A 144179-nucleotide genomic window follows, 5' to 3' on the forward strand; every position below is an offset into this window, starting at 1 on the left:
GTCTTATCAGCTTCCGTTAACCTCCGGCATCAACGAGCTGTTTCTGACTATATTATCGCCCCCGTTGAATGTAGGCTGTTTATTTATTGGACCATGTGACACGTATTACGTTATATCTTATACAGGCTAATTCTGAATCTTAGTTCAACTCCTCCTCCGTGGATCTTTTCTCTGTAAAGGGACCGGAAGTGCGTGATGTATGTTTGTGTAGTGTTGTTGTCTTTGGCTACTTTTTCTACCAAAAAGCAGATCATTAAAAATGCTGTTGCTTGGTGCTCGTTCATGCTACAAGGAGGCGAATCACAGCTATTCGTATTGCCTTATATGAAGATAAGAAAAATCCTGCATCAATAACAGGTAGTGCAAAACATATAGATGCCGGTAGCCCATACCGTTGTGGCACAAATGGTACCAGTACAGATGAAAACAAAAAAGGTAGTGGGCTTCCTAAGTGGGCCTCTCCTCCGTACTATAAGTAAGCGAAGGGGGATCAGGATCCTATCAATGGGAAGAGCAGAGAAGGGATCAATCCAGAGATGCCAGCAACCCACCTCAAGATGTCAGAGAAACACACTTAAACTCACAACTCGACATTCAACCTAGCAAAAAGAGACAACAGAAGGAGAACAAGTAAAAGCAAGTTATTGGACCAATCTCGATACACCCGCAATACAGTCTGTGTTCAGGGTCACTTTCATATTGCCTATTCTCGCACTGCGCTGCACATGGACAGCATCCCTACGTATCTACTCACCTGCTTTATATCGCGTGGTACAACTAGGTGTTGTTACTGAAGGAGCACTTCATTTCATGAAAATCCAAGGTGCACTTAATAAAGTGGATACTCATTATACACTCCGTTCTTGTATGAAGCTTGATACTCTGGGAAGTTATATGGCCATTTGTTAGGAGGTAGACGCAGAATAAGTAGACGAAATGGAGCTTGATGCGGTGGAAGCAGAAATCGGTTTCAAAAAATTGTATGATTGAAAGCGGCTTATGTTTATTCCTGATTTATTTATTGAGTTCTGTGAGATAATAGAGCAGTCTCGGGACTTTCAGACACAGATTCCTACAGTGAACACATACTTTATGTAGACATAAAGAACTATGGCCAGTTCTAGAAAGAACTATGGTACAATTAGACATGAAGTTCTCTGGGCAATGCAGATGGACTGCTAAAACTTCTCATAAGATTAAGATTAGTTATGGACACAAAGGAGGACTGGGGTTATAAATTACAGCTTCTGAAATAGTGATCTGTTTGATGACCTCGTTGAATGGTTCATGGCTTTAAAGAAGTTTGTGTAAACTAAATGCGGATAGCGTCTTTACTCTTTCTCAGACAATGTATATCAAGGAAAAATTAATTTAAATTGAAAAAGCACGATTGAAGAATGGACTTGCGGAAGTCCATAAAGGATTATTTAAAAGGATGGGTCAAGGAATGATCAAAACTGTTTTTTTTTTTTCTTCTTTTTGGCTGATGCTGTCTAATTTTTCTTGTTTGCTTGCAACATTTTCCCAATATAACATACTAGACTGTTTCTTTATCAAATCGTTCGAAAATTAACCGATAATTACCATTAAATGTACAGTTATGTTTTTTATTGTTTTTTAGGCAGTAAACCATTCCACCAAATATTTCTATTCTCCAATGAATGATTTTCTCTGTAAGGATGTAGCTAATGACCACCAAAACTTAAACAGAACACTGTTGCATTAAAGCAGTCTTATTTTATATAAACAAAAAAAATCGTTTATTATTCCACTATTTTGTATTCGACAAGCATTAAGCTTAATATTAACGCTTGATACTTTTCTGTGTTGTTACTAACTAATAGCTTTTATAATCGTTTATCGGTTAATGCACTGAGAAAAAAAAGAGCAGTTTAACCGCACTAGAATTTTTCTGCTTTCGATGTGATTGATGATATTTAACGGTATGACTCTGGAAGTCAGAGAAATCGCTATAAGCATTATAAAATCTTTTTAAAATGAGAAAATTCCCCTGGAACAAAGCACGCCCGCAGAACATTTGTTCTGGCTAATTTCCCTCACGTGTGTCTAGCGATAGAATCTACTTATCTCAACTTGTGATGTAAGGTAATGCCACTTCTATCTCACTGTCTGAAAACAGATAGCAACGTCTTGTTTTATGTTGCGGTGTTTCCACTAAAATGAACTAGTTAAAACAGTACATTGAATTTGTGATTTAAGAAATTGTTTCCTCCAAGAGGTGTTTTTAAACATTCGCATTTAAAAGTCTTTTTCAAGAAATGCCTTCGTAGTGATTTATTCTCTCTCCATTTAGTTTCGCTTTCGTTTAATTTCACGACGCACGTAAAATGTCTCGCTAAATCGAAAAATATTTTAATCTATCCTTTCGCTTAAACAATTCACAATTGCAGAGAATTATTGCCATACTAAATTTCCCTTTGCATTTTGCTCGCCATACGAGATGCAGAGTTACCATTCTTGAACTTCTCGTGGCTGCTACACGTTTATTGAGGCAATAACAACAACTGCTCGTGTAACTTGACGCGTTTTATGTCTCTCTCTCTCTCTCTCTCTCTCTCTCTCTCTCTCTCTCGCTCATGCTTTGTCACAGTTTCATACACGTGGCTATTGCGATAATAATTTTAACCAGAAGCAACATTTTCCTCTTTAAAACTTTGCAAGTGCTCTTTGCCAAACGGCTTTGTATTTTGAATAGTTGCGTGGAAGAAGCCTAGATGAAGTCAAAGATGGCTTCCATGATATATTGTGTGACAACGTTATACGAATTATGCGGCATATTTTATATCTGTAACTTATTATGAGTGGTATTAGACTGATTTACAATATTTGATTTGTCTGGTATGTTTCTAATATTGCGCGCTTAGGAGACGAGTAACGGGATACTCTGACAGCATTCCGTTATACCAGAAATTCCTATTTCGGTAATATGTTGGTAACCTGAGTCGTCGCATAATTGAGGTCTCTATCACTTATATCGTAAATGACTCGTCAGAGCTGTGTCGTTTCACCTAATTAATTATAATTTACGTTCGCATTTTAACCATAAACAGCCTACAACCATCACAGTTAGTATTCATATCTATCACACATTGCAATTAGCGAAAGTAAAGCAAGCACATCGAAATACGTCCGTGTGTTGAAATGGTTGCTGGAATCTCCTTCAATTTGGTTATAATTTCTGGCATTCTGTTAGTGTCCTAGGAATATCAAAACAACATAGGGAGCTTCGCTGTAAAGCAATGAGGCTTGTGTCAATTTTGAAGTAATTTCTTTCGAGGACTTAATTAAAATCACCCAGCTGGATTCTCTGTAATTTGCGCAGCGGGAGTTCCTAAAAATAACGACAATATTTAGAAATACTAAAAGATATGATTAATCGAAGTTCTTCACTGTAGCTAATATTAGCATTTATTATACGCTCATCCTCCCCTTTCCTTCCTTTCTTTTCGTACACGTCCTTCTTAGCCCAGCAGGATGTTGATAAAGTTGAGTAGAGAAAAGGAAGAGAAGCCGAGAACGTTAATTACAATTTATAACAACACGAATTAAACGTTAATTACATTTTGGCGTCAATGCCGCGAATTAAGTGCTGTTCGTGGAGTTAAATCTGAAGCGAATACTCAATGTAGCCTGTGAACTAAGAAATATAACATATACTTATGAGTGATAACGAAAAAAAATATGGTATTTCAAATTAGTTGATAGCTAGTTAAACACTGATGTATCGTCCCAGGAACACAAACATTTTCACTACAGTGATGGAAGCTTAATATAAGCAACTCAAGGGTTATTGTAGTATTAGAATTTAAAGCGAAAATCAGTAAAAGCAGCAAATACGAAACTAACTAAAAAGAAAACAAAAATTGAGGGCCCTTTTTCGTTGAGGGTTAACATCCATTCTAAAAAGATAGTAGGTGGTGTAAGATTAGTAAACAAATGCTGTTCTTGGGAACTTTATCATGGACTGTATTTTAATTTTACTTTATTTTTATTGTTTACAAACAATATATTTATGAATTCCTTAATGTAATACGAAATTAAAGCATACATATAACGCTATAAAGCGGTAACTACCATTTCATAGAGTTAAATGAGACCTTGCAAAACGAGCAACGTAAGGTCGAAATCGCTGATATATCCAACTGTGGAAAAAAAAGCGAGGATAACACTTTCTGTTGGTTGTTTGGTTTTGTTTTTTCTCAAGGGTAACCAATGCTACCAGGTGTCAGTGTACTGTGTTTATTCTATGATCGGTTTGCCTGTTTTTCAGGATAAAAAAATACCGAGTTTCTGGGAGGGAGGAACCGCGCTCTTCTCTGAGATTGACTAACTCGATCACGATGTGAAAAAAGCCCTAAAAATTCCCCCTGTCTTAACGAAATTCAAACCTAGGCCTTTTCATATGCTGTGGAAGTACAGAGATCGTAATCGCTGCTTGTCTGATACTACGAGGACTTCCAGTTCTGAATGAGTCTTGTTGAAAACGGAATGAGTATTTCAAATTGATTACAGTAACTTAAGACATGGTTGAATAACAGTATTTGTGATGTTTGTAAAACAGTGCTCCCTCGCGGCTGGAGTAATGGGTGCGATCTCTGTTCTTTCACGTTGTGTGGGAACAAAAAGGGGGTGGGGATCTTTTACGGACTTTTCATCACACGCTGGCTGATTTAGTTGGTCTTCAGCGAAAGTTACTGGTTTTTCCTCACAGAAACTAGGATTTTTATTCAACAAAACAGGCAAAACGACCATAGAATACAATTTGCAAACACTATACACAGATGACTCGGAGACATTAATTTTGATGGAAGAGAGTTTTTGTTTTTTCACAGCAGCTAGGGCTATGAGGTGTCAGTGGATTATGTCTGCAAACCTAGTGTATTCTGTAGTCGGTTTACCGGTTTCTCTTGTTGTAAAACCACAGTTTCCTGGATAAATACCATAAAATTGTTTTTGTCTTCTTGGAATTCGATTTCTGTCTTTCCAAATGGTAGAAGGACAAAGATCGAAGAAAGAGCCATAGCCGAGTCAAGTGGGTGGGAAGGTGGATACTCATGAGCTTTGAGTCACCGGGATTCAAATACGGTGCTGTTCGTCGTATTCTTTATCTATCTTTTGAACTGCTCTGATCATGTGGTCGTCCCGGAGTATGAACGGAAAATTTTATTTATATCAAAGTTCAAAAGCTTTTTGTTCTGCGATATAATTTTTAAAGAATGAACAATATTGAAAACTGCTTAACACAAAAAAAGATGCATTTATATGCACTGCTTACTTCATATGCCACTACTGCAAGTGCATTAATTGATATATCACCAAAGTCCTCTTTTTACAAGGAACTCATTTTTACACCATCTGCGACGGTGCCAACTTTCCTCCTTTAAAGTTCGAGTTAGATGAAAAAATATTAAATGTAATCACCAAGTTGCTCAGTACTCTTAACTCGCACACCATCTAGCAATACCTGTTTTCTTTCAAGAAAAGTGTTTTTCTTACAAATAGTTGTTCACAAAAAAGGTGCTTTTACTTTTCGGTAATTAATTGCTTTCCAAAGTCTTAAGGAAGGCGAACAAGAGTGACGTTTTCTTACAAACCATTGATAGCAAACACCAAAACGTTATAAGGTAAAAAAGTGACTAAGACAACTTGACATCGACATGGATCATTAGCGGGACAGAGAAAACGAAGGAGGGTAGAAACGGCACAGAGTCTAATGAGGCCTGATGGAAAATTAGGTGTGTAATCTCACTCAAGCCGGCACGACTTTATCTAATGAGGGGTTACTAGCGCAGGCTAGTTGCTGGGTTATAAATTCTTTACCTAGTCCGAGTGTCTCACCCTGTACGCTCCCCTTTGTCCTTTTAATTAGTATCCTTCCTAATCAGGAGAATTGTGATGAGTCTGCTAGAAGCTCAACAAAAATAGGCACTTTGAGATGCGGGAAACCACTCTAAAAATTTCCAAAATGCAAAACCTCTTTTGTTGTTGTTCTTCTTCTGGTAATTTTTAATCCGTGTTCATTCCTTTTCGACACAGTTCGTAGAAAAAAAAAAGGTCGTCTTCTGAGCTGCTACTGTTTATAATGTCTCTACTAATCGTTAATGAGCTTTGCTAGAAGTTGTTGATAAAAGAACTCCTTTACGGACTATAAAGGAAAATACTGTAAAGAGTTTTTTACTTAATGGTTAGCGATGTCTCTTCCAAGCTTGCGTTTTGTGAGAAGTTGTAAATAGTTTGGAGCTCGATACTGGTAGAGTGGTTTGCATTTTTTCCTACTTCAGATCACGTCCTTAGTTGGAGAGTTTTTGGAAGTGCTGTTGACAGCTTCGTTAATAATTATTAGGTAGTCACTGTGTTTCCCCAAACGGAGCAATTGTGACCCATCGCTTGAATACCATTGATGTAATGCATTCGTTTCTCATATACACTTCAAATCGAGAAGCCATGTTCACACCAACCGCGATCATTGTATGCAAAACCTTTTTGGTGTTTGGTTTTTTGAGAACTGCGTTTTAAAATAAACAGGAAACTTTTTAGAGTGATATTTCTTATGGTATATAATGCCCTGGTGTGTAGCGTAGTGATACTGACCGCCCTCCCACACCGAGTGGAAAAGGACCGCGTTTGAAACTCGTCAGGGGGTTTTATGGTTTGAATCCCTGAAGCAAGCAAATGGACGGAAATAATGTAAGCAGTTATATACACGATATATTGACCTAATAGCCTTAGTTACTTTGGTGCTTAACACACGCACACATAACCTAAACTTGTGGTGTAGTAATGTGATACGCGTTCAGATTTCTCTAAGAAAAGTTGTCAATATTAATTTTATAACTGAAATCAAACTTCTGAACAAAAAGAATTCATTCAAAAAATCAGTCGTTTGTTCCTTTTGCAAATCGATTTATTTTTTATTCCTTTCTTCTTTATCCTTCAAAGGAAGAGCAGAGAAAGATCTCTCGTAAAGGTAAATTGCTGTGCGGACCAGAAGCTTCTCCGAATTGAAACATAACTCAGAATTAATTCCTTAGCTTAGTAATGTCTAAAATTATAAGGCACTTATCTTCATTTATGGGTTAGATATCTCTGCAACCCATTTGTTCTTGAATTGTAACATTATTCCGTTTGAGTTTTCTTTGTGATCATTGTACTCTGATGGTGGTAAGTGTATGATTGATTATTTTACGCTTTCTTTCTTTCTTATAAGTTTTAAAAGAAATGTCAACCAAATTACAATGAAAAGAATAAGTTTACATTACAAATAAACTTTCTGATTATTTTTAACATTTTTTCCCCAATACTTGGTTGTCGAGCTTGTAAAACTCACTGGATGTACGCCGAACGGCTTTTCTTTCAGGCAACTCTATATCGACTGCCTTCGGGCCAAGTTTCTTATTCTAAAAATTAAATTACACCAACCAAAAAAAAAAAATTTTTGAAAAATTCACTGAAGTGTTAAACTATTCTGTGGCTTCCTTTTTTATTCACATGAACGATCTTTTCGAAGTCTGTTTTTTATTTTTTACCGTGGAGACTTTTTATCCTCCTCCTCCTCTTGGCATTGTTCAATACTTCGATAAACTGTACACAGATCCTCGCCGTACTTCATAATGACCTTTGCGGAAGTCGTTCTATGTTTACAGGTGCGTGTTGATGAAATAGTTCTTAACAAGTGTAGCAATTATTATTCACTGCAATAGATCACTGTAAGGACAGTAACGAATCTATTGAAGGAATTGTCGATATGGGAGGGAAATAGCGAGAGAGAGAGAATTTGATAATAAATTTACACTTGATAAATAAACATAACGAAGGAGAAAGGTTAGCTAACTAGGTAAATTTGTTTGCGAATAGTCCTAAAGATTATAAAACTCTTGTTGGTCGGCCTTGGGTTAGATTTGTATGGTTGGGGATTTTTCATTTATCGAAACAGGCATCTGGACATGAATATCCGAATTTTACAGACCCGTTACACCAACGCCTCATCGCCTTATTTGCTTTGGAGTAAATCAACAGCAACAATAAGAATAATAAAGAATATGAAACTGCTATTCTTCCTAAAGATAGACGCCTTTTTAACTTGATCTTGTTTAATCTCTTTTCAGACGCCAGCGCCTCATATCCTTACTTTTCTTGCTTAAGTTAAAAGTCTAAGTTAAAAGTCATGTGATCCGATATATAAATCCAAACCTTGTTCTTTACCTGCATTTTTTTTGTAATCTATTTACTAATCTGTTTACTGTTATTAGTATAGTTAATGGAAAATGATGGAAGAAAGCAAGCTTATAAAGCATCAGCAAAAGAAATAAAAAAAAACTACACACCTCACCCATCCATACCCTCTAAGAATTTGTCTGTTCTTCCTTGAATTTATTCAAACCACCCACTTCCACAACAAAAGATGAAAGTTTGTTCCAACAATCAACCACGCGATGATTGAAGGCAAACTACTAACGCACATCTATCCTACAACCATCCTTCTTCAACTTGAATTTGTATTCTCTCATGTATATAACTGATATACGCGAGGGGATAAGTCTCAGAAAGAGGAAGAATACCATCAACATTTTAGCCTTCTCAAGCCATTCAAGTCCTTAAACTTCAGATCTCCCCGCAAAAGCCTAGTCTCCATACGCTTCAGTTTGCAGGACTGAAGCCTTTCTTGGTAAGAGTATCCTTTTGTTCTATTCACCAATCTGGCTGCCCTTCTCTACATCCTTCCTAAAGTGAGGCCTCCAAACCTGTATACGGTACTCAAGATGTGGCCTAACAATGGCCTTGTAATCACGTTTCTGTATATCATAGACAAAACTCCATGAACTTCATATAGCCTGTCTGCACTGGTTAGAGAATTTCATATCTGACTGCACAATTACCCCCGAAGCTTTTCCATTTCCCTGATTGTAGTACCGCCTAGTTGGTATGTTAATCTGAGATTACTGCTACCGATATGCAGTACCTTCCATTTGTCAATGTTAAATTTCAACTTCCATTTCTCAGCCAATCGACACATTTTCCTAGATCGTGTTGCAGTAGCTCACCCTGATTACTATCATTAACCACCCTGCCAACGCTGTATCATTTGCGAACTTAGACATTAAATCCGATATAACTTCATTAATAAATATTGAAAACAACAATGGGTCCAGCACTGAACCCTGGAGGGCTCCAATAATAACATCAGTCCACGAAAATCAATGCCCACTGATAACCACTCTGTCTCCTTTCACTCAACCTTCCCTTTATCCATAGCAGCAACTTGCTCTTAAAGTCACATTCCTCCAGTTTGTGCTTACCTCATTTGTTGCCATCTTTAATATAATTGGGTAGATTATATTCACTCCAGACCCTTTTTTATGTGTAGCTTCAGATATCACAAAATCATTTAGCTCCCCATTACAGTTAGATAAACCTTCGGCATCTCCTTCCCTAAAGAATTCCTCATGCATGAATGGAGATGCAAAATACCTATTCAATTTGTCAGCAACCTGAGGTTGGTCATCAATAGTTAACCCATTGACATCAAGTGGCTCAGTATGATTCAACCCCTTCCTTCTACTGTTAATGAGCATAGCAGTCTTTGATGCTGTTCTTTGCATTCTTTTCCAGAGACTTCTGCTAAAAACTTGTCTAATCTCCTCTGTGACTTGATTACAGACTAGTTTATATATATATACACATATAAACTAGTCTGTAAAGCAGTGTCACCTGATAATTTATATACATCCCACGCATTTTGTTTTCTCTACCACAAGTCTCATCAGTTCATCTGACATCCATTTAAGTCTTGAACAATATTTCTTAGCTGGTATGAAAAGCCAGTATCGTCTTTGATTACTTCCCTGAATGCTTCCCATATAGAATTTTCTGTTGGTAACACCATCAGTTGGTCCGAATGCATAGAATTTAAAAACTGTCTGAGACCACTGTAGTTACCCTTACGAAAGCAAAACACCTTTCTCTTTACCCTTGACAGTAATTATATCTTTAATTAAATTTCACATTAGTACCCTGTGATCAGTGCCACCCAATGAGTTTTACCTGTAGATTCTTAATTCTTGAAGAATCGCTGCTGATAATCAGATCAAGATTATTTTTCCTTTTGTTTCCTCTCTGAAATGCTGCTGTAGAAAACAGTCATCCAATAAAACTACAGAAGTCTTGCTAGTGTGTGAGTGACCAACCCACAAATTCCAGTCAACATATGGAAAGTTATAATCGCCCATTATAAGGCATTCTGATTTACTGACCCACTATATTTCTCTATATATCCATTTGGTATACTCATCACAGTAATTAGACCTATAACACACTCCTCATTTTTGTTTTTCCAGTGCTTATGTCACATCAAACTGACTCAACATTGCATTGGTCACCCATATCGACTGGATGCACTGCCTTACATTTAACATGCTTCTTAACTAAAAGCATAACCCCCACTCCTCTGTCCTGACTGCCCTTCCTGTATATATTGTACTCCCAGTATTCAAATTCAACCACATGCGCGCTGAATAAATCAGTTTGTTTTGCATGAATGAAATTATTTTAAAAATAAAAGGAATTATTGAAGATTACAGCTAACTAGAAAGCTGGATTTCATTTAGTATTAGTATTAAAAAAGCCAAATGATGTAACGAAGATAACATTTTCTGCATTAACCAAAAATACATAAAATAATTAACAAAAAATAATATAAAACAAAACAAGACTATTCGTACCATTCCCACAAGGTAACCATTAAGTTTTGTTTTGAACTTTGCCGTATTCACTGCCTCAATCATGTTTAGAAGAAACTTATTCCAGTGTTCGACAGCCCAATGTCCATTACTACATTAATGAGGTATAGTCTTTTGCTGTTCCCTAAGATTTTATATTTGTGTCCCATAGTTCTTGTCCCACCTACGAGAGAGAGAGAGAGAGAGGGCAGACGTTCCTCATTCATTTTACTCAGCCCTTTTGGTGTGTCACATCTCCTCAGGCCAAAGAGAATACTGGATACAGTTTCAAAAAACAATTGGTAATCTATAAGATAGGATCTTGTTATTAAGACCATTATGCCAAACACGATCAAAAGAAGTCAGGCGAACTGCTCGACTTTCTTCAAACATAAACCAATATTGGCGATCCATATTACCGATCATTGATCAGATTGTAAGTTTCAAGATAGGTTAAGAGTTATCGGTTGGATTTCTCCATTACTTTGAAAAGAGTACAGGTAAGAGCAATAGGGTTATAGTTGGAAGAGGCTGGCTGGATATGAAGAAATTTACAAGCAGAAGGAAAATCACTAGTGGAATAAGAAAGTGAAAAAAGACAACAAGAGGAAGCTCAAGAGCATAGGTTTTTAGAACAAGTGAAGAAATGCCATCAGAACCTGAAGCTTTCTTAGCATCAAGATTGTTCAGAATTATTCTGTCGGAAGTCAACAGGTGGCATTCAATGGAGCGTACAGGATATATACGTGGAGGTTTACGAAAATCTTCAATACAAGAGTTAAACGAAAAGTAGGATGATGGTAAGTCAGCTTTATCTTTATCTCAAAATACAGTAGAACCATCAGGTTTTAATAGAAATGGGAGTATAGATGGAGCGAAATTACGTCCAATAGCTTTGTCAAGAAACCAGAATGCTCGGCCACTAATTGGACAAGAAGTCTTAGACTGTTAAAAATGAAGTTTGGATTGATTAATAACTATATATATATATATATATATATATATATATATTTTTTTTTTTTTTTCCAATTGCTCTTAAAGTTTAGCAAATTTAAAGGAGTAATGCAACCAAAGAATGGAAGTCTCTCTGATCATTCAATTTCGCATTCTTGTTGTGATCACAAAGTCGTGATCGAAAGTGCGTAGAGGACCACTAACATTGAACTTTATTCATGAATTATTATAACTTAGTACCGTGCAGGTGTTGAAGATTCAGAAGACTGGAGAGACTTGTTGAAATTAGACTTGAATAGCTTTAGATTGTAACTTTTGAGAATATCTGTGAATGAGAATTGTTCGAGAAAACAGAAGTCGAAGAGATAAATGAGGCGAGTTTGATTTTTAATTTGTGATTTTGAAGTTTGAAGTAAATTGATGCTGACTGGTTGTGTCGTGTGTTCTGACTGGTTTGAAACAGAATTGAAGAAATAGAGATGCCAATTCAGAAGAACAGTCCCATGGAAGTATTTATAGAAAAGACATCCAGCAGAGACAGAATATCTGAAACAGAGATTGGAGAGACGTTTTAAGAGGCAGGTCATTAATTAACCTGACTACCCTCTTTTCTCGGTAGCCGAGTGGTCAGGAGCGGGAGTGCAGTAGCACACGCTCTTTGAGTTGACCAGGGTTCAAGCCTCTGACTGCTAAATACGGTCGATCTGCCAACCCCCACTGGACCAGTGTGGCAGATTATGGTACATTTCCCTCAGCATGAATTGCTGAGGAGGCTTCCATCCTGCAGTGGGTTGATAATGGCTGCAGTTTTTACCCTCTTTTGAATGGAGTCCAAGAGCCTGAGAGAAGTTTTGAGGACACCACGTCCATTGTGAGAATAATATTCCATGGTAATGTGACCGTTTACTTTGAAGGGTTGTTTTTGAGAAAAAAAAATTCACTGATAATTGCAAAAGCATGGGCATCTCGACTAGCTTTGGTCAGTACAACTAGAAAACTGAATCTTTTGAGTTTTGCACATTAAAATCACTAAATAAAATTACCTCAGTGTTAGAAAAGTTAGATTGGTGAAAGTCGAGATTCAAAAAGAGTTGGTTATAGTTCAGAGTGATTAGTGGATTTGGAAGAACAATCAAGGAAGAAGATGAATTGACAGAATGGGATAGAGAGATTTTAAGCCACAGGAGATCAAAGAGAGCAGATTCCTAATTAGAAAATCTCTAACAAGGAATATTGCGGAATATTCCTTGTTAGAGATTTTAGATATTAGAATATTGCGGCGGAGAATAGGCATAAGTAAATAATCAAAGAAACGGAGATAAGTAGGGGTCGAAGCAATCGATAATTGGGGCTCTGTCAGAAATAGTAAGTGGGGCTTAGCAAGACTTATAGGTGGAAATGGCGATCATTGACTTTGGAACTAAGACCAGTTATATTTGCGAAAGGAATAAAAAAAGATTTTGGGAGGCTTAAATCTTTTCGCCGATAAGTTTGTCTTGTTAGTTGGACTGTTCATGATGCATTCAATAGATAAAGTAAGGGGGGGGGGGAAGAGAACATTAATGAATTTTTTAGATATGGTACACATAGGAAGAGTACACCCCGCACCTTGACATAATTCGGCCTCTATTATTCCCCCTCCTGGGACTCCCAGTTAGTAATTGACAGTAGAAGTAGCAAGATTATGCATTTGCTGATCCGGATGCCTCCTAGAAAGCTTTCAGTAGGTTTCTATGATGCATTTGGATCCGGTTATCTGGTGAAATATCTAGCGAATGCCGTTTAGGAACTGTACCCCTCGAAATTTAAGGAATACTGGATCTTGCCATACTGCTCAGAATGAACGTAATTTACAGATGCAATGTACTGAGTCTTCTTGTGTTTTTGCGCGAAAGAACATAAAGTTACGAGATCACTGTATTGTCTCTTTAATTAGGTTTATTTTGTGACTGAACTGTCTGTTTTCTGGATGAAAATTCTCATGTCAGGTTTGCTGTTGTTGCTATTGGGTTTTAGGAGCATCGGCGACTAAGGTCAAGTAGCTCCGTGTATATTGTTGTAACTTGCGTGTGTTCCGAGATCGATTTTCTGTTTGATGGACGAAACCCCCGAGTTTCCGGAAGAAAAACCATGCTACTCTCGCCTGAGACCGACTAACTCAGCCACGTGGCGAAAAAGGCCCATAAAAATTCCTCCCATCATCGACGGGGCTCGAATTCAGGTATTTTCCACCCAGTGTGGGGGGAACGGTGATCCTTCCAACTATGCTAGCCATGAGAGCTGTCAGGTTCGTGTTAAGCGTATAAAGCAACTAAGGCTACGAGGCGTCAGTATATTGTCTGTAATTTTGTGATTCTTTAGTCGGTTTGTTGTTTGGTGGACGAAAAATCATGTAACTCTCGCCTGACATTACTAACTCAAACACGTTTTCAAAAGCCCATAAAAATTCTTTCAGTCTTGAAGGGATTCGATCCCATACCTTTCGCACACAACAAGGCCAGCAATCGTAACGACTGTACTAATAAATCAAAAGCGCTGATTTAACAAGCTACTGAAAATGAAACGAGCAGCATCGAGTGAAATTTTGTAATTAAATTTGAGCAAAGAAATGAATAAGTTCAACGGAGGCTTATTTTATATTTTCAATATTTAATTGACTCGTGTGTTATCTACAATAGTGAAAAATGTAAATTGGATGCGTTATGGTAAAACATAAAAAATAACGGAGTCGCTTCAAACTTCCAGGAAAGTTTAGGGATTGTATTAATGGTTGCGCGTTAACAATACACAAAGATACAATAGGTAGGAGTCCAAATGAATGAATTAAGGAAGACAAATTAACAGCGCACACAGAAAGAAAGAAAAAAATCTTTGTTCTGAACGAAGAAAGAAATCCTCGCTAAATAATATGACAAACGACATTAGAAAACTCGGAGGGAGCCAAGCAGAGTTCAAGGACTTTTCGTGATTCCTGTTTAATAAGCTAATTAAAAGTAGAAAAGAAATCGCATTAATTTAACTGATTATCTGGTCTGTCGTGCAAATGATTTCTTGGTCATTAAAGAAACGTTACTTTAACTACTTCAGTGGGATGAATTCATTGGTGTTGCTCAATGAGTACCGATTACCAAGGCAGATTTTTACGGACGGTCAAACTCATCTGTACAAAACAATCACATCTACATTCCCGTTTATTATTCGGCGTATCGGGGTCATTAGCGTATCACCTTCTACTGTGAACAGTGTTTCGGGAACAAAAGTGCGAAATTAAGCCAAGTTAAAAATGAGTACCTAAAAAGCGCATTTATCCTTAATTGTTTCCAAGTTGTCATCTCGCGTATTTTAAAACATTTGTATCTGCTCGCCTTTCCTCCAGTATAAAAAGTCATGTACAGATACACTCAGTGATCACTGAATTGTGACCTTCCTTCGTGATGGAACATGTGCATGGCTCTCAGTATTAAAAGCTCTACAACTTCTTCGTATGCAAGAAAAATGGTAATTTACATCTAGTCGTGAAAGTCAAAACGATAAAGTAGTAGTTATGGGATGTAGTAAAGATACCACAGAGTTTCAGAAGGACATGATTGTGGGACCTCGTGCGTCGCGTGCTTCCATATCGGAAATGGCACGTCTTGTCGGTTACTCGCGGCCCACTGTGGTTAAGATGTACAAAAAATGGTGTCTAACGGATAAAATCACCTCCCGCTGACAGAATTGTTTAGCCAGCTGTTCGTGACAAGATTCTGAAAAGGGTTCCTAGGATAGAACCTTGAGGGCACCCACGAGAGACTAGTCTTCTAACAGATAGACTTTTGGCTTTGATTATCATTGCCCTATCAGAGAAATAATTTTTGACACTCTAAAATAATTGGTCAATGCCCCAATTCCGAGCCTGTCGAGAACACTATTCCACCAAAGGGAGTCAAATGCACTTCCTGAAAATCCACCAGGATGGCAATAACTTATGAGTGGAGGATCCAATAAATTTGACCAGATCAATCAGGGCGTCTTCGCAGGATTTTCCAAATCGGAAACCTTAATGTTTTAGTGACAAGAAATTCTTCTCATCAAGAAGAGCATTTATTCTGCCTGAAAGTAACTTTTCTAATAATTTTCCGAGATTATCGAACTGTGGCGTTTGTGTCAGTGGTGAGTTTTATGTGCTTTAACGGATTGGCGCACAATATCGTTACTTTTCTATCAAAATGATTATAAAGTCTTCCATGACACTATGACCAGGTCATTATGACAAAACTTGGGCCAACACGCTAATATATTCGGATAAAATCATAATGTGTTTGTAAGTGTTCCATGAACTTTTTGTAGAATAGTATTGCCTCGTACTACGAATAATACTGTTACCTTATCACAACTATTTGAAATGATTCTTAATTTCATTTTGAATTAAGATTCTTAGTAGTCTAGGGAAAGTTTTCTTTAGGAAAGCGAATACGACAACAGCTTGACTGTAAGGCGAACCTAAGAATAACTGTAGAAGAAATTGTAATCAGGAAGCTTTCAGGAAATTTATGCCATCCTTAGCGTTGCGCTTCTGGGCGCTATGTATTATACAGGGTGTCCGAAAAGTCTGGAACCAGTGGGATTTACACTACGTATGCTTATTTTCATTTGCAATATGTGTTCATCCTGACTCCCCACGCATTTTCCCAGCCGGTGTACCATGTTTGTTTGCATTCTTCTCAGCATATTGGCATGAAACTTAGCAATCGCTCCAAATACCGAAGGGCGACCACATCGAGGTTTGTCAGTGACAAATTTCTTCACTAGTTTCCCAAATTCCCTTGGGTGTTCTGTGGTCGATTTTTGTTTTCTGGACGAAAAACCCAAGATTACGGGAAAAAAGCCATGCTACCCCCGAGACCGACTACTTCAGCCACTTTGTGAAAATGACAATTTTACGCGTCATTGAGGGGATTCGAACTCGAGTGCGCTGCCATAGCCACGAGAGCTTAGGAAGGAGACAACGACATTGAAGGTATTCAATGTAATGACCATAATTTCTACTACAACCAGAAGACACTGGAAAGTGGTTTTATTGAAGTATTTTCCCAATCATGTTGGGGAACGGTGTGTATGTAACCTGTTTAGACAATCATAGCGGAATCGATTATGTGGTCACTGATGACTTGAGTTCAAAGAACCTATTTGTCATTCATTCTTTTTAAATATTTACTTTTCCGAACATGGTTTGTAATAATAATAGTATTATTACAAACACGTAACGCTTGAACCAAAATTTTGCATCTTCCAAAGTGTCTTGTTCGACAAAAACTGTTTCTGTATTTTTACTGTAATAAGATGCAGCGCAATTATTATTTGGAGAATTGTTAACATCTGATCACCTCAGCCTGCATGAAGTTAAATCTGTGTTTATAAGGAATACAATTAATTTTCGGAAGTTTCGTGGTACTTGTACAACTCCAGTGACTGAATTGCTCTATTTATTAGTGTATTTCTGCAGCAGCATGTTCGAGAGGCAACCAGAGAAAGTAATACTCTTGATCTAGTTATCCAGCAGTGATCATTCGTGTATTAAGAATTTGCAGATAAAGGAACCACTAGGTGGTAGTGATCACAGTGTACTGATGTGGGATTTACTTAAAGATTTAATTAGTTTTTAAATTCTGTACAGTGGGATCAACTGACGGTGTTACCAACAGTAAATTCTAAGTGGGAAGCATTCAAGGAATTAATCGTGGATGCTACTAAACGTTTCATACCTATTATTAATAAATATTGTTCAAGGTTTAGGCCTAAATGGTTATCTAATGAACTAATGCGACTCGTAACAGTGAAGAAAAATGCATGGGATGCATATAAATTATCAAGCGACTCAGAAGCCTATGGCAGATATAAGCTCGTCTGTAATCAGGTCACAAAGGAGGTTAGGCAGGCGAAGTTAGATTACAAGAAATCCTTGGCAAAAGATGCTAAGAAAAACAGCAAGGATTTCTTTACTTATATAAACTCTAAAAGGAAGGGGATGAATCTGATTGGTCCACTTGACATCGATGGCTCGACTGTTGATGATCCTGCTCAGATAGCAAACAAACTGAATGAGTATTTTGCATCTACATTCACACATGAGGAATTATTAAGGTTTGAAAATGGCAGAAGGTTATCAAATTGTAGCAGGATACTTAATGATTTTGTAATAACTGAAAGCAAAGTGGAGGAGAAATTGTTGAAGTTAAACATAAGAAAAGCACCTGGGGTGGATGGGATCTATCCAGTTATATTAAAGGAGGCGGCAAAGCAACTAAGCAAACTCCTAGCCATAATTATGAGAGTGTCCTTGGACTCAGGGGAGTTTCCCACGGACTGGAAATGTGCAAATATATCCTCAATTCACAAAGGGGGATCGAAGGGTGACACGAGTAATTACAGACCAATTAGTTTAACTTCTGTTCCAGGTAAAATAATGGAGTCACTGGTTAAATATGCATTGCAGGATCATCTAGACAAGACTGCAGCAATAATTCAGACACAGCATGGGTTTGTTAAGGGAAAGTCTTGTCTGACAAATTCGATAGGATATTATGATGTGGTTACAAAGGAACTGGATGCAAAAAATAATTTTGATATCATCTATTTGGATTTCAGGAAAGCTTTTGACACTGTTGCGCATGGAAGACTACTGTACAAATTGGAGCAGAATGGTATTAAGGGTAAGTTGCTACAATGGATAAAAGGATGATTAAGTGGGAGAAGACAGAGGGTGGTAATCAATGGGTGCTGCTCTTCTTGGACTAATGTTATTAGTGGAGTCCCACAGGGTTCGGTGTTAGGTCCACTGTTGTTTTGTATATTTATCAGTGATATTGATGAAGGTATATCAGGCTTAATGTCGAAGTTTGCAGATGATACAAAGGTTGGCAGGGTTGTTAATGGCAGTGTGCTACTGCAACAGTATCTAGATAATTTGGGCAGATGGGCTAAGAAGTGGCAACTGAAGTTTAACCTTGACAAATGCAAAGTACTGCATATGGGTAGAAGTAACCCCAGAGAAACGTACTACACTTAAGGTGGTAGAAAATGAAAAAGACCTGGGAGTAATTGCGCAGTCAGATATGAAGTTTTCTGAGCAATGCAGACAGGCTGCCAGGGCAGGTCATGGGGTTTTGTCAATGATATATAGGAATTTTGCTAGCAGGGAAAAGGAGGTGATTATCCCTCTATATAAGGCAATGGTCAGGCCACGTCTTGAGTACTGCGTACAGGTCTGGAGGCCTCATTTTAGGAAGGATGTAGATTTACTTGAGCGGGTACAGAGAAGGGCAACAAGATTGGTGAGGGGAATGAAGGGATCCTCTTACCAAGAGAGGCTTAAGTTCTGCAAATTGCAGTGGCTGGAGACTAGGCACCTGCGCGGTGATCTGATTGAGGTATATAAGGCCTTGAATGGATTGAGTAAGCTGAATTCTGATGGGATCCTTCCACTTGTTCAGATTACGAACCTAAGGGGGCATAAATTCAAATTAAGAAAAGAAGATGTAGAATAGATGCGCGGAAATTTGCCTTTAGCCAGCGGGTGGTTAATTGCTGGAACAAACTTCCATCTGTCGTTGTGAAAGTTGATAGGTTGAATAAATTTAAGGAGGAACTGAACAGGCATTTGGAGGGAATGGTGTGATTTATTTATTTATTTATTTTTTTGGCTGATGTTGCATAAGCTCATACACTTGCTTTCTTGCATCACATGCCACTGCTGCTGCTGCTGCTGCTGCTACTACTACTACTGTGTGTGTGAAGTGAAATAAAGACAGCGATTCATTCACTGAAGAATTAGTATATGAAATACTACGAAATGTCTGAGAATCAATCATCTGTATTCTTTCAAGAAATTAATAACAGATACCACTCTACTCAAGCTGAAGGGCTTAGATCTTCAATTTCGATTTACCCGCGCACTGGGCCGCTAAAAGAACAACTTAGTCGCTGTTTTTCAAGAGATGAAACATTTCTTCAAAATGTATAGCCTGAAGGCATTTGCTGGAAACCAGCATCTTTATTCTAGATCAGTGAAATGCTAACATATATATTTTTCAGTGTTGTGCATCAGACTACTCAATTATTTAAGCTGCACCTTTTCACCCCCCCCCCCCCGAACTTAAATGCTGCATATTATATCTCTCCTCTGAGTGCATTGCCAAAAGCATCTATCATGAAATCAAAAATATGCGAGGCAGAAATGAATTTTTAAATTGGATGACAATAGTCATCCACGCGATCAGTGGTTTCACGAAAGGTCACGCGACGACTGATGGTTTAAGAAAGCTGTCAGTACTTCAGTCTGTTAAAGACTGGTTCGTTGGTAATTTATTACAACGTGACCAAGAAAATGGATGAGGTTTTATAACGTGAGGCTTCGAAAATTTGTAAAACAATTTAACTAAATTGTTTTATGTAGTTGTTTTTAACCAGCATTGCGATATCACTTTATTAGTTTGCCCACAATTATATTTTAATGATCTTGTTTGTAGCGAATCTATTCTTAACTGAATATTAAAGAATTAACAATAATTAAAAAAGTAAAATTAGCCAAATTTGTTTATTCGAGGCGCAGCACATTATAGAGATTATAAATCAGGACTTATAGCGGTATCCGATTTAATTGTAGAAATGAGACGAATGAACTCGTGATATTGCAATACAGTCGGGAAACTAACCCAAGCCAGAAAGGTTATCCATAGCTCCAGACGGAATTTTCAACGTAGACGCTTATTGAAGAAGTTAAGACTTCGAGACATATAAAAATCTTAAACGGGAATACTCTAAAGCATCTACAAAAATAAAATTGCAACGTGGAAGAAATAGATGGCTGAAACGGGCAACAGGAACCCATCGGATCTCATTTATAAGCTGTCTAGAGTTAAAATATATATGCCAGACATTTACAACACAATCATAACAAACGGAGAAGAAACAAAAAACTTGAACAGAAACAGTAAATAAAATTCTGGACGCCGGATTCCCTCAAGATGATGGTTCTGTTATTCACCAGCAAACGCGCCAACTGAACAGGAATTATATTTCCCCAATTAGTACAACATAATTTTTCGAGGAAGAAGTAGATTTGACCATCTCAAAAATAAAGTTAAATGTCTGGATGCGATGTTTCTGGAGGGAGAATTTAACAAATGCGTGCAGGAGGCAGTTTTTCCCACGTATTGGAAGTCGGAACTATTGAAAATACCCTGAAACATGGTAAATCTGCATCTAAACCAAGATCTTACAGGACAATCGCTTTGTTGGTAGATCTTGGAAGGATTACGCACCGTTAAAATTTCTTCCTTACTTTAGGATAAGAGTTTGCTAGCAACAAAACCAGTTCTGGTTTAACCCTGGTAAATGCATTGAAGACGCTCTCGTAGAGCTTATCTGTCTCATTAATGCTACCAGGCACAAGTATTCTTTAGTGATCTTCGTTGACGTGAGGGTGTTTTCGACCTACTTTGGTGGGAAGGTAAGTCCTCGAGCGGCTTAGGCTTTCTAACTGCTATTTGCGGCTCGTTAATATTAGTAGGAGTTAATTCACTGACAGAATCATCAGTCATGACAAAATATAATACTGCCTCACGTTTGTCTCGTGGAAGCCTTCAATGATCAATACTGGGACCGTTTAGTTGGAATTTAGTTCTTGACCAGTGGCTACGAAAGGAGTTTAAAATTGCTGCTCATTAGCGCATGTCGACGATTTTGCATTGATCCGCTATGGAAACTCTTGCGCTCAACTGGAAAGAAATGCAAACTTAGTTACGCAGCAGTTGATCAGCTGGACCGAAAACAATAAATTAAAAATTCAAATGAGAAGACCAGAATGATGGTATTGAAAAGTCTTCTCTCTCTCTTCGACAAGACCCCCTTCCCCTTGATCAAAGTCCATAATACGTCCATCCCGATGATAACTAATACTTTGTTTCTTGGCTTGACATTTGACAGTTGTCTAAGATTCTACCACACATAACATACTTAACCGAAAATATTAAAGATTAAATCCTTTTCATCAAAACTACCGAAAATGTCTAGGCAAAAGTAGGCTCTCAATCGTCAGACCATAAATGTCTTGTACAAGACAGTTATCCTTCCATTGAACCGTACGCCTTAGCTAAGAAGACACTGGTTTTGGCCAAGCTATTAACTTTTTAAAGGGAAACTAGGATCATTACAAAGGTATTTTCTGCTAGTTTTAAACCGTGCCTGCGGATTAGTATCCATTGCTGGTTTTCAGGTAATTTCTGGCTCCATTTCTCTGGACCTCTGTATAATTTACAGAGCTCTGTGTTTGTATATCAGAAATAATTTATACTCCAATCGAATTTGATGGTATTACCATAAATAGTTCAGCTGACCTAAAGTCAGAGAAGGCACGTTGTTCAAAGCTTTTGGTTTGTTACCAGCCCCTTTGTGCAGTTTGTCCATCTATCTTGCCGCCTGAAAACTACTCAATTAATTTTCTAATTAAGTCTAGAGAAAATTGGTTCACCCTGAGTACCTTTCACAAATTGCAAAATCACTGAACATGGGTTCACTGCACAATGGCAAACTTAATTTTTTTTTTTTTTTCGCGTCTCTGGCTCGGACAACTTCTTTTGTAGGACTCTTAAGGGATTGGAAGCATCTGCTGTATTACTGCCCGATTTATGGAGATATGAGACAACAATTTAATTCTATCGCATAAATATTTCAGGCCAGGAGCACAAATTCATTGAAGATCCTACCGTATTCCATTATTTTCAAGGTTATCCCAATGCTTTACTCGACGGAATTCGCTCTTGAGTCAGTCCTCTAACAACTGAAGCAAACTTAGTGGTAATTTTTTTTAGAAAGAGCTTGCTGAGAGGTTCTCCGGAGGTTGGTGTGGGTATAGTCCAGTGACTGAATTGCGGTAAAATCACTCGTAGCCACAACTTGGCTACGAGTGATTTTCTTTTAAAATATGTGATCTTGTAAATAAGAGTTACAGAAAGTTCATGGTGTAGGTGGGTAGAAACCCGGGACTTAGATTCGTTTTCTCACGTTATTTTTAGCTGCAAATCATCAGCTATCTTTATGATATTATGGAGTTATAATTGCACTGCCTGTTTTTTACACACACACTTATATTATTATGTTTTTTTTTTAAATTCTGGCTTCAGGGCCGGGACCGCTTTGGCCCTGTTCTAGAGCGGCATTTTATTTTATTAATTTTTTTTTAAATATTTTTCTCCTAATTCTGTTAATTTTAATTAATTATCAGTATTATTGTTAATAGAATTTTTTATTATCTTTAAACTATTTTTCTGTTATTATTTTTAAACTATTTTTCTGTTATTATTTTTACATTTTATTTAATATTTTATTATTATTTTTCTTATTTTGCCTTTTTCTTTCTTTTTTTTATTGTACCGCAAGCACAGGCGATTACTTCTGCCTTCTTGTGGATGCGGTATCCTTTTGGACTGGTCATTAGGTGCACAGTTCTGGGCCGCCTCCTCTTGGCATGGACGGGTACTCGGAAGCAGCCTTCGTCGTGATTGCTGTTTCCTGCCAGCAAAGTGATCAGAAACAACAGAACAACACACACACGCAGATATCACACTACGCTCATTTCTGGTCATTTTACAGACTTCTGTATTCATTACAGAGTACTATGGGAGTTTAGCTGGTGTTCAAAAGTCGCCCTATAAGACACAACCCATGTCCACACATACACACACGGTGGTTATTAGTCGTCTGTAGAGGATTTACAGGGACACATGCATGGTTATTGGTCGTCTGGTGAGGGGCTTACAGGCGTCATAAAAAATAACGTGCACCAAAAACCTCATGTGTTTACCAGAATTGAAATGTTGGTTATCGGACCCGTAACAAACATATCTGACCATCAAACTCGTGTCTTAAGGTAGCAATTATTATTCTCTTTTCAAACACCTACATTTTGGTACGATGAAGAAAGCAATTATACCTGGAACTGCTCCTACTACCGCGTTTTGTAATACTTTTCTGGCCTTATTTTTCTATTTCCTTCCCCACTGGTATTAAAGGGGAGACTGTCATTAATCACAAGTGTCAATAATTTTAATCATTAGCAAGAGAGTTCCGATGGAATTAACGGAAATCAATATTCCATCGTTACTCCATGTTGGTTGGTGATTAGATCCGTGTTCAAGCGTATAATTAGAGCAGGGGGGAGAGGGAATAGGTCTGAAAGTAGCACGTGGTCTTTGTCAGTACTCGTAATGAGACGGAAAATCCACAAATTGCGGAAGGCTGTTTTTAGGAAGTAGTGTTGGCCTTTGACAGCGAGGTTATTACCTTAATTTTTTTTTGGAAGGTTGCTCTGAGTTGTGTATTTGCACGAAGTTGAGCGAGTCCTGTCTCTGAAGGTATATTTATGAGACTGCCTGTCCATCGAAGTATGAACGCCTACAGCTTACATCACTTATTATCCCACGCATCTTGGACGTAATAAATTGATTACTGATAATCCAAGATCTTCGTAAGAAATTATGTAGGCATAATTTCTATTTCCAGATTTCATTTAACAAAAATATGATTAGTTTCTGTACGTTTACATCTACTTCACATTTGTTTTTTTAAACCCAAACACAGAAAGTATTAGAACCTTAGTACGGAGTATTGTAGGTTTTTAAGATAAAAGATACTTATCGAATTAGGTTTGGATTATTGAAAACAAAAATAGAAGGAATAAGCGAGGTGGGGATGTGAGTTTGAAGTTGGTTAGTATATGGATAATGACTGATTGCAGCGCGTGTTCTAACTGGTTTGGAAGAGAGTTGCAGAATCAGATGCCAATTCAGAAGAATTGTGCCCATCGAAGTATTTATAGAAAAGACACGCAACAGCACCTGAAAGTCTGAGAGGGGAGACTTTGTAAGAGACGAGTCATTAATTAACCTGACTGCTCTCTTTTGAATGGAGTTAAGAGCATGTGATGCAAGAAAGCAAGCTTATATAGCATCAGCCAAAAAAATTCATACATCCATTCCCTCTAAAAGTTTCTCCAGTCCTTCCTTGAATTTATTTAAGCTATCAACTTCCACAACAACAGATGGAAGTTTTTTCCAGCAATCAACTACCCGCTGGCTAAAGGCAAACTTCCGCACATCTGTTCTACAACTGTCTTTCCTCAATTTGAATTTAGCCCTCAGGTTCATAATCTAAGCAAGCGGCAGAATCCCATCAGAATTCAGCGTGCTCAACCCATTCAAGGCTTTATACACCTCAATCAGATCACCCCGCAGGGGCCTAGTCTCCAGCCGCTGCAATTTGCAAAACTTAAGCCTTTCTTGGTACGAGAACCCCTTCGTTCCCTTCACCAATCTTGTCCTTCTCTGTACTCGCTCAAGCAATTCTACGTACTTCCTAAAATGAGGCCTCCAGACCTGTACGCAGTACTCAAGGCGTGGCTTGACCGTGGCTTGGCCTTAGACAAAGGGATAATCACTTCTTTTTCCCTAGTAGTAAAATTCCTGTATATCATTGAAAATACCCCATGACCTGCTCTGGCACCTGTCTGCACTGCTCAGAAAACTTCATATCTGACTGCGCAATTACCTCCAGGTATTTTTCGTTCTCCACTACCCTAAGTGTAGTACCACACAGTTGGTACGTTTCTCTGAGGTTACTTCTACTCATAGGCAGTACATTGTACTTTGCATTTGTCAATGTTAAACTTCCGTTGGCATTTCTCAGCACATCTCCCCAACATGCGAAAATTGTCTGTTAAAGCTTCATCGCTGAAAACGACATTTTCCAGAAAGTGTTCATCTTTGCCTATCCTGTTGAGAATGTGAACTTCGAATTCCTTTCGTTGTGATTTGTAATAGGGCTTAATTTCCTGGACGATTTGCACTTTGTGAGCAAAACGTTTCAGTCTCTTGAGAACCACCCTGTGCGATGTTGCTCGCGGTATTTGCGAAACTTTATCTGCAGATACACTAAGCCTACCTACTCCTTTATGGTGCACCACACTGCCGGTTTCTTGAAACTTTTTCAACCAGCTCCTCGCTGATTGTTCCATAGGTGGATCTTTCTGGAAAGATCCACCTATGGAACACCTTTTAAAAGCCTCTCTACAGTCACTGAAGAATTTGGTAACCCACAACACGCACATTGCTTTCTCCTGCGCTGTCGGAATTTTAATTCTGTTCTGTCGAAATGCATACTGGGTTCAAGGCTGCCAATCGCATGAGAAAAACTCATCGAGTTGCTTAGATAACTGCAGTACCCTTTTTTAGATACCTATTACAATAAAATTTTAATCTAGCTTCTTAATCAGGTGAATAATTTATAGACGCCTGTACTTCTTAAAGTATGATAAGCGAAACAACATTTACTTTTAGCCTTCTTTTGCTCTTCCACTTATCATATAAATTCACGCGAGTCCAAAATGGTTTTTTAAGGATTCATTGGCAAAAGACTCGTTTTAAGAAACGAAATTACAATTGCGGGTAAATAAGAGAATCTTTGTAAATGCAGTGCCTTCTTTAATATTTATAAATAATCAACCGTTTGAACCGCTTACTATGAAGAGAGCAAACAGTGTCTTTGAAGACATTGTATGCAGCACTTTTGTGGAAGTCATATCTTAACGTGAAACGACTCATTTCTTCTTAATTTATTTTTATTGCTCGCAGCTAACCGCTCCTAGACTGGGGATTTTATAAAATGCAACTTCATTTGCTTAGGTGAATAACGTTGATTCTACATTCGTTAATAATTTATCATCGAATCAAGCGCTTAATCTTTAAATTTAACGAATTCAGTCCACTGTTTTATATCAAAATTTCGTAGATATGATTCCATTCAATTAACATTTAATTTAATTACACCCATTTATCTTTAATTTAAATATACACGAATTCGTTAATTGGTTGTTTTGTGCATTCCCTCAATGCTTTGCGCTGTTCAGTGGATCTAAGCAAAGAACGCGTTGGCCGAATTTCTGCTGTTTTGTTTCGCATTGTATTTATTAATATGAATTGTAAAAATGTGAATTGTTATGAGCCGAACACTTAGAACCATGATAACCAATAACTGAGAGTAAAGTGGAGGAGAAATTTGTTGAAGATAAACACAAGAAAGGCACCACGGGTGGATGGGATCTATCCAGTTATATTAAAGGAGGCAGCAGAGGAAGTAAGCAAACCCTTAGCCATAATTATGAGAACTTACTTGGACTCAGGGGAGGTACCCACAGACTGGAGATGTGCAAATGTGACCCCAATTCACAAAGGAGGATCAAAGGGCGATACAAGTAATTATAGACCTGTGAGTTTAACTTCTGTTCCAGGAAAATTAATGGAGGCACTGGTTAAAGAAGCACTGCAGGATCATCTAGACAAGACTTCAGTTATAGCTCGGACACAGCATGGTTTTGTTAAGGGGAAGTCTTGGCTGACCAATTTGATTGGATACTATGATGCAGTCACAAAGGAGCTGGATGCAGGGAATAACTTTGATATTATATACTTGGATCTTAGAAAGGCTTTTGATACTGTTGCGCATGGAAGACTGCTGCACAAATTGGAGCAGTGTGGCATTGGAGGCAAATTGCTGCTATGGATAAAGGAGTGGTTGAGGGGGAGAAGACAGAGAGTGGTAATCAATGGACACTGCTCGTCGTGGACTAATGTTATTAGTGGAGTCCCTCAGGGTTCAGTGTTGGGTCCATTATTGTTTTCTGTATTCATAAATGATATTGATGATGGTATATCAAGCTTAATGTCAAAGTTTGCAGACGATACAAAGGTGGGCAGGGTTGTCAAGGACACTACTGACACTATGCTGCTGCAACAGGATCTGGAAAGGTTGAGCAGATGGGCTGAGAGGTGGCAAATGAAGTTTAACATTGACAAATGTAAAGTAGTACACATGGGAAACAGAAACCCCAGAGCAACGTATCAACTCTGTGGTACTACACTGACAGTGGTAGAGAATGAAAGAGACCTGGGGGTGGTTGTGCAGGCAGATATGAAGTTCTCTGAGCAGTGCAGACGGGCTGCAAGAGTAGCTCATGGTGTATTGTCAATGATATATAGGAATTTTTCTAGCAGGGATAAGGAGGTGATTATTCCCTTGTATAAGGCAATGGTCAGGCCACACCTAGAGTACTGTATACACTTCTGGAGGCCTCATTTCAAGAAGGATGTAGAGCTGCTGGAACGAGTACAGAAGGGCAACAAGATTAGTGAATGGAACAAAGGGGTGCTCTTACGAAGAAAGACTTAAGTTTTGCAAATTACAGTGTCTGGAGACTAGGCACCAGCGTGGTGATCTGATAGAGGTGTATAAAGCCTTGAATGGTTTGAGCATGCTCAGTGCTGATGGGATTCTTCCTCTCGCTCAGAATAATCACCTGAGAGGGCATAAATTCAAATTGAGGAAAGACAGATGTAGGATAGACGTGCGGAAATTTGCCTTTAGCCAGCGGGTGGTTGGTTGGTGGAACAGACTTCCATCCCTTGTCGTGGAAGTTGATAGCCTAAATAAGTTTAAGGCTCAGCTGGACAGGTATTTTGAACGAACAGAGGGGTGAAGTGGAAGTGGTTTCTTTTTTTTTATTTATTTTTATTATTATTTTTTTTTATTTATTATTATTTTTTGGCTGATAAGCTTGCTTTCTTGCTTGCATCAAATGCCTCTACTAATGCTAAATGCTAAAAACCACTTCTGTTTTCCCTCGTAACTTCTCAGCAGTAATCAATAAGCATGTTCCGACTCCACTTGCCTTCGTACCTTTTTTGTATGCAAGAGATGTCTTGGTAAAATCTTTCCCCACGTTCGTTACTGCCAATACCCAAATCCCTGGAGAAAGTCCATGAACCTTTTGTCAGATTTTAGTTCACGATTTTACGAAATTGTTCATTAAGCCTAACTTGATATGTAGAGAGAGAGAAAGGCAATCGTTTCCTCTCAACTAGTGATAGATTCTGAACTTTCTTCAGTTCAGGAATATCTGATATCGATAGATGACATCATCGAAGAGATGGAGGGTGGGATATCAAAATTTGCAGATGATGTGAACATTAGGAGAGTGTTTCAAGGATGGACAGAAAAGCGATATGCTTTAATATAGCAAAATGAGAGAGCTTCCACTTGGGAATAGTAGTAACCCTAAAATAACTTATACATTTGTTGGGTTTTAATTAAAAAAAAAAGATTTGGAAATTACAAACTGGTTGGACATGAAGTTCTTTGAGCCGAGTAGACAGGCGGCAAGGAAAGCCTGTGGTGCCTGTCATTGATTTATAGAACATTTGCTTATAAAGCTAGGAAGGTCATAATTCTATTGTATGAGGCAGTTTTAAGGCTGCACTTAGAACACTGTGGTCTTAAAATCGTGAGAAATCCGCCCAAAAAAAAAAAAAAAAAAAAAAAAAAGATGTCTAGCTTCTTGAAAGAATCGGAAGACGGCCAACCCGCTTGGGGATATCTGTAGAAGGGCACCCGTATGAGGAAAGACTTCGAATGTGTGGACCATAGAGCTCATCAACTAGGCATCTTTGAGGAGGACCTCATTGAGGCTTATCAAGCCCTTAGAGTGAATCCATAATTAGAGAATCCATAAATTCAAACTACAAGGAAAAAGATTTAGACTGGATTGCAGGAAGCTTTCTTTTAGCCAGCGAGTTGTAAATTACTAGAATACGTTTACCTCCGTGGGTAGTTGAGGCTGACAGCGTGGGAAAATTTCCAATGGTCAGCTGGATTGCATCTTACGCGAGTTTTGAAACACATAGGTTGTTTATTTTGTTTTTTATTCTTTATATATTTATGTTTTATATTTATTAATAATTTATATTATTCCGTTATTTTTATTTATTTATTTATTTATTTTTTGGCCAGTGTAGCAGAAGCCTGTGGCTTCTTTCAATTATAGGTTTCAAGAGTGAAACGTACTTTTCAGGGATAACAAATTCTTGACAATAGAACGGATTCCGTTGTTGTACGGTTCCATTAACACAAAAAAGCGAAATTTTGTTAAATAAATTTGCAGACCCAATAAAAGTGGAACCACTTTCAGATCGTAATAGATATTCTAATTATATCCTGTTAATAAATTTTAGAACTGGAAACAATTGACTCCAGGGGCTCCCATCTGGTGAGTATGGGCTTGGCGCACCCAGGGTCCTGAGCTGGATACACTTCTGACTCTCTCTCTCTCAGGGTAACTCGGGAATTTTTTTTTTTTTTTTTATTATTATTTTCTTACACCTGTTTCTGGTCCCCTTCACCCTCAAATCCCCTAGCATTCGCGTTATGATTCTGATAAATGGACCACTGTTTTTTTGGTTGTGTGTGGGGAAGAGGTTTTTACTCGTTCTTTGGCTTCATAAAGTTCCATCTTAAGGTTTAGTTTCAAGGTTTTTAAGAACCTTGTTAGCATAGGCTGTCAAATAATCATTTTTGAGGTAGCTCAATGCGTCAAATGTTATTCCACATTACCTGGTTTGAAAGTTTCATAATTTTATCAGTGCGCGATATTATTAAAACGCTGATGTTGTTTGGTGGTTATAGTTTTAGCACAAAATCTGTACAGAAATTGAGTACTTTCTTTTTTTACGCGACTTCTTGCTTCGTTTCTTTACTGAAAAGGATGAACCGCGGCAGAGATAATGGATTAAAGTGATCATTGTGTCTTGTTATGTCTATTAAGAGAGAGATACGCAGTCTTTGTTTTTTGACTTGAAACAATTCTCCGAAGGAATAAAATATTCTGGAGATTGTTCTCAAAGAAATATGTGTTTTGCAGTTTGAAAGACGATATCGATTTTGAAGCCGCAGCTGTGTCGTGTACCAGATCTTTATTTGCTCTCAGTTGGTGTTCAGTGAGGAGTTTACATTCAGACAGAACACATGTTCCCTCGGCAGAAGGTGGCCCAATCTATTTGTTATTTGTGTAGCAATTATCAGTCACGTGTCTCGCGTACTCGAACGATGCCATATCACCGCGCTACGTTTAGAAAGTAAATTATCACCAAATGTACAATACCAACAACCTTTTCTGGCTGCATCACTCTCTCGCTGAAACGAACTTCAGGAATTCATTTCCATCAAGTTCATTTCATTAATGTTTTTTTTTTTATCTTTCATTTTTATTACTACTGCTGTTTTATACGAGGAGTAATCATTTAATTCGCGGATGGGCACAAGATCTTATCTTAATTGTCATCATCTGAACCTTCCGAGGATTTCTCCTGCTCGAAATACTCTTTCTTGAACTTCATACACTTTCGTCACCCACGCATTAAATGCTTCTTGCAAGCCATTTATCAAAGACTGCTAAGTTCTTCCATTGTGGTTCTGCGAGCATCGTCGTATCGGACGCGAAACGCTTGCCTTTCAGAGCGTTCTTCAGATGTGGAAACAGGAAGAAATCACACGGGGGGCTAAGTCCATAAATAATGGGCAGAACACCTATGGCAGTGACCATGCACTTGAACTCATATTTTTCCAAGTACACATGCAGCTTCTCTATCTGCTTGTGTCATTACTGATATTAGATGAACATCAGGCATATGATGTCAAAACATACATTTTTTAGGTACCAAGTGTTCTATGTTTCTAAATGAAGTAATTTATTTTTATCTAAATAAAGTAATTTACCTTCTTCATCTCTTATTGGACAAATACGTTACAGTATACCCAGCCTAAATTCTCATTATAAAACTAATTTCTTACTGCCTGTCCCTCGTACTCAAAACCCCCTTGGTAGTCCTCTGTTCCTTTTCCTTCAGGCATCGAATAGTCACAAACTGATTTTACACTTGAACCGTCTTATGTATAAGAAATTGCTCTTTACTCTGTTTTGTTAATCAAAATTTTGTATATATTTTAATATTAGTAACTGCATTGTATTGATTCTCTGTAATTCTCAGCGTTCTCTCCATTATCTAGGGTCTGCGTGCCCTGTGGGTGCGATGTTTGTAAGTACATAAATATTGTCACAAAAACAGATATTTGTAATTATGTTCGCTGTATTTTAGATCTGCGAATTTGTCCTCTTTCAGTTTGTCTTATTTTATAAATGTTTTCCTTAATACACGACAAAGTCAATGGAGAATACGTAAGACGAGTTCTTCGAATTCCCTTATATGATTATTATTCTAAATCAATTGTAGTTCGATTATAGATTTTCGCTGAAACTCATTTTTCAGCTTCTCTTGATTTAAATTGAAAACCGAAGTACCATTATATCACCCATTGAGATTTTGAGAACCAGTTATTCTGGATCTCGCTTTTAGTATCGCATACATTGCGCACAAATTGCTTCATCTCTTGAGTGGAAGGGTGAAAGGAGAAGAAGATCGTATTTTTCCAATTCACAGTCAGGACGGTCTACATACACGACATTCGAGTTTCATGACAAATTGGATGGCACCAATTTGTCATGGCGCCAGTCGCTATCTTTGGAAAGGTCCTGTCAAATGCTGTTGGTGACTCAAAGGACTGGTCGATCCTTTTACAAGTGATCATGAGGTAGCAAATTTCAGACGGAAGTTCGGGTTTTTAAAATCTGAATTAGAACACCTGTAAAGTGTGTACGTGGTTGAATTCTATTTATATCTCCACCTGAGGCTTAAAATTTTGCAACTTCAGCGTTTTGACTTTATTTTATAGGAGCTGTTCTTATGGTATTGTTGATTTGGTTTTAGTTAGACTTCTCTTACAGTGTGTTCAGAATTGCATGTTGTGTGTGCCGAAAACCCGGAACATCTCATCTAGAATACCCTATTCATTTTGCTAAAGATCGTCTAATTACAGCCTTTATTGAAGATGAATTCCTGGTCTCGGACGGATTTTGCAATCACTGCATTAAGTTGAAACTTCAGGTGTTTTTTGCGCTCAGTGGAAAAAAAAAAACTATGAGGAATAGAAAGCGCCATTGTTCTTAATTATTATTGTTATTTAACCACAGTGAGGTTAACAATTATAATAAGTAATAACTTATTAGGAGCCGTACAACTCCAACTCAACTAATTACTGGCTATTGTTCCTGTGTTCACCACAGTTTCCTCTTTCCTTTAAAATACAAATACCTAACCTCCTACCAAATTTCTTCCATTACTAGTGTACCCAGTAATCCGCCATAAAATTAAGAAGACATTTTTTTATTCGTGTATTTGTTAAGAATTTTTTAGATACTTTTTCTGGTTTCGATATCACATTTGATGTGTTACAAATTGGGAATGGGTTTTGTCTGAAAAGCCTTTCGTTAAGTTTAATTATTCAGAACGCATTTTCCAATAAAAACAAATGTTGAAAATACTGTAATTTCAGATGAAAAATGGTAGCAATCAGTACTACTACTGCAATTAAGAAAACAAAAAAAAAATCTTAAAGATGAAAGATAAATATATGAATAGTTATATACAGTTTTAAAATATTCATGAATGGCTGAGTGAAAATGCATGAATGATTCCGACAATAGCCGAAAGAATGTTTTTTAAAGAAGGAATGCGTGGATTAGAGTCACAAATGGATGCGTGTCTAAATAATAAACTTGAATTAAAATTTTTTCAAAGTCTTGAATGTGTTTTTATTGAAGAATTCTCGTGTACGTAAGGATTCTGTACGTGCGAAAATGGGAGAGATGAAAGATTTAAGTAACTTTGAACGAGGCATAGTAACCACTGTCATACGCTTCAGTGCGTGTATTTGCAGAACTGCAACCCTCCTGAGGTTTCGTGCATGAATGTGTCGTTATTGGTCCAGTAATCGAATAACATCCAGTCAACGGCGATTATGTGGTCTGACACTGCTCATTGATGCAAGAGGCAAACGTAGGCTGACAGGGCTCGTGCAGGATTAACAGAAAGGACATAGTGCTAATCCAGTACAACAGTGGTAACTAAAAAGGCGATTTCAGAACGCACAAATCGTCATATCTCTCTACGGGTGGGGTATCGTAGCCGATGACCGAACCGGGTTCCTCTCCAGTCATCAAGGAGATGTGGTCATAGTGGGCTCTGGAACAATAACACTGGTCAGTGAAGAATTGGAAAAGTCGATGAAGGATTTTAAAAACGTTAGGGAGAAAACAGCATGAGCTCATAGAGCCATCCTGGAGATGTCAATAGTACAGGCTGGTGGTTGTTAATGTGGTGTGGGCAGCGCGTTCTCGTGGTGCACATTTTGCCCCTTGATATCAGTGGCGCACCATTCAAAAACCACAGGTTATCAAGAAATTGTTTCTAATCAGACGCATCCCTACATTAATGGAGTTTATCAGCAAATGGGTTCTTCCAACAGGATAATACATCCCAAGGTAAGTATTGTACAGAACTGGTTCCAGGAACATTAGAGTGAATTCAGGCTACTGCAGTGGCCTCTCCATCTGCCAGATCTCACTCCAATTGAACATTTGTTGGATGAGGTGGAACAAGCTCTTTGGAGTAGAAATCCTTAACCAAACAATTTGCAAAAACTGTAGGAAGCAGTTGAGTCACATGGAGCAACAACCATGTATAAGTAGATTTCTCATCAGTAAAAGAATAGGCTTTCCATAATAAAAATCTTGCGGTCAGTAATAGAACTGAGAAATTATTTTCATCATTTTATTATTAAATGGAATTCATTCTCAAATAAAAACATGCTTTTCAGTCCGGAAATAATAAAGTAATCCAGAGCTCGTATCAATGATCGCTTTATCTTTAAGAATCCATGCATAAAAAGAATAACATTTCTTTCTTTATAAGATGCTTGAAGGATTGTCCTAATTTGTTTTTTGCGGTCGGCAGGATTTACAATGCTAGATAATATGATGGTCTTAATTTTCACAGCAGAAAACAAACTTGCCTTTGCAACGGTTCCCTCGGTATTGAACTACTTTGCAACGAATTACCTTTCCAGAAGAGATTAATTAGCCATTTATTTAAAAGATATGACAGCCTGTTTCAGACTAACTGATTTCTGATTTGACTAGATTGTTTCTAGTGGCAGCATTTAGACAAAACAGTTGCAAAGAAGTTGTTCGTAGCCGAGCGGTCAGGAACGGGAGTGCAGTAGCACACGCTCTTTGAGTAGACCGGGGTTCAAGCCCTTGACTGCTGAATACGGTCGATCTGCCAACCCGCACTGGACCAGCGTGGCAGATTATGTTCCATTTATTTCCCTCAGCATGAATTGTTGAGGAGACTTCCATCCTGCCGTGGGTTGATAATGGCTGCACTTTACCTTTTTTGTTCGATGTGAGCTGCCATGCGGTACACGAAATCTGTTTCCAAAGTTGTAATATCGCTAAAACTATCTGTTGAAGGTGGTGCAATACCAGGAAAACTTGTCACAAAGGCAATCTTTCTGCTGTGAGAATTAAGACAGCTATTGCATTATCCATGCAGTTTAAATACTGCTTAAAAAAACATATGAAAGTAGACGATAGTAATTATAAATGTAATAGATGAAATTAAGTTAAGTTGTGTGTGCTTGACATTCATTAAAATGAAATCATCTAAAACTACTTAGTCACTAAGTATACCTCTCAAAATGCCGGATTATTTTAAAATCCGGCATCTCTTGATCACCGGGGTTGTTGGATTTTAAAAAAAGTATACTAACTATATAGGACGAGTCATAAGTCGGTTTACCATTTGTTTAAAAAAAAAAAACAGTCCATGGTTTTAAACCTGCTAGAAAACAATGTAAACATATTAATAAAAGATCAAGTTTAACTACTGTATTTTATTTTAAATCTGCCTATTCAAAATGGTGGCTTCGCGCCTCAAAACAAGAACCATAAACTGCCAATTGTCCATCAACTGCCGAAAATTCTTCTGTAATTATTGTTTTCATCATATCAATGGAGTTAGGTTTCCGGGCATAGACCCTATCTTTTAACTGTCTCCACAAAAGATAATCCATGGGCGTTAAATCTGCAGTTCGCGGCGACCACTCAATTGGGCCGCGTCTTCCGATCCATCTGTTTGTGGGAATCTTTCATCCAAAAATCTTCTCACCATTAAGAAATAATGGGCGGATACACCATTCTGCATAAAGTACAAATCCTGTCCAGCAATTTTCTGCCAGTCAGAATCTCGAGCCTTGCAAGATAACTCTCACATTCAACATTTCCATCGAAGAAATATGGCCCTATTACACCTTCCGAGAAAATTCCAGCCCCCGGTTCAATCCAAGGAGGTTCAGTCCTTGATAAATCACAACATGGGGATTGTCAGTAGCCCAGTAAATACAATTATGGTTATTCACATGACCATTTAATTTAAAAATGGCTTCATCTCTTCACATGATTAGATTAATGATTTTTTTTAAACACATCTCTGGAATCTTGAAAATTTGTAATCTCTTGTCTGCATAACACTTGTTTAAAGCATTTAACAGTCTAGGATATAGACCTTATATCCAGAAGCCTTTAAAATTCTAATTATTGAGGTCTGAGAGATATTCGGTTGGGGTGGAACTTTTCTGGGTGCTTTGTGTGAATTTTTTTTAAACAAGGATTCATGTACCCAATCAATATTTGTGTCAGAAACAGATGAAGTGGGTTTTCCGCTTCTACAAATTCTGAAACACTACCGCAAATTTCTTTATAGTATTATTAACAGTTGGTTTTGAGAGGAGTGGCTTCTGGTTGTTTAGCCTATTGACTTCGCAGTGTTGTGTAGCTTCCATATTGGTAAATTACTTTCACAACTGCAAGTCTTTCTTGCAATTCTAAAGGTGATATGGTTTATGGAAATCTTCTATCTTTCCTGCAACAAACAAAACAATGATTAGAAAAATCTTTCAACTTATGAATTTTTAAAATGGTAAAGCGACTTATGGCTCCAATAGCTCATAGACCATGTCTAGGAGCTATTGTAGTTATCTGCTTGAATTTATAAAACAATGTTGAATAGAAATTTGTTTGTTATTCGACGTGCCGTGTGTTTAACCTACTGTCTAAACTGAAACTTCGAAAATATCAAAACGAAAAATTCCTCCACTGCTATTTAAACGGCTGACTAGAAGTGGAAGAAAAAAAATACACTTTTGTTAGCCCAATCTAAGTCTCAGCAGTCTTTTGCCATTGCCTAAGTGTTTCATTTTATTTTCTCAACATTCTTGCTGGCAAGGTTTCAGGAAGCACCAAAGCAAAAAAAAGTCAGGTTGGACGTTTATCAGCATTACAATTCTTCCTGAAACAATTCGGACAGACAGACTGGAGGTAGCATATAAACCACCTCGCACTTTATTCCAGACAAGAAATATTGAATCGATTTAGCAGTTGTTCTGTTGCAGCTTTAAAAAATGTTCTTAGCTGGCGTGTATGCAATTTGTTGGCCACCGAAAAAACTCACTATTGGATTTTTAGTGTGGAAACCGGGCTTTTCTTTGTTTGTATTTCGTTTTTTTCCTTTGGAGTGCGTCCATGCTGGTAACTGGGAGTGATACAGACACAGGCTGCCGCTGCTTACACTTGGACAGATAACTCCAAGATGTTATCTGTCGAAGTTTCCGTTAGTATTTCCTTTCTTAAAGGAATACTAACGGCAACTGCATTTTTCTCCTGTAAATAAATGTGAGAATGCCAGTGATGTTCTCTACTTATGTTTATGTACAGTTGTCTTCTTCGGGTAATCATTATCAAAAATATTTCGCATTTTCTAACCTTCCGATAGCATCTGCATTCATACGAGGCCATTTGTTTTTCGATTACACAGTTAAACAACATTTTTTCCTGATAAAGTAAAACCTTTTCAATGCAAGTTCCATCCTAGATTTCAGGGATAGAACTTGCTCGCACAATACAACTAATCTGAATAAAGCATGGCATCCAAAAGTATAAGAGTATTTTATACAGTTTTTCTTTGACAGGAAATATCACATTTTGCAGTAATATTGATGGTTTAATGAGTGGTCCAGGTCATAAGTAGTCATAGTCGAAGCGTAGTTGCCTTCAAGGTACTCTACCAAACATTTTAGGAAATAGATCAGCAAAATATGAGCTTGTTGGCCAACTCCTGCAAGTGTACAAAGAACTGGACTGTAATGTGAGCTTAAATTCATTTTCTGCATTCGCATCTTATTTTTTTCCTCTCTCAAACTTGGACAATATTATGGATGAACAGCGGAAAACATTTCACCAGGACATTTCTTGCATAGAAAAGCAATATGAAGTGAATCTTGTAGATTACTGTTCCACATTACAAGGGACATCGCAGCTGTTAACGTTTTAAGCTCTTAAAAATTTATTTTTTTGTTAAATGATTTATTAAACACTAAAACAAAAAAATTTCCTCAGAAACCAGACACTACAGAATATATGCGTGTTCGAAATACATAGAAATAACATTTTATTATGAAAAAAAAAACAAAAAAAAGCTTAAATTTGTCAGGCAGTGTCTTTATTTTATTTCTTAATGAATACAAATCTATATACTCCATATTTTGAATTTTTATAATATTTATATGCCTTGTTTCCCGAAAGCCACCCATTTATGGTTAATTTGAATACAGTTAGTCCTAGCACTAAATCTGTTCTTGCTTAAATTGTTGAATCGATTGAAGTGGATCTCTTATCTTAAAGGGATTACCTTCTCTATCTTCAAACGAGCAATTGAGTGGCAACGTAATATCATGCCCTTCCTTAGCATATTTTATCGTTCTGTTGTATCCATTACCAGCTTACTATCCTCTTATCAGCATGTCTTACAGCTAGCTACAATGGTAAGATAGTATCGAACTTTGGTGGCAGGTGTTCGTTTGAAAATGGCGTTTATTTGAACGTCTTTTCTGGTGATTTAAACTTACAAATTAACGCAAAATTTGATGCGCTGTATATCTCATTTATTTGTGCTTCAATGTAGGAGTACAGTTAGTCCTAGTTATCCTATTCGCTTTCTGACGAGTCGCATATCCCCTGCTCCATGATTAATGACATCGATTCATTAGGCTCAAGATCTTGTTATCCGGAGCTTTATACCGACAACAAAGGCTCCATGAATCTTGAGCCGTAGTTTATTAAATACTTGATAACTACAAAAATACGGTCATAAGCCTTTTTTTTCTAGAATTAAAGCAATCAAAATTACTTTATTATAACGAAAATTAACATTTTGAAGCATTTATGAAGGAATGAAACGAAAAAAAACTGACCAGATGTCCTGAATTAGGCGGACATTGTTTCATCAAACAAGAGCAAAATGCTGTGTTCCCCTTATTCATTTTTTGTCTTGTAAAGTCTTTCGACGGTCTGTCCGAAGTATAAACAGAACATTTTTTTTGAAAAATAAAAAAACGATGTTACTTAAGAGATTACCTAATGGAAGAAAGTTCAATTTTGAAAATAGTAGTGGAAAGCGCCATAACTACCAATGGAATGTCATTCGTGTGATTTTATTGGTGGAGGATAGTATCCGAACTGAATTGACACCGTTCAATGGATAGAACTGCATTGCTGCCATTGCTAATCAGAGATGATATGCTTGTGATCGTCTATTTTCTGATCCTGCTATTTAAGTCCCTGGGAGTTCCAGGCATCGGACTTCTTCCAGTTCTGTTGACTTGCTCTTGTTCCTTGATTCCTGATATTGGTCTGGGCGATTGTCTACTAGAAGTCATCTGATATTTCTCCTGGAACAGTGCTTATTTTATTTTATTATTTTTTTCTGCTGGTACCATTGACTTTGCAAGTAGCGTAGTGGTAATAATCGCTATCCTCCTTACACCGGGTAGAAAAGTCCTGGGTTCAAATCCTCTCAATGACGCAAGGATTTGTATTGGTCTCAGCAGAGGATAGCAAGGTCTTTTCCCTCGAAATTCGGGATTTTCATCCAGCAAAACAGATTGAGGTATTTTGATTGAGGTATTTTTCAGGTGGTCCCTAAATGACCCTTTTTTTTTTGTCCTTGTACCACTGGTTGGGCCTTAGTGTTACGGATTGCTGACTTGACATCTGTAGGAGGTATTGCATTACCTAGACTAAGACAGTTCGAGAAATAAAGGCCCGCCTCCTCTTGACATGAACGGATTTCGAGCAGCTTTACTGGTGGCCGCTGCTTTCATGTAGCAAAGTGACCAGATACTCCACTTTCACAACATTACACGCATTACACTTTATACACTTCTGCCCCTTTTTACAGAGTTTTGTATCATCGCTGAGATTCATAGCGGATTTGAGCTAACGTTCAGAAACCTCTACATGGATACAGTATTGATAGTAATTGAAATTAAGGTCAAGTTCAGCTTGAATTTGTTTCGAATTTTTGACCAGCCATTGTACAGTATACACACGAACAGTTGCTATACTATAACTTAATATGAAACACAGCATTTGCTCCAATTTACTCAGACTCTGGGGGTGCCGCCCCATGTTGGATCCGTGTGTTTCAGCTATTCCTTTTTTTCTCCTGTCTATCCTTCATTAGTTATTTCATAAAATTGGAAACAAAAAACATATTTCCCAGAAGCCGCAGTACAAAGAAGAAAAAGTTTGAATTGCGAGTTAAAATCGAAAGGAAATTTCGTTTAGAGTTCCCCGAGGAAGACCAGAAAAAAATCAGAAGAAAGAAGTTTCTTAAAGAAGGCTTACGTCGGGTTACAATACTTGTAAAACAACCATCATAGCTAAGAATACTCCACATCTCAATCCCCTCGAGGTGGTTACCTTTGAAATAGTGCGAGCACTTGAACCTTCGTTGAGTGTTTTCGTCGAAATGGGGTCACAAAAACGGCTATAATATCATGGCGCTACTGTGGGAAATATTGCGAGAGCACGAGGAATCCGCATGAAACATGCAGCCAGTCAGTTTGTCTTGCTTGTGTTTTACGAGTTTGATCGCTGCATTTCTTTTGGTATTGGTGCTCTTTCAATGACTTCTGTTTCGAGGTGAATTTTTTATTCACTTGCGTTTCTGTTCAGTTCTACTTGTATTTGCGAGTTGTCCAACCTTGTTACGGTTTTTTCTTTTCCACTCACGTGGAAAGAAAAACCACATTCGCCCCACTTTTATTTCTTCTTTTTTGTTAAACAGTTTCATTTTTTCTCACTCCTTACCTGTCTTCATTATTAAGACAATCGCGATGAATCTTTCTGCCTTTATATTGAACTGTAAACATCAGAAGCCGGCGAGCTGCTTGTCAGGACAAGAAAAACCACCTTCATCTATTTTTGCCTTGCCCTAAGTATGTATAGTTTCATGGGACAACCATTCATCATTAAGCTGTTACTTCCATTTCCTTTGTTCAATCAAACTTGGTTCATCTTAAGATGGAAATTCGCTCCAATCAAACGGCTCGGTGAGTTATGGACTACAGCGCATTACAGCCTAAGTTACAAAAGCAATTTCATTATTATGGGTGCCTTCTCTTTGCTATTATCCTTTTATAATTTTTTATTATTCTCGAAGTAAAGTACTTTAATAATAATAAATCGCCGTGACGGTACATGTCTCTGTCATGAAAAGCCGGCACCGCATCAACCTTCACTTTAGCTAATAATAATCTGGTAGGAAGAAACCCCTCATACATAAAGAAATGATGTTTCGTTAGTGTGGAGAAATTACCTGTCACTGCCGCACAGTCTCCTTTGGTTGAAAAGTAATGAAGCGCACATTTTATTTCATTGCTATTTAAAAACGAATAAAAGACGCGTAGTGTCACCCTCATCTTTTTGGGGGGTTTTTGTTAACTATCGATAGATGAATATTCTTTCGATCGCTATTTTAATTGTATTAATAATGGCAAATATTGGGATGTTTACAGTTGATCCGCACCTTCCCATTAACGTTTATATTTCGTTCCAGGGGGACATTATTTTCTTTTTTCATGGGAAAATTCATAATTAGGGCAACTGCACCACAAATATACCTATGTCATTGAACAGATTGCTCTGCTTCATCCTTATCCTTTTTGATTTCTTCTGCCACCACCTCATACGTATAACACAATATTTACTTTTATCTTATCTTGCTTCGATATACCTTGCCCTACCATTAATATCCGACGACCCTGCGTTGATAGCCGCATCCTACCCAATCATCACGTGAGACACAACTATAACTATGCTCGTTTCGAGGAGACTGTGGTATGATTGTGAACGCAAGATGCTACGATGGATGGAGTTAACAGACAACCTGAAGATCCTTCTGACACTGAAGATCCCTAGGTCGACGATTGGTGATGTGATCTACAAATGGAAGTGGACTGGTGCTGAAACCATCGATCTGGAAAACCTCCTAAGCTGACAGGATAGACCTGCAAAGAATTATCCGTTCCGAACGCACGTCTACGTTGTCCCAGCGCAGACCCTGACATGTGTTCCTCAGTGAGACGATTGGAATACATGTCAGCACCAGTACGATGCGCAGGACGCTGCATGATATGGGTTACCACGGTCGTGCAGCCATCCGCAAGCCACTAATCACCCTGACTAATGCCCGATATCCTCTAACTTGGTGTAAGGCCAGCCGTTCTTGGACTGTATACTGATGGAAACCTGTGCTTTGGAGTGACGAATCTCGGTACATGGCCTACTTGTTTAATGACTGATTGTGCCTGATCAATCATCAAGCAAGGCATGACGGATGCCCGACTTGCTGGACTTTCTGGAGGAGGTTGGTTGTTTGTTGGTTGTTTTTGATAAAACCATGAATGCTGAGGTCTATCTATATCCTGGACAAGAATGCGTTGCTTACATTGTGGTAGCTCGTCTGGGTAGGCCCATACCTACATCATCATCATGAGGACCACGCTCCATATCACACTTCCTGCATTGTGACGGACTTGGTTTGAAAACGAACATCAAAGTTGGGCGTGTCAGCCCTGACCTCAGACATATAGAGAACGTTTGGTATGAATTGGATCGTCGGGTATCTGTGAGGAGAGATTACCTAAGAATATGATCACCTTATGTAGAATTCAAGGCGAGGACAAAATAGGAAAAAAACCAGGGCATTTTTAGTTTTAAAAACGAGAACGAAACGAGGGCATTTTAAAAATTATTTTCACGAGGCCTTTTCTTTGCGGACTCTTTTTCTCCCTCTAGTGTAGGAAACTCTTTCTATCTAGACGCTTCTGAAGTCGGCTAATTTCAAGAATGATTTTCCGATAATTTTTAGTGGAATTACCATAACAACATCGGAGATCAATGGGTACTATCTGTCTGGCCTACTTTCCAGCTTCTGAACCAGCTCTTGTAACAGAAATGTGTCTGTAAACTTTACATTAAATTTCCTTTCACTGCTAAGAAGGGTAGACATCATTAAAAGTATGAGGATATAATCATTAAAAGTATATATTATTCTGCACTTCTCACCAGTGTCTTTTGGAGATTTCTCTTTTCAAGAAAATTTACAGATATTCGCCTTCAAATTTATTAACTCCAGCTTATTCATATTAATTTAGTCCAGCGAAACTGATACCTCTAAATCAGCCCCATCCTTTTTATCAATACAGTACTGTACTTTAAATTTTATGAGGACAGATTCATTTGCTTATTGCACGCTTCGATTGCTGATAGTCTTCTCTCATGTTTCCCTACTAGACGAGGCCGTTTGATTTATACAGTTACGTTAGAAGTATGCCGCTGCAAGCTCCTATTTTAAAACAAATCCCCAAGGGCCCTTGCTATATATCTATTCAAGGGTTGTATCCAGCTTTCTTAAAAGCTTTTAAAGTGTATCCAGAAGGTTGTCTTCTTCTTCAGTACTTAATCCTATACGTTTAAATTGTTAAATTTCAAACAAGCTTTTTTGTGTTTCGTGGTTTTGTACTCCACATAAATTTAATCCTAAATGTATAATTTCATATACCAGTGTACGTGTGTTAGTGCGTGTGTGATGATGTATATTCCCCTTTATGTATTTTTGAGAGAAAAATATTTAGAGAAACTTGTGCAGGAATAATCGGGGTTTTTTTAAGTAAATTTTAGAATTTCAAACTGTCTGAAAGAGTTTTATGGAAATTTTAAAACTAGAAATGCTACATCCACTTGTGTAAACTCTTGAATATTTATAACTTCTAAATAAAAAGCCAACTTTCAAAGGAACTGTTTATTAGTTTACAAATAAACTTGCTGTTTTTTATTTACAAATTAGCTAAAAGAATTATTAAAACTAATGGAAAGGAAAACGAAACATTTTAATGACGCACGAAATCTCTTTTTTTAAGGTTAATGGTTAGTTGGTTTTCTCGATTTTCGAACAGGGCCATGTGAGGAAAGGGCTACAATCCTGTTCCCTGAAGGCTCTTAAGTAAAAATCCAAAAATGGAAGTACGTAATGCTGTTTTTCAGAACTTTCAATTTGACAATTAGTGTATTTAGAGAAAGAAAAACGTTATTAATATCCCTTTCGTATTCTTTGTTATGACTGAAATCGAATAATGCATATTCTTGAAGTATTTTGTTACTGAAATACATAACAACCTTTTTCTTAATTTTCAGAGCACATTTTTTCTTTTTCTTTTTTTTTCACGGATTGCTAATTTCTGTAATTCCATCCCAACACCATATATGATGTTTTTAGCCTTGCATTACGTTTATTACTTCTTTCTGATTTGTTTTTATAATGTTTTATTCGTGTTATTATCATTAATTTCCACTTGTTTCGCCCATGGACCTCAGTTATAACGTCTGAGCCAAGTCCTGATTCTTAATTTCATGCATTTGCGTTAGAAGGGGCGTATTTATTTTCTGCTTGCTGGGGAACATTTCGAAGATAGCACCGCGAGATTCAATGTCATCTGCGATCCACTTAGTGCTTCTAATTTCTTGATTCTTATTTATTTGTGCAAGGGTTGGATATTATCTCTTTATCTTTATTGTTATTAAACTTGAAGACATCTTCGAGGCCTTGTTTGTATTGTATTTTATCGTGTAATTGCCTCGCGGTCTCCGTGGTAGCCCACAGAACCGCGCATTAAGTCGTTATAGAGTTGAGGGTAAGGCGCCACCTGTGGTTTTCCAAAACTGCGCTGTCAGTACACTTGTGTAGTGTACAGAACTCAGTATATGCTAGAAGTGTGTGTGTGTGGTGCGTGTAGAATGGCGTAGTGGTGTGTTGTTCTTCTGGCTACTTGACCGCGGACCCACCTCACGTTTCCCATCCAGCACAACTTGGAGGTGAGGCAGACAGTAGAGAAAGATGTTCTTTGGCTAGCCCCTAGATCCGGTGTGGTGGGCGCTCTTCCCTTTTAATGCCTTTTGTTACAGTCGTGAGTATTTGCCAAATGGCAACTGAACACCAGCCCTGAGGCCAGCTTCAGCAACAACAATCTCACATGGTGCCAAGACAATGTCAGCAGTCAGTTCTAGTCTTCCTTTTATCTTGCAATGCTATGAGCTAGTGTCAACAGTCTCACATCACGCATGGCACAATGTTAGTAGTCCATTCGCGTTATGGTTATGACTCGTCTCTCTCTCTCTGGGCCACAGTCTTTGGTTCCCCCGAGGCCAGACATGTAGGACTTTTTTATTTATTGAGGTGTGGCCTAAACTGTGCCAGCTCCGCTATATAAAGTGTGCAGTGTACCGTCGTGCAGTGTCGAATAATGTTGGTTGTATTGTATGACTGCCTAATTAGCCTAATCGGTAGCAACCTCTGCCACTGGTTGGTTGTGTTGACCCCAGCTTTATACGTTATGAGTGGTAAATTACATATTGATGTACTGTGGGTTAACTTATTTTCAATCTTGGCAGATCCTCGGAGAGAAAAGGCAAGAATCTGGGACGCTCTGATAAATCTTTGGCAGAATCGCTTGAGAGTATGTGATAAAGGACGGATTACCTAATATTTTTTTTCCCGGATATAAAACATACAATCTGTTGTTTGTAAACAGCAATGGTTTGCACCGAATTTCCAGGCTATGATCTTATTAGCTGGTCATGATTCGATTAATGCAAAGTTGCGTGACTTAGGAATCACTGAAAGAACCAGTTGCCATTGTGGTGAAACGGATCCATAGAAACATTATGTATAGCTGTGAGGAGTATAACAATCTAAGAATTGAATTATTGTGATGAGTAATCGGAGTGTTATTGTACAAGGCTGTGAAAAAAATTCTAGTGGCAACGCAAGATAGCAACTCGGCTTTCCAGGACTTCGCCACTGCTGCATTTGACACGCGAAGGACGCTTCTGCTTCTGGAAGCCTTGGCTGGTTGATTGAGGCGCATTAGCCACTTAGAACATATTGCGCCGTATATTATGTATGTAAATTTTGTGTTTTCTGTCGTCGTTTTGTCGTTTTTCCGGAGGAAAAACCCCAGTTTATAGGAGAAAAACCATGCCCCCCCCCTCGCCTGTGACCGACTTACTCGGCTGATTTCTGAAAGAGGCCCATAAAAATTACTCGCGTCATTCATGAGATTCGAATTCAGATTTTTCCCATCTGATGTGGGGACGACGGTGGTTATACCAACTGTGCTACCGACGAGGGCAGAAGCCTTGGATTGGTAATGCGGTATTGTGTGACTTATTGAAATAGTTCAGCTGGAATTCTGTGCACTTGGCGTGCGCTGCTTTGCGTTAATGGAGTCATGATTTAATGTAGTGGAATCCAAATAGTCACGTGTAAGTTTTTATCTTTTCTGGCAGGTGTAAGTGATCTAATCGGGAAAATTAGGGGTGTCGTGGTGGAATATGACTGTTTTTGTTATTTGGTTTTTAGGAGCATTAGCAACTAAGGCCATATTGCTCCTGGGATATGCGGTGGTGATTCCCTGACCTTTCCGCATCCTCCGTATTTGGTGGTCACGAGCTCGAACCCCGGTCTAATCAAGAAGCGCGTGCTAAGCACTGCTGCTCCTTCCCACCTGGCTACGGAGGCACCGGTGGAATATGACACTGTGATAGGTCAGACCCTTGTGATCTGGAGGTGAAACTTGAAATGCTTTAGAATTCAGATGTGAATGCAGTAATATAGTTACAAAACTAGATTACACAGTTCATAGTTCTCAAATGAAGGGACTGTGCAGTGTGACGAAACAGAATTTATTCGTTTTGGTAGAGTGGATAAGGATGTGGTATTTTGTTCCTGAACTCGGGTGAAGGTTCACTTCCGCGTCCACATGATCGACATTCTTGGTTTTAACTTGACATCCTCTGGCAGTTCAAGGTGATGTCAACATCGTTGTGATTGTCACGGTGGTTAAACAATGGTAACTTTTTACGTCTATTTAAAGAAGAGCTTAGAAGTGATCCGAAAACCCATATAAGCACTTTTCAACTTTTCAGATTACCAAACTGAATAATGTAACAAGCGATTACTAGTGAGTGGCACTGATTCATGTTCAAATCCAATTTTTACCAATCTTCTGGTAAAAGCAATGCTAAACAGGCTAAGCAAGCTAATAATTCTAGATGTTATCCTTATTGGTACAGAGCCCTCGTGGGCAGAATCGCCGTCCTCCCCGCACTGAGTGGAAAAGATCTGAGTTCGAGTGAAAAAGGACCATAAATTCCTCCCGTCGATGACGTGAGGAACTTTTATGGCCCTTTATCACATCGTAGCTGAGTTAATCGGTTTTAGGCGAGGATATCATGGTTTTTTCTCCCTGAAACGCGGTTCTTTTTCGTCCAGCAACAGTAAATCGACCAGAACATACGCAGTTTACAGACAGGATATGCGGAACAATATGGCCTTGCTGGTGCTCCTAAAACCCTGCTGCTACCATTCGTACAGAAAGTATGTTTGTTCCTCCTGGCTTGAATAAAGCATTTTTTTTTGTTTCCTTTAAAGGTTACGGTTACGCCATCGTTTTAAAATGCAAACATAGCTCTTCAATTTGATATACTTTTCCATATACTGAGGTCATTACGCCTGGATATGTTAAAGAATATATGTTCAAATTTATTTTAATGGAAATTCATTAGCATGGAAAACTAAACCAGATGGATGTGTGACTTAGTCATATGCATTTCTACTGCCAAGATCTTGGAATGTCTAAAACAAGAGGAGAAGATTTTTCCCAGCGAAGAAATACTTTATTCTTGCATGTGACTATGTGATGTGCAATTCCCAATGAAAAATGATGTTCTTGTAAATGCCGAGTTGGCAGTGCATCATTTTCAGATTTGAAATTTTTGGGGGACAGTTTCCCATTTCTTGACGTCGTTAATGATAAAGAAAGAGATGAAGCAATAGATAGTTTGCAGCATCAGTTCGGTCAGTTTCATTGCGACAACTTACCAGACGCTATTATGAAAGAAGAAATAATTGATGTACAGTGGTCCTTGCTTGGAAGCTTGGTTGGTAACAAGGCAGTTTGAAATGTAACACATCACCCCAAGTCGTGCTTGACATTTTAACAATTCTGCATAGCAGTGTTGGAAAATATTCAGCCGAGTTAAAACTCCAAAAAGTGAGTTATGATCTTTTCTTTCTGGCAAGGCTTGGGAAATTCTCCCAACGGCAATTATAGACAGCAGTGCCATTGTTATGAACAAAACATTTTGACTTTTCATTTCTTAAGAGGACGAAGTCTGCTACAGTATCTTTCTTGAAACAGTCATATTGAACTAATGTCTAATTAGAAATCCACGGACATAAAAATGTTAGGTAAGCCACTGTTTAAAAACATATTGTAATGGTAAACGGGTGCAATTGCTATGTTTTAATATAAAATGTATTTTTTCACTGAAATTTAATTTCTAGTGCGGTGAAGACTTTAAAGAAAACCTCCTGCTTTTTTTCCCGAAGAATCTCCTGGTTTCTGGGAAACATTCTTACTTTTTTTGCAATAAATCTCCTGTTTTTTTCTTCTACTTACAAATGCCTGATCTCCAGCTTTGTGGAAGCCAAATGTTGCCAGCTGTTCCATTCGACGAATGAATGTGGTAATCAACCACGGTGATTCTGATTTTTATTGGTTGATTTTACTGTCAAATAGTTTTCATTTCCCGAACATAGTGTTTGGGGAGGGGGCTCCACCAGTGGTTTCCCACAACGCGCCATAAGTACTCTTGTTAAATATACAGTACTCTGTAAAAGCCATACAAAAGTATTGCGTGTGGTATGTGAGAAGTATAATGCTGGGTTCTGTTGTTGTGGTCTGGCTTTTGGCTGCAGAACCCCTAAGGGGATTCCAAGTTGCCCGTACACATCGATAGGAGATAAGCCAGGCTGCCCATTGTTCTTTGGCAGGTCAGGTCCTGCCACCGTATTTTCATTATCTGTTAAGCCAGCCCTTCACTTTCTTATGCCTTAATGACTTATTGAGAGGTTTCTTCGCTGACCGAAGAAAACGAAGAAAATTTATTTTAAAGCGATAAATCGAGTTAACAAAATATATATTGGTATTAAGAAGACATCCTAATCTAATTCTAACAATTACTGTATATGCATATTTTAAATTTGTATCCGCAAGGTGAAAGTATTTATTTATATCCTCTATGAAATGTTTATTTAGCGGTTGTGAGAAACTACTCACCATATCTCTGCAGAAGTCAGCATAATAATGGTTGGTTATGCTACCATAACCATTATTATGCTGAGAATGCTTCTCAGAAGAGTGCAATAATCGTGGCCACTGTCAAATGGAAATTTCTTTTCCTAACGCTCATCAAGTGTTAGCAAAACTAGGCATTGTAAGTTCAGAAGGTGTTATAACAGAGACCTTAATTTAACTTGTTTTTCTTTCCGGAAGAAAAAGAAACCGAATTCAGAACACACGCGATTTCCAGGCACGAAAAATGTCCTTTTTATTATTTGAAAAGAAAAAAAAAGGGGTGGTGGTGGTGGGGAGGGAAAGACTCCCTTCCGCCTTCTGTAAGATTTTAATAATACCGCAATATGAATTGCTCGTGCATCAATCTAAACCACACCAACAGGCCACCCTCTTTGTGACAATTATAACCTTTCGCCATAAGGTTTCGTGATTATTTACCACCCGCTCCGAATTTCTAATTTTCTCATTTCTTTGTGAAATAATAATTGGCCTTTTCTTTTTTTTATTATTAGTGAAGGGCCCTTTTAATGCTAAATTAAGGTTGTTTTTCTCGTGAGAAGCGTAAGTGCGCTGATTTCAAAATGCATTAAATTTTTACACACGAGAAAAACATTAAGAGATTATTGGTAAACTTGTTATGGTTCAATTTTTTGGGATAATGATTGAACACTCTTTTCCATTGTTCAACTAAAAACATTTTGATGCTAAAATATTAATCCAATATTCAGTTATATTTAACGTTTTGTAGTTTCTTTACATTTTTTTAAATTACTTAAGTATAAATGAATATATGAAGAACTGATATATTAACGCACTTTCCAACTTCTCCAGTTTTGTTAGATCATATCCGGTATCCACCAATCTCTTACTGGTTTCCGGCAACTTTTCTTCCATATTTCAGTTTTTTCTTTTCTTTTCCTTTCATGTTTAGCGTAGAGGTAATCAACCATGTGCTCGGTATACAATTTCACTTTCTGTTTTTTTGTAAAAGTAGCGGAGAAGGTCTTGTGGGATTTGTTCACTTAAAGATGGTGAATTCTCCTAATTATTTTGCTTTTAATTTTTTTTTCTTTTTGTTGAAAACGTGCAGTTTTCCAAAGGATTTGTTTCTGTCCTTTGAGTATTGTTTTCACCGAATGAATCGAATTCAAAAAATATATATACTTGATGGAACCGGAGCTTATTGCTTACAGTATACCATATGCATAATTGTCTGCTGAAATGTGTGTGTGTTCACAAGCTTATTAGTATGTTATGGCGGATGAAAAACCTGGAATAACACGAGGAGGAAGCCTGTCCTCTCTGGCCAAACTCGGCTTACTTCGGTTGAAGAAGGCTTCAGAAATGTCTCCAGTAGTTCGACGGGAATCAAACCTAGACCTCGCAAACGAGTCTTAGTCGTCCTGATCAAGCTGCCATGGATGACAACCCTGCTGTGCAGGGAAGTGTGTGGTTAATTTTCATCCGAACTAAGAAATGCACAGTATGTAGAGATTTTAACTGGAAAGGTTGTGATGATTCGCTACTGAGTGGTTAAGATTTGTTTTCTTTTCTATCGCTTAATTCTTTTTTCTTTCCGGTTCTTTTAAGAAAAATGTATTGATATATTGTATATATACAGCAAACCTCACTAATTCAGATCCTCTTTTGTGCTGCTTTTTGACGTATGCATTGTATTATACAGAACAGATTTTTTCCTAAGCGAGAATTTAATGATAAGATTCCAAAAAGTTATCCGAATCGATTTGGATTAGTTAATACAAGAGTTAGAAAAAATAGGATGGTATTAAGTCAGGTTTGTCTTTAGCTGAGAATGATGCAACAGAAGTTGCCAATATCTTTGCCAAGAGGCCTTGAATACTCGACTATCAGTGTATAGAAAGCAGGTTTTCTACCCTTAGCCTGTTCAAAATGGAGTTTGGAATAATTAATAACTTTTATAATTGTTGCTAGCTTTAATGTAGACAGAAATTGAAGCTTGGGATTTGGATACAATATGCTACTTTCTTATTTTGAACAGCCTTAGCACATTTACTGGAAAACTAAGGTTTAGATAAGGGACGAGATTTTAGGGTGTAATGCCGGATTTCAATATATTCATAAATTGCGTGCGTTCTCCCTTCTGGTTTTTATTTATCTATTTTTGACGAAAACTGTGCTATTGTTGCCTGGACCGACTGACTCAGCCGTGGAGTGAAAAAAGCCCATGAAAGGTCTTCGCGTCATTGACGAGATTCGAACCCCAGCCTGTTCCGCCACCATGGGGAAGTCTGTGATTATAACCACCGTGCTATCCGCGCGGACTCCCAAGTTTTGGGAGTCTGCGCGGATAGCACGGTGATACGATACGACCTGGGCAAACGTTGGGATCAAAAGATTTAAAACAGTAATTCAACCTACGGTTAGGTTTGTTTGGTATTCCGATAGGTAAATGAACGAGCTGATTGAGGCTAGTAGTGTCGAAAAGTCTTGTTATCTTGTTCACTGGCGTCCGTGAATTAGTGGTTAGTGGAGTTTGAAGGACGAAAGAAGCAAAATATGAATTTGATGAAATGGAGAACGATGTTGTGAAACGGAAATACAATATGTATTTCCGTTTGAAATTGAATATGTTGACAAAATTGAATATGTACGAAACTGGATACCGAAATAAAAGCATTCTTGTAAATGTTTTTTTCTTCTCCCTATATTTGTGTCCTAATACCATTTAAATTATCACCAGTTCGACCAAATTTACCTGCTTTTATGATGTACAAGGTGAAAATATGTACTTATCGCTGTATTCTGAGAGTATAATTCAAGCCTTTCTCGGAACACCCTCTTTCCCTCCCTCCCCTTAGTCCGAATTAGTGAGCTATACCGTAATTTCCTTTATTTTGCCCAATGAAATATAACTTAAATGATAAAACATTCATTATTGAACTTTGCCTAACCAAGTGGGATATACGAAGCCTAAAAAGTACATTATCTCCATCTGTAATTAGACATCCGAATAAAATTTACATATCAAATCTCGAATGAGTCTCCACTACTAATGCAAAATCAGCCTTCAACACGTAGAAGTCCTTGGAAGTTGGTATTCATGTCACAGTCACGCAATTAACTGTATGCATTAATTACCTTGAAATACTAAAGTGGAAGGAGTAGTATTAACTGTCAGGTTGGTGATTGTTGTTAGTATGTTACCAAGTTTAATTCGAGAAACAAATTCGTTACTACTACAGGAGCGTCTCGTGGTTGGGGTACACCATTCAATCACCTGTTTGGAAAAGATTTGATTTTTGTCACCCGATGAGCAATTCTTTATATCGGGATTTTTCCATTCAATGTAGCTTCAGTTGCTGGTCTTATCTGGAGGCATCACGTTTTCCCTCTAGTAACCTCGAGTAAGTTTTTCTTCTCACATATATGTAAGCCAAGAAACATTCGAGGTGAGCAGACGCGCTTCGTCAGGGCTCCTTAGTTAAGTGGATTGGATTACTGTTGATTATTGCTTTTAAATATTTGATTTATTTATATATTGTTGGATTATTTTGTTGGATTATTTTGTTATAGGTTTTCCTGTAACAGTTTGATTTTTATAATATTATAGATATAATTTTTTAAAGTTAATTTTCATTAATATTTAGCTAATTTTATAATGGCAGTTCTGCCTTAAACACGTCACAGGGTATCGTGACTCACACGGAAATAGCCGATGGCGATTTACGGGTGAGTTATGACTTAATCCGTTACTGAACCTGTGGAATGTTTTCCAAGGTCGACCTAGTGACTAATCCTACCTCACCTGGGGATTCTTTTCTTTGTGATCGATGTAAGAAGTGCACCCATCTTAAATTATAATTTGGTGCACTGATGGAACAATTTGAGTCCCTGAAAAAACGGGTTCTTGCCCTCGAGAATAATGCATCTGGGAGCTCGTCAGGGACTCAAGACTCCAGCAATCTACCAAGTGATGCACACCCGATTCGAGCCTCAAAACAGAAAAACCAAGTGCAAACTACTCTGATTAAAAAGAACATTGTTTTATTAGGAGACTATTGTCGGGGAAACGGGGAGTATTTTTTGTAATAAGGATAGGTGGAGTAGAACCAGGGTATGTCTACCGAGAGCGACTATTAATGATGTCACCAACAGATTGTCAGATTTTAAGGAGGGTAAAGAGAATATTATTATTCATGTGGGGACAAACGATATTAAACGTACACGATCTGACGATTTGTTGGAAAAATACAGGACCATGCTGAGGAAATGCCGCGAACTAGGCCATAATGTCTGTGTCTGCAATTCTGCCAAGACACGATAGGAGGGATTATATGTTTAAGAGCCTTGTGGATTAACTCAAGACTTGAAGGAATCTGCAAGGCTTTAGAGGGTAAATTTCTGTCAGCATGGCCCACACTTGTAGGTAGAAGGAATTGTTTTGTAGAGACGGGATACACTTAAACAAAGGTGGTGCAAACGTTTTTGCCAGTATTATTGATAGGGGGATGTGGGTAATACTGACACGCGTTTATCTGATAATATTGGTCAAACTAACTCTTGCACATACCTTAAGAGTTCTTATCTGTTACCCCAACTGGACGTATTATCTAGATGTTCTGGGGGCAAAGACGTTTCACGTGAGCGGGTAGCTAATATCAGGGTAGAGAGCCTAAAAAACTTCAAGGGTGGTGTTAGGGTTGTTAAATATACAAGAACAGTAAATCTTAATTGTTTATACAGTAACGTTAGAAGTGTCGTCAATAAAATGAGCGAATTCGAACTGCTGGTTAAAACAAGTAACGCGGACATAATAGGGCTTACAGAGACGTGGTGCCACCCGGAAATTGGGGATGATGAGTTTCAGTACGGCTTGTATAATGTATTTAGGAAAGACAGGGTAGATAGGAGTGGTGGGGTAATGCTTCTTATCAGAAGCAGCCTGAGTGCGACGATAGCTTTCCCGGATTCAGACGTTTCACATGCTAGTATGGAATCTGTATGGTGTGAGATAGTTGGAAACAAAGGTATAATCCGAGTAGGAGTAATGTACAGACCAGGTGATTGTGAAGATTATGACAAAAGCCTCTACATGCAAATGGAATGGGCAAGTAAGCGTCAATGCCTTATTATGGGTGATTTCAATTTGCCTCTAATTGATTGGAGTAAATGGGAAGAAAACTCGACATGGGCAACAAAATTTTTAAATCAACTAGATGAATGTTATTTGTATCAACATGTCAGGGAAAGTACTAGAGAAAAGAATATCCTAGACCTCATCATCACACATGAATCAGATGACATAACAGGGCTGACAGTAGAGGAACCAGTAGCAGGAAGTGATCACGGAGTTCTACAGTGGATGATGACGAGAGAGGTAGCAGAAGTAAAAGGCAAAGGAATGGGTTTTAATTTCAGAAAAGGAAATTACGATGCCTTAAGGTACTACGTGGCCTCTATTAACTGGGTAGATATCGCGCAGAGAATGAATACAATTGAACTGTGGTACCCTTTTAAAACATTAATCGCAGATGCCTTGAATCAGTATTTACCATTAAAAAATACTCCACGAGGAGCGTTCCAAGTTGGATGAATAGTGAAGTTGCCACATTACTTGAGCAGAAAAAGGTGGCATGGAAAAGTTAGAGTAATAAAAAGTACCGAAACCTATAACAGATACAAGGTGATGTGTAACAGAGCCACAGACAAAGTTCGACGGGCAAAGGCAGTTTATGAGAAATCACGAGCAAAGAGGGGGGATAAAGAATTCTTCACATATATAAATGCCAAGAAGAGCAGGACAAACTAGATCGGACCTTTACTTAAGGAAAAGGGGATAGTTTTAAATACACCAGCTGCCGTTGCAGATGAACTCAACAGTTATTTTGCATCAATATTTACAGAAGAAAAACCTTTTGTGGCAATAGGAAATTGTGGGAGAGAAATTGAAAAATATGTAACTAATGATATTGAAATTTCGCAAGATTATTTAATGAAAAAACTTTCGAGCCTACAGGCCAGTGAGGCTCCTAGAGTTGATGGAATATACCCTATAATCTTAAGAGAGGCGGCAAGCGAGTGCATTGAACCATTGAGGCTAATTATGCGAGCATCACTAGACTCTGGGGAGATTCCCTTGGATTGGAAAAGTGCAAATGTATCTCCCATACATAAGGGTGGCTCTAAGGGTGAAGTGGGAAATTATCGACCTGTCAGTCTGACTTCAGTGGTGGGGAAAATCATGGAGGCAATCATCAAGGGTGGAATTCAGGATCATTTGGATATAATGAAATTCTCAAGGATACCCAGCATGGTTTTGTAAAGGGAAAATCATGTTTAACAAATCTGGTTCGCTATTTCGGAAGGGTCACTCACGAGCTGGATTTAGAGAATAATTTCGACATTGTTTATTTAGATTTCAGCAAAGCTTTTGACTCAGTCCCACATGAGCGGTTGCTTTATAAGCTGGAACAGGTTGGAATCACTGGGAAAATCCTTAGATGGATAGAAGGATGGCTTCAGGGCAGGAGGCAGAGGGTCGTGATAAATGGCTATTCCTCAGATTGGGTTGATGTAAGAAGTGGGGTTCCCCAAGGATCAGTATTAGGACCACTGTTGTTTTTAATTTTAATAAACGACATCGATGAAGGGATAGAGGGCGTGATGTCTAAATTTGCAGATGATGTTAAAATTGGTAGAGTAGTTAATGATCACTGTCAAGCTAAGCTTCTTCAGAGAGACCTAGATAGACTTCAGGAATGGTCAGAAAAATGGCAGCAATGCTTTAATCCAACAAAGTGTAAGGTATTACACCTGGGAAACAGTAATCCCAAAATAAATAAATAAAATAAATAAATTTTCTGTTTATACTCCGGGACGACCAAACGGTCAGAGGAGTTTACAAGATAGATAGAATACAAGAAACAGCACCGTATTCAGTGGTCACGGGCTTGAACCCCGGTCACTCAAGGCACGTGTACTTATGCACCCGCGCGCCTGACCACTTGGAGGAGTTCAACTAAACCCAGTATTGGAGGAAAGGGACTTGGGTGTTACGATACGGTCAGACATGAAATTCTCTGAGCATTGTAAACAGGTTGCAAGGAAGACCCATGGTGTCCTATCGATGATCTATCGAACTTTTACAAGTAGAGATAGGGACGTGATAATCCCATTATATAAGGCTTATGTTAGACCACACTTGGAATACTGTGTTCAAGTATGGAGACCGCACCTAAAGAAAGAAATCGAGCTTCTTGAAAGGGTGCAAAGAAGGGTAACTCGACTGGTGAGATCGGCAAAAGGGCGTCCTTATGAAGAAAGACTTCGAATATGTGGGTTGCAGAGTTTGGAAACTAGACACCTTAGAGGAGATTTGATTGAGGTGTTTAAGGCTCTGAGAGGCATCAGTAAAATAAATGAGGACGAAATTTTCAAGATTATAAATGATGCTAGAACTAGGGGACATAAATTCAAGTTACGGGGGGGGGAAATGTTTAGATTTGACTGCAGGAAGTTTTATTTTAGCCAGCGAGTTGTAAATTACTGGAATGGGTTGCTTGCATGGGGTAGAGGCTGACAGTTTGGGGAAATTCAAAGGTCATCTGGATAGTACCTTCGAGTGAGGGAAGGGCATAGGATGATAGGTTTAATTTCCATTTCTTTTATTAATTATTATTTATTTATTTTTATCATTGCTTTATTCGGTTTTTTTTTTTTTGGCTGGTGCAGCCTATACCATAGGCTTTCTTGTACCATGCGGCCATTACTAATACTAAACCCCTCAAATCAATTTAAATACACGATAAACTGAAGCCACGTGGGCTGAATTGTCTCAGTGTCTGTTAAAACAGACAAAAGAAGAGCTTTCATATTATTTGCTATTTATATCATAGTTAACTAGCTATTCCATCGATCCAATAAAAATTGAATTTGAGAGGCAAACGGTATCGAATGGCCCTACACGATGTTTCGTATTCGCTTTTATACATTGACAGTCTAACGCAATATTTTCTCTCTATATCATAATACTTTCAGATTTTCGTAGAATATTGCAGTGAATACCCTTTTTTTTTTTTTTTTTAGCAATAACGCTGGTGCGCACACTCGCAGACACACGAAACTATAAAATTCGACACTTTACAATAAGAAACTCTTTAAAATCCCGAACATTTTACAAAATATTCATTTTAAAATATAGAAATATTTAGAAAGCAGCAAATCGGGCACTTGTACTACGATCAAAAATCCATACTAAAAAGGATGACATTTCTCCCTTTTAGAACTATCGTTTATTCAAAAAACTTATCAAGGGCTTCTTTTGCAAATTACAGCTATGTGGATGGGCTAACAGCGCTTGTGTGAGCAGTTAACCAGCTGAATGTTATTTTAGAACGGTTGAGAGAGATGGAGAATCCCCAATGTAGGAACAGATGGAAAAATATATGCTCCATTAAATCTGTGACCTTTTCTGTAAACAGCAACTTACTGAGGCGCACAAACAGTAGAATTTATTTCACACAAACAAGGCTTTTTTACACTTATAACTAGTCATACAGCTCATTAGGTGTATGACCAATTATAACGGCAGAAATCTTAGCGACCTTTTTTGTATTAGATGAGATAAATCAATTGAATTTCTCCAGAGATTGTTATTAAAATCAAAATGTCATGTAAATTCATAAAGATTGCAGACCTCGTTATACTTCCGTAAGAAGAACAGGTAATTTTTTTTCACCTTCCAATGTGTATTGTTTTCTCCAAAGCAGATTCATTTATATTCTCTCTGAAGTAATTAGATTTTCATTTAAAATTGACATTACATTATACAACGCCTTCGCGAGTAACGCAGTTATAATTCGTCTTCGTCACACCTGGTGGAAAAGACTTGAGTTCGAATCCCATCGATGACGGAAGGAATTTCTATGGGTCTTTTTCACAACGTGGCTCAGTTAGTCGGTCTTAGGTGAGGGTAGAATGGTTTTTTCTCCCGGAAACTCAGGTTTTTTTTTTTTTTTCCAGCAAACAGACAGTATACATGGAGAAACATGGCCTTAGTTGCCAATGGTCCTAAAACCCACCCACACACCCAACAACAATAATAAACAAACTTAATATATACTGTACAATATGGCCCAAGTCCCGATATTTGTAAATCTTTATATTTGTAACCATTTTAAATGTTTACAGATATAAATGAGTTCAGTTAGTGCTTAATATTCATTGAAATGTGCTTCTCCAAAGCTGCTCAATACCCTTCTCCAAAATCTGGTACCTCTCAGCCCTTGGGGTGTCGGATTTTAAAGAGTTTACTGTATAAACCAACCTTATCGGAATCCTTGGACTGGAAAAAAAAGTATGCATTATTTCACTCGTTCTTTCTCCGTCTTCAGATCATTCTCTAATGTTGAATTTCACTTTTGCCAAGTTTTCTCTGATCTCGATTCTTTGCGTTTGCCACAAATACAAGTGCTTCATGACTCGGTCATGAAGACTCTGTATGTGTGCCGCACTAATCACTACTAAGTATATATAATGTTTCTTGTTTATTAGTTCATGCAGCGACAACTCACCTGCTCGCTACGATATTTAACACCACTAGCCTGCAGGTAATGTTGGCTAAATATAATCGCGCATCTTTTATTTCTCTCATTTCTTAATTGAAAACGCTATCTGAGCGCAGCATTCTTATCAGTCTCTCCACCCGTAAGTAGCCAAAGTGATTTGCATAATGAACGTAATTTCACTTAAATCACTCCCCATAATGGCTCTGTCACCAGTAACACAAACCGGAAACTTAAAAACAAACAGAAAAAGTGGCCTTAAGTAAAAATTGTTCGTACTAAGTTCCGACCATTAACTTCGTAATATTCGGCCTCTTAAATACCAGCACATACGAAGTGAATTATTGGGGCTAAATTAACTTCTCGCTATTTTGGGAAATGGCTTTTTATCATCTCTTTCTCTCTCTCCTTCTAAAATACTTTTCCTCACTATTACTGCTTCTTTGGCTACTAAATGAACCCTGATTTCTTCTAGCAATAATAATAAAAAAAGCGCTATATGAAAGGCAAATTTTGCAATCAAAGAAGTAAGAAATCATTATGACAAATTTAATAACAAAAAAGGTGTTGGGTGAATGAGCGAGTTATATTTTTGAAGGAAACGCGAGGAATCGATTGGGGACTTAACGATAGTCCTCGTTCTCACTGTGGGTCTCACTCGATAATTCGCGAGTAGGAAATTCTCTTAATGCCTCTGCTGGACTGAGAAATGAGTGTAATTTCACTTAGAACCGAATGATTGATAAAACATTTCATAATTACGAAGGATTTCACAGGATGTGCGATAATCAGGAGAGACTGATGATTTCTTGTCGAATTAGTGCTGCTGGACTTAGTTGATTTCCAAATAACTTAAGCCTTTCCACCGATCGAGGACTAACGAATGGAACTGACTAAAATCGATTATCAACTAATCGAGTAAACACTGTGTGTGTCTTGAAATAATATAATTTGTACGCTGAATTCTATAGTTTAATTTATATAATTCACATCGTGATGAATCTTCTTTAATTTATTTTTATTGTATTTATAATTATTAAAACCTTTGCCTCGAGTTAGGCTTCCGTAGCCGAGTGGTCAGGGGTGGTCAAGTAATGGAGGCATGAAATGCAAGAAAGCAAGCGTATGTAGCATCCGCCAAAAAAAAAAAACAAAACAAAAAAAAATTCACAGAACCATTCCCTCTAAACGTTTGTCCAGTTTCTCCTTGAATTTATTTAAGCTATCAACTTCCACAACGACAGATGGAAGTTTGTTCCAGCAATTAACCACCCGCTGGCTAAAGGCAAAATTCCACACATCTATTCTACAACTGTCTTTCCTCAACTTGAATCTGTGTCCCCTCAGGTTCGTAATCTGAGCAAGAGGAAGAATCCCATCAGAATTTAGCGTGCTCAATCCATTCAAGACCTTATACACTTCAATCAGATCACCTAGTCGCCCGCCGCTGCAACTTGCAGAACTGAAGCCTTTCTTGGTAAGAGAACCTCTTTGTTCCCCCTCACCAATCTCGTTGCTCCTTTCTGTACACATTCAAGCAACTCTAGATCCTTCCTAAAATGAGGCCTCCAGACCTGAACGCAGTACTCAAGGCGTGGCCTGACCATTGCATTATAAAAAGGAATGATAATCTCCTTTTCCCTACTAGCAAAATTCCTATATATCATTGATTATATCTGACTGCACAATTACTCCTAGATCTTTTTCATTTTTTTACCACCCTAAGTGTAGTACTACACAGTTGATACGTTTCTTTTGGATATTGCTACCCATATTCAGTACTTTGCATTTGTCAGTGTTAAACTTCAGTTGCCACTTCTCAGCCCATCTGCCCAACTTATCTAGATTCTGTTGCAGTAGCACACTGCCATTACTGTGATTAACAACTCGCACTGGACCAGCGTGGCAGATTATGGTCCATTTCCCTCATGAATTGTTGAGGAGGCTTCCATCCTGTAGTGGGTTGATAATGGCTGCAGTTTATGCCTCAAGTTTAGACACCGATACTGACATAAAATCACAGTAGCTGGAAAAGATTCATTAAGGCAACCTTAATACATCTTTTGTTTCTTTAATAACTAATTATTATTATTATGAGTGTCCAGTAGTTTTTATTACGTATAAATGAACACAATACAGTTTAAATGGCGCGTTTAGGATTCTGTCCTAAAGTGTAGTTCAAAATAACCATAAATATTAAAAGTTATACTTTTAAAACTAGAACTTCTTTTATTATTTTTTTGTTCAAGACAATGAAATTGAGTATTCGAAAGCTTAAATTCCTTCGTTACAATCACTACATCTCTGCGTGACTCCTACCAATGATGCGACACATGCTCCTCCTTCGTGTCAGTAGGTAAAAGTAGATGCACACTTGCTCACAGATGTCGGGCATGACGCTAGAAACACCCTTTTCTCTAAATTTGTTGTATGATGGCTTGAAGGACAGACGTTTCCTTAACATTCTCCGTTCCCCGCGGCATTCCAAGGTGTCGAGTAGTACGATAAGTTGATTTGCAGGACTAAGGACAAATGTCTGCTTCACAATTTCGACGCTTTTATCACCAGCGCTTTGTGTGCCGCTTTTCGTTCTTGACTCAGACATCAGTCGATCACAGCAAATCTCAGACTCAGTGGTGACAATGGAAAAGGCCATCTGGGTGATGGCACAAGGTTACAAATAAATAGCACCGAACTTCTCTTTTGAGAAGTGTTGTTTATTTTGAACGAACACTTCAGTTTGGTACGCGCTACAAGGACTTTGCCCCTTTCAGCAATTTTTTTTTTGTTGTCAATAATCCATTGAATTTTGAAGATCTCTTAAAGCTGTTTTAATTGTTGAGTTTTAGCGAAGGAATATTTCAATAGTCTTGTTTTTATTCATATAAATTGCGTGAGCGAAAACAACGTGGAATTTTGGCAAAAGTGGTAGATATCTCTAGTAAATACAGACTTTTTTTTTTCTTTCTCTTTTTCCAAAAACCTGAGGAACGCTGAAGTTTTTTTAGAAAAGAAAAGATTTAGAAATAAAAAAGAATATTATTAGAGATACTCAAAACGAACAAGTAACATTTAAATTATAGACGTAGAAGAACATTGAACTGCATGGTATTCTCAAGTGACAAATATCATTCACTGTGACAGTCCACGAATTGCACGCACTGAGATTGTGATATTTAGCTGACGTCCTCCAACTCGTACACGTGGCAGCACATTGGAGACGACGCCCTTCCACTCTTTAGAAGTTATGAAATTCCACTATAATTGCAGACAGGAGAAATTCTTTATAGAAGTGTTTTGCAATCGAAATATAATTAGCCACCCTGAGGTGATAGGAGATTCTTTTTTGTTGTTTTTTTAAAGAGTAAATGTAGCTTGTTTAAGATAAGTTCCAAGGCAAATCAGCACTTACTGTGTGGTACGTTCAAATTCCTTGTGGAGAGTGTTTCTAATAAATTGTCCACTGAGTGTAAGCCAACGTATAGCTTGTTTTATTATTTTTAACGCTCTTTCCCTTACTTATTTTTAAAATGGAACTTAATTTTACATTTTTTACTAAATATCTCAGTCGAGCTAGCTTTTACAATTATATTATTTTTGATTAAAAAAAATAAATGGACGAATTAGTTGCATCGGGATCAGGGGGGAAGAATTTTGTTCTTCTTCTGTTTACCTGTTGTAAACTAAAATCATTCCCCGGTATCGTTGGGAGAAAATCAAACCCACAAAAAAGGCATCGAAAGAAATATAATGAAAATTAATTTATGCCAGCGAAATTGAAGTTTTTTTTTTTTTTTTTTTTCATGTCTCTAACATAAATTGATTAGGTCTGTTTGCACACTGTAAAATGGAAAGAGAACCTGTGTCCCCTCAGGTTCGTAATCTGAGCAAGAGGAAGAATCCCATCAGATTCTTCCTCTTGCTCAGAGGAAGAATCTGATGAAGATTTATTTGCAGGAGTGTATGGCAGTGTTCTTTCACGTAGCGCAGTAGAGTCTCTCTCTCATCTCGTAGAAAAGACTCGGGTTTGATGCTTATCATGTGTCGAAGTTGAACTACTTCCCGTTGGTATATTGGAAAAATTCTATTGGCTGTGTCTATACCATAATGGGCCCATTGTTCTTTTCTATATTTATTAATGATATTGATGAACGTATATCAGGCTTAATGTCTCAGTTTTCAGATAATGGAAAGGTTGGCGGGGTGGTTAATTATAGTAATCAAGGTGTGCTACTACAAAGAGATCTAGAAAAATTAGGCAGATGGGCTTGAGAGATGGCAATTGAAGTTTAACGTTGACAAATGCAACGTACTGCGTATGGATAGAAGTAACCTCAGAGTAAGTTATCAACTGTGTGGTACTACACTCAGGGTAATAGAAAATGAAAAAGACCTGGGAATAATTGTGCAGTCAGATATGAAACTCTCTGAGCGATGAAAACAGAATTTTTGTCAATGATATACAGGAATTTGCTACCAGGGATTAGGAGGTGATTATCCTGTTGTACAGGGCAGTGGTTAGGCCCCACCTTGAGTACTGCATACAGGTCTGGAGGCTTCATTTTAGGAAGGACGTAGATCTGCTGGAACGGGTGCAAAGAAGGGAAACGAGGTTAGCGAAAAACACAAAACGATGGTCTTACCAAGGAAGATTCCAATTCTGCAAATTGCAGCGTCTAAAGACCAGGTACCCGCGAGGTAATCTGAATGAGGTGTTTAAGGCTTTGGCATTCTTCCTCTTGCTCAGACAACACACATGGGAGGACAAGTATTCAAATTGAGGTAGATGAGATGTGCGGAGGTTTGCCTTCAGCCAGCGGGGTGGTTGATTGTTGGATCAAACTTTTATCTGTTCTTTTGGAAGTTAGTAGTTTGGAGAACTAGACATTATTGAGGGGATGGCAGGTGGTGTGGGATGCTTTATATGCTTGCTTGCTTACATCATATGCCACTACTGATACTACATGGATTTCTTGTCCCACATACAAATGCAGAGCAGAGAATACTTTCAATTTATAGGCATGAAAAAGCGACACCATACGGCCTTTAGTTGCTTCAGCGCAAATACCAAATAATGAAACAAGTACCGTCTTACTTATTTTATCTGGTTGCTTAGTTGGTTGTCGTAGCCGCGTCAGCAACTTGGTCCATAGTCTGTAAATTATGTCCGATTTGTTACTGGGTTTAGAGATTGACTTGGGCAAGATGGTATGGCCTCGCTGTCTCGAAAGGTGTGATCTGTCCATCCTACGAAGTTCTTCCAAGTCATATGGATACGTTTTTTCGAGTTGTATTTAGAAACTCTTTCATCTTGCGATTTCTCATAGATCATCTTTTTTTATGGGATTTTCTTCTAATTCCTGTTGAAAATAGTCCTTTTCTTTTTGAATGTATAATAAACATCTCTTTTAACAGTATAATCTGACAACGCGTTATTTCTCTTACTTCTTTTTGACCTACCTGTAAGTATGTCAAAAAGAAAACAAAATGTATAAACCACTAGAAATTAAATGATTTTGGGGAAAAATATCACTGGCAACAGGAACAGTGTCGCCATTTAAAGATTCCATACTGAGCACCTTGATGTTAAAGTTATTAAAACTATAGTAAACATTTAATTGATGGATTCTACTCGAGCTCTAATTTTATCATTTTAATATTTTCACGAAATTGGCCACAAGAAAGCTAAATAATTTTTCAGTTGCAATTTCGTACACAGTTCAGTTAATTTTGGAGAGGTAGGCCAACCCACCAAGTTACCAGTGACCTTGGTGTGTTGTTAAACAAACTTTCCTATATTGAAAGGAGTATTCTAACTCAACAATCGCTTTGAAGTTCCCATTTTCGAGGAAACCAAAGTTCACCAGTGAAACAAGCAAGGCAAATGTATGCGGTGGAAGAGCTGCTACTGTTTACTTTGGAAAGGAACTCTTAATCCCACTGTATAGAGGACGCTCACCAGGGATTATATCTAACGAACACTTGTGAAGCACAGCGTGTTGAATGTGTTGCTACCTGGCAACAGAAAACTACGACAGTTCCCCGAGGACTGGAACAGTTTTCGCTTTGTCTGAAATAAATACAAGATTGCGTTCTAGTGAAACAGAAATAATGAAGAGAGCAAAGTTAATTGATAGTGACACGCATATCTGAGAAACTCCTAATAAGATAAAGCTAGTAAATGGAGAGAGTGGCATCAGTAAACGCCTTTCAAAGATTTAATTGATGGCTTCTCGTGACTTTATTCCGCGTTTGTGTACTTCAGTTTTATAGATGTCCAAATACGAAATTTTATTAAACAATTTTCCAATATTCGCTGAATATGTATTCCTTGAAAGAGATATGCATTTTCAGGAAGGTTGTTACGAAGAATAAAGAGGAAGAATAGTTATCTTGATAGGTAAGTTAAGAGTTAACGCAATATATACACGAAATGCAGCGCTATTTATTTGTAATCTTGTGCCATCACCCAGATTGCCTTTTTCTTATAAAATTTTAATGCTTTGATGTTTCAAAAAGTATGACAAAATTCTCTCATCGCTGGATATCGAGAATTTGTATTATATTCCTTGAAACATCGGGAATTAGGGCAGGAGGTTGTACGGGAAATGTTTGCTAGCCTGTAACTTTTAAAATATATTTGGTACTTAATTGATATTTTCCAGGAATTCCTATTACTTTCACTTATTTATTTTCCAGTGTTAAAAATGGTTTTCATCATGCAGTGCTCCCTCTAGTGAAAAGCAGTTTGGCAAAAAGAAACGTTGACAACATAATGGTGCACACTTCCAACATTTTCAACTCCATATTCTCTGTTCAGGTAGTCCATTCAGCGCACTTTTGAAAATCCTTAATCATTAATGATTGCTTCAGCAGAATCGAGCTCTTAATGTTTCCCACCTGTCCGATTCTCGTCTGTCACTGCAGTGGAATGCCCACCGGATTGCTGTGCCCTCAATTCTTGTCTCTCATTATTTTTCCCCCATTGCAATCTGAATCTTCTATGCTAGTCTTCATATGGGAATCGATTAGTACCTTTAACCAATCTAGTTGCCTTTCTTCGAGCCGTAAGTTCTATGTCTATATTGTGTGGTAGGTGGATAGCAATAAAAGATGTTTACTCTCTTTATTTGCTAAACATATCCCTGATGATTATCACTTGTAAGATTGAGGTTGGCTGTTGAAATAGAGAACTGAACGAAATCGTCAATTCTTGTGGCAGTAATAGAAGTACTAGGGCTGTATCAAATATTGTGATTCATGTTCTCCTCCCTCCCCTTAAATTTCCCCGTTTTATCCCTTGCGCTGCTATAATGCCTTCTACACATCGGGACAATCGAGTTACATATCATGTATTTATCCTCTGATGGTGGACTAATACTTTTGATAACCGTGTACATCATGTGAAGTCGCCATTCTAGAGAGAGAGAGGTGTTTGGCGTAAATTTTTCTTTATGCTTATGTTTGTGGTATCCAGAGTTCTTCGCACTTTTATTACTTCACTGCTGTTGAGTAATAAAGGAGCCAAACATAAAATTCATCTATTTTATCGAGGATGCGTAACAGCTGTTCTGCCCTATTGTATACACAAAGCCTACAAATTATTTTTTATTTTATTATTTAAAAAAACGGGCTGGAGTTTAATTTAAACGGAACTGATGGCTCCATGATTCCATGCATTGCAGCGAGGTTTTGCAACTTTTATGTTATACAACAGGTACACCATTATCTGCTATTTTACAGCTGCCGAACTCCAGATCCAATTAAAAAGAAATTACACCACGTTTAAATATCTATTGTCTTCGCAAAGAGTGATGGAATTTTCGATTGAAACAAATTTGTTTCGCTTAACCTCTGGCTGCGTGCCAGCTGCATTCCCTTCCCCCAATCCAACCCCTCCAGCATGCCGAGGGAATAGCTGACTTCGCAGTCTTGTTTTCATATTAGTACCCTCTGATTTCGAACTTAGCTATGCAAATTCAGCCATCTTCCATTCCGGATAAATTCAAATTCGGCAACATAGTTGAACTGAAATATTGCGATTTGTCCCTACAACTTTTTGCTTATCTTTTCACGCTAAAATCTAAAAGAATTTACATTATTTTTACATATATTTCCTGAATTGGTTGGTGCATTTATGTTCATTAACGATCAAGCCAATTGGTGATTGTTTTTTTCTGTTTAGTGAAATCAACCTTACTCTTCGACAATATTCGTTGAGTTCTATTTTCAATTAAAGGGCCATGATGTGAGAATAATAAACAAACTAACATACTTTTAAATACATATGGCTGCAAGATAAGTTAATCACAGAAGCGTAGTATGCATAAATGCGTACTACGACTGAAGTTTCATGGTTAACAGAACTAAATTTAAGCCTTTTCAGTGATAATTTTAATTTAATTTTAAAGTGTGACATATTTAAAGGTAATCCACTAGTACTTATTTTGATATTTATTCACTATTTAAATCTTTGCTTTTACTAAAATTATGGTTTCAACTGGGAAAGCTATGCATAACATGTCACAGGATGTTACGAATGGGGCAAATCGACCACGGAACATATGCAGTTTACAGACATAATATATACGGCGCAACGTGATCTAAGTCGCCAATGCGCCTGAAACAACAACAACAAGAAACCACAGATGTGGTAAGACTAGCGAAAGCTCAGTACGTGAAATCATTAGAAAAGACAACTAAGAAAAAAGACAGAGTTATTTTCGTACATGATTAAAAATAGTGAGCGAGAGAATCAGTCTCTGACTTGACCAAACTGGAAAAGTAACAGATAAGTCCAATAGAAGTAGTAGACGAATTGAAAAGCTATTTTGTAACGATCTTTACAGATAAGACTATTAGAACCACGAGGGATTAGTGACAAGTTACACTGCTGTAAATTAAGTGATATATCAATCTCGGAGAACAGTGTATGAGGAAAACTGCCGAAGATGAGCGAAGTAAAGCTCCAGGAGTGGATGGTATACATCCCATTAGTCTAAAAAGACTGAGCATGATTCCATCATCTCTTTGAGGGTGCTAATGTGATCATTATTACACTCGAAGAGATCGCTTGGATCGAGGAAACGCAAAGTGCTGCCTAGTCGACAAAGGAGGTGCGAAACATGAGATGGGCAATTGTAGACTAGTTAGTTTAACTTCTGCGGTAGGTGAGATCATGGAGTATCTGGTTATCGATACAATACAGGACCGTCTCGAGGAATGGTATCCTTAACGGAACATGGCATGGGTTCGTAAGGGAAAGGCTTGCCTGACCAATCTGCTTAATTATTTCTGATCAGTCAGACCATTATTCATTAAAATGACTTAGATCTATTCTGAAAATGGAAACTGACAATTGTAAAAATATTGCACGAGGAGGACGCCGAAATGGATGAATATGGAGCTGGCCGATCCAATAGAGCAGAAAAAGATAGCATGAGAAAGTTACAGAATGATGAAAAGCAATGATGCCTCAACAGCTACAAGTTGATCTGTAACTGTACCAAAAATAAAGTAAGGCAGGCGAAGGCTGGGTATCGGAAAGTACTGACTAGAGACGATAAGGAATTTTTTATGTATGTGAATACAAAGAATCAAAAAACGAATTAGATAGGACCCTTGTGTTCTGGGTATGGGACAATCTTAGATAACCCAACTGGTGTTGCTGATGGATTGAATAAGTACTTTATGGAGACTGGGAAGGTATGTCGGTATTATTATTATCTTATTTTATTTATTTTTGGCAGATGCAGAAAAGGCTCGCTTCACTTACCCATTATAATATTAACGCTAATACTAATTCCCGTACTATTTTTCTACATTTAATGGTCGATCGTAAAAAGCCTTCTCCGAATGGGGAGGAGGGGGAGAAATAGAGAAGTGAAGCTGACTCACGTAAACTCCCACCTTCTCTGACAGGACAAACGCTCACGTAGTCTCGACTATTGATTTCCCGCACTGCCCGGATCAAATATTTGTTTAGAATCTACGGAATCTGGAGAATCCGAACAATTTGAGGCAAGAGATATCTCGTCCGTGCTTTTGTGTATTTGTGTAAGAAAACGCTGCATTGCTAAACGACTGAATGTCAGCAAGGAAGTGAAGCGTGAAGGATAAGATCAACATGACTCTCCCGTGATTTCTTTCTCCTTACTTTTCTCCCGTTTCCATAACTCTTTCTAATTCCTTTAAATGTTGGCGCTATATTTTCTTAACGAAAGAAAGGCTTACTTCATTGACCAAGTCCGTAAAGTATATTAAAGCACTTGAGTTGGTAGTCGGCTTTCTTTGTCATGTGCCAGAGACATGACTGATGTACTTACAGTGCGTGATGTTGATGCATTGTCTTCTTCCTCTGACATCTACATATGAGTGTCTGAGCATTCATTTATAGCTACCACTGTTAGGATTCGTAGACCTTGGTGGATAGAGCGATCTGTTATTATCATAGATGTGGTGATTTTCAATTGCAGTATATTATTACGCTATATTAAAAGACGAGCCGATTTTGTATGATTCTTAGCAGAGAAAAAACTACACAACGTGTGTACAAGTTGTGTAGTTTATCCGAAAATATTAATCAGAAAGTTTCAATTTCGAAATATTTGCGGAGGAGTTGAGATTTCAGTTTGAACAATTCGTTTAAATATCATAATACTAACATTACTACAATACTTCAATAACATTAATAAGATAACTTTGGCATGAAATAGATGTCAAGTATTAAATTTTGTAACTTATTTCCCAGTAAATTAACATTATTATTAGTTTATTAATGTTATAGGATTCATCTGCCGGACAGACACCGAGTAGGAGGGTATAACTACATACTTAGTGCGAGATACCACATACACAAGAAGTTGCATTGCACTACAGCTGGATGACTGATCCCACTGGGGAAAAAAAAAAAAAAACAAAAAAAAACGAACCTTTGGAGTTGGGCGGGACCTGCTCTCGGTTATTCCTAGAGTTTAGGCTTGGAGATAACTCCAAGTATCTTATTATATATATATATATTGGTAGATATTCTCTAAAAGTTAAGTCGAATTATAAAAAAAAGTTGAGAAACGCTGGTATGGAATATGCTATAACTTTTTCCAACTTATCGGATGGCACGAATAGGCAAACCGAGCATAGAATATACACCTTGAAAACACGATACACCAATACTTAATTGGTCTCAGTTGCCTTAGCAAACAATCACACAGCGCCCACCCACTCACATAAGATGGACTTAGTTTTATTGACATTTATTCATCCTCTGCGGTTTTATAGTAGCTTAATTTTTTTATTAAACAATATTAGTTATAGACACGGCTTGCTGATACCAGTGTTTTAGTTGTCTTGGTGCATCCCTAAAACAATCTAAACAAACAGGTAATTACTCTCAAAGTTGCCGAGTTACTCGTGTTATTCAGCCACAATCCTTAGATCAATAATAACGCATCGTTATAATTGTAGGAACATTCATGGGCACGCTATTAATCATCGAGTCTAACAATATTAGTACAAAATAGTCATCTTAATTCCAGTACATCATTTGCCATTTCAGGCACTTGTGATCGGAGAAGATTAATTAAGAAAGCAATGTATCATACGTTACTTCCTATTGTCTGCATTTCGGCTATAGGCCATTTAATGAACAACGAAGGAGTATTTCAAAGATGAGTTTGTAATTCTAAATGCCATTGTACATGAAGTCCATCCTTTGCGTTACTCTGAATTCTTTCTCTACCCAAAGCCTGTTCCTTTTTAATAAAGTTAGTTTCTCTCAGTTTCCTTCGTCACACTTCTCATGCATTCAGTCTCCATACTTTCATACCCACTACACGTAGTTAGGCGCGTACACCATCAATGTTCCAGTCTGTGCTGCTGATGACCTTGGTAATCTTTGTACCCAAATTGACATTGCAGGTGGTGCGTTTGCGGAGAACTGAACACCTCAAAGAAATGCATTTAACGCAAGATGTTGAAAAGCCTGCAAAGTTCCCCTGCTTTGCAGACTCCAAAGCTGCTTCAGAAACTTTCTCTAGTGAGAGTAGGTTATTTCCTGCCAGCTCTCTTTTTGTAAAGCCTGCGCGTTATGATCCAAGATCGAACACGATACGGTTTGCGTTAAGCTGGCTTGAGTCAGAATGCAAGTTAAAACTTGAAGTGGGGAAGGGTGGTTCGAAAAATTAGAAGACATGAAGCAGTATAGCTTACGGTTACATCAGGCTAGAAGGCTTCTTCTTCAACTCATCTAATCGTTTATTTATTAATTATTTCGCAGTACAGAGATAATTAACTCCATATTTTAAAATGTACTGCTTAATGATACATGTTTCAAATGCGACATTCACTATAAATAAACAAAAAATCTCGTTTTTTTACTTTAGCATTAAAGATCAAAGCAAACTGCACATTAAAAATAGTTTGAAGGTGACATTTATTAAAGTTTTAAATGAACAAAGGAATTTTAAATGCGCGATACTTTATTACTATAAAATAAACTCCTTTTATGCGAATTTTTTTGCGAACTAACAGAGTTTGATATTGCCGAACTCATTCGGCCACTTATTTAATTAATGGTATCCTTGAGGGAAGCAATTCTTTTGGAATTATTACAGCGATTTTCTTTGATCTTCCTTTCCTTGGAGCCCCGGGCTAAATGAGAGTTCAAGTGTATATCCCACGGATTACAACGATGTAATTTCTTGCGGTGAATGTCACGAAATATGACACGTTGTACACATTAGGCCTGACCAGTGCAAACTTTCTTTGGCGCAGGTAATTCCTTTGATGGCAACCCTCTCAAATTTTGTAATGGTTCTGCTCGTTCCTAGTTCGTATAAAATAATGCAATTAATAAAGTCAATTTACTAAGATGTCAGTTTAGGAATTTTTATAATTCAGTCAATTTATCACTTTCATATAGCCAGCGACAAACTTCTTAACTTAATTTTTACTGGCATTGTGTGTGGAAAGGCAGTGCGCCTCTTATTTTATGCATACACGCTTTTAACGCGCAAAAACACTCGGCTCTTCGTAATGAAACTCGACAAGATGATAACCTTTGACAAAATTTCACTTCCTGGTTATTTTGAAGTAATTTAATTATGCGGTTACCAAATTATTAGCAAAAAAAGATAGAATTATATGATGAAAATATCGCTTTCTTGTCAGACTTTTTCAAATTTTAATTACGGTTCAGTCAGTGGGGAAAAAATCTGATAATGCAAACTGGAGAATAAATTATCACTTTCTATACAACTTGTAATAAATCTCCGTTTAATATTCTCTCCTTTTTGCTGCAGTTTTCAACGTGTTATCTACACTATGTTAACAAGAATCTGTCGTTCCGCGATAGTACGTTTGTCAATTCTGCGTTTCTATTTTGCCTGCTAATGGAGGAATCTTTAAAGGATTCTTCTGTATACAATTTGGAAAGCGAACGCACTTATTCAGGCATGATACACTGTATTAATAATAATTACTTCTATTGTGTTTAGGGCGGTCTCAGCAAACCTTTGCCATCCTCGTCGTCTTTCGTACAGACCACTCACTAAGGCAACACAAAGTGCCACCATCTGGACCAGTCACAAAGGCTGCACAGTGAGCCACCATTTAAATCATTCTCACGAAGGTAGCGCAACGAGCCTCCATCGAGGATCAGTGGTAAGACAGCGCAATAAGTTGCAGGAGATAGAGATGTCTTTTTCAATCGACATGGAACGTGAAAATGAACTCAATGAAATTTGATGGGGACATGTGGGGGGTGGCATTAGACAGGGCTGACCGTTCGACAGATTTTAGAGCAATATTTCAAACACCTATGGAATACCGTACAGAGGTGGAAAAAAGCAGTTGGGCATTGACCAAGTTGACCGCATATTTAAGAACAAGACATCTGAGAAGTGGTAATCCATGAAACGTGCAGATGCGGTTGCAGTACGTATACTGCACGCAAGAGCATTATATTTATTTCCTACTCTTAAACCTTATTCGGTATATTGTGTTTTTTTTATAATTTTAGTTTAATTTTTAAATTGAACATTTTTAAAGATAATTAGGTAATTGTTTCTTTTAATAGTTTCATTATCTTAAATCTTTACTTAAACGTAATTAGGATTTCAGCTGGGAAAGGTACGCATAACAAGATATCATGACTGACAGGTTAGTTGTCATTGACAACTCACCTGTGAGTTAGACTAGTTTCTTATACTCGCTGTCACATGTATTCATAACTTTCTTAACTGATAGCAATTATTTTGTGTGCTAGACGTAGGGATTACGACTAAGTGTACTGTTAGGCGAGAATGAATCTTTGAAAACAAGAGGTGATGCCCTAGAGAAATGTCTAACTATGGACTAGACAAAGATCCATGTGTCTGATTCAATATTGAGGTCTGCTCTCCCGAGGACTGAATTTTTCAGCACAGAATGATCTGATGCCACAGTACGTAGTTTTACTGGAGGATTCAATTGTGTTTTTTTTTTTTTTTTTGATTTGGTAGTTGTTGGCGCATCGGCTTCTGTGGCCATATTGCACCTCCCAAGGTTTTTGCAGTACTTTGATCCAAGCCCGAGGCGGGAATCGAACCCGCGACCTTTTGGTTGCCGGGCAGGTACTTTACCCACTCGGCAAGCCCGGTCGGCAGGATTCAATTGTGTTTGTATTGTTGTTTTAGGGTTTTAGGAGCATCAGCGACTAAGGCCATATTCTCCGTGTATACTGTCTGTAAATTGCAAGTGTTGTTCGATTTTCTGTTAGCTGGACGAAAAACTTAAGTTTCGGAGAGAAAAAACACGCTACCCTCGCCTGAGACCGACTAACCCAGCCACGTTGTGAAAAAGGCCCTCCTTGTTTCCTTGTATAATTTTTTAATTTCATTTTACCTTCACTTTAAATTCTGTGTGTTCAAACCATACGGATTAAGAGAAGAGAACCGTAAAAAGCATAAGCTCGTGCTAAAACGTAATGCTGAAAACCTTTTAATTCATTTCTATAAATACTATAATTTGCTGTAATTAATTTAGATCTTGCCAATTTGCGCTAAAGAATATCTGTACGAGATGAGTAGACGTGAAGAACGTTGAAAATATTGTAGTTATTGGATTATATCTTTTGAAGTCATTGGAAAAGGTGCGCGTCAGTACAGATGCATTTTGTTTATACCCAATACAAACGAATTTGGCTTGAAAGAAATGTTTGCACAATTTCTTATTTGCTGACTTATGTTAATGATTAGTTTTTGACTGTGTCGCAGTACTGTATTTTCTTTTAAGTAGTCAACTGTTGTTGTTGTTGTAGTAGGGTTTTAGGAGCATCAGTGAATAAGGCCATATTGCTCTGTATATATTGTCTTTAAATTGCGTGTGTTCTGAGGTAGATTTTCTGTTTGCTGGATGAAAAACCATGCTACCCTCACCTGAGATCGAGTAGTCGACTGATTGCATGGTATGCCAATCTCCGATCTTTCTCTCATTAATGTCCCCTCATTGGTATTGAACTTATTCTTGGAAAACTGGCCATGGAAAAATCATTTCACCCTTAGAGACTGCTGTTATCACTGATATTTTGGAAAGTTAACATTCTCCACATCTCTAGAAATGTCGCTCTTCTAATTAAACTTGATTGGTGGAGGGTACGGGAGCCTGCTCGCTGGAAGCCCAAGGGACATGGTAGGACGGTTGCTGTAATTTAACTTAGCAGTTTTCAGTTACAGTCACTAGATTATAGCTCAGAAGGTGTGAAATCTGAAGTCGGGTCGATTTTAAATTCTGAGAGCTCATTTTACCGTAATGTCGGCCGGCTATTTCCGTCACTGCAATCGCAGTTTGTTTGGCTCGCTTCACGAAATCTGCATCGCATAGAAAGCATGTTTGCTTCTTGCTCCAATCTACCCGAGACGGCGTAATTTGACAAGGGATTACTGCTCACTTCGCTGTCAGCTGCGTTACCAGCAATTAGGAAACAAATATACGTTGGGGAAAGCGATCAATGTTTCGCTGATTACAAGCGTTTTAAGGAGGAATACTAAACAGGGTTCATTTAATGCGTATACACTAGTTGAAGGAGGCATTTAAAAGACTTTTTCATATCAGGAAGTTAAATTACGAATGAATTTTATTGATTTAAGACGTTATTGCTTATGTAGGCCATTTCCTTTTGTTTTAATTAAGGGAAGCGTTCATATTTTGTGATGAAAGATTCAGTTTACTCTCTTAAGTCATCCTTGGTATTTTCTTTAATTCCTAGATATCAGTGGCTTCATTCAGCCAGCAGGACACTAAATCCCACACACAAAAAAATAAACTTTTTTGTTTACAATTGATCTCTCTCTCTTTGTGAATATCTTTTTAATGTCAGTTATCTTTTACAAAGATCAGAGGAATTTTCTGAAACTGGATACTTGCTAGCAGTGGGGGGTCACTGAGATCCAGCGTTGAGTATTCTTCTTTACTTTAATTACTGTATTAATGTTGACGACAACTTCATTTTGCGTTATTCAGTTTTGTACCAAAGACCTCAAATTTTGCTATTTCTTAACAACTGCTGTGGTCTCGAGCTTCCTTTTAATTTTTTTTTCTTAGTGTGGTCTGTGCGTGTTAACAGGGGATACTACAGGAATGGCTAGAGCCGCAGGCAGAGGTGAAAGTGATTCTTGCAGTGCTTCTATTGACCATGTAGCTGCCTGAAAAGCAAGGTGTTTGGAATTTCAAACCCTGCTATAGGTCAGCGTGGAACGAGTAGATACATGGGCTGTGTTAGAGTAACAAGAGTAAGGGCAAGTGCATGTACACTAATGCGAGGAACGTAGTAAATAAATTTGATGAAGTTGAAGTGCTCATTAAATCAAATGTAAACGCTGTAATGATAACGAAGACGTGGTGCGCTTTAAGAAGCATATTAAATCTAAGGCAGTGCATCCAGTTAACATGGGTGACCAGTTCAATGTTCAGTCAGTTTGGTGTGTATAAGCACTGGGAAAACAAAAAATGTTGACAGGAATTTGTGGGTTGGTTACTCACACCCTAGCAAGACTTTTGTGGTTTTTTATTGGACGACTATTTTGTACAGCAGTGTGTTACAGAGGCAACAACAGAAAGGAATACTCTTGATCTAATTACCAGCAGCGATACCTCTTACATTAAGAATCTACAGATAAAAGACCCACTGGGAGCAAGTGATCAGTGTACGGATGTGGGATTTGGACATATGTGGACACGTGTTGTATATTATGTTCGGCGACACCTAAACTTTAGTTTAACTCCACCATGGTGCACTGTGATGAATACAGAACTCTGTAGAATGTCCAGATATGAGTATGGTGTTATGTCTGCGAGGTGTGTGTCTTGTTTTGTCGTTTCTGGCCGCTTAGCTGCTAGTGAGCAGCGATCACCAGGATGGCTACTCCCTAGTACCCGTTCACGCCACGAGGAGGCGAGCCACATCAATATGCCTAATGTCAAACGAATGTGACGGATGTGGGATTTACTTAACATAAGCCCTCATGGGTACCACAGTTGATGTAATCACCGTTCTACTCACACCAGATGGAAAAGACATGAGTCCGAATCCGCCAATGACAAGAGGAATTTTTATGGACATTTTCACAGAGTGGCTGCGTTTGTCGTTTCAAGCCAGCTTAGCATGATTTTCTATCCTGGACACTGGGGGGTTTTCCGTTCAGCAAACAACAAATCGAGTACAAAAGACGCGAAATTTGCAGATATATTATATAAGTTGCTGATGCGCCTAAAACAACAGCTTAAAATAACTAAAATAATTACTGTCCATGGTAAATAAGGACACTTTCTTTCGTTAGGATGACTAAAGTGGTCTCAGACAGTTTGTAAATATTGTGCAGTAGGACCAATTGATGACGTTACGAAAAACAAATTCTAAATGTGTAGCATTCAGGAAAGTAAACATAGAAGCTACTAGGCTTTTCATACCCACTAAGAAATACTGTTCAATGCTTAGATTTAAATGGATGTCAGAAGAACTGATGAGACTTGTGGTAGAGAAAAAAATTCGTGGGGTGCATATAAGTTATCAGGTGATAGAGAAGCCTATGGCAAATGTAAGGAAGTCTGCAATCAAGACAGAAAGGAAGTTAGACAGGCTAAGATATTACTAAAGGTCTCTAGCAAAGGATGCAAAGAAAATCAGCTGATACTTATATTAACAGTAGAAGGAACGGTTTCCATCACATTGGTGCGTTTGATCTCAGTGGTTTAACTGTTGATTATTCTGCTCAGGTTATTGACTAACTAAATAGGTATTTCGCATCGTAATTCACAGATGAGGAATTCTTTAGGGAAGGGAATACTATAAGTTTATGAAACTCTAACAGAAAGCTGAATGGTTTTGTGATTACTTAGAAGAAAGTCGAAGAAAAATTGTTGAAGATAAACATAACAAAAGCGCCTGGAGTGAATGGGATCTATCCAATTATATTAAGGGAGTTAAGCAAACCCTTAGCCATAAATATGGGAGCATCTTTAGATTCAGGCAAGGTCCCAACGCCTGGAGATGTGTGAATGTAACCCAGTTTCGCAAAGGGGGATTAATATTGAAATAAACCAGTAGTAATCAAGGATATTGTAGGTCCAGGTTAATTAGTTGAATATACTGTAGGTATATAAAATTCATTTGTTGCATAGCATTAGAAGTTAATTGATTACAGTTCTTATATAGAATAAGACACTGTTTTCATAGATCTGTAATGCAACCCTGAAATGTGGTCATATTGTCGTGTTAATGCTGATCATTACTGATTTGCTTCTAGATTTCATATTATCGCATTATTGAACCTCATATCTAACACACACTTGGTCTGTTAACGAAGGACCAAAATATTGTAGTTGTTGCCACTCTCTGTGAAGCTGTCCACTTTGGTGAAGTCTGCAGAAGAAGAAAAGGAAACAGACGTTTAATTACTGGCATTCCTTTAAGTAGCAGCTGTAAGTGGACAACAGAAATATTGCAGAACGCAGCTGTGTCGTATTTGTTTCACTGCATTTCTTTCTTGTGCAACGTCATTACTTTCTCTTTTCCAATTAGTTCCACTTAATCGACTGCAGAACTCTTAATGAATAATTTGCATTTTAATATATTAAAACACCGCTTCCCCCCTCCTCTTTGTCTGCGAGCGTGTGTGTGTGCGAGAGTGGAGCTCTTTTTTTTTCGCTCGTCATCGATTGTCTGAAGGTAATTTGCGTTTTCTTCTTTCTTATAATTACTCTATTTAACCAGCTATAAGCAACCTAAGTTTCAAATAACCCACTGTTCTAATTGAGTAAAAGCCTACATAAAATATAGCGTTTATGAAAAAAATCGGACACCTTTGGAAGCATTTGATGAAGGCTGGAAGTTTGTGAATCCCAGCTGGACCCTACGAAGTAGTGTTACAGTACCACAGAAAAATGTAAAAACCGATATTTAGATGGTTTTTTTTTGTGTAATACCGCTATTTTTACACAACAAAAATCAAATTGAAAATGGATAAAGTTTGTGAAAGAAATTATTTATTTTGGGTAATTATTTTGAACTACAGTTTGTTTGTTTGTTTTGTGGGGACTGCAATCTTTTTATCGTTTGAAAATTAGTTTTTGTTTAATCGAAAGCATTTCTGGTTCATCTTTGCCTTTAGTTTAATTATGGATACACGAAGATTCAGAGGTGGAGTTATTAATTCCAATAAATCAAAATCCTGCTGCTTATTACTGTCTTCTTGATATTCCACTGTTTCGGAAAGTCTTTGAGCTAGGTTATAAATAATTCTTACAGTAGAAGGTTTGCTTTGTCGATTCTGATTTTCTTCGTCCTCTCGAGAATTATGGAGGTATAGAAGAACGCTTTTTAAATCAGTGCCTCTTTGTTCTACTTGAAATTTTAATGCAGGATACAACTCTTTGGACAGAGAAGGCTTTTTGATCAGCGAGTGATTTCATCATAAACTGTACAGTCGCATGCATTTGGCGAATTGACGTCTTGGCGACAACGCTTCAGTGGCGAGCTTCACCTGAAAGAAGGGCTGAAATTGCCATTGATATAGTATTGAATTCGTGCTCAGTGAAATTAACTCTAGAATTAAGATCAATCAATATTTTATGAACACAATTTCTCAGTTTTAAATGTATACCAGAAACAGGTATTGCACTTCCTACTTTGAAGATCAGCCATGTCCACTGATAGATTTTTTTTCCTTAATCCATTTCACTTGGTCGATCTCTTACCTAGAAAACCCAGTTTTAACGTCTATATTGAATCATCTTCTCTTTTGTACCAACCTCTCCTTTATCGTCCTAATGTGAAGCGCTACATGCATATGTCTCATGTAATCGGAAGATATGGATCTTAAATATTCTTTTAGCAGCGTAATGCGCAGATAGATCAAGAAATAGAAATTGGCGAAATAATGAGCACTTCAACTGTAAGAAGAGGAGTGCCACGAGGGGGAAATCTTGTCTACCACCCACCTTAGAACCATTTCTAGCGATGTTTACGAACTTTAGCTCTTATGCTGACGACTTGAAGCTATTCGTAATCTCTGATGATATTAAAAGTAAGTAGTCAACAAGTTAATCAACTTGTTGACTACTTACTTATGGCAGGGCTCCAACTAAATCAAAAAAGTCCTCCCAAGTATCTATCACCAAGAAGAGGAGAAAAAATGATATTCAAGCTGTAATAAATGGCAATAAAGTCACCAAGATATCATCCCACACGGATCTTGGTCTCACCTGGGATGAAAACCTTACTTTTCAGGACCATTTCATATATACAAAAAAGAAAACATATGCAGCCTTCTGGGCGATCCACCAGGAGCTTGTTGGTTGTCAGAATACATCCCTCATTTGCAACTACATTGAAAGGTGCCTCACGCCCATCGCTTTATACGCATCTGACCGATGGTCCTCAGCCCTATCAAGTATTGCAAAGAAATTCCTGGCAATTCAATATTGGGTTCTGAGATCATTGAACAGTATCCATGGTGACCCATTCACCATCTCTAGTAGTTCGATACTACACGCAAACTTGAATATGACACCATAGAAAATCAAAATTCTGGAAACGAACTGCATCACTCTTGCAAAACGACTGACTAATAGGATAGATTTCCCCCAACGCGCAAGAAATCATCTCAGCATCAAGTATCCATTTTAGAGAGCGACATAATCGATGTTATAGGTCGACTCTTACCAACCTCGTCTGCCTTAGAGTTCTCAGCAAATATTATTGAACATTTCAACCAATTGCAAATTGATCCCAACAAATTGTAAGGCTTGCATCGAAGCCTTTGCCTAAAGTGAATCCTTACACGATCATGTCACTCCATCTACCAGTCCATCACATGCTATCTATGGACGCATACGTTTAGGAACTTCTGTACTTGAAGACTTTGGCTGTCTTTTTAATAGAGTGTAACTGAATTCATATTGCAAATTTAATTTTCCTGCGTATAAATGTTCAAACCTAAGTTATCTCCTCAGGTTAATATATATATATGTATACTAAAACTATAAAATCCAGTCAAGTGCATTGTCAAACACTGTCAATCGTCCTTTTAATGTATATTTTTTTATAAATTATTTATTTATAAATCTAAATTATTATAGAAACTCGTTATAGAGATCGGTCAGAAAAATTGACACAGTTCATTAGTTTTTCTCCTGAACATGTGCAGTAAAGTGTCTTGGGTTTCAATGAGATTGTCAAACAGGCTACGAAGAGCGGTTCATTATGGAACAGTGGGGCATTCAACTCGCATTTCGTGCGTACAGTTTCAAGCAAGTGATTCCTCGAAAGTAAGTCTATCGTTACAGCGCAAAGCAGGTTTCGGGGACTTTTTTGTAACGCGCCCTCCATCAATACTATCAGGGCCGTAACACGCATAAAGCAATCAAGAGTTCCGTATTGTAAATAGGAGCGAAATACCGAGCGAGTTCCGCTGTTGTTTATCACCCCGAGTGCGAGGAGATCCATTCAGTCCCTTACTCGCACGCTATATTTTTCAGAGGCTACTGCGAGGCTTATTCTTCTTACACAACAGTTTCAAAATAGCCCTGTTCAGGAACTCAATGCAAATGGCAAAGTGAATCGATTTAAATCCTGTATGCGTTTTCTTCGGTTAAAGCGCAGTATCTGAACTCGAAAATAAACTTGCTTTATGAGTGATGAAGCACATTTTCATTTGAATGGTGAATGTCAACAAACGGAACTATCGCTATGGGGCTACCGATAATCCTCGTCAAGTTCATGAACTTTCATTTTGTTCACCGAATGATGTATACGGTTTCGAGATAGAACAGCGCACCACACTTTTAAGATTATTGGTCCTTTCTTTTTCGGAAATGGAAGCGGCTGATCAGTTTCTGTCGATGCAAAACTGCTGTGACCTAAGTTGGGAATTTCAACCATACTTTGATGACATTGACAGTACGGACGAGTTATGGTATCTTTCCTATCGTGGCCACTTTTTCCCTGATTTTAAAGCACTTGACTTCTTGTTATGGGGATTACCGCAAAAGCCGCGTGTACTCAAGTAAGCCCCATGAATTTCTCAAAAGCCCAACACGTATATTCGTGAAGAGGTTGCTGGAGTAATTGAAGTGCTTTTCAAAGTTATCACGAATGTTCAAAATTACATAAAGTTGGAAAGGACACTTATTTCATTCCATGCTTTTTAAATAAAGCTGCTAGATGTGTAAAACAGATATATTAAGCGAGTCTGATCTGCGGTTTTCTTTTTTTTTTCAATAAAAAATATTTATTATCAAAATGTGTCACCTGTTTCTGTGGACTCTCTGAGCATTTCGAACTACATTCACATTTGAGACCCCGTATCCGGAACGGACTATGCCGCATGACTTCCATGTCGGAAACTGTACGTCTTTTCAGTTGCTCACTGTGGTTAAGGTGTACAAAGAAAGGTGTCGAACAGATCAAACCACTTCCCAAATGTATGGGAAGTGGTTTGATCTGTTCGACGTATGGAGTTCCACAGCAGACAGCCCAAGAGACGCCCTCTCCTCGCCGCTGATCTTCGTCCACGGCGAATGCTGTGGTGTTAAAAACACGCGGATTGAATACTGGAGGACTGGAATCGAGTGTGCTTGTCGGAGATATCTGGTGAAAGACCTTGACTATCGCTTCCGTGTGTGACAAGTCCATGGATCCATCGTGCATGATGCCCACTATCCAGGCAGGTGGCGGTGGTTGCTTAATATGGGGTATGTTCTTCTGGCAAGAACTAGCACCACTGGTGCGTGGACCAACTTTTCACTGGTGAGGTTTACCGGCAGTTCTTAGGAGATCATGTGCACCCTGTCATGATTCACTTTTTTCCCAGACAGAAACGGGATCTTCCAAGACAGTAATGCGCCGTATCATCTGGCCAGCAAAGTGTCCTAATGGTTCGAGGAACAGTAAAGGTATGACTCATCTTGATTGGCCTATAAATTTGCCTGACCTTAATCCAAATGAACACCTGTAGGATGGTTTGGAATGGAAAGTGATGCGTATGGACGCACAACCGATTGTGTGTCTATACGCATCATCTATTCCGACACTATGAAAAGCCTTACAAGCATCATGGCTTTAGATCTCTACGGGTTACGTCAGACATCTAGTAGAGTTAAAGCCTAGGCGAATAGCGCTGTTATCCGCGTGAACGGTGGACCTCCACCAATTCAATGGACACAATTGCTATACGGGTTTCATTCATTTACAATAACGTTTTCTGTTTTTGGTAGATCACGCTGAAAATACTTTTTGAAGTGTTTTATCTCTTAAGTGTTAATTATTGCATATTTTATTTTAGATTTTCCGAGTGTGAAAAAAGATGAGATTCACTCGTGCTGGGAGAAGGACATTGGCATCATGGTGGAAGTTTACGAATCACCTTACACATACAAAAAAGATTTCAAGAATTTCTTTGGGAAACCACCATCAAGCAGGTTATTAATAAGGTAAGTTTATCGGAAAAGTTGTAAGAATGTTGCCAATCACAAAGCGAGCAGTGAACGACCGAATTCAATTCATACAGAAAAGAATGCTGTTGCAGCAGCAGCGCAAGATGTTATATATAGCCCTTCAAAATCAGTTCCAAGATTAAATGTCGAAATTGGAATTCCGCGTCCTATTTCATGGGAAATTGTAACGAAAGGCATACGAACGAAGTCGTATAATGTCAGTACTGTTCATTCTTTATTAGAAAGAGAAAAGCAATCAAGACTCGAAATTCGTGTAAATAAATAACGTTCTCTATACTTCGACACGACCACACTGGTCACAGGAGTTTGCAACCATCTACTGAACTCTGCATTAATCACCCGGTACACAAATCCGTAATATAGTGTTACGAATGCGAAACTTGGAATCTGAAATTATTCACTGATTAAGTTTTTCAATATGGCTACTTTCCACCTAATTGGAATAGTTAAACAAAACTGTAATCTGGGACACAGAAAATTACTTTCTTGGGCATGAATATGAAAATAATTCGTTGATCTGGATGTTTTATGTGAACTAACTTCTTTTGGGAGGGGGACTTTATTGGGCTATACTTCTTCTCAAATAATACGTTAATGCAGAAGATTATTTAGCTCTTTCATAAGTTTGACGATATGTATGACCAGATTCCATGCCGCTGGATTGATCGAGGTGGATATTTAAAACGGATATACTCCTTGTGATTTTTGGGGATTGATCGAGTTTATGCAACAAAACTAAGCGACATCACTGAGCTTCGGGACCATAGTCAACTGTGTACATCAAGTTATGGCTGGAAAAGTTTTTGTTCAGAAGAGCCACTTATATTGCTCGGTATATCTTGAAAGTTGCATGCATCCTGTGGACGGCTTTTGTTTTCTGGGCGAAAAACCGAGTTACCGGGAGAAGAACCCATTCTTCCCTCGCCTGAGATCAACTAACTTAGCCAATGGCCTTAAAAAGTTTTAATTTTTCGATGACGTGATTTTTAAAATCACGTCATCGACGGGATTCGAACTCGGATTTTTTTCCATCCAGTATGGGAAAGACGGAAATTCTACCAATTGTGCTATCAGGTTCGAGATGCGTTGTCGTTTCGTGCGTGTAGCGGTGTGGTGAAGGCCACCACTCAGAACAATTATTGGAGTTAAAGTTAAGTTTGAAATTTTTCACCATTTCACCCATATAGGACTCTTATTTACAGCCATATTAAACGACATTTACTGTATAGTCCATGTGAGTGGGGAGAGGAAGATCTAGGACATCCTAATATAACTGCTTTATTTCGATCTGCTATCTTGAAACTGGATTAAAAAGCCTCCATTATTCATTAGCTCCAACTTACAGCGTCTTGAATTTTTTTAATAATGAAAAAAGAAAGGAAATGGAGAATGTAAATTTAAATAATTCATCCTGTATGCACAAAGTTTAAACGGACTCTTTTTATACGGGTATTTATTTTATTTATTTATAATATGTACGGTTCCTGTTCAACAGGTCCTGGAGCGTAATATGTGTAGATATTGATGATGAGTGAATTAGCCACAACTCAAACAACAAAAGCACACAACTGCAGCTTCGGGTTGCTATCGTGAAAGCGAGCCAATTTGTGCGACGTTCCTCTGAGCAGTTATGTACTATACAGTAAAAGAAGTCAAACTCTGTAGGATCACAGTACAGAGTCAGCTGTGAGAAAGGAAAGAAACATTTAAAAATAAATAACAACCAGTATTAATCAAGATCCACGATAAGGAATAGTCCAATTCGGCGCTCAGGCAGGTCCGCTGAGAATGTCACACGTTTCGAGATTATGAAACACTTTGTGTCGTCTGCTTAAGAAACCAGCTAAGTAAGATTCCAGTGCCGCCACAAATAGGGTCGCTGAAAGGACCTCCTCTTCTGGTTGTGTACCGTGAGGCGGTCAATAGGTGCCTATTGACCGCCTCAATGACCTCCAGTACTTTCCCATCTGAGTTAAAGTATCTTTTGAGAATATGTATTAAAGCTGGTAATACCGACTATCGTATGCTGAGTTTATATCAGAGAAGAGGATGTTTAGCTGCGCTTTGCTATTGAGTGCGTGCTGAATGCGCAACAAGATGTTAACTGAATGGGTTATCGTGGATCTGCTCTAAACTACTTTGTGTAAGTGGGAACTGGAACAGAAGCATTGCTGAACAAGATCATATTGTATTATCTTTTCAAATAACTTTAGGTGGACAGGAGGAAGGTGCTGTCTGGAAGTCCATAGGTTCTCTCGGGTTCTTTGATTTCGGCGCAGGTCTCATGCAGTAAAATGTTCAACAGCTTCGATATGGTTGTCTCATCCAAGATCTGATTAAAGAGATGTAGGAGAGGACAAAGAACAAACTTGCTGCATTCCTTTATCAGAAATTGGGGAAATTAGTCTTCGCACCGTGGCCTTATTTGGTATTGGGTTTGAAAAATTTCTTAGGAGTTTTAAGAGCGATCCTAATTGTTCGTAAAAAGGTCTTCCCGCTCGTCTATATTCGGGATGATCCAGACTGACTGGAGAATGGCTGCACTGATCAAATGTCACCTAAGCCCATTCTTGCAACGATTCTTACATTTATTTTAAAGCTTCGATGCTATTTTTTGTAAATTCTTTTCGACAGCTGGTTTCTTATAGATCATGTATTTCATTATCGAGAGAAGGTGGATTTGGACTACCATGGCCTTCCCATCGATAGCCGCCTACCAGAGTTTTTTTTACAAGTCAATGTGAGACTTCTGCCGTCGATTTTGATTGCAGCTCTTCCCAATCAGCTCATTAGGCGTTTTGAGAATTATGGCTGGCTTTGTGTTATTGTAGTAGAGTTTTAAGAGCATCAGCGACTAAGACCATATTGCTTCGTATATACTGTCTGTAAATTGCATCTGTTCTGTGATCGATGTTCTGTTTGCTGGACGAAAAACCAGAGTTTCCTAGAGGGAAAAAACTAACCACCCTCGCCCGAGACTGACTAACCCAGCCACGTTGTGAAAAAAGGACCATAAAAATTCCTAACGTCATCGAAGGGACTCGAACTCAGTTCTTTTCCACCGGTGTGGTGGAGGGACGATGATTCTATCAAGTGTGCTGTCCACAAAGGCATTTTACCCTTGTAAAAGTGTATAAAATTGTTTTTACTTAAAAGCTTTTTCTTTCTAAGGACACAAACAGAATTTAGAATAAATGTGCATTTTCTTTCCCATAGTAATAATTTATTTTTTCATTTATTTGCATTTGTTTGGATAGTATAGTTCGGTGAAGCAGCTAATTAAATTTCATTTCATATCCCTTCCTCTGAGCACCATTCTTTTCACTCAGATATATCGAAATGCATTACCATTTGCCCTTAAGCAGCGATGAACACCATTAACTTTTTTCTCCATTATCGATTCTGTTTTCTTTGACAGCGTTCTCCTTTTTATGTTTTTTAAATACCGATTCGTTTACTGAAATAGGGTGTGGGAACGCGTGTACGCGCCTTTCTTAATGTCACGTGGGATTTCTAAAAACTGCGAAACACAAGTTCAAATGTTTAACGCAGATATATTGAGGAATGTTCGGATGGTCATGATATCCTGTGTTTCATTTCAAATACGCTTCAAGAGTGAGAGAGAGAGAGAAAACAACAATTATGACTCTTAATTTCCCACCCGATATGAAAACTTTTAGCTGGAATTTTTAAAAAGTTGTCATTTTTAATTCTTCATCAGGAAGCATACGCGGAGTAGGAAGTCTTACTAAAAAAATACGGAGTAATTCAAACGTAAATAAAAATATTTGACCCTGTATAATGTCTTTCTGTTCTCGACATCTTACGCAGTACTTAATTCCTAAATAAATTTCTTCGCATGCCCCATTGGCAGTTAGGGCAAGTCGTCACTTGTCATTTACAGATCGCTGTTCGGTGGCGACCAGTTTCTTAACTAGTGGCACTGACAAGAACACGGAGCGATTCATTTTGAGAACGATCACATTCACAAAGTAATGAAAAGCGCAAAAATGCGAACGGAAATTTTTAGTAAAAATTTAAATGCGCTCATATTATTAGCGTATTTATAATTGCTCTTAATTTGTTTAAACTTAGCCACGTTGCGAAAAATACTATAAAAATTCATTGCGTCGATGGGATTCCAACCCGAGTCTGTATCTTCTGTGGTGCATTCAAAATATCTCTCAGGCTTCTAGTCTCTATTCGGAAAAACGCAGTCAGGTTAATCAATGTCCCCATCTCTTATAAAGTCTCTTAACTCTCTATCTCACAGGCATCCTCTGTCTGCTCATGCCTTTTCTGTAGATACTTCCATGGGCACTGTTCCTTTGAATTCGTATCAGTAATTCTTCTCCCCCTCTCTCTCGGTAGCATCCATTTACTATCCCACTTCAAACTCAACCGAAACACTTGCTGCAAGTAGTCAGCATCCATTTACTCTTCATCTTCAAACTCTAAGAACCAACTTTTCTTCTTCCTCATTTATCCCTTCAACTACTGTTTTCTGGAACAACCTTCCTTCATACGTATTCCTGAAAATTCGTCATCGTTCAGCTATTCCACCATGCTCTATCCGTGTACTTCTCTCTCTCTCTCTCTCTCTCTCTGTCATTGATTACACTCCAGCTTCCTCCTCTCTTAATGACATCGGTCTTTATCATGTCCTGCCACCTCATTCTTGGTCTCCCCCTTGGTCTTTTGTCCCTTAATTGTAAATCAAACATTCTTCTTGGCAAACGCCTCTCGTTCATCCTCTTGACATGTTCAAACTGGACCTTTCAATCCTATTCTGGAGTTTTTCAACCTGAATTCTCTCTCTAATCACATCATGGAAGTACTTCTATCTATAGATATTATAAATGAGGATTTTGGTTTTCGTGAATGACGATTTGTGATTGTGCGCATACCTGTTTTACGGCTGTAAACCTATCAGAACTCTACAGGCGTTAGTAGATGGATTCGATATATTAATAGAATGATTCCAAAATAGCTCTTCATACAAATGACTTTTATTCAAGCAAAAATGGCCTACAGAAGTCTTCGTACTGGTGATTTATGAATCAGAGCGTGATGGATGCTCTTGGAACTCTTGCCAGCGGTTGCTGTCATATGGGAAGATTGAGCAGTAATGTTTGTTTGTTTCTCCTCCAGGCAACTTCTGTCACCATCGAGCATAGGGCAGGAAGGGCGAATGGAAAAATACATCTGCACACTCACGACAAGCAGTGAAGTATCGATTAGATAGTCAGATTTTTGTGAAAATTTCTTTACGAAGAAACACGTTGACTAAATTAATAGGGCTGATAGTTGTTTATCGACAGTCACTTTTCTGTTTGCTGATACACGCAAGTTTATATCTCGCCTATTAACAAACCACTAACAACAACACCAAATCTCATTTTCAGTAATAAATGCTGTGAGGTATTTCGTCTTCGTGTAGGTTTAAGTAATTAAATATGTAGGAGTTTAAATCACGTTATAACCAAATTTGTTTCTGTACAAAATATGCCTCAACCTCTGAACATTTTTTTTAGTTTTTTGCTTGTACTTGATGATAGCTCTTCTTTCTATCTTGAAAATATCTAATTGAGTTATATACCAGTGGCCTTGGGGCGAGAAATAGAATGAGAACTCGTGTTTACAGTAAGATCCCATCTAAATCATGAAATGTGCCCTGATATAATAAAAAAAAAACTGAATCTACATTTGCTAAAAAGTTCTCGTTTATGTATGCAAGGTTTTATGCATACGAATACTCTCATCAACAGAATTGACATCTCAATAAGCATCATAAGTTCGCCAATTCCGTTGGAAACGTCACTAACCATCATCTGCTCAACTTATCTACTTGGGCACTTCCAGTAATACCAGAGCGTGCGTTGCTTGCCCTCCCAGGTGGTGGATACTACGTAAAAGTTAGTTCTGTTTTAATAATAGCTAAACACTTTGGAATAAACGCTACTGAGCTGCCCGAAACTACATGGAAATCGTGAGAGTAATTAAAACAGGAAATTTATTATCGATTTAATCAAAAGCTGTAATGGATGAACCGATCTCAGAACGTACCTTGATGTAGATGTGAGCGTTTATTAAAATTAGCCGTAACACATTTTGTAGTAATTTTAGGAGTGGTGAGGATTTCTCTGAGCAACCTCAAAAAGAACCAGTTTCTAAAGCAGAAGGATATGGAAATATTTAAAATAATAATATATGCATACTGGAATTTGCCCTTTTCATTTCATTTTCTTTGATGCCCAGGACACTGATTATGATCCGATATGAATTAGAATATATTTTAGATAATTGGAGTATTTTGGATGGGGGCTGCGACAAAATCTGTAACTTAACTGGGAAATTTTAATCTATACCAGCATGTTGAGGAAAGTACCATGAGCTAGAATATTCTATACCTATCATCACCTGTGATCCCGATAGTATTGCAGAGTTGACAGGATAGGAACTCTTAGCAGTGGAGGGGTCATGAAGTGTCAAGGTGAATAATGACGTTGTTAAAGGATTTTAACTTCGAGAAATGGGACTATGACCTTATGAGATGATCTAAAATGCTACGTGGTTTCAATCAACTAGGAAAGACAGCGTACGAAGGGGAAAATATTGGACATTTATTCAAAGCTGCCATAATGGAAGCAACTTATGGATAAAGTGTTTAATAATACCGTTAAGAAAACACCATTGATTACCATTAACAGCATAGACCATAGCAGACGGAGGATGCAGAGGCGGAAGAGTAAGGCTAATTTTAAAAAGTAAAAGGATAGTATGGGAATTTTTTTTTTTTTTTTTTTTTTTTAAACGATTAAAACTCTGAAGAATCTGTCGTTATAAGTTGGTTTGTAATAGTACCACGGAAATACTCAGCATGAGAAATCAGTGGCTGAAACAGCCATGAAAGGGGAGTATAAAAGTTTGACACGATTTCAAATACAAAGAAGAGCAATTCAGATTGGTCCCTTACACAATGAATGCGGAAACATCATTGATGACCCAGCTGATTAGCTGAACGGCTAATTCGCACAATGACAGTCCCTTCACCCGAAGAAAAACTGGTAACGATCCTAAGAATTGTAAAATCAACTATATATGGAAAGGCAAATAAGGGCCTAGCATAGATTGCATATACCCATTTCAATTCCGGATTGGCGCCGAATGCTGGATCCTGAAGTGGGCAATACACAAGAATCACTTCCCCTTCCCTCTCACATACGAACAACGGAAATGGCCAGAGAATTTCACTGTACACAACTCGCGAACACTATAAACATCAGCCGTCTCGCAGTCGTATATATTATTCCACTACAACTAGGAACTATTATGCTATTGGCATGTTCCTCATCGTTATCTATGATCCACTACAGCTAGGAACTATTATGCTGTTGGCATGTTCCTCATCGTTCTTTATGATCCACTCCACCGCTGCCTCAGAGGCTGAAACTGCGTGACAGATTCCTGCAAGCATAGGCCCTTCCAATGATCCGAATTCTGCTATCTGACTTTGGTGGTATGCTATGCTGTGTAGAGATGTCGTACTACAAAGCAGGTCCCTGCCCTGCTAAACTTTTAAGTGCGGCTCCAAATAATGGTACTCCTTGATCAAAGGACTGTCCAAGTACCGCGGAATATTCATAGTCATGTGCATGTTATGGCTCATTCCTGTGCGCAGTCCTTCTGGCGGTTCTCGCCTATAGCACAGTAGTTATAATCACCATCCTCCTCACACTAGCCCTCGTGGGTAGCACAGTTGATATAATCACTGTCCTCCCCACACTGGGTGTAAAAGACCCGAGTTCGAATCCCGTCAATGACGCGAAGAAGTTTTATGGACTTTTTCACTCGGTGTCTGAGTTAGTTGGTCTTGGACGTGAATATCAAGGTTTAACCTGCGGACCCTCGAGATTTTTCGTCCAGCAAAATAGTAATATCGATCAGACAACACCCTCAATTCATACACATATTATACATGAGTAAATGAGTTGGTTCTCGCGTGGCCCAATGAGACTTTACTTTTTAGTCTTGGCAAAATTCCCAATTACCTCCTATTCCTGTTAATACAGTAATATGCGCTAATTTTCTTTCATTTTGAATAAATATTTTATTGTGAAAATTTTATTTTATTATTTCATTTTTTTAAATTATTTATATTTATTATTGTTTTAATGATTTGTATCAGTATTTTGATAATTTTATATTATTTTATTTTAATTATTCCGTATCACGCAACTTAGAATAAATTCTAAAACTACTGGTATGATTTTATGAATTTATAACCCTCAAGGATGTAAACTCCCAGTCTTTATAGGCTGTGGTGTGCTCTGATTTTGTTTTTGGAGCTGGAGCGGGGTTTAATGGTACAAGAACTATGGCCAAACTACGCCTCTAACTTTGAAATTATGGACAATTTGGATGTCTTCGTAGTCAGCAATAAAAATATGTTCTTCTTAGTATATTGACTAGTGTAATTCCACTTACATTTTTCGTAATGTTTATATATATATATTGAAATATTAATCACATCCTAAGGCGAAAAACAATATTTTCAATGATAATCATTTGCCAGTATGAATCCTTTCGCAGTTGTTGGGTTCATGAGTTTTATATACGTTCTATTACTGTGTGTTTTTCAAAGATTAATGTAAAAAATATAGATCAGTTCCTTTTAGAAGGAAACTATCTTGATTTTACAAAGTGATTGTGTACTTTATCTTGGTCTTAACTGTTCCGATCAATAGATTGAAAACTCTATTCAGATTCCTTGTCCTTAACTTACTGGCATACCAGCCGTTTTGACGGTTGAATAGTTTCCTTGGCTTGCTTTTATCGCGATTAGTGCTTCTCTGACATTTTCTGTGGCAAGACATGTAACTGATATCTTAAATTTGGGCGCCATTAAACGTCAGTTCCTATTATGGAAAGTAGTCCAAGCATTATTTTTCCCATTTGGTTTCAATTTATGCACCATAATGCAGAAACGCATAATGCAGAAATCTGGCACACCGTTTGAGAAGCACCACTGAAAATATTTACTGGCAATTGAGGAAGATGGCTAGTAGTTTGGTCATTTTAAGGAAAAAAGAAAGATATTGAAGTAAAACCACGCAATTCTTTTAGAAAACACGTGTCTAAATTTAGTGCGTATGTGCACGCGAGTTCACATGGAGGCGTGACTTCAGTTAATTTGACAACCGGAAGAACTGTCTTTTGAAAGGTCGTATACGTTATTTTCAAGAGAAGAAGAGAAGCAAGCGTCTTGTGGTACTTCTTAACGAAATATTTCACACTCCGAGGCAGTCCATCATTGTACTCTGTGCTAAGTTGATTTGCCATAGAAGTAATTAATTCAAAACAGCCATATAATTTGTCGGTACCAATGGAGAAAAGGTTTTTTAGTATTTATGGATGAACAAATGCTTTGTTTTTTTTTAACATATTCTCCTGGCTTTACTCTGTCAACAGCAGACTTGGTATGTATTTAAAACTTAGTTTATGTTATTCGGTCTGAAATGCATTCACTAAATTCTGCACATAAAAGCTCAGTGATGGAAATATTTGTCATTTGAGGACGGTTAATAAGAGTATCAGCTTACTGCCAAACTGTACTATTTTACTTTGTATAACTCAAATTATACAAAGAGGATTTGCGTTTCAACGCGTTACTAATTCTTCTTTGTTGGCTGGATTCCAGTGTATTCCGAAACATCAAAAGTGAATAAGCAGAAATAAAATAAATATAAAAAAAAGATACAAATATATTTCAGAGAGAGAGAGACTGACTAGCCCATTATCACTCTCTGAAATGAATTAAAATGAAATGTCCAAATCTTCTGCGATTCAACTCTAATCCGATCCATGATTCCTTTCTCTTTGGCACGCATGCGTATGGCTGTATCGAAATGGCGTCACGAGTACAACCAGCCATATTTTTCCACAACGCGGTCTCACAAAAGAGTTCTGTATGGCCCTTGCGAGCAGCACAGTGAATGTAATCACCGTGTGGAAAAAGATCTGAGTCCGAATCCCATCAATGACGCTAAGAATTTTCATGAGCTTTTTTTCACAACGCGGCTGAATTAATCCATCTGAGGCAAACGTCGCATGGTTTTTCCTCCCGGAAACCCGGGGTTGTCACCCAACAAACAGCAAATCGGCCACAGAATACTGATACCACAAAGACTTATTTGCTTTGGCGCTTAATGCGCATTAACAGTGCTGTATAATCAGTTTATAATATTCTGCCACTAAATGATACTCCAAGTTGTCATATGCACAGCTGTCTTGACATTGTATGAATATTTCAAAACATAAGATATATAACAGTCCAAAACTTTATAGGAATCAAAATCAGCGTCCGATAAATTAATCATTTATTATTATGGAAAGGTTAAGAAGATTAGAGTGATGGTCAGACAATATGCTTAGAATTTGTGTTCATTTTAAGCGTTTTTAATATTTCTTGTACTGTTGGAAAAAAATCATACTTCTCTCTCTCATTTCTTCTGTCAGTAATTGTTCGTTATGTGTATTGGAACATGGAGCACCGCACCATTGAAATAATGTTGTATTAGTAAACTTTAATAATATTTACAAATAGCTAATCAGAATACTGTCAGAACATCGATGACTGTAATATCTTAAGAAGAAATATTGCAATGATGAAACTATCTGTCTGGAAACTTTATGATATTGAAAGCATCAAAATTACGTACTCTTTTATTATGAGGTTATAAAATTTTATGGAACACAGTGGGGAAGAAACATTCTTGCCTTTGAAGCTGAAGGTTGTCTTAGATTACTAAAGACGACTAAAGTATGACGTGTTAGCGTCTTGTCCATAAACTGCGTGGGTTCTAGAAATTGGCTTGGCCGTTGTGGTATGAAAAACACAGGCTTCAAATTTAATACAGAATTACAGCTTTCAGTATATTTTCTCATTCTCCTGTTCACTACAGAAATTTGCTTAATCTCTGAAAAGCTGCTCATGGTTTGCAAAAGTAGTCAACTGAGGGTAATCGGAATATCGTCTCATTGTCTCCAGATGTGAGGGAATCCTGTTGTATCTACAACAGTTCGTGTCTGCTAAACTGAAGTAAAGTTGGAGTGTGTACACAGACTTGCCGAATGATGGTGCCATGATCGATATTTCTGTACTCTGTTCTTCTTTCGCAACAGCCTTAGGTGGCCTAGGAATTTCAGCAATTGTTTCCATGCCTGTGAATAGTTAAGTTAAAGTTGTTATCACTTGTATATTAATATGTACGTTGCTGTTACTTGTATATTAATTAATATTAAGTATATATTCGAAACGCGTTGGGTGCATAAAGTGTTTGATTGATGGAAGTAAGAACATTGATTCAGATGTTATGCGTACACACAATTTGCAAAACAAAAATTGTTTTATTTTTATTCAAAGTAGTTTCCACCTTATTAAATGCACTTATTACACCGTTCGAAAAGTTTATTAAAAATGTCAGCGAAGGTGTTCAAACAGATGATGTTCAGTTCGGCGGTTAAGTTTTTATTTATGTCCTCAATATGCTGAAATTTCTTTCCTTTAAGGGCAGTTTTCATTTTGGGAAAGAGGAAGAAATCCTCTGGTGTTATAAATTGAGGCATCGTCTCTGAATCGTAATGAAACACCCAGAACTCATTATCCAGTGACAATACAATCGAGGAAATTGAGATTATCTTAAGTCAAGATGAAGGCTTCGCATGATGACATTATTATTATTATCATCAGTTTATTTCTCTTAGGAGAACACCCGGTTACAGCCACTGGCTAGAGGGTGATCATACATATACAACTATGTTACAAAATATACATCTATGTTATAATTATAAAATACATGAAATACATAATATCTGATTTACAAGTACACTTTATCTTGAATATAGAATATTTGAGTTATTAATTACTCGCAAAGGCTTTTACTACTGAACTACTCTAAACTGGTAAGAACATAATACCATGACAATTGAAGCATACCTTCTGCTTAAACACACACAAGTGGGAGTTTCGCCATATTTACATAAACACAAATATTTACAGCCAAACAACGTACAGCATATGAAACAACGGGAATGACCGCGATACAGCAAAATAAAAATCTGAAAGTTCTTTTTTCCAGCAGTCGTCTTCTTCTGTGGGGATTAGAGTTGTGTAGGTAGGACAATCCTGACACCTATTTCTTGATGAGATCGGGTTTCCTAAAGCCCAGTGGCTCGTGCCTGGCCGAACAAGGTGCCGAAACTGTATCCTTACATCTGTATTTGCGAGTAAGAGTTTCTGAGAACTTCCTTTCTGTAGGATTTGCAATTGCAGAGCTTTTCAGTATTGATGTTGAGATTGTTGAATAGCTGGATGGTGTTTGCTGGAAAGAATCTTCCGAGGCTATCCAACTGCGTAAATGCCGCTTTCACTTGTGGTTCCTTATCTGCAACTCGTCTTGGTTTTTCGCCGGGTATTATTATCCACTCTCAGGCTTTCGGTGCATCCAGTCGTCCCGTTAAAAGCTGAGCGAGGGTCATTATGTTCCTTGACGTGATTATTTGTCTCCAGGGTGTGACCTCTAAATTGGAGTATAGTATAGCTCTTGAGATGGTAAAAGGCTTAGCTGAAATTCTGTTCAGCCATCTCAAGAGCCAGTATTCGAGTCCTAGAAAGGCTTTGATACCGCATTCGGGAGCTGAAGACCAGATTTGTGCCGTATATAGGGGAATAGGAGTAACACATCTGTTGATGTATTGCTTCATCAGACCGGGGTCTTTAATACCGGTGAGCTCCTGCCTGGTTGCCCAAAGCGCCGCGTGTGTTTTGTTACGGATGTATGCGAAGTGCGGGCGGAAGATAAGGCCTTCGTCCCACTTGAGTCCAAGATCAACGTGTGACTGCCTTTTGGACGAGGATGCCGTTCATAAATATTTCCATTTTGTTTGGCTTTATTTTATTTGTGAAAGTCATTTGTGCCGTCTTTTTTCGTTCAACTGCAGCCCGATACAATCTAGATACTCTTGAAGTTCTTTTATTTTAGTATAGCCACCTCAAACTCCTCAAATAGGCCTCTGAGGTTGGGTATATTCATATTACGTTCTTAGCGTTTTTTCACCAACCTTTCATGGAGTAAAATAAAATTAAAATAAAATAAAACAAAACAAAACAAATCTTGATAACTATATTTACAATAACCTGTATTTACAAAATTAATATACGTATTACAATATTAAAAGTATTAAAACACAAGATTAAAATGCATTAAAATATACTAAGTTAAAAGCGATAAAATCCCGTAGTTTTCAAAGGCTCCAGCCTTCTTCTTCAGCAGTGCTCTCTATTATTCAGTACACCTTTAAATATCAGCAGGGTAATGGTAGGCATCACATGTTTCCATTCTCACGTGTTCCGCTCTCTTGCATTGTGGAACCGGAAGTGGCTCGAACGGAAGTCGTACGGAACCGCTCATCCTTTTTTAGGATAATAGTCTCTAAAAGGGGGTGAATCCGTACACCCCTATCCCTATTAATGTTGGTTGTAGAGCTGATCCGCAAACTCTCGAGCCACTTACGGTCCCAGAACCTATGCGCCCGATCGGTGATAGTGGCATCGTCTGGGGAGATCTGGTGCTGCTTCTCCCAAAAATGTTCGGCCACGGCGGACTTGTCATATTCCGCATTTCTTATTGCTTTTTTGTGTTCCCCCAGACGATCTTTGAGACGACGTTTTGTCTCCCCTACATAACATTCCCCACAATCCGGGCATCTAATATTATATACGACCCCACTGGCATCCTCTTTTTGAATGGGGTCCTTAACTTGAGACACAACTGTGCGCAGTCTTCGTCCCGGAAGCTGCACACAGCGTGTCTGATATTTTCTTAATACTCTAGTTATATAATCCGTCAAGCCCGGATAATAGGGAATGTATGCAGTAGATACTGGTATAAAAGATTCATCTCTCCTCTGATTTTCATTAATAAATTTATCTATAATCCTCTGGGGGTAACCACATTTAGTAAGATCCGCCGTGACACGTTCATACTCTGCTTTCCTATCATCGGATTGCAATGTGATTTCGCTCTATTAATTAGCGTTCTTATCACACTGTTCCTATGATGGCTGGTCAGGGCTGAATCATAATGCGTATATTGCCCTTTACACATCGTTTTTCTAAAGACTTTTGTCTTTAACTGCTGGTCTTCCCTACAGACCAACACATCCAGGAACGGCAGAACTCCTCCATCTTCAACTTCCGATGTAAATTGTATGAATTGGGAGAAGCCATTTAAGATATTCAACACATGATCTTCACTCCCCTTCCGAACAAATGTAAACGTATCATCCACATACCTTTTCCAGGGGCGCATAGGGAGAACACTAGCATTAAATATTCTGGTCTCGAGCTCCTCCATAGCTAGATTTGCTATAATTGCGCTAATGGGGGAGCCCATAGCTGTACCATTAACCTGCTTATATATAATGTTATCAAAAACCATAGTGTTACTTGAGAGGCACAATTCTATACCCTTCCTAATATCTTCTGGATTAAGTTGCGTCCTAGTATTTAGGGTAGTATCCCTCTGTAAAACTATGTTTGCACACCACACTCCATGGTCAATAGGAATACAAGTGAATAACGATTTTACATCAAATGATATCATAATTTCATCCTCTTCTATACGCTGGCTCCTAATAAAGTGCACGAATTCTTTACTATCCTTGATACTATATTCAGAGAGTCCTACTAATGGAGACAATAGTTTGGCTAGGAAACCCGAAAGTGCATACGTCGGACTACCTATAAATGAGACTATGGGTCTGAGTGGCACGTCTACTTTGTGGATTTTGGGTAAGCCATAAAACCTTGGCATTTGGCTACCTGTAGCATGTAGTGTCCAATATTGTTCTTTAGAAATCTTATTAGATTTAAGCCAACTCTGCAACATTCCGTTCACTTGTCGCTCCAAACTAAGAAGTGGACTCTTCTGGATAACCTTATAGGTTGTCAGATCTTCTAATAAGCTCAACGCTTTATTCTTATATACTTCTTTATTAAGAACCACCGTTGCTTTGCCTTTATCCGCGGAGTTATCAAGATTTGTTTTGTTTTATTTTATTTTAATTTTATTTTACTCCATGAAAGGTTGGTGAAAAAACGCTAAGAACGTATTATTAGTATAGCCACTTGGTTGTGGTAGTCAGCTGATTTCTGATCTCCTGAGGTAATAAAAAATTTTATAACATCGTCGTATGTAATGAAGTGCTTCTTATTCTGGGCTAAGAAGGGTTCGAGGGCTATGGCAAAAAGTGTGGCAGACAAGACTCCGCCTTTCATTTTTGCTTCTGCTCATCCTTGAGGCTGTACGGCACAGAATTTCCTTTTCCCTAAATCTTCATTCAGAATTTGACGAACAGTCTCTTTATTCATATCCAATTCATAAGCCATCATTCTGAGGGTCAAAAGACGATCTTTTGCATTATCCAGAACTTTTGCAACTCTGTTCTCATTTCAAGAGGTTAATGGACGACCACTTCTTGGGTCATGACAGACAGCCTCACATTCGTCTTTTGACCGCTTGTACCATTCAAACATACTGGTACGACTTAACGTTTCATCATCATAAACAGTTTTAATATACACTGCTCGACAAAATTAACAGGACAAAATGCTTTCCTGAATATTTTATTGTGAACAGTGTCGCCGAAGGCGAATATTTATATAATAGGCACCCTGGTATGTAAATTCCCAGTATCTAATAAAAATCGATCTATCACCTTACAGAGCCGCCCATTATGCAAATTTTCATGACTGTAAAAACACGGGTTTCGACCGCATACTACATTCCCGTTTTTTTGACTTGCTCAATGGGATAGCCACATCTCCTGCATTCAGGATGGCAGGTCATCGTCAATTAGATGATTCTTTCAGATGGTGGGCCGTTGGACGACTTGAAGTCGGGCAGACGCAGGTGGCACGTTGGCTTAATGTGTCACGCAGTGTCGTCTCAGCACTATGGAAGCAGTTTCAGGAGACAGAAACCATTATAGGAAGAGCTGGCAAAGTCACCCGAGGGCTACGTCAATCAGAACAGACCGCTATCTGTCTCTAATTGCAAGACAGAACCCCACGATGTCCTGTCATCAACTGTCGCATGAAGTTGCTGGACTGTTTCGAACTGGACTGCTAAGAAAGCTCAGTTAAAGTGTACTCTACGCAATGAAGCCATATGTTTGTATCCCATTAATCCCAAACCACCACAGAGCTCGTAGAAACTGGTGCCATGAACATGTGACTTGGAGGCCTGGCAAATGGGGTACAGTTCTGTTCTCTGATGAGTCCCGTTTTAGCCTACAAACAGATTCTAACGTTATTTCATTTAGAGACAACGAGGAATGCGGTACCATCGCTCCACCATCAGAGAAAAGGACACTTACGGTGGAGGTCATACTCTCGTATGAGGTAGAATAATGATAAACGGCCGAGAACAGATCCTTGAACCCTATGTGTGACTCTTTAGGGGTGCGGTTGGCCCAGATTTTATTTTTATGCCCGACAACGCCACTGCACATAGAGCTCAAGTGGTGGGGGGATTATCGTGAAACGACTGACGTGGCTCGTACGATCACCGGACTAAAATCCGATGGAACATGTGTGACGCCCTTGCAGTGCAGACTGACAGCCATCTCCTCGGTAACTTGGTGAGGTAAAGTCTGCCCTGGTAGAAGAATGGGATTTGTTGCCGCAGAATCTTATAGACACCCTTATATCGAGCATGGTTCACTGCTGTCAGGTCTGCTTAGCCGTTGAAGGGGATCATACGCTATACTGATATTATATGACCATTTTCCGAGCATCTTTCATCGACTTATTGAATGTGACCTTTTTGATGATTCTTAGGTGGTGGTCACAGTTCAGTGATCACTGAGTTGTATATCACATCAATACTTAGACTAAGTCTTCTCCACGTTAATCATATTCTCACATTGCCTGTTTTAACATTTTCCTCTTATAAATCTGTTATTCACTACTCATCGCAGTATCGTCAGTATTGTAATGGCGTCCTCCTCCATTTACAACTTCCCATTCAAATTGCCTAGCATCTAATTTAACTGTTCCTTTTCCTCCAGTTTCTTTCAGTCCTCACACGTCCAATTATCGTAATGCGTTTACAGAGTTCAATCATAAAAAAGTGTATTTTATTTTATTCGTAAAGTCTTACACAACAGCAATTCCAATAAGGCTTGTGATGCAGAGAACGTAAAAAATTAAATATAATAAAATTAATATACGATAATAAACAGGTATAAATTACAAAAAGAGGGGAAAGAAAAAAGTACCAGATACAGTAACATAACTTAAAGTCTCTGGAAACAGAAGTACTTCAAACAGCTCTTTTGAGTTGTCTCGGCTCCTGGAACATATCTAATTCAGTCATATTTGCAATATTTATTAGTCCGTTCATGATGTTGTTCTTCCCAAATTGGTTTTGAAAGCATGATTCTTGAAAGTATCCCTTTTATGGACTCTTGCCAGTGAGCAATTAAGGTGTATCATCTCTAGCAATTCAGGCGAGGTGTAGCTTCCTGTCGGCATTTGGCGAAGTAATTTAATATCAGTCTTTTTTTTCTACGAGTAATCTGCGGTTGAAAATTATAGTCTAGCAGCGAGCTGTAGTACTTCTCCTGTAAAACAATGAGTTTCTGTTCTAGAGGTACCATAAAAAATGTTTCTAGACATCTTTAATCTTCTTCGTTGCCGGACTGCCTGATTGGTTCCAAAGAGGTGATGCATATTCCAGAATGAGCAGTATTGTCATCTTGAACAGCATAGTAGTAAAATTTGGATCACGGTACATATGTTTTTTTATAAATCTAATTTTCCTACTGGCTTCTCAACTATTGCGTTGATGTGTTCCATAAATGTGCAATTTGGGCTGAATCTTCTTCCCAAATCTTTTACAATTTGAAATCTAGTGACTACGGAGTGAATATTGTATAGTTATATTTGATATATTTTTGTCTTCTGGTGTTGTGGTTTAGCTGAGTTAATAAGACCTTTGTCAGATGCCCAGCTTTAAAATTCATTTACGGATTGTTGAAGGCTCTCAGCAACTTGATAACCTTGTGATCAGACTGAATAGTTTCACATCAACCGCGTAAATAAAAAAAACCTTTGTAGCTATTTGAGTGATGCCCAAAGGATGGTCATTCATAAATATTGCAAACGGCACGGGTCCTAAAACTGATCCTTATGGAACTCCTCTCTCAAGAATGCACACATTGGATAGCACTTTTTTATACGATATTCTGTGAATCTTTTAGCCAGCCTTGAAAAGGTTGCCGGATACTATACCGGCAAAATTTATTTTCGAAGGTCATGGGGTATTGAGTCAAAGGCTTTTGATAGGTCTGCATGAACCTCAAAGATCAACAGCTGCAGTCGCAAACTGCCAAAAGACGGTGCGATTTTTCACAACTGACCCTCCCCCTCCCTGACAAACCCATGTTTCTGTTCTGCTGTGTAAGCTTCAAAATACTGGGAAAGGTATTTTATGAATTATGTCAAATATTTTTTTCTGGAGAATTGAGGATTAATATAAGCTTTTAATTACTTGCGAAATACAGGAATTATTATTGCTTTAGCTGCTTAGGATATACTGATCACTTTTAGGGCTTAGGATATTAGTAATTGAGTTTTGTAATGAAGAGTTGAAAAGCAGTAAGACCCGTTAGCTTAGTCCTTGAAAGCCTACTCCTTTTTCAAAAATAAAAAGGAGGATTCCATCAATACCTGATGAATAATCATTCTCTAGTTTCCTGAGTGCCCGATGTAGTTCTTCTATTGTGTTATGAAGATCATTGGGTACACTCTCTTTGTTAACCGGAAATTCGGCAGCTACAGTTTTAGTTGTATGGTCATTTGTATTTTCTTTTAAATCAAACTGATCAGCAAATAGATTGGCAATATGTTTTGGGTCAGTAATTTCATTTCTTTGATGGGTCATTAAGTTGAGAGGCGCTGCTTTATGGGATGAGAGATTTTTAACCATATTCCATTAAGGTCTAGTGTCATTTTGCGTGATAAGGCTGTTCTGTATGACTGCAATATAGCTTTGGTAGTCCCTGAATAGAAGTTGTTTAACGACCTGTGATCAGAATATTTTAAATCTTTCTTCAGTTTTAGGTATTGCCGATTTTTTTTCTCTTCTGTATGCTCGAGATATATTTTTAATAGCCATTTTTAGCTTTTAGAAGCATCAGGTAGGAAAAGACGGTCGTATGTTGTTTGAGTGAGTGGGGCATACTCATTGAGATCGCAGTTGATGTTTTGCAATATTTATTGGGTTCCGGGAGTCATTCAGAAGAGAGCAAGAAGCAAGTTTCTCTATTATTCTTGACCAGTTAGCTTTCCTGAAGTTAATCGTAGTTTGCAGCTTGTTTGGCTTCATATCACCCCTAATCAAGGGAATTGAATGCTTCAAGCATTCGAACTTGGAATGCTTCATCTTTATTTTTTTGTTCTTGAGTAGTCCCTGAATCACTATGTTATCTATGATATTTTTTTTTTCATTTTGATTCCTACTTTCGCATTCAACATTATGAACTTCACATTGAATCGAAGACATGAATTACTACCACGTTATAAACTACAATTGTATGTTTTCAGTTTGGACTGGAGTGCTTGAACCAAGCGTAATGAGCAGCGTCGCCAGTTGACTTGGTATACGATAGACGAAATTGGTTGAATTCCATCATGTGAGCTGATATAGCTGATTTAATAACAGGAACAAATTTTAAAGTAGAAATTACTAGCGTGAACTTCGATACAACCATTATGAAGTGAGTGGAGATAAGAAAGATATTTTCATTTTAATGAAAAGAAATACCTGTTCATCGTAGTGCAGCAGTAAGGCAAATCGTGGGCGTGGTAAAGGTTATGTGATATAAAACGTTTCCGACTATACAGAGAATTGCTTGATATGTGATATAGCAGTAACGGGCTGCTCTCCATTTGGTCAACGAACAAGTATTTTCATGTCAGGGATTCCCCAGACGAAGCTGTTGACAGTTTGATGCGTTTTTGCTTGTTTGTTGATCGGTTTTCTGGATGAAAAACCGAGTATCTTGTTGGGGTGGGGGGGAGGAAGACCATGCTTCCTCGCCATAGTATGAAAAAAGCTCATAAAATTCCTCTCGTCATGGACGAGATTCGAACTCGGGTGTCTGTTGCCACTGTACACAAAGCATCTGCACTGATGATATTCTCTTCACGATACCTGAAAGGTTAATGTGTACAATTAGGAAGAACAGTGTTTTTCATTAAAGATTTTTAATAACGGATAATACAATTTCACGTAAGATTTCCTCCTGGAATTGTTAAGGAGTTGCCGAAACGTGAGTAATCGTGGCTATTCTTAAATAAAAAAAAAATCGGTGACTCCACAAGATCTCTCTCTGTAATCCGGCATTCTCACTCGCTGTCTGGTATGCACTTTTTTGATATTTCTAATTTAAAATCGGGTTTAAGTTGGGAAAAAATATCTTTAAAGCGGGATCTTCGGAATTAATTATGTTCTGTATTAGCTCCCGCCTGTGCCATGTTTTTTACACATTTGTTTGTCTAAAATGGATAAATTTCTTGCTTAGTTCAAACATATGTATATGTCTGTAAGTATACACTGGTGTTTAAAGAAAGTGCATCACCTAAGGAATTTCACATTTCTAACCCTTTTTCGCGATGGTATGTTACATTAATGACTAGCATCACAAATAGAAATATAAACAAAAGAAATTTATTAATAGTTAAGGCAAAGCTAAGTAATATTTGACAGATGGGCTCAAAATATTCCAAAATGAGCATTTGCAACCTTTATACAACAGTTTTCGTAAACACAATTATGGCTGAAATGTTATCAGAAGCCCTCAATTTGCTTCAGTTTATTTTAAATGGAAAACAAAATGAAAAGTTCACCAGATGCAAACTAATATTTAGCTGAACCGCCTCTGGCCCTGATGACAGCAGCACACCGTTGAGGCATTGACAAGATCAATTTCTGAAGATAATCAACTGATAGTTTGTGGTTCCAAACACGAATTATGAAGTTCACGAAGGGTGTTTGGTTTCTTTCTGGTAACTGCAGATTCCACACGATGCCAATAGTTCTCTATAGGATTCAGGTCCGGGCTGTTTCCTGGCCAGCTAACAGTTGTAATGTACCGTTCTTCCAACCATTTTTTCACCTGTAACAAATGTAAACACATTACTGTCGAACCTGTAATGCAGAAATGAAGCTAAAGTAACTACAGAAATGCCTACTTACACTTTTCGCCCGATGACAAGGAGCAGAGTCGTCCAGAAAGATGCAGTTACTTGGGGGGGTTGAAATGGTCTCTAATGCTTGGCAGCAATTTGCCTTCCAATATAACCAGGTATCCATTGGTATTTATAGATACTTTTATAAACTGCAGGTGATACGAAATGCGCCCCCATATCATTTGGCTGATAGGGAATTTCACTGTAGACACCGTACAGTCTGGATGGTATTCTTCACCGTGTAGTGAAAGTCATGCAGGTTGAATTTCTTCTCATCCGAGAAAATAACTGACTTCCACTGCTCGGGGGTCCATTTGACATGCTCCTTAGACCAAATTTATCGGGCGTTTTTCATTTTTTGCGTGAATAGGGGCTTCTCCTTAGGACGGCGGGCTACAATTCCATTTTTGGAGAGGTGTCTTTTGACTGTTACTGCACTTGCTATCACTCCTGTATGTTCTTCCCACTCTCTTTCCAGCTCAGACGAAGAAACTTTACGGTTTTTAAGGCATAGGTGCTTCAAAACGCGGTCCTGTTTTGGCGTTAAGACTCGTTTGCGTCCAGTTCCTTTTTTCCTATCAGCAGAACCAGTATTCTTGAGTTTGGAAAGAAATCTACTCATTGTCGACTGATTACAAGACACTCTATAAGCAATATGACGGGAAGAACATCCTTCCTCACGTAAAGCAACAACAGCACTCTTTCTTCGTGGCATCGACTGCACATAACTCGTCATCCTGACACAGTCAAGTAATGACTACAACTCTTGCAGAGCGTGCTTATATATCTGAAAGTAACAGCTGATGCAATATTACGTCACCATCTACGCGTATCAATCTTATCTGATTCGATCTGTAAGAAATATTGCCATATACTTACGTTATTCGGACGACAATTACAATTTTAAGGGGTGATGCACTCTCTTTGAACAAGTGCAAACTGTAAACATCAATTGCCAGAATTTCTTTAATACGATTCTGTCGCGTTGTAGTGAAAGAAATAGTTATTTTGATAGTTTAGCAAGTTCTATTATTTCTTTTAATCGGAAAACATAACTACATTCTGCACGCAATTTTAGATAAGAGCTTAGGATCGTCATTCAATGGCTTAGAACTAAAATGAGTGATATTTCTTGTGATGATGTGTCACAACGATTGTGGGAAATAGGAACCGTTTCTCTGAACTCTGAAGAAGGTTCTTCACTTTAAAGGACTCAAACTTAATGCATAGAAATCCATGAAATCTTAGTTTCACACCTGTGAATATACGTTTCACTAAAAGGTTCTTTCTTGATGAATTTCATAATGTCTTTTTGTTTCTCCTACAGCTTTTTTGAGTCCCATATCACAAATTTATGCACTGAAGTTATGTTCATACCATCTCATCATTGCTGAGAGTGGTAACATGATGCTAATAGATTAATCACTTTCATTTCCTCTTGAATATCAGATACAAATATCTGAAGTATATCTGAAGAAGCTTCATAGCGCTCTAATGATTGTCTTTATACGATGTTCAGTATCTCAATAGATTGTCTTGTAATTTTATTTGGGTACTTTAAGAACTTCTCTTCACACATCTGGAATTTGAGACAGAATCAAAATATTTCAGCTTTAGCTTGCTGTCAGTTATTGTAATTTTTTTTCCCAATCTTTTTATTAATACATTTTAAAAAAATTATAAAACGGCCAAATCTAGTTGGCTTAGTAGATAATTATCACAGCAACACCTTACTCTTATTCACGTATTCTTTTTGGCCTTCTGTGTGTAAACTACTGGTGGGTAAAAATGTAGTATTACCAGAGATTAGTTGCTAGTTCTTTGAAAGAAGGGCATTGCTATGAGAGACTTTTTCAGTACTTTGTGGGGCCTTGTTATTAATACAACCAACCAACATAAGGAGGGTTAGAGATCCTGAACTTGCAGGAAACCACGCGATATTGTATTTTTCGGAGTAACCCAATTTGGAAGCGGTTTTAAGTTTAGAGGAATCAACGAGTTATGCATTGCTTAAACACTAAGGCTGAACCATAAGGCGATGAAGACACGAGCACCTCGTGATTTTTTTGAGAAACTTGGAGAATGGTTATGACGATGCTGTTGTAATTGTCAGCAAAAGAGAAGCAATCTCGAAGGTCGAATATAATTGAGGATGTTTCTATTTTTCTTACTGCTGAAAGACTGGCGTCCTCCGTGACAGGATAGTGGTTTCGTTACTCGTTCCGATAGGCCTGGGTTTGATTCTTGTTTGATGACTGGAAGAATTTCTAAAGATCTCTTCAGTAGGGGCTTAGTTAGGCAGGAGTACGATTTTCTCCTTGAGTTATTCCAGGTTTTTCATCCTGCACAAACTTGCATGAAAATACACTTCAATAGACACAATACAGGACTCTATATGGACTTAGGAGTATCCTAGACTAAGTCTAGAATACTCCTAAAAACCAACAACACGAATGCTGCCCACAATTCAACGTAATCGAGGAGACATGAATCCTTTCGGTTTGAGGTATCTTCATGGAAATTGGGTCACTTCTCACCCATTTGGAGAGGTCCGAGTTCGATTCCGTCAGAAACTGGAAGAAATGTGAAATGACTGTTCAGTAGTGTGGATGTAGTTAGCTGGCAGAAGGAGTGGGAGTTTTTTTGTGCTCAAGAGCCAATTTGCACAATGTGCAGATTTCTTCGTGAATATACGCATATACATATAACATAAAACAAAACAAGAACTCGTTTAGATTTATTTTTCTTCATTTTATTTAAAGTACTAAATTTTGTCATATTTTTCCATTGTTTTTTATTTTTATCGTATTTTTTTCGCTGTTGTAATTCCTAATTTTAATTATCCTTGGCACGCTTGTAAATTAATCCCACACTCCGATTTTTTGCCATCGGAGGGGAACGTAGCAAGGCACGAAAGCGAGATTCTTAATGTTTCAGGCGAGAGAGGGATCTATTTGCACAGCTGAAGGCATTTAATTTTTAATACGCTGATATTTTTAAACACGTGCATCTTAATTAATTCTGGATGTAGAATACATATTTCTTATCAGGAATTATTTCACAATTCACAGGTCGTGTAAGTTTGTGCCCTCTGGAACTGCCCTGTGGGTTGTTTTTCCACAAGGGCTTCATTAAAACAGATCAAGCGACTCGTTCCTACAATTTGTCGTGATTATTTTAGAAATTCATTCTCTATGCTTGCTGGAATACAAGTCAGTAGAGATTACATTAAATAAAAATATTATTTTATATATTTAATATCTCTGTCTTGTGTATATAATATATTTCTCTGTCTGGAAGAACAGACCACAGAATACACGCAATTTACTGATGCCTCGTGACCGTAATGTCCTTAATACATATTAGAAAAAAATCCAACTTCTCTAAAGATTATAAATCCATTGAATATCTAGGAATGAAATGAAAAGTGGAAGGAATATCTAAAAGAATGAATGAGTGAGCGAGAGAAATATTGCTGAATGAAGAAGCAGTACAAGTATAACGAAATACAGATGGAGAAGTTAATATCCGCGTTATTTTTAACGAACGCCGACCTATATCCCTCACGAGTTTCCACCTGAAATAGCGCATTTGCTAACATTGTAGAAATGATTAATGACTTAACAAAGTTAGCAAGGAGCGTGCAGATAGGAAGTAAAAAGACAGGAAATGGCGTAGTCACGTTCATATGGGTGACAATTCATTAGAAAAACATGACAATATAACAAATTATGGTGTGTTCTAGGATAAAGGGGTTTAATATGATTTCCTTGTTCATTAGTTGAGCAGCACAAATCAATGACGTCGCTGGAGGACCAAATTAAAATAAATACGCGAGTTTCGTTTTAAAACCATCAATTATTGTGCCACATCGAATACTTTTGTACAACGCAGCCAAAAACAATGGAAATTAAGAGCAGTCATCAATTAAAATGCGTAATCGCCTAGTTTTCACACCGTTCCTGATTTTAATCTCGCATATCGGGGAGACGTTGGCAAATCATGAGGTTGTAATAAAGAATGCGGCTCTTTAATGAAGCGAGTAATATAGAAAATTTAATATTTCAAAGTTTTCAAGATTTGTTTTCGTTTAAAGTGTTTTAAAAGCGTCAAATGAACTGCATAAATGCAAATAGAATACGTCGAAAAAGACTAAGGGGAAATTGTACAGTCTAACATGAAGTTCTCTGAGAAGTGCAGACAGCCCAGCAGGTTTTGTCAATGATGTACAGGAATTTTGCCAGCAGGGTAAAGGAGGTATTATGCAATGGCTAGGCCGCATCTTGAGTACTGTATACGTCTGGAAGCCTCATTTTAGGAAGGATGTGGAACTGTTGGATCGGCTGCAGAGAAGATTAACAAGATTAGTCAGAGATACAAATGGATACCCTTGCAAGTAAAACTTCAGTTCTGCAAATTGCAGCGTCTACCACTTTCTTTTCTGGAGACCAGGTATGTATGGGGTGACCCGATTGAATTGTTTATGGCTTTAAATGGAATGAATAGGCTAGATGCTAATGGCATCTTTATTCTTTCTCAAACGGTATACATAAGTGGACATAAATTTAAGTTGAGAAAGGATGGTTGCATAATAGATGTGCGAACAGTTGCCTTCATCCAGCGGGTGGTTGATTGTTGGAAGAAACTTCTATCTGGTGTTGTGGAAGTGGATAGTTTGAATAATTTTAAGGAATTATTAGACAAATTATTAGGGGGGGAATAATGTGGGCAGTGTAGTTTTTTTTTGCCGATGCTGTATAATCTTACTTTTTTGTATAATTTGTTACTACTCATACTAATAAAATTATTTCCCCTTCCAAAATACACAGCTGATGAAATAAGTTTCATACAGTCGTTTTACCGTTATATTATCGAGTTTCTTACAAATGCAGTTTTTCTGCAAATAACGAACTATGTTTACATTTTGAACCACTAAGATCTCTGAGTCTTTGCTTTTTCCTTTGGGCAGAATATGGGGAAATGCAAGTTACTGAGTTGATGTTGCGAATCAGAATAATCCAAAACGGTTTACTCAATGCGTTGCGTTAGCCTAATGATTCATGAATGAGTTCTCCAAATAATTCATAGCTAATTATCAGTAAGTCGCTAATCTTGTTTCCGAATAGCAATAAACAATGCCTTAACCGAACAAAATCATTGTGGTTGGAGCGAGATGAGTGGTTCTGAGGAGAAGTCTTCGTCCTAAGAACCAGCTCTGACGCGCTGCTTGGGTGAATGGTCGATCTGAGATCTAAAATTGGCGATTCTCTGGGGTTTTTCGAATTCGTCTATTTTCCTAAAAGTAGACAGATAATCGATTGCTAGATTTGTGAGATTCATCTCTATTATAGGGCAGAGTGTATTTTATCTCCAATGGTTCGCGCACTTACACTGGGAACAGCTTCTCTATTCAAATTAGAAGTAATGAATTGTTATCAGTAAATGACGGAGCAGCATTTTTGTTCCAGATAACACATCTATAAAGTGCACTGCCAGTCTACAGAAAATTATTAGATACTTTAAAGCATTTTTAAAGACTTTTCAAAGTAATCTGCTGTCCATTCATGAATTTTATCAGCTTTTTACAGGATGCATTGTGAAGAATCCTAATGCATACTTGATTACTGCAGTTTTGAAAAATCATTATGATGAAACTTAATGGCTTTAAACGAGTTGTTGAATAAGTAATAAATAATCGTGGAGACGTTATCCAATAATTTAATAAGCAGTGTTTAAAACAGCGCATCGCATGAAAAGTGACTTAATCTTTACGTGTCAGGTATGAAAATGAGACTTCTCAGCAATTCCCTCACTTATTAAAATTTCAAAATAGTTATCATCCACTCTTTGTGCCACATTCTTCCACCATTACTGATTGTCGCTTCGTTACAAGCAGACAGTAATATCCTCGTAGGTCTTTTTTTTTTTTTTTTTTTTTTTTTTTTTTGATTTGGTAGTTATTGGCGCATCGGCTTCTGTGGCCATATTGCACCTCCCAAGGTTTTTGCAGTACTTTGATCCAAGCCCGAGGCGGGAATCGAACCCGCGACCTTTGGGTTGCCGGGCAGGTACTTTACCCACTCGGCTAGCCCGGTCGGCCTCGTAGGTCTATTCTATCGTATCCTGTCAACCAAACTGACACGAATACTTATGCATAAAATGCGTCCAAAGAATTTCTTGTATTCGTTGCTGACACTGGCAAAATGGGAGAACGCTTGTACAAATCTGTGCTCCAATATAGGATGCCTCAGTCTTGTAGTGACATTAATGAAGGGTTTTGTAAATTTGTTTCCTTAATAATTTAGTACAATTATCATTTCGAAAATAGTTATAAATATTTTTCTCCAGCTGACGGAAATTGTCACAAAGGACACCCCTTCCTTATTTTGATAAAGTTTTCCCTACTGAAAGCTACTCGTATTATTTTTAATTAGGCCGACATTTCTGGACGTTTTCTCTGAACATCTTAGAACTGCTTTGTTGTATTCCTGGTTCACCAGGAATACAACAAAGGCGAGGCGAATTCAAATTTCATTAGGCAAGGCGAATTCTAAATAAACAACGTTCTATAAATCAAAAAATACTCTCATCAGATTTCATCGGAATTTGTTTGCATTTTGGGGTTTTGGAGAAGAATGAACTTTTGTTTCTTGGTCATACATCCACATCTTGTCACCGATAATGATGGAACACAGTATGTGCAGCTGCAGGACGTTTTCGAAGATCATTATATGCGAGAATTTACCACTCTCTGGAGGGAATGTTAAGCAGCAAAGGCTATGAGGCGTCAGTGTATTGTCTGTAAATTTCCTGTATTTTTCGGTCGGTTTGCTGGACGAAGAACTCGAGTTCTGGAAGAAAAATCATGGGACCCTCGCTTGAGTTACATTGTACATAAAGTTCATAAAAAATCCTCGCGTCACTGAGGGGATTCAAGCTCAGGCCTTTTCCGCCAGGTGTGGAAGGACGTAATTATAATCATTGTGTTACCAGCGAAGGTGCCAGTCTCTGTGATCACAACTGAGTATGCGAGGTACAAACTTGGCTTAAACGTGTCATATTCCCAAATCTTGTGTTCATATTTAACTGGCATGTACCATAAGAAATATCAGTTTCACTAACTACTTCTGGTACAGTTAAATCGCTCTTGAGCTGATTATTGGCAACCGAATCAATGGTTATCAGCTTCGACTCTGTCTGTCGAAGCTGATAACCAATCAGACGTAACTCCTCCCTCAAAACCAACTGATAATAACATTAAAGAAATTTGAGATAGTGTTTCAGACTTCGTAGAAGCGGAAGACCCACTTCATCTGTTTCTGCAACAAATATTGAATGGATACTGCATCCTTGTTAAAAGAAAATTCACAGAAATCATCCAGAAGATTGCCATCACAACCGAATATCTGTCAGACCTCAATAATTAGAATTTTAAAGGATTCTGTATATAAGGCCTATATCCTAGACTGTTAAACGCCTTAAATGAGGATTATCCAGCCAGACAAGAGATTACAATTTTCAGAGAAGATGCTAGAGATGTGCTAAAAAAATCATTAATCAAATTATGTGGAGAGATGAAGCAATTTTTAAATTAAATGATCACGAGAATAAGCATAATTTTGTTTACTGGGCTACTGACAATCCCCATGTTGTGATTTATCAAGAACTGAACCTGCCTGGAGGGAGAATTTGCTCGGAAGGTGTAACAGGGCCTTATTTCTTCGACATCGAATTACCGTCTACGTGAATGCAGTGACCGACTAAGGCCATATGGCCTTAGTCGGTGATTCGCCTAAAACCCTACTACTACTACCTGATGGGGCAGAGTGCATTTTGTCTCTTCACTATAGAAAGATTATTTTGAAAAAAACTTGTGCCGTGCTACATTTCTGAAACAACCACGCCTAATGATAGAGTTCCCATCGATGACGGGGGAATTTTTATGGGCCTTTTTCACAAGGTGAAAGAGTTAGCCGGTCTCAAGCGAGGGTAGACAGTTTTTCGTACAGAAAACTGAAAATCGATCACAGCATATACTGATCAATGTGGCTTTAGTCGGTAATGCTCCTAAACAACAAAAACACGCCTTATTAAATGGTACATGGAACCCGTGCAAATGTAGTCTGTATTTTAAATACATACATCAAGGCCAATGTAATTTTTTTATTTGTTGAATAAATAATAATAATATGGTAGACACTACTGTGACCTTCATCAAGACTACTTAGATAAAATGGCTTCCAATGCATGGTTCACGAATGGGATGATCCTTCCCGATATTAAAGGATTCATGCCTGCCATCCAAAACCAGGATCAACACCAGTAACTATAGAAAATACACCACAAAGGAGTCCGGAGTGTCCGATGACACATGTCGACGATGACACTGGCCTCAGACACGACACAACAACACATCATCGCAGGATACAAGGTGATCGCCCAGACAGAGTACACTCTTAGACACGACCAAGTAGCCAGGATAATATATCAGAAGCTAGCGAGGAAATACCAGCTGGTCAAAGAAAGTCTACCCCATTAAAAATACGAACCCCAGGCTGTGCCAGAGACCCCAACACACAAGCTGTACTGGGACCGCTCCGTAATAATGGACAAGACAATCTCGCGCAACAGACCGGACATAAACCTTGTCGACAAGAAGGAAAAGGGTGCCCGATCAGGAAGGTTAGGTAGAGATCAGACCTAAGAAGGAGATCAAAGAGATGTGGCATATGTAACAAGTAACGACCATCCCGATCATCATGTTAACCGCCGGTATGGAGCCAAAGACCCTACATAACAGCCTGGCAACAATAGGTCTCCCAGCGAACACCTTCAAGGAACTCCAAAAGGTTGCAATTACAATTTGGAATGCCCTCGTGCGTAGCACAGTTGGTCGAATCGCCGTCCTCCCGTCACCGGTTGGAAAAGACCTGATTTCGAGTCCCGTCGATGACGTGGAATTTGTATGAGCTTTTTTCACAACGTGGCTGAGTTAGTCTATCTCAGGCGAGCTTAACATGGTTTTTCTCCTCGAAACTCGGGTTTTTCGTCCAGAAAACAAACTATAGAACACGCGCAATTTATAGAAAGTATACACAGAGCAATATGGCCTTAGTTGCTGATGCTCCTAAAACCCAATTATAACAACAGCAAAACTTAGAATAACTCCGTTAGTCCAAAATCTCCGAAATGCATCCCCGACCAAAGAGTTGTTTGAGAATTCTTCCTGTCACTGGACTGGTTTGACTTCCGATCACTTCACACGAGTGACGAAACTCGTATTAATTTATTTTGAAAAGATGGATAAAGAAAGGTGAGGCAGGACCGTAGCCTAGTACTCAGTTTTAAAGTATGAACTTAAGTCGTGTATTCGAATCCACATCAAAACACAGTAATATTCTTGTATTGTCTACCTTGTAAATACCTGCGATCCAATGTGGTTGCCCTGGGGTGTAAACGAAAATGATAAAGATGATTTAAATCTTTATTTGTTTTACTGTCTCCTGTGTTTTTGGTCAGAAGATGAAATCAGATCAGAGGAGTTTAATACTTGGAGTACTCGGGATTTGTAGAAAGGGATCAACATAAAATAAGAAAGGAAAAAGTTGAAAAAGCGTTTAATGTTCCCTGTCGGTTCTGCGAGTCTTGCATGTTATTTTATCAATATATTGATAGAATGAAAAGGCCGTCTCGAATAAAAGTCTTAAGTATTTACAGATATCCGTATTATTATCCATTGAAAAGCTGGCCTTTAATATGATTTTATGTCGAACTTCTGGTTCTCATTGTGGTAGCAGAATGAAATTCTTCGTTTCTTTGGAGCCTGCTGTCTTACTTTTGATGTCTTTTAAGAATCGATTTTAATGGTAACTTAGATTTCTTTTGTTCTGATAGTTAATTTTCACACCACCATTGTTTCGTGTCTCGCATAAAAAAAGACAGGATTGAAATACCATTCTTTATAATTAAAATTTGCAGACCGTATATAATTTTTTAATGGTAACCCCGAATATGACAGAAGAATAGCACTTATGACTGATTAATCCTTATTAATTCTTTTTTAGAAGTTTAGACCCTTAGGTAGCTTTATCTATATTACAACGTTGAAAAATCTAATTTCATATATCTCATGGCAGCTCACATCGAACAACTTTGTCTGCGTGATGTATTGAAAAGATGGATATGAGGGACCAGTTAGTACTGAAACAGCCTGCCATACTAGTCTCGTGTTTTAAACAATGGCCAATTAACCTTTTGGTGAAGCCATCTGTTTGGAAGTAGTGCAATGCCAAGGCAACCCAGCAATGACAAATTTGTTCTACTGTGAGATCTTCTATGCCACTTAAGCACTACTGCATTATCTATGCAGTTTGATTACTAATTTGCTCATTATTATTACTACTACTAATATTATTAATATTAATATTGCTTCTTATCGTGCCCTCGTGAGTAGCACAATTGGTAGGATCGCCGTCCTCCCCACACCGGGTGGACAAGACCCAAGTTCGAGTTCCATCAATGACGGGAGGAATTTTTATGGGCCTTCTTCACTTCAATCGGAAATTACTTCTATTCTATTCTACGATCTGTTTGCTTGGTGGAGAACTCAAGTTTCTGGACAAGGAAAGGGACCATAACAATTCTTCCACATAAAAATTCCTCCCTTCAAGGCGAGATTTGAACCCTGACCTCTTTCCACATCGAGTGTAGAAGAATTTCAATTATAGCCGCTTTGCTGGCCGCGTTTTTTGCTGGCCACACCTGAACAAGTGAATTTTTCCCTTGTTCAGGTGTGGAGATTACGTGTGTATATTCAGGATTTCATCTCTTATCGAAGATTGTGCCATTTTTGAACGTAATCCTATTAAGAAACTGAGCGCTGTAAATGTAACTACGAAGTAGCCTTCGATGAAACTTGTTGCGAAAGATTATCAGTAGACAGCAATTCCATTCTTGATTTGCACATTATAGGGATACAGGATGATTTTTGTGCAAACCCTAGGCAGGAAACTGGGTACATCATATTTATTTCTGTGCTTTGTTGGTGCTCTGATTTTGTTTGGCTCGGATTTATTGGAAAACTGATGTTTATATAAATGACGAGATTTAAGGTGGAGTGTGCTATAAAGAATTTCATCTCTGCAAGAATAATTTCGCTGACATAATCTGAGCAAACATTAACATCAGAAGATTTAAAACAGTAATCATTAATAAGTGGAAAAGAAGAGTAGAAATCTCTCAGGACATCCCATTTTGCAGTTTTGTAATGCCAAACAACACGAAGCTGGAATCCAGGAGAAACGCTTCACCGGAAAAGTGGTCCTCTGGTGGTCTCCACCAGAGGACCACTTTTTAGTCCTATGGTGGTCTTGAGAAAGTCAATCTTTCTTCAAACTGTTTGGTTTGGAAAGTCAAGTGTAAAAGAGTTCCCAACGATAAGTGGACTTGCGAGAATGATAGAGCCAACAGATGGATTTGACAGAATGGGGTGGAGAGAATTTAAGCCAAAGAAGATCAAAAAGAGGAAATTCTAAATTACTAAGTCTCTGACAGGGAATATCAAAACAGACATATGCACAAGTACCACCTTTTTAAGCTTAAGGAATCGTACAGCGAAAAATTAGGACAAATAAGATGAACAGTGATTGATGCATCTGATAATTGGGACTCTGTCAAAAAAAAAGTTAGTGGAGCTTGGCAGATTGTAAGTGGAAATGGACATCATTGAGTTTGTAATTGAGACCACATATATTTGTGAAATGAACGAGGAAACGTGTTACCGATTTAGGCCGTTTCGAAGATAAATTTATTCTGTTAGTTTTACTATTCATGATGTATTCAGTATTAAGAAAAGGAAGGGAGGATCTGTTGTATAAAGTAATTATTTTTTTTGGATATGGCGTACACATGGCAAGAATATACCCAGTTCCTTGACACAAGGAGCTTGACACACCGTGGCCTCGACAATGCCCCCGCATACACACTGCTCGGACTCCCTGCACTCAATATCTGGCAGAGTAGAGGCAGCGAGATTATACTAGCTGATCCAGAAGCCTCCTAAAGAGTTACCAATAAGTTCGGTCTTGTGGACTATCTCGCGGCCGGCCTGCGAACACCATTTTAGAGCTGTACCTTCGAAATGTAAGGCAGATTGGTTCCCTCCATGATGTCCCTCATAACCTCAAAAGACATAATTCATACTGCATGATGGAAGAGTAGGGTTGCTGGAGATTTGCTCTGGAGACCGAATATGGATTTTACCCCTTCAAGCTTCTAATAAGCAAAGCGATGGTATTTCACCTGTTGATGAAATCTTTTCGTAGTTACTGACAGCTGTGGTAAAATTCTATTATTGTGCACGTGGTTCAAGGGCCTCCTTCGGAATTACTATCCAAAATGATTTTGGACAGTAATAACAAACTATGCCAATTGCTTTTTATAGTGACTGCGCTAATACAGATTGTCCAGGTGCCAACAGTAAAGGGAGATTTTATTACTACATTGACACCTATTCAGCTGGAATAAATTCTGATTCTGCTTTCCCATATGCTGTTGCTCCGTGTTCCATTTGGTCCCATGCTCGTGTGTGCAGTATCCTCACAGAGAAGAGAGAAAAAGTGAACTGATCAATAATTCTGTATTATGGGAACAATCAGGTTATATATGTACGTGTATCCAATTGCAGTTTCTTTCTATTCGCGCTCCTTAGCTCTCTTCTGACGCTGATGGCCTTTAAATGTAAGTTTGTTGTACGAAACAGTTTCCTATTACTCACAGATGGTTTGTGTCTCTTCTCTGCTACAGTACCAGGTACAGGGCCCTACTATGTCTCACGCAAATCTTTCCTACATCGCTGCACGCTGACTACGTTTATTCTTAACAGAGTAGCCAAGTGTAACCGTGTTTTATGTAAATAAGTGCATTACTTGGCTCTTCTCGATACCCGTTATATTTTCTTTCTTTTACTGAAAATAATAATAATAATTACTTGATATTCCTGTGTGGTATGCGCTTCTTAATTGTCAGTTCCTTTGTGTAACATTGTAAACGAAACAGCAATCTGTACATAGTTTATTTTGGAGATATTCAAAGGTATTTTTACCTTTCACAAGCGTTTTATGATTCTGTCTTGTAAAAACGAAAAGTTAAGGATATTATGATTATAAAAAGAAAGAGGTATCGTTTTTGCTCATGGGCAGGTAAAGTTCTAAGAAATGGCAACTAAAGATATTCATTTGGGCGAAATCTTCCGTGTCTAGTTGTACCTACTGTGTATGCATGCGAAGGAACACAAGTTGGAAAGTGCATCTTTGTTTGTTGCTAGGCAACCAACATTGTGAAGAAATATCTAGCTTCTGCTTCCTATACTCGTGTCGATTTTAACTAGCTTTACCGGGCGGCATCCTTTTGTCAAATGTTGTTGCTTAGCAACTGAGACACTGTGGATTTGATACACTATTGAAGCGTGCAGAAGAACAAAATGCAGGAGGAAACAAATGAACCTTCCACGTACATTTTTTCTTTATGTAAAATCATTTAAATTCTTCTGTCTTTGGGTAAATTATACAATGCGGGACAACTTGGAGACAACGAGAGAGCCAAAGGCCACTTGAACATATTGGGAAGAACATTAAAGAAATGACGACACATAATGCAATGAAATGCTCCCCTCGTTTTGTGGAAATGATAACAATGTGGCTTTAATGTCTGTCAAGCCAAGGACGATATTCGATGTTATTTTTAGGGTCCTCTGGGGAAGGGGAAAGAGATGGATCATCTTTAGTTGGAAAAGTCAGTCTGTTTATTGGTTCCAGCCCATTCAACGTTACTTTCCCGGCTGTTATGCACTTCTTTCTATGAGAAGGTGCCTTATTTTTGAAAGGTAGCGGATGGGTGCCCAACATCTCCCAAACTTAATCTCCGTTGCTATTTAAAATAGTTGAATCCCTGCCAATTCGTGATTTATTTAATCTTAACGTTTGGATTTGTCACAGTTTAATTTATTATTTTGGTTTATTTTAATTTTTTAAAGTTTGTTATTTTAATTTATTATCAATTATTATATATTTATTATTAAATTATTTTAATTATTATTATTTAATTTTTTATTAAATTATTATTTAAATTTATTATCAATATATTCTTTTATTATTTAATTTATTATTATATTATTTTAATTTATTGTTTATTGTTGACACCTGAGCCCAAGAAACGAACAAGAAGTTTAAAATACTGACTGATAAGAGCCAACGTCCTTTTGTCACTGCTTTACAAAAATATCGTTTTAATTTTGTAGAAAAAAGTGGATTATCTTATTATAACATGAGAATTTATCGTATTCTGTATTCTCTTAACTTAGATGATTATCGGAATCTTGGATGATTTTTATTCGTGATCATTTAAAATGAGAGTAATCTTAAAGAGATGAGATATACCCTGCGAATCCTCATTTATTGCATAAATATTCGTAATATTGTATTCAGGTGTAGAGACTGCACCTGAAAAAAGACGTAGCACTTCTGGAGAGCATTCAATGAAAAAGAATAATAATCAACAATAATAAAAATATAAAGGAAGATTTATAAAAAGTAGATAAAAAATAGACGCAGCTGACTGAATTTCTTCAATATGTAAGCCTCAGCTACTCATGGAATTTCATAGTAAGTGTCTCATGTTTTAAATAAATGGTAGATTAGCCATTGGTAAGCATTTGAATTCGTTGCGAATGCAAAGTTTATTATGCAGTGAGCGATAAGGCCATTGCGTTAACCAGGCCCTTTAATTCAATCCAATTGCCTTCAAACCCTGTTGTAAACCTGCTGTCATTCAAATGTAGTCTTGTTACCCCCCAAAAGAACAGAACCCCCAATGTCATATAATTTTGTGACTCGAACTTTTTGTATAGTTATTAAAAACACGAGTGAGCCTGTACCATACCCTTTTATGTATTTGTCTGATTTTAAGCTTTATTTTAAAACTTTAAATAAAATAATAGCTGGATTAAATATAAAATAAATAGTATACAGGAAAGTGCATGCCAAAAATTCTGTACATCGATTTCTGAGACAAAGATTTCTTTGGTCCTAATACATTGCCCACTGCGTGCATAAAAACAGCATATTCCTACGAATCTGCAATCCTCTCACAGGAAGTCACGTATGGGAAGTAGAAACAAACGTGAAGTTATTGTTTACTTTCCATTATTTCCCGAAATATCAATACCCGATAGAGAATTACTGAAATCCCTCGAGATATTGCATTTGGAATTTGAAAGCTTTCTACTCTTCAGCGCTGAAATGAATCGCGCTGATTTTCTGTTTGCTATTAATGTTTCAAGTGTTTTGTGACAGTCTCCCTCTGCAAAGAGTTCTCATTTCATTTCTATTACGCAAAATCGAGTAGTAGTGTTGTGTTCCGTGTTTTTCTTTCCTTCCATAAATATTGAAATCTAGTTTATAAAAAAAATCCTTTTTTTTTTTTTTGCCATGGTGTGATGCTTGAATCAAAATTCAATTTCCTTTCTCCATCATTTATTTGGTCTCTTTTTGCCCTCTTTCTTCTCGCTTGTTTGTCTCTTCAAATTACAAAGCATCACGTCTACGTGGATCCATTTACCCCTCAGATCAAAAATATCTCTCTCTCTCTCTCTCTCTCTCTCTCTCTGCGCTTTTGTATACAAATTCTTCAGCATACTGTAGCCGACTATTATCCATCTTCTTCTATGTTTAATGGAAGCGCCTTTATCGAACCTGAAAGTCTTTGTTTACTCCAAGGAACTTCTTACTTGTAGGCTTTCTATTCGTCTTCCGGTTATCGGAAATTATCTTCCTGCACGTATTTTGGAAGAGTTAGGCTACGATGTTTGCTCTATAGAACCTCTTCCGCTCTCTGAAGAGTTGACTATAATTATATTAATCAGTTTTTGCTGGAAAACATCTACTCACTTAAAAACACTTCTTAACTTTTTATTTCCACGTTTATACAAGATTTAAGAATGTCGTAGAAGCTCGTAACTTTCTTATGAATATTTTAAACATTATTTACTATTTTAACGTAAAGTTGCTCTTGATTGACTATTGTGAAGGATTATCTTGATTGCGTCATGAGAGTTCACGCTGGTTTAAAATTTTAACAGCTATTGTCGTTTAAAATTAATTTCTTTGATTTACTAAGGTGTTTGAACTATAAATTTTCTGTAATTTCTTTGACTTCATGCTTGCATTCAATCATGAATGTATGTTTATGAAATTATTTATTTAGCTTTTGAAGTAATGTACGAGTTTGAATCAACAATGGTGCAATCAGTATTTCATCGCAATAGTTGAGTTAAAAATATGTAACATTTATTACTCTTCTCCCGTATACTCTTTTTTTTTTTAAGTCTCTGACTGTATTAAAAAGCACGGACTGTATTAAAACTACATTTTCATCTATGACTTCCTTTTTTTATATATACAATTTTACATACAAGAATAAGCAAACGAATCAGATCGGACCTTTTGTGGAATGGGTGTGGGAGTCTTAGATAACTCAGGTGAGGTTGACGAAGAATTCAATAGGTACTTCGCATCTGTCTGTACTGACCATTCATGCTGAGTAGAGCCTGTGCCAGTGAAGCTGAGACATATAAAATTAGTGATTTCTAAATTACAGACGACTATTAGAAAACAAATTTGAGTCCAAAGGCAAGTAAGGCTCCTGGAGTTCATGGAAATGTTTAGGAAATAAAGCGTATTGAGCTATTAAGGTTAATTATGAAGGTATCATTGGACTCAGGAGAGAATTCCTTTGAATTCGAGAAGTGCCAACGTATCGCCAATACGGAAAGGCTGTTCTAAGAGAGAAGCCAGTAACTACAGACTAGTTAGTCTGACTTTTGTGGATGGGAAAGTCTTTTAGGCAGTGATTCAGAGTGCACTCCAAAGACATTTAGATATAAATGGCACTCTGAAGGACAGTGTGGTTTAATTAAGGGATAATAATATTTAACCTATGTACGCTGTTTTGACACAGTTACTCATGGACCAGATACAGGGAACAATTTCAAAATAATTTATTTGGTTTCAGCAAAGGCATTTCACTCAGCCCCGCATGAGAGATTACTGTATACGTTGGAACTACTGGAAAGATTCTAAGGTGGAATGCAGGGTAAAACAAAACAAACTATTATAATAGGTCACCCGAATATTTAAATTCATATGCCGTGCTGTGTGTCTTATGTCTGTTAATTGCGTGTGTTCTATGGTCGATTTGTCTGTTTTGCTGGACGAAAAACCCCAGATTTTGGGTGGAAAAAACCTTGCTTTTTACGCCTGAGACCGACTGACTCAGCCACGGAGTGTAAAAAGCCCATTAAAGTTCCTCGCATCATCGACGGGATTCCAACCCGGGCCTTTTCTACCCGGTGTGGGGAGGACGGTGACGATACCACTATGCTACCCGCGCACTCTCTGCAGGGCAGAAGGCAGAGGATTGTGATTAATGAATATTTTTCATTGTAGTGTAACATCAGAAGTGGGACTCTCAAGGATTGGGTCTTGGAGCGCTGTTGTTTCAGATCTTTAAAAACGACATCGACGAAGGCATAGAGGGCATAATGTCAAAATTTTCAAACGATATAAAGATTATGAGAGTCATTAATGATCAAAGCTTTGCAGCGGTCCTGCATGATGACTTGAACAGGCTTGAAGAATGGTCAGAAAAGTGACATCAATGCTTTAATACAGCAAAATGTAAAGTCTTACACTTGGGGAATATCAAGCCCAAAATAACTTGTACACTTCATGGAGTCGAATTGGAAACAGTAGAGGAAGAAAGGGATCCTGGAGTTACAAAACGGATAAAATGAGTGCTGTAAATTGGTGGCATCGATGATTTATCAAACAGTATCCTGTAAAGATAAGGAGATCATAATCCCACTGTATAAAGCAATTGTAAGGCTCCATTAAGAATACCGTGTCCAATTATGGAGGTCTCATCTATAAAAAGACATTGATCTTGTTAAAATAGTCCAAAGACGAACAAGTCGCATGTGGAGATCGGTAATTGGACGACAATAGGAGGAATGACATCCATCAGGCTACAGAGCTGGCAACCAGACACCTTAGAGTGGAACTGATCGACGATTATAAGGTTCTGCGAGGGGTTAGTAAAATGAACGAAGGTGGAATTTTCAACGCTACACAGAATTCCAGAACGAGATGCCATAAATCCGAATTACAGGGGAAGAGGTTTAGACTAGACCGTTGGACGTTTTCTTTTAGTCTGCGAGTTGTTGATTACCAGAAGCATTGGTTGTTGATTATCCGCAGGTAATTGAAAACTGTCAGTTTGAAAAAATTCGGAAATCAACTGGATAGTTTCCAACGTGAGGAGGGAAGCGCATAATTTGTATTTTCTTCTGTACCTTTCACTTTTTTGGCCAATGCATCAAAAGCTTGTGGCTTACTTCTCAAATATCTCTGCATACACTCAACTTTTGAAAAAAAAAATGTTATCAGATTAAATCGCGACAAGGTAGAACTTTAAATATAACCTTGCGTATGGCGGAGTTAGGTCAAACTTTTTATTTACAAAATCAACGATGAGAACAAGGGCTAAGTTAGTTTATATATTATTGTGTCCTTTGATAAAAGTATTATTCAATTTTATTATGAAAATTTTATTTCCGAACATAAATCTTTAAAAATATCTTACGTGTTCAGTGTCCATTAAAGTTCTAGTTCTAAAAGAGTCCTCATACATACAGATCTCTTTATTTCTCTTTCGATAGACGGTCTTGCTTCTCTTTTGGCCGGATATTATTCTTTCGCTTGCTTTGCTCATATCTTTACGTGTAAGCAAAAGCTCTCGAAGATTGATTTCTTCTCTGCAAGCTTTGTTTTAGTACAGCTTCTACGGGTTATTAAAAGTTAGTTTTCGCTTTAAAAATCTATTAAGTCTAAGGCTATCCAGCTGCTTTATGACACTTTTGAACGTCGGTTTAGATCCAGCAACTCCCCTATGAGCCACTTGGGGGCCGGGGTTCTGTTCATAAACTTGTGGAGCGTCCAACATCCCTGTTAATAGGTTTTTGATTGTTATGACTTGCTTAAAGGACTTATTTACAGATTCAAGTATATCTTAATATAGCTCCTGGGACAGTAAATGGCTTTGCTCCTATCTTATTTTTATATTTCAGGAAGAACCAGTATTCAAACTAAGACAAGTAACATCCATGATGCGTACAAGGGGAATAGGTAATACAGATTTTGTAATGTACTATTACCTTTTCTCTGGTGGTCCAGAGCTCGTAGTAAGTTTTCTTCTTTTGCGTCTAAAGCGCAGGTTGAAGGTCAGACCATCTTATATGAGAGCCAAGATCTAAATGGAATGAACTTTGTTTCTGTGTAATTTTACCAGAATTGAGATTTATTTTTATTTCAGATAAAAACCTTTTATGCTGATTTACTCCTATGCTCTTTCAAACCGATTTCACACAGGTAGCACTCAAGCTGTATTATCTTATTATCAAAAAAATATTATATCCAACAGCATCTTGGAATTCATTTACTGGTCAAATGAACAGATAGTTCATCAATTTTTTTAAGCAGTCGCTAATAATGTCAGCCCACAAACATTAGTTCCTGGTTCGAAATTGAACCTGGAATTGGGCTTTCTTGGTTCGTAAAAGTAAACTCTTCAGTAAATACAGGATATCCACGAACCTCCTTTATAAAACTAAAACATTATTATGTGAATCGGGCACATGATACAAGCCTGAAACCGCCTCCAGGTGATAGAAGGTGTCTTCCAGTTTTAATTAGAGGTGTTCGATGTGGGCACCTTTAGTTGCTCTGCAGATGTCCTACCTATAACCCAGTTCTTCCCATATTTGGCACAACATGTCCTTGTGAATGCAGTTGATTGCTTCACCAATGCGTTGTTTAATTTTCATAATGGTTCCTGGCATTGGCAGAACATACCCTTGGTCTTTCACCAATCTCCACAGAGTAAGAGCTACAGGAGTCAGATTAGGGTATCATAGGGGACACGCAACCAGCCCTCGTCTTACAATTCACTTCCCAGAAAACAGTGTTCGGGTATGTAAGAACTTTTTTATAGTTAATATGACGGAGTTCTGTCTTATTGGAAAATAAAGTCGCCACTATTGTCCTCCTGTAGCTAGGGCACAAGGAAATGCTGTAGTTATAGAATTTCCATGTTCAGATACACGATGCTTATGACGGTAGTTTCTCCAAAAAGAATGGTCCTTAGACTTTGCGACAACTCATCGCGCAGACAGTTACATTTTTGGACTATCGCTCTGATATTCCAGAATTTCCTGCGACTTTTCTGTGCTCCGTATTCTCACATTTTGCTTGTTTTCTGTCTACTGGTGTGAAAAAGTGCACTCATCACTAAAACGTAAGATGATCTGTTCCAGGAGATCGCCACTATCTTTCTTCCCAAACGTTTCCGAACAAAATTCTATCCACTTGGTTTTGTTGTTGAGCGACAGCCTCTGTACGAGCCATAACTTGTATAGTTTTATCTTCAGACGGCGATGTCACATGTTAAACACTTTTGAAACTGGCATGTTAAGCTTACGACTGGCAGGTCGTATGTATTTCTCTGGGATTCGCGTAAAGCAGCTTAGAACCAGCTGCAAGGGTGGAATGGCTCAGACAGCTAGGCGGCGGTCATCGCCAGGACTAATAGCGTTTATAGCGCTAAGAAAAAAGTTACCCCTATTGTTCACAGGTAACTGGGGATGTGAAATTCTTGGGAGCCGCCTGGGTTAACTACAGCCAGTCACCCTTGACCAGTTACACTGTGCCCCCACTGACTTCTTTGGCCGCCACCTCGGCCGTAATGATTGCATGAACAAGAGTCCTTTATGAACGTTCTGTACCATTGCAGAACTATAGACCTACTCAGCAACTCTCATTAAACCATGTTCGAAATACACGCATAACAGCAGTGACAGATTGAAGCTTTCTGTAATTTACCAACTCCTCCTCGTGGTTACTGGATTTCTCCATGATTACAGCTTTAGATAATGCTGCCGTCTACTTCAGTGCGCACATATTTTCCGCTTGGTGAATGAAAACTTGAAGATATCCTTTATTACCTGACACCGGTACTCGTATGAGGTCCTCGTAGCTGTCCGACTGGTTTCGATCGCTGTCCTTGCACACTGCGGTTTGATTCCCACCTAGACGAGAGGATTGGTAGCTTTTATGGACGAGTTTTCATCCAACAAAACAGCCAAACCTACCATGATTTTTTCCAAAAATTCAATGAGAACACTCTGTATGCACATCACAGTTCATTATACCAATATTGGTTAAACTGACGAACTCTAATTGAAACTCCGTCTTTTACTGTTCCGTTTCTTTTGTCATTAATTTTTCTTCAGAAGGGAAAAGAGAGAGAAGAAATTAACCCATGCTTAAGATCTGTTGCTACACGAAATGCGCCCTAGCGTGATATAAATTTAAAATATTTTTTGTATCGGTGACTCACCATTTTCATAATCTCCAATTCGCTGAAGATATTCCTCTTAATCACACACTGAAGTTCAATTTGCTCCCTTATTGAAATTCATACGAGTTCCAGCTATTATGTAATTATGGAGGTATCGCTGCACCATTCATTAGAAGCCTCCTCTATTCATAAGATTGAGCTGCCTGATGCATCCAATTGTTTTATCAAACAAATGTTAAATTAACAACATTTGTTTGATTCATGTCCGAGGGCATTTTGTCTTTCGGTGCATTAGATGGAAAATACCAAATAATAAATGAATGAGACAACGAACAGCATAGTTTCATCTTTATGTAGTAAAACCTCTCGGCGACTGCACCACAATCGAAGTCATTTGGAAACATTTGCATTCGATTCCTTCTTAGCTGGTCTTTGCATTGGGGTAGTGGTTTTTTGCCCTCGAAGTTATTCCGGGTTTTTCTTTCCAACATACAATGACACGCCTGTTTATTGACTTGACATAAAACGCGTATTTGAGGTGGTAAACTAAATAATAATAATAAAAAGCAGTCACGTAATTTCTGAGCAGTAACTTCCGTGTTTGAAATTGCGTTATTTATTTTAAATGTCACGTGGGGTTGTCGCTGTCATCTCTGGCATATTCATATGCTCCATTTTTATTTCATGTAGTAGGATATAATTAGCTTAGTAAGATGTGCATTGCCTAATATTTCAGGCGTGTTCGATTTTTTCTGAAATTAATATTTACGCAATTATTCTTATATTAAATAGGCATTTTATGAAATATAATGAAAATCAGTTGAATATAATTAGACGTGTTTAAAATGATGGTATTTCTATTTGTCCGATTTTCATAAAATTGGTATCACTTATATTATTATCTCTTTCTTCTCCTTATGGGTTTTTCCCCTTTCCGTAACGGGAAGAGGGGTGGTTGTTATGTCCGATTACTATTATTGGTCTAAGAACTCTCTGACTGTCCTTCAGGTGTTCAGGATCGCTGCTTTTTGAAGTTGAATGTAAGTGTTCTGTGGGAGGCCTGTTACTGCTAGGTGTGCTACATGTCTACATCTCTCCTGACTTCCTGTTTAAGGTTTGTGTACCTCATGATCTTTTCCTCGCTGGTTTGCTGGAGGTTGCTGGTGTTGGGCACCACTATATCAATCAGGTAGATATATAGTCTTTTCTTTCTTGTCAGTAAAGGTTCTGTCCTGTCTGTTGGGCAGGATCATGTTGTCCATTCTTATGGCGCGGTACTGGGCCAAACCATAAGAATGGCCCAGCGAAACTTTTGGGTTGAGGGTCTCTAGTACGGCCTGAGGTTCGTACGGTATATTTTCTTTGATCCGGTATTTCATCGCTAGCCTCTGATGTATCATCCTGGGGACCTAGTCATGCTTATGCGTGTACTGTCTGGGTGATAACCCTGCATCCCACAGCGATATGCTGTGGGATGCAGGGTTATCTCAGGTAAGAGCGTCTCGCTGGTGTTCGATGCGTTGGAAATCTTTTAATCTATGTAGTATTGATGGAGTTTATTGTAGTGTCTGTCATGGAGTGAAGGCACTCCATGACAGACACTATAATAAACTCCATTAGTTGTTTGTCCATTTTTCTTTCTTTCTTTCATTTGGGTGGATGGGGTCTCCTCGTTCAGGTTGAGCAGGGTGTGCTGCTTGTCTATCTTCCTTATGGCCTGGTAAAATGGAGCTGTGTTTTTCTGGAAGTATTCTTTCAGTTTTTTTTTAATCGCTTTAGTGTTAGTGCTGGAAAATTATGCAAGAAAGCATCAGCCAAAATGCATCACCATCTCCTCGTTCCGACTCGGGAAAATCTCATTTTCGAATCACACCCACAAACCTCATTTGGAAATTCGCGCACATTGCTACATCCTCTCTTGGTATAACTCATTCTGCATTACGTAACACTCCCCATCCTACCGCCATTTCGAGATTTAAGCAGTTGCTTTCTTTTATTTCGCAATGAAGTCCTATCTAAACTCTACATGCAATGCCAAGAAGCATTTATCATGAAAATATAAAATATTAAACGAAAAAAGGAATTTCTTAGTAGTAGTAGTAGTGCCACAATTCTACATTTCTGGCGTCTTTTGTGTTTCTCCTCCCCCCTCCACATAAACTAAAGTTTACGTCTAGAGATATAAAGACTTTAAATAATCAATAACTAATCTTTGGTATAGTAGCGGTGTGTTAGATGTGTTACTTAGATGTGTTTGCATCGATATTTACAAATGAAAAGCCTTTTGTGGCAATGGGAAATTGTGGGAGCGAAGTTAAAAAATATGTAATTAATGATATTGAAATTTCGCAAGATTATTTAATGAAAAAACTTTCAAGCCTACAGACTAGTAAGGCTCCTGGAGTTGATGGAATATACCCTATAATCTTGAGAGAGGCGGCAAGCGAGTGCATTGAACCACTGAGGCTGGTTATGCGAGCATCACTAGACTCTGGGGAGATTCCCTTGGATTGGAAAAGTGCAAATGTATCTCCCATACATAAGGGTGGCTCTAAAAGTGAAGTGGGAAATTATCGACCTGTCAGTCTGACTTCAGTAGTAGGGAAAATCATGGAGGCATTGATCAAGGGTGGAATTCAGGATCATTTGGATAGAATTGAAATTCTCAAGGATACTCAGCATGGTTTTGTAAAGGGAAAATCATGTTTAACAAATCTGGTTCGCTATTTCGAAAGGGTCACTCACGAGCTGGATTTAGGGAATAATTTCGACATTGTTTATTTAGATTTCAGCAAAGCTTTTGACTCAGTCCCACATGAGCGGTTGCTTTATAAGCTGGAACAGGTTGGAATCACTGGGAAAATCCTTAGATGGATAGAAGGATGGCTTCAGGGCAGGAGGCAGAGGGTTGTGATAAATGGCTGTTCCTCAGATTGGGTTGATGTAAGAAGTGGGGTTCCCCAAGGATCAGTATTAGGACCACTGTTGTTTTTAATTTTCATAAACGACATTGATGAAGGGATAGAGGGCGTGATGTCTAAATTTGCAGATGATGTTAAAATTGGTAGAGTAGTTAATGATCACTGTCAAGCTGAGCTTCTTCAGAGAGACCTAGATAGACTTCAAGAATGGTCAGAAAAATGGCAGCTGTGCTTTAATCCAACAAAGTGTAAGGTATTACACCAGGGAAACAGTAATCCCAAAAAAACGTATTCACTTGGTGGAGTTCAACTAAACCCAGTACTGGAGGAAAGGGACTTGGGTGTTACGATACGGTCAGACATGAAATTCTCTGAGCATTGTAAACAGGTTGCAAGGAAGGCCCATGGTGTCCTATCGATGATCTATCGAACTTTTGCAAGTAGAGATAGGGACGTGATAATCCCATTATATAAGGCCTATGTTAGACCACACTTGGAATACTGTGTTCAAGTATGGAGACCGCACCTAAAGAAAGACATCGAGCTTCTTGAAAGGGTGCAAAGAAGGGTAACTCGCCTGGTGAGATCGGCAAAAGGACGTCCTTATGAAGAAAGACTTCGAATATGTGGGTTGCAGAGTTTGGAAACTAGACACCTTAGAGGAGATTTGATTGAGGTGTTTAAGGCTCTGAGAGGCATCAGTAAAATGAATGAGGACAAAATTTTCAAGATTATAAACGATGCTAGAACTAGGGGACATAAATTCAAGTTACGCGGGGAAATGTTTAGATTGGACTGCAGGAAGTTTTATTTTAGCCAGCGAGTTATAAATTACTGGAATAAGTTGCCTTCATGGGTGGTAGAGGCCGACAGTTTGGGGAAATTCAAAGGTCATCTGGATAGTACTTTCGGGTAAGGGAAGCGCATAGGATGATAGGATTAATTTCCTTTTTATTTAATTTTTAATTTCATTTTATTATTTTTATTTATTTATTAATTATTATTATTTATTTATTTAATTTTTGTTTTTATCATTGTTTTGTTCGGATTTTTTTTTTTTTTTTTGGCTGGTGCAGCATAAGCCATAGGCTTTCTTGCACCATACGGCCGATACTAATACTAATACTTTTAATGAAATTTCGCAGTCAGTAATGTATGCAGTATTAAAGCCTAAGGAGACAAGCGTTTCTTGACATAAGATGTTTGTCACTTTTTTCTCCCGGAAATTTTTTCTTTCAGCAAACAGAAAATTAACCACAAGACACGCGCAGTTTACAGACACACGAGGCTCGATATGGTCTAAGTCGCTGATGCTCCTAAACCCACCAATAACAGCTTTCCACTTTGTTTGCGCGGTGTCCAATAAGTCTATGCAGCGTAGTTCAGCTTTCCAGTTGATCACCTTCCTGGTTACTAAGCGACCAAAAACAACAGAACAACACAAATTCCAACATAACATTACACACCCACCTCTCTGGCCGTTTTACAGAATTCTGTATCATCAGTGCACCGCGGTGGAGTTGAACAAAAGTTTTGGAGCAGACCTACATAAGATACCACACGTCTACATGCAGTTAGTTCTAAAATATCATCATTGAAACCATATTCTGGAGCATTTGCTGCGTGTATGATAATTTTTGGAAGCAATGGAGAAACTACAAAACAAATGCTGGCCTTCCTCGTGTCCTTTAACATCCATACAAAACCAATTGTCATTCCTGTGGACTCTTCTCCTCCTGGCATTGGCAGATGTCCTGGCCATATAGTAGTTTCGCCATTGGCTGGAAACCAGAGAGAAGAAAACGAACGTTTTGGATGACTTTTTAAAGCAATAATGAAATTAACTTGTAAAATTTATAAAAAGATTTGTTGGAAAGGTATAAGAACCGATTGGAATGCACTTTCAATGACCAGTTCGTTCAGAAGGCCACTAATATCTTTAGAGAAACACATGGCGTTTTCCATAACGAAATATTTTGTGGTGCGTGTAATACAGCGCATGTGTGGGGCCCACGTTTTGTCTTGATCACCAATTTTGCAACCAAAGTGCAAAGAATATGTACGTTTAGTAATACTGTAGGTTTTCGTCCTCTGAGATTTTGTTGTGAAGCGTCCATGTTCGGATACTTCCTTTATCTCTGCTAAAACATCTTAATAATAAAATGCTAAGAAAAACAGGGTAGAAACAAAAATATGCAATAGATATGCAGATAAGCTGTACTTGTACTCACACTATAACAGTTTTTCCGTTACTGGAAGAGAGAGAGGTGGGAGGCAGACAGACAAGGTTGGACATGTTAACCCTTCTCAACATTACTGCTGTCTATGGGTACATGCAAACGTTACTATTTGTAGTTAATATAACAGCTCAATTTCGATTACACAAATTCTGTCTAATATGTCAGCTATGAGAGGGGTGAGGAAGAACAGTGCACGCCAATTTCGCAATGGCCTCCATCGTGCGCAGACTGGTGTGCGTTGTCATGGAAGAAGAACCTCATTAAGGTTTTTGTCCGGTCGAACTCTACAGATGCGGGCTTTCAACTTGCTCAACGTTTCCACGTATCGATCTTGTTGATTATGGTGTCACGCTCCAAGAAGTCCACAAGTAAGACCCTATCTTTGTCCCAAAACACTTACCATGAATTTACCGACAGAAGGCTGTCTTTTGAGCTTCTTCTTGCGCGGTGAATTTTGATGGTGTCTCTTCGCTTCAGAGTCATAATGGTGGACCCAGGCTTCGTCACCTGTGACTATGCGTGAAAGCAAAACCTCTCCAGAAAGAAATTCAATCACCACTCTCTGCTTGATACGTACATCTATAACATACATCATTTTGAACTATCCGTGTGCTGCACTCACGAGACCGATAACAGCACTACTCAGCATGGTGAAACTAGAGACCTAGTGACCACTCAGTGACACGCGAAATGATCTACAACGCCACATTTGAAAGCAAAAAAATTAGGAGGCATTACTTTCGTACCGGTCCTCCTATATACGGCGAAATCTGGTCTAAGTCGCTGATTGTGAAATCCTAACCACAGCAGTTTCCCCACAAATTGTAATAAGATAAACTTATTGGGGGTAAACACAAAAGCCTCAATATTAACTAGAAAGGTAGCGTGTGTCACTGCTTGCCATTCCTAGCAACTAGATGCATGCAGAAAGTGGCACCATCTAAACACACCTGAAAGCATCGAGGCAAATAACATTTGATAAGTCTTCCGTTATTTGTGATACTCACCTTTGGTTCATTCGAGTATTAAGAACGCAGTGAAAACTTCAAGGCATTTTAAAATAAGCGAAATGAATGAAACAAATTCCTCAAAGCACTGTACGTGTAACTCTTGTCTCGTCAATACAATGATACACTGAAGGACATTGGGAACCTTGGCTAAAAGTTTTCATTCAAAATGTTCATCTGATGTCCAGGAAAGGAGGAAATGAGTTCTACAGTATGAGATTAAAACATTTAGGGTCACGTATCTGATTTAATCTCTGGTAATCCCTTACGCCTGCTGTTTAATTATGAGAACTTCAATCTGCAAGTCTCTGTGTGCTGGAAATTTCAGCGGGCTTACCGCTGAAATTTCCAGCTTACCCAAGTGAAAAAAAGTATGTTGAAACGTTCCAGTAGCCTGGATTCGTGCACTTCTGATTTTGTGGCGAATTTAATTTTAAAATAAGCTGAGATTCATTAATGTGAAGCTAGCAGTTGTTGAAATTTGCAATGTGCTTTAGTTCCATCTAATAATAATCACCTCAGACTATTACGATAATAATAATAAGTTTATTTGTCCCTTGATGCATTCCGATATTAGGTATGGTTGGATATTTATGGTCACTCAATGCATGCTTTATGAATTTAACTTCATTTTTTCATTTTTCGAAGAGTTTTGATCTCTCTTTGATTTCTCACACTTCGTCACTCCAGAAGGCTATCCGGAAATATTGTTTTGGATAACAACACCGTTGTTTTCAAATCTGTTATTTGTTAAGTCTAATATAGTCATAATAAAGAATAAAAATTATAAAGCGCATCATTTTCAACTATATTCCCTCTTGGGTAACACACAGTTAGTAGGATCAAGTCCTCCCCACACCTGGTGGAAAAGACCTGAGTTCGAGTCCCGTCTAATGAGGGGAGGGATTTTTATGGGCCTTTTTTCACAACGTGGCCGAGTTAGTGGGTCTCAGGCGTGAGTAGCGTAGTTTTTTTTAGAGAGAGAGAGAGAGATAATCTTTAATGCCCTTCACGGCCAAAAAGCCAGGGGTTTACATTTGTACAACTTCCCGAAACTTCCGGGAAAATAGAACAATTAATTTACAAAAACAGGTAATTTTACAAAAGAAAACATATTTTATACAAAGGAGAGAACTCCTTACGAGAGTTAGGTCTGATTGAGCTGACTTAACATCGAGATAAGAGCACCAGCTCAATCAGACAGGAACAGATGCAAGGTACACATGTCAATGCAGATTAGTCCTACTAGACATAATTTTTTTCCTGTAAGTCCGGTCAATAGCGAATTTGTTCAGGTCGGCGTCAAGTGCCTGGGTTTGCTTGAACATCTGCTGAGGAAGGAACCTGTCCGAGAGATGGAGTCGCGCTGAATGCGAGAAGAGCTCGGGATTGGCCCTAAGGGCAGCAGGGGGGATCCTCCAGCCACAGGTATCCCAGAATGAAGGTGTTGCGATTATGCCTGTTATCATCTTGACTGTTGCTAGGAGGCGTTGGTCTTCGACTAAGGTGGGAAGCCGTGGAATCCCGAGAGAGTTGGCAAGCTGCGTGGTGTGAATCAGAGCTGGAAGGTTGTGCTTCCTGTTGGCCCACTTTAGGAGCCAGAATTCTGTGGCAAAGAGTGGTTTCTTTATTGATGGTGCCGCTGACGCCCAAATTTCAGCAGCATAGAGTAAAGGTGGAAAGATGATTGCTCTTATGTACCTCACGGTTGTCTTTTTATCTCTGATATGAAGGAGATGCTGTTTTGCTATCCACCGGAGTCTTGAAGCACGTGTGAGGAGCATGTCTATGTGGGCGTTGAATCGAAGTTTGGAGTCGAATACAACGCCCAGATCACGATGGCTGGATGCAATTGGGATGAGGATGTTGCCGACCGAAGGCTGGAGAGAAGAAGGAGTTTGCTTCAATGAATACACCATGAATTCGGACTTAGCAGGATTGATCTTGAGCCCGAACTGGCAGAGGTAAGATGTGACTGCAGTGAGAGTGTTGTTAATTTCCGTTTTTACCAGATCAAGGTCTTGACCAGGGATGATGGGAGTCAGTATCTTGATATCATCTGCATAGCTCAGTAGACATCGAGAATGTGCAACCAGTGGGAAGATAATAGATGAGAACAGAAGGCCGGAAAGGACCCCTCCTTGTGGGACTCCTGCGGTGACGGATCTAGTAAGGGTGCGATCTCCTGTATGAAGTTTTATAACTCTGTTATTCAGAAGAGAGGAGAGAAAGCATAATATGTTCCCTGTGATCTGGAAGTGGCATTCCAGGAGAGTGAGTAGTTGGTTTACTTGGACGGCATCAAATGCAGCCTCAATGTCTAAGTAAGTCACAGCTAGTTCGTGCCTTTTCTCGAATGCTGACAAGATAGTATTCGTTGTGGCTAGCAGATTTGTGATCGTTGATCTGTTTGGAAGGGAGTAGTGAATTTGGGCTGGATTACTGGGCATGATCTGCTTGGTGAGGATCGGGAGTAAGGTCTTCTCCAGGAGCTTCAGCAGGCTGGAGGAGTTGGAGATGGGTCGGAAATGTTTAGGTTTCGATGGCGACTGAACTTTGGCTAAAGGTTTGATAAGATAGTTTTCCCATTGCTGTGGGAAAATCTGGTTCGAGAGTAACTGGTTGAAAATAATTAAAAGTGGCTGAATAATGTACGGACTTAGGCATTTGAGCATGAATTGGGGAACTCCATCATCACCAGCGGTTGACGAGGCAGGTAGAGAATTGATGGCGACGATCAGCTGTTGTTTTGTGATCTGAATGGTGCTCAACACTTCTTGCTGGGTGGGCTCTGTTAGTAGAGCCAGATCTGAGTTTTTGATAGGATTACGATTAAATCTTGTGACGAAATCGAGCCACAATTCAGGATCAAATTGCAGAGGAAAATGAAGGTTCACTTTCTTGTATGGAATTTTTCCTTTAGCCAGATCTCGGTTAACATATAATTTGATTGCCTCAGATTTCATGCGATTAAATTGAGCCCGTGCCCTAGAATAAACGATGCGATCATTGGCATTTTGCGACTGTTTCCATGTGCGATGGAGCTGTTGCTTCAGCTGGAAACTCATTTTGAGTTCTGAATTCCACCAAAGTCTTGTATATGGACTGATTGTGATTTTTTTAGAGGCGGCATATTTGGCAACCGTGTTGATCCAGTTTGTGAGAATGTTCACAGCTATTTCTGGGTCACAAGTCTCTAAGGCCACCCAGGGAATGAGAGAGGCGGCTCTGATGCACTTATCTACGTCAAGTAAGTTGGGGCTAGTGATGTCAACCTTTTTTGTTGTCCTTCTGGTTTCTAATTTGGGGGCTGGCAGATATGCAGTCACATGTATTGGGACATGATCAGAGTCGAATGACGTTTCAGCAATGTAATCAAGGGTGCAAGGGATAGAGGCTAGAACTAGATCTAAGAGGTTATTCCCCCTGGTTGGAGCTTCATTAATAAGTTGTAGATCAGCACATCTCAAGTGTGCCAGAAGATCCTTTTTCATATTAGATAGCTGAGGAGGTAAATTGAAATCACCACAAACTACGTGAGAGGCTGTGGGATGCAGCTGATTGATTATCCAGTTGGAAACTTCAAGGATGATTTGCGGGGAAGGCGTTGGAGGTATGTACACCACACAGAGGTCAAACGTCACGAAGTTGTATCTTAACGTAACGAGGATTGCTTCATAGTTAGGGGAGTTACTGGATTTATTATCCAATAGCTTGAAAGTGGATTTCTTGTAAAATATTGCGACGCCTCCACCCTTGCGTGCAATCCGAGATGTGAATACGACCCCATAATCAGCTGGGGCAGCTGCTGCTAGGAATTCTTCATCGTCATTGAGCCAGGTTTCGGTGATGGCGAGCAGGTCAAAATATCCGGGGAGCAGAATTTGCTCCATAGTGTCAAGCTTGTTCCTAAGACTACGCACATTCTGATAAAATATGGTGCAGGCAGGTACTGTAGGTACTTTGATATGGACAGGTGGTCTCTGACATCGCACGACTCGATTCAGCGGGGTGTGTCTAGGACTGATGAGCACAGGGATCGGCATATTGGTGTTCCGTGTCTGTGGTTCTAGTTGCGGTAACGAGATCTGGGATTGCTATGAATCAGGGTACCATTGGTGGGAGTCTTTCCCATTACTTCTATATCGCTGCCCTTTATGCCCGAGATATGGCATAACAAGAGCTCCAGCAGGCCAGATTTCAGGATTGAAGAGTGCTTCAAAATCTGCATCAGCCACATCGATCTTAAAGGAGGCGTAGGTGGGATATTTTGTGGATAGCTTGGTGACTCTACCATTCATTTTGAAAGCAGCAAGAAGGTGTTCCACATCATCAGCTGTGGTAGCAGGGGAGAGCCTACTAATGAAGACATTACGGATCCGCTTGCTCATCATTCCAGTGTTCGCAATTTGCATCTTGCTGAAGTGCAAATTGGTTCCAATAACTTTAAGATTGGGGCTCAGTTCCTTAACAGTTGGATTACGGGTCAGTGTTTGTTCTTTTGTTCGTTGGCTTGCAATCATTGCATACGTTGTAGTGTCTCTATGGGTCTTTACATTAGATGCAATCGTAGTCCCTGCATAATGGTTACCTCTCACGTTGTTTGAAGCGGAACTACAATTGCGATGTACTTCAGCAGCCAAAGCATTATCCGGTTTTGAGCGCGAGGACCCCATATGTGAGTTTTGTGATCGCGAATAGGTGCGATTTGGCCGATTCTGCTCCTGATGAATTCTTTGGGTCTTCTGTGAGGCAGTATTTCCTGAGTATCCGTTGGCATCTGCTGTGATTTCAATATATACTGGTCTAGTGCTACGTTCAGGGCGCACAACTTCAGACTCACATGTTGTAAGAATGGGGGCTGGAGAGGGGTCAAGTGGTAATAAAGATGGGGTGGTTTGGGTAGGAGCTCTCGGTTTCGCGTGAAAGTGTTCGTCCGGAGGCTGCTGCTCATGATGGTTAGTTTGAACAGCAAGATCACAAACCGATTGCTTCAGGTCCTCAAAATTTTTCCGCAACACCTCCAATGTTTTGTGTATGCATTCATTGTGTTCTCGTAGTCGCTTGTTTTCTAGCAGTAGGTCTGCGAGGATATTATGAATTGGCGACAGCTTTATACATAGAGTTGTCTCAATATTTGTGAGGAGCGAGACCAGGAGTGGACTGTGTTCGAGTGATGTTTGATTAATTATTGCGGAGATCTCTGTTGATAGGGTGTTATCCTGTTGGGAGCTACTAGATTTTTGCATGATGAGATCTGAATGGTCATTTTGTTCTTCCTGTAATGAGTCGGGTGTCAATTCCACATGTGCATCTGGCGATGTCAATTTTTCCGTGTCTACCTCAGGTTCGGGTTGGGTCCTGTGCTCAGGTGATTCCGAAATTTGGTTAACGTCGTTAAAAGTTTCACCAGTTGTTCCGAGTGAATGCATATAATTTTCTCCCTTACAGGGGGGACACTGCCAAACTTTCCGTCGCTGCTTTCCGAGCCTCTTTAGGTCCAACGCGAGACATTCGCTTCCGTATGTCTTGAGACAGGAAGTACATTTTATAGCTACGTCCGGAACAATTCCACAAATTACACAGCTTTCATTATTTGGGTGATCTTGCTTTAAAGGCATTTTCAGATTTTAGGCGCAGATAAAAGGATTACGAGTAGTGGGCTGGAAAAGAGTTTACAATTGTGTTTAGTAGTTGCCTTAACTACGTATCGTATTCCAAGTGATACGTTTACCGATCAGATACAAAATAAGTCAAAAATTACGGTTTATTTTAGTTGGCTAGACTTGTTACTGTTGGATGTAGAAATCCGCTTGTCCGAGGCGTGGATAATTGCTAGGAGGCAGTAAACGACGTGTGTTGCCATGGTCACTTGACCGCAAGTACAAACCCACAGCGCATTTGCCTGACCTTGACCTGTAGCCGGAAGCGATAGGTATCTCTGGTCAGCCGTGAGTAGCAAAAACAGCAAATTTTGCAGTATAAGAAAACTATAAATAATAAATACCTGGATGTCCAGGTCGCCACACAATGGATATCCTCTTGTTCAGCATCAAATTAGGAATACACCAACATAAAATCATCATATAAACCTGAGCATAATTCTGTTAATTTAACTGATTAACCGGAGCAACAAAGACACACAGCCGTACAACTGAACAACTCTCGCAAATTCGGGGTTTTCATTCAGCAAGCAGAAAATCTACCCCAGAACACGCAATTTGCAGACAATATACAAAGGGTACTAGGAAAGTTTTGCAATATGACGCAACAATGAATCACAGGAAGCTGCTTGTTGCTGCATGTTGAGACATGTTCATACGTGCATAGTAGCCGCCGCGCCAAGTCGATGGGCTCAGTTATTCATTAGTAGTGAGAGTGTAAAGTGCTTGCGATGGCATCGTAGTCACGAAATGGGATAAGGACAGTTTTGCGGTATAATTTCGTGCGTGGTTTAATCAGAGACCAGTGCTTAGAAGAAATGACTCTTGCACTAGATGATGATTGTCCACATCGTACAACGATATTCAGGTGGTATAGAGAATTCCAAAGGGGAAATTTCACTCTGGAGGATTCTGAGAGGCCGGGAAGGCCACGAACGTCAGTTACGGAGGAAAACGTTACTGCTGTGAGTAAAATGCTTGACGAAAACAGGCGAGTGACCTACCAACAGATAGAGGATACTTTGGGCCTAAATGCACCAGCAATTCGTTCGATTCTGCAAGATCATTTGCACGTGAAGAAACTTTGTTCTCTCTGGGTGCCGCATCAACTGACTGAAGAGCAGATGACACGACGTGTGACTTGGTGCTGGGAGATGTTAAAAAAGTTTGATAAGGGACAATCTCGGTATGTGAACAACATCGTGACAGGTGACGAGACTTGGCTGTACTATTACGATCTGCCGACCAAGGCTCAAAACAAAGTTTGGGTCTTTGATGATGACGACACACCCGTAATTGTCAGAAAATCCCGATCTGTAAAGAAGAAAATGATAGCTGTATTTTTCAAATCGAGTGGAATTGTGGAACGTGTCGTTTTGGACACGCAGAAGACAGTCACAGCTAAGTGGTATACTGAACAATGCCTGCCTAAAGTCATTGGATCTATGAAGAACCTGCGGCCAAAGTCAAGAATGGACACCTGGTACCTCCATCACGATAATGCTCCAGCTCACCGCGGCAAAGCCTGCACCGAATATTTGACCACGACAGGACTGAAACTTCTCGAGCACCCTCCCTACAGTCCAGACCTTGCTCCCTGCGACTTTGCACTGTTCCCGCATGTGAAAATGAAGCTAAAAGGGAGGCGGTTTTCCAGTGATGAGGACCTTCTACGGGCTTGGGACAACGAGTGTGCTTTACTCCCTAGTGAAACTTGGCAGAACTGGTTTAAAGATTGGTTTCGGAGAATGGAGAGGTGTATTGAATGTAGAGGAAATTACTTTGAAAAAATTAAATAAACAAAGCTGTATTGCAAAACTTTCCTAGTACCCTTTGTACAAGGAGCAACATGACCTTATTCGCCGCTACTCCTAAAACCCAATAACAACAACAACATTTTCAACTATCTCTTGCCTTTTATCCCAAAAGCTAAAGGGTGTATAATCACTGTTTTCTGTGGCATAATGAAAGACGTTTAATAGTGTTGAACAAAGTTTTCTTCAACTTTCTGTTCGTGACAGGAATAAAAATATAAAAAAATATTTATACGAGTATCAGTTATTCCGAAATATAGGATCACTTTGCATTACTTATTTCTTCTTTCTCTTGAAGACAGAATGTGGGACTTTTATTCGAAAACGTTTAGCTGCTGTTTTCAATTTCGCTCAGTTTTTTATGTCTCCCTACAGACTAACGAACCAGATTTATGTGCACATTCCTTTTGGGATTTTGATTGAATTAATTTCGGCTCTTTTAAAATTCTAAGTATTTAACCATTGCATTTTTAATGCTTAAATAGACTGAGAGAAAATAAATAAATAAAATAGAACTTACCGTAAATTATGTAGTATATAAAAGTGATTACAATCGAAAACAAATATTCCTCCAAGAAAGTTTGATTGGTTTTGGTTAGTTTGAAACTATTTTTGTTGATGTCTTTCATCCAGCGAATGCATTGTTTGGAATTAACAGAGAATTCCAAATTAAAAGTTGGGTGTCCCCAAAGTCATGACATTTGCTTGCGGCTGCCTGATAGTTGATCAACCACCCTCTATTTGCATTAGCAATCCCAGTATTAAAATAAATAAAACAAATAGCATTTTACAAAGTACGAATAAGCCACTTAAAATACTAATCCATTGTTCCAGATGCCAGTTGTGATAAGTCCTTTTAGGCGATCAGTGTGTATTTCGGTGTTGAAAGCTGATGGTAATTCTACCATGCCATTAGCAAAGTTCTGTTTATCAACACCACCTCCAGCCAAAGGAAGGGAAAAATGTAGATGAACGAACAAACGAACGAGATGGCATCGGGAAAAATTGCCTTCTAAATCTCCATAGACGCTAGTGTTGGAAAGAATAAACAGCACGGGTCGCTTGGAGCCGTAATTTGTCACTCTGACATGACATTGTCGGCAGATATACATAAACATGAATGTAAATGACGAAATAATCGCCTTCACCTCGGGTCTACCGTCGATTGTGCTCTATCGGGCTTCGTGCGAATCAGAACGCAGATACTGAGATAATTGATGAGCTTCGGGGAAGATATTGAGTTACAACAACACCATTACACACTCCTGGTGTTGCGGGGAACTTTGCTGGACTCGTGTGAACTGTTTTCGCCGCTATTGTACGCTCATAATGGTTTTCTGTACGGGAATTAGGAAAGTCGCTATCTTTAGCCGCTGGAGGGGTGTTCAGAGCGTAAAGATTACTTCTTGATAAAGGTGAAGATGAAAGCGCACGTTGTTTCCACTTGTATACAACTGGAATTCCATTTTTTCCCCTTCTATCTTATTTTTCTCATTTCTTTGAGAATGAAACGATAATAACCTGCATCACGAAGAAAGTAATACCTTCTTTATTAAATTTTTATCCATACGTGGATTCGAGTTAACGGGGGTTCCATTTGGCACAATATTTGGGTTAATCATTATTCCAGTATCCTTTTAATTTCACTTTCAATCATTTTTTAAACTTTATTAAGTTACCGAAATGATTTTAAGTGATGAATCTATCGCGAGATTGATCTTAACCTCATACATAATGAAGATAGAAGAGATTAGCATTCTTTTAATTATTTCTTATGCATAATGATGTTGAAATTTAATAGATACAACTTTTTTCGTGTACGAGGGCTTATCAGAAAGTAGTCTCCAATGTTGTAGTTTAAAAACTGTTTTTGAAATGTAACTTTAGACAGAAGAGTTGAAGAGTTTTTTTTTTTTTTTTTTTTTTTTTTTTTTAGCCGCGTGTCACTGATGATTGTTTTGAAGCAAGTATCATGTCGAACGTACAGATTGAACAGCGATATGCGATTCGTTATTGTTTCAGACGGAGCTTAAATGCATTGGAAACAGTTAAAGAGATGAATGACGCATATGGTAATGAGTGTCTTGGTAAGGATCATATTCCGGTGTGACCGAACTTTCCAGTATGAAGTGGCTTCTCCATCAAGACATTCTAGGCCCTACACGACTAATATTTTGAAGGCAGTAATCTGCCATAGTGTCGAGGTTCTGCCATATCCCCCTTATTCGTCGTACTTAGCCCCGTGTGATTTCTTGTTTTCACGTCTGAAGGGCACGCTCTGAAAGGCAAGCGTTTCGCATCCGGCACTACGATGCTCACAGAGCCACAACGGAAGCACTTCGTAGTATTTCGAAAAATGGTTTGAAAGCAGCATTTAACACGCGGGTACGACGGTGGCGGAAGTGTGTAAAGTTCAAGGGAGAGTATTTCAAGAAGGAGAAATGCACAAAAGATTCAGATGATGAAAATTAAGATAAGATCTTGCACCAGTCTGCGAATTAAATGATCACCCCTCGTACAAACATAATACACTGGCGCATATTGTCGAATACGTTTCTGCGCCGTAAAATCAACAAAAACACCAGCGTAAATGCAGCTCTCAGGATGAAGAAGGACGTGATCACCCACGTTCATCGATCACTGCTGTTTATATTTCTGAAGCCGAAGCAGCAAAAGAGGAATTTGGTAAATGCCACGAGGATGAAAGAATCTTAACTTCTTGAAGATGGAGCCATTGTGTTGGATGAAAAAACACACACAGCCTGAGGAGTTAACAGTTTATTGGTGGGGACAGGGTCTACAGAACACATCATAGAATCTCTCCACGTTTGTCAGTACTATATCTTTATAACTATACAATTTTTTTTTTTTTTTTTTTAAATCCAACTTTTGAAACAAAACATTAGAGACCTGGCTATTCGGTTTGTCCTCTTAACTTCACAGGTGTGGAATATTTTTGATTATGGCTACTTAAATAATTCATTACAGATATTTGTACGATCTGTTTTTCTCGTGGGTAGCACTAACGCGTGGAATTTTATGGGCCTTTTTCACAAAGTAGCTGAGTTAGTCGGTCCGAGGTGAGGGCAGCATGGTTTTTTCTCCCGGAAACTTCGGTTTTTCGTCCAACAAAATCGACCTCGGAACACACAATTTACAGAAATTTATCGAGAGTATACACGAATCGATATGGCCTTCGTCAGTGATGCTCCTAAAACCCTACTACAATAACAACAACAACAAAATTCATGAGACAAAAACGCGAGTGTGGAATCACAAATTTCAAAGATAACTCTGAAAACGAAACATCGTTTCATTAAACACAGTAAAAACGATTGGAATTTACATTCAATAAAGAGGATCCCTCTCAACATCTATCGTAGCTTATATTATTATTTTATAATAATAATAATAATTGAAATAAATTTGAAAATATACGACTGGCTGCGTATGTTTAGAATCACCCTGTACAATAGTACTGAAATGTTAAGAAACAAAAATAAGAATAAATAATAAAATTCAAAACATTATCAAAACAAAACAAAACAATCTCTATCTCACCCCTTAAACAGACTCGTGCACGGCCTTGAACGATGTTCAAATCAGGTAATGGGATAAAAACAGCTCTCACAAAAACACAGTTTGAATAATTCTTCGAGCTAGATCAAAATAATGATAATAGAGACGGAAGAAAGTGAAGCCGCCAGATGAATCTGACTTGCAGCATTGCAAGCAGATTGTGTAACCGTTCTAAAACATGCAAACTGTCTCTGGAAGACCTGTCTGAGACCATCCTCGATTTCCTCCACGTAAGATGACTATTATCTGACACTAACTGCGAGACTGCCGTGCACGTAACTTGTGGAATCCACTGAAGGGACTGTATCCAGGTATATCATCTATACAAAGCTTCATGGAGTCTTGATGCACGACAATCATCAGTATGCGTTCCCTTGATCCAACACACAAAAGATTTCTCCTGGTTTCGTGTCAACTACACCCAGAGACAATGGCCCATGGTGCTCTTTACTGATGAGTACAGTCTTCAGTTGGACTCTCGGCACATTTAGAGGAGGGAAACGAGGAATCAGGTTCCATCCTGCTAATATCGTGGAAATAGAAGATCGTCCTGAAACCACTCTCGCTGTAGTTTAATATTGTGTGCTGTAATCACTGTCAGTAGCTTATAGATCTCTGTTTTGTCGCTAGGACTCACGGCCCCACACCTTACCCAGTACAGTATGACTGCGATACTCTAGGTTGTGTATACTCCCTACCAGAAGCTTCATGGAGATTGAGTCTGCCCTTCAACAAATAATAAATAATATTTATTGATTGCTATGTTATATTGCCAGAGAACATAATCCCCATAGGCCAGGGTCTTTCAGATATTAGGGACTTAGGTGCTATACTATTTTAACACTGATGTATGCACTGAGTGTCAATTTTATTAAGTACACCTACCGTGCAACATAACGGAAGTGGGTAAATAGGTAGCGATTGTATTGCATCTTTCTGAGCTGCTTCGAGGGTTCCCAAATATTCACCACAGTATCACTTAAAAGAAGCTTTAACAGAGGCTGACAAGACTTGTGCAGGGTAACAGACAGGCTGCAGTCAATTAAATAACAACAAGTTCAACAGTGGTAACCAAAGAGACATTTCAGAACTCATGATTCTTTGCATCCTATCACAGTTGGGTATCGGAGCGGACGACCGAAGAAGATACGGTTACAATTAACTCTGGATCACCAACACCAGCCAGTGAAGAACTGGAAAAATGTTGCTGGTCTTGTAGAATTCTATGTTTATCCATATGATATAGGTTTCAGGAATAGATGAAGCATAACGTTGTTAATGTCATCAAGGTTTGCTGTCTATGAAGTCCGTTTTGGAATGTTTGTGAGGGATCTATCCAAGATATCGGCGCTTCATTTCCGTCGCGACAGATGCAGATGAACATTAGCGAGATCGTTTCATGGCAGTCATCAGTAAATGCCTTTCTTTTTGTATCTCGCATATGGAAAGCGCACAGACCATGACGACTTCTATTGAGTAGAGTTATAGAGACTTACCAACGACATCCTTGTATATTGTAAAGATAATTC

Source organism: Mastigoproctus giganteus, chromosome 10 (assembly GCF_048544385.1).
Source record: "Mastigoproctus giganteus isolate SK-2022 chromosome 10, ASM4854438v1, whole genome shotgun sequence".
NCBI lineage: Eukaryota > Metazoa > Arthropoda > Arachnida > Uropygi > Thelyphonidae > Mastigoproctus > Mastigoproctus giganteus.